The sequence below is a fragment of the Antechinus flavipes genome, chromosome 3 (assembly GCF_016432865.1).
Source record: "Antechinus flavipes isolate AdamAnt ecotype Samford, QLD, Australia chromosome 3, AdamAnt_v2, whole genome shotgun sequence".
Classification (NCBI taxonomy): Eukaryota; Metazoa; Chordata; class Mammalia; order Dasyuromorphia; family Dasyuridae; genus Antechinus; species Antechinus flavipes.
In genome coordinates this window covers 204,186,033-204,330,211 of record NC_067400.1, presented here as the reverse complement: position 1 = coordinate 204,330,211, position 144,179 = coordinate 204,186,033, and the positions used below count along the sequence as shown (strand labels likewise).

The 144,179-nt window shown below is 34.1% G+C and overlaps 3 protein-coding genes across 13 annotated transcripts in view; 2 read left to right on the top strand and 1 right to left on the bottom strand.

Moving 5' to 3' along the window:
- Positions 1–42,297, top strand: part of CA5B (carbonic anhydrase 5B) — a 52,470-nt gene extending 10,173 nt beyond the window's left edge. The window contains exons 1-8 of one of the 4 annotated variants that reach the window (XM_051984462.1): positions 8,115–8,411; positions 16,768–16,965; positions 27,438–27,556; positions 29,402–29,497; positions 29,626–29,688; positions 38,380–38,535; positions 38,694–38,750; positions 40,058–40,146. In XM_051984462.1, coding sequence (XP_051840422.1) covers positions 8,282–8,411; positions 16,768–16,965; positions 27,438–27,556; positions 29,402–29,497; positions 29,626–29,688; positions 38,380–38,535; positions 38,694–38,732 — 801 coding nt within the window. In that variant the 5' untranslated portion in view covers positions 8,115–8,281 and the 3' untranslated portion in view covers positions 38,733–38,750; positions 40,058–40,146. Of the gene's footprint in view, positions 1–8,114; positions 8,412–16,767; positions 16,966–27,437; positions 27,557–29,401; positions 29,498–29,625; positions 29,689–38,379; positions 38,536–38,693; positions 38,751–40,057 lie in introns of those variants that run through there. The other 3 variants (XM_051984460.1, XM_051984461.1, XM_051984463.1) reach the window with 3 other exon arrangements.
- Positions 42,298–61,495: 19,198 nt separating this feature from the next.
- ZRSR2 (zinc finger CCCH-type, RNA binding motif and serine/arginine rich 2) lies at positions 61,496–85,543 on the top strand. The gene is made up of 11 exons (XM_051984452.1): positions 61,496–61,607; positions 61,863–61,942; positions 65,841–65,922; positions 67,892–68,000; positions 68,196–68,282; positions 70,584–70,622; positions 71,408–71,526; positions 75,310–75,523; positions 79,091–79,146; positions 80,449–80,558; positions 83,375–85,543. Exons 1-11 carry the CDS (start codon positions 61,567–61,569, stop codon positions 83,839–83,841), a joined length of 1,404 nt encoding a protein of 467 aa, XP_051840412.1. The 5' UTR covers positions 61,496–61,566; the 3' UTR covers positions 83,842–85,543.
- Positions 85,544–85,703: 160 nt separating this feature from the next.
- Positions 85,704–117,201, bottom strand: AP1S2 (adaptor related protein complex 1 subunit sigma 2). 8 transcript variants are annotated; one of them, XR_007951782.1, is made up of 6 exons: positions 117,035–117,201; positions 113,914–114,092; positions 104,021–104,129; positions 102,794–102,931; positions 87,836–90,085; positions 85,704–87,100 (listed from the first exon to the last, which is right to left on the bottom strand). XR_007951782.1 is itself a non-coding variant. In XM_051984453.1 (5 exons), the coding sequence occupies exons 1-5, from the start codon at positions 117,035–117,037 to the stop codon at positions 87,053–87,055; spliced, it is 477 nt and encodes a 158-aa protein (XP_051840413.1). In that variant the 5' UTR covers positions 117,038–117,170; the 3' UTR covers positions 85,704–87,052. The 8 variants fall into 8 exon arrangements, 6 of the variants coding, with proteins under 6 accessions (XP_051840413.1, XP_051840416.1, XP_051840415.1 ...); XR_007951781.1 differs by lacking the exon at positions 87,836–90,085 and adding an exon at positions 98,627–98,722 and having other exon boundaries at positions 117,035–117,190; XM_051984453.1 differs by lacking the exon at positions 87,836–90,085 and having other exon boundaries at positions 117,035–117,170.
- Between the last annotated feature and the right edge of the window lie 26,978 nt (positions 117,202–144,179).

Here is a 144,179-nt window from a genome sequence, read left to right as displayed (position 1 = left end):
CAGTTTTGGTCTCAGTGGGGGAAGTGCAGGAGGCCAGCCACCATAGTGGTATGAGATGAAGTGAATGAATCTGGCTCTTCATCCCTTCTGAGTCTCTCTCTGAGCCTTTCTGAGTCTGTCTCTGGCTCTGACTCTGGCTGAGTCTGTCAAAGCTTTATATGCTCTATTTTAAGTATAAATCAATCATTATATCATGAGGAAACCATTATTTGTTGTAAGATTAAATCAATTATACCAAACTTAAGAGAACTATTAATCACCATGCTAAACTTGATAACCATTGTCTCATCAATTCCACTGAATTAGCACTTTGTAAGAATCCTTGTTTTAAGTACAAGAGTTCTGTGAGAAAGTCAAGGTCTAGTTTGCAGCCCAAAACTTCCATATATGATATCTCCATTGTTAAAATGTGAGCTCCTTGAGAGCAGGTGCTGTCTTATTGTGTATCTTCAGTACATAGCATCATAATGCTTTGCACATAGTGTTTAGTAAATGTTTTATTCATTCATTCATTCTTCCTATTATATTTATTCTTTTCTTATTAATGTAGTTGATGGGGCAGCTAGGTGGCGCAGTGGATAGACCACCAGCCCTTAAGTCAGGATGGCCTGAGTCACTCAGACATTTAACACTTTCCTGGCTGGGCAAGTCACTTAACCCCAATTGCCTCAGCAAAGAAAAAAAAAAAAAAGTATTTAATGCCTCTTCTGTTAGAATATAAATTCCTTGTGAACTAACAAACTGTTTTCTTGGATAATGACTTCCTTAAATTTTTTTTTCCAATTTTGTTTTCTTTTTATTTTGTTTCATCCATTTTTCTTCTGTCTACTTTAAAACAAAACAAAACAAAAATCTCAAATATTTCCTCCTTATTTTCATGTGGTCTAGAGATTTTAGAATTTGGAGAATTTCTCCATTGGTTATTTTAATTTCTCCATGTTCTTTGTCATATTGGTTTTCTATGAAAAAGCTCTGATTTCTATCTACAATTCTACATACATTTAAAATTTTTAAAAATTCTTTTATTGAGCCTCAGAATTGTCATGGAAATTGTTTAGTTGTTGCAAAGTCATTTTATGAACCTATAGAATATGCTGTGATATTTTTGTCTTCAAAAACTTAAAACTCAGTTTCCTTCACTCCATAATATTTATTTAATGTATTTTTGCTTCTTTTAGATTGCTTGCTCATTTTCCCTGTTTTGTCAGATTCTCTGCTGGTTCTCCCCTTCCCTCCTCCACCATTTCCATTCCAACAAACATACTTGTGTGACTGCCTACTCTTTCTTATATGATTATATAATTGGGGTCAATCAAATTCTGTGAACTCATCCTGTTAAAAGATGATGTGACTTTTTGATTTGTTACCAAGGGAAGTCTTAGAGAAGTATCTATATAGATGAGATTACACACTGCCTTTCACTTGACCATCCTATTAAAAACTTTTTTTTGTAGTTTTAATTTTTATAAATATCTTATTTTTAATGTGACATTCATTTTGAAATACATTCCTTCCTTTTCCTCTACTCAGCCAGCTATTCCCATAATGGAAAATAAAAAAGGAATGAGAAAAATATCAGTTCAGCAAAATTTAATGAACATGTCAATCTAGTTTGCCAGTATATACAATAATTTATATCCACAGACTTACATCTTTGCAAAGAAGGGAAAGATGTGCATTTGCTTATCTTTTCTTTGAAAACCATTTTCTTCTAGGACAGCTAAGTCATATATATTTTTTGTAGGAGAACTTACATGCCTGTGTCTTTATCCATAGTCAGCTGTTTCCTCCCATCAGCAATATGAGAACTAATTAAATTCACAGGCTTCAACTTGTGAAAGTTGGTGGTAGTGGCCTCCAGCCAGAACATTGTTGAGTGGTAAATTCTGTCAGAGCTGTAGCTTGTGTATAGAGTGGGTGCAACCAGTAGAAATTGTTTTGAAATAATTACTTTATAGTGATTTTTTGCTTCTTGTGTAGTATTTTATCACTTTGTCCTATTCTTTTTGAGGTGGTGAGGGGCTGGGCTTAGAAGCACCCTTTCACTCTGGATCTTGCTGGAAGTCTCTCTAGTTGCATTTGTCAAGGAATCTTGTATAACATTAATATGTGCATGAAATGCTTTGTTGGAAGAGAGCCTTTAAAACTAATTTGGTTTGGTTTTTAGGAAGCAAACCTTTTTTTCCCCCTGGAAATTAACAAAGATCAAAACAATATCTTCTTTGTTGTTGAAAGAACTTTTCAGACAGCTATGTAGTGCAAAGATTTGGTCTGCTGCAGAATATTGCTTATGCAAACCAGCCTCTTCCTTTTATTTTTGAGATTTTTGTCAAATATATCCTTGATGCACATTCTTAATAAAGATGTGAAAGGTTTTTTCATTGTGTTGACTATTTTTCATTTCTATTAGTGAATAGGAGAGAGCTAGAATCAAAACTTGTAAAGTGTTTGGGAAGTTTTCACCTATTTGTAAACAAATGGGAAGAAGCAAGTGTATGAGGAGAGATTAAAGATTAATGAGAGAGAATGGGAATAATTTGGGGATAGTTTCTTGGGGAAGGTAGGAAAGATTAGATTTGTGAAGACAATATCAACTGGCAGTGAGGAAGTATACATTTTCTAAAATAGAAGGGAAAGAGAAGGGAATATGTGTGCAAATATTAAATAGCTTCAAGATATGAAGGAATGAAATTGAAGGAACTTTTCTTTGTTGACCTTAATCCCAGTGAAGTGGAAGGTTTGTATATATACCACAAATAATAATTGAAGATTCACTCTTGGTACTACTATTAGGAAATGTCAAATTCTTTTATAGCTTTATCAAAATGTTTCCCAAATCATTCATGGTTTTGGAACTCTTGTTTAGGTTTTCTAGTGAACTACAAGTACTAACATATTTTTTTTAATGATTGCTAAACAATAATGTTAAATTATGCAATAATACGCCAAACTGAACTACAGTTTGAAACTTGCAAAATTCCATTGGATTATCTTGCTTTATGATCTTAAGCAAGGATATGAATATGGAAGAAAATGTAGCATTTGTATTAGAGGGTAGATTAGTACAGGTAAAGTATTGATTTCCTATGTCAAACCTCTGTAATAAAAATCTACATTTCTACACATTTTTTAAAAATCTCAAATAGTAAAATCCTATTTATATTAAAAATATATATTATATTAAAAATCTCAAAATTCTCTTTTTTAAAATGATTTTTACTTTAAGAAGCTAACTTTCTAATAATAGCCTTTTATTTTTAGAATAGTGCAAAGATAGTTTTCAACATTCATCGTTGCAAAACCTTGTGTTCCATATTTTTCTTCCTTCCTCCCCAGGTAGCAAGTGATCCAATATAGGTTAAACATGTGCAATTCTTCTAAACATATTTCCACATTTATCATGCTGCACAAGAAAAATCATATCAAAAAGGAAAAATAATGAGAGGGGAAAAGACAGTAAGCAAACAACAACAACAAAAGTGAAAATCCTGTATTATGATCTACATTCAGTTCCCATAGTCCTCTCTCTGGATGCAGATGGCTCTCTCCATCACAATTCTATTGGTATTGCCCTGAGTCACCTCCTTGTTGAAAAGAGACTAATTTATAACAGTTGATCATTACATGATCTTCTTGTTGCTGTGTACAATGTTCTCTTGGTTCTATTCACTACACTTAGTATCAATTCATGTAAGTCTTTCCAGGCTTTTCATAAATCAGCTTGTTGATCATTTCTTATAGAATAAGAATATTCCATTACATTCATATGCCATAACTTGTTCAGGTAATTCTCAACTGAAGGACATCCATCAATTTTCATTTGCTTGCCACTACAAAAAGGTCTGCTACAAACATTTTTGCACATGGGAGTCCTTTTCCCTTTTTGATGATCTCTTTAAAATACAGTTCTGATGCAGTTTGAGTGGTCTTAATTCCTGGTGGTCAAGAAGTTAGTGGCGATAAAAGAGCTGTTAAAGATCCCCTTTAAATCGGCCACAGGTTTAGAGTGAAAGAATTCACTCATTCCTGAATTATTAGTTGCAAAATGAAACTTTATTGTTGGATAGAAACCAGTTTCTAGTGGGAAATGGACTTTTGGCACTGAGAATGCTTTCTCAGTGGTCAGAAGGATCCTGGCAGCTGAGAATGACAGAGATCTCAAGATACCTAGGCTCATTTGCAGAGACCTTGGTTGAGGGAGGCTGTTATATTGGGTATCTTGGTTGGAACTGGGACAGCCTGAGCAGATCAGGCCAGGTCAGAGCTGGGATAGATCAGATAAGGATTCCTCAGTTGAATGAGAATTTAGAATTTCTATGGGAGTTGATTCTCTTATCCTGAAAGGTTTGAGCTCTGGATTCTGATCAAAGGGGACACAATCTCAGAGTGATCTTAAAGGGACCACAACTTAGTAAAGGAAACAATTCCCTCCTGCTTCAGATCCAGTAGAGATACTGCTGGATCAAAGGGTATGTACACTTTGATTGCCCTTTGGACTAATCAAATTGCTCTCCAATTCACAACTCCACCAACAATGTATTAATGTTCCAGAGAGTCTTTAGAAGTTCAATAGCCTGATATAATCAATCAGCCGAAAAGCAATCAGATGGGAGAAAGGGATTACAATTGGGGAGAATACAGGGTTTTTAACCCGACAGAAGAACAGTGTCCAGTGACCAGCTCCAGTTTATATTGGATATATGTTAGGTGATGTGGAGAGATCCAGAAAGTGGTGAATCAAAGGGACCAGATAGATTAACTGCTTGGGGCAAAGGGTTTACTTGCATCTTTACAGATAGAGAAGAAATCAGATGGGTGCCAATGAGCCGTATTCTCCTTTTCTATCAGAGAGAGACAGAAAAAGAGAAAAAAACCTCGAAACAAAGGAAAAGATCTAAAAAAAATCTGACACTGAAAGAGCAGAACTTCAAAACCTACAGGAATCATTGGATTTCCTGAAATGAAGAATTATTAAGATTGTTGCAGAACTTTAAAACCAGTAGGAATCATTAGATTTCCTAAGATGAAAAATTGTTGATAAGATTGTTGCAGGACTTCAAAATCTGCCAGAATCATTGGATCCCCTAATACAAGATAAGACTATTGCAGAGGACTTCAAAACTTGCAGGAATCATTGGACTCGACACATGAAGTAATGGACAATAGATTGGTTTTGGACTATTTCTAGGACTTATGGACATGTATAATTCCTCATGTTGATTCATGTTGTTTGTTACATCACTACTAGCCTGTGTTACTATGTGCTTGTGTAATACCTCCCATGTTGATGGATTTATATATACCTGCTTCAAGTGAGACCCTCCAGAAACCCACTAATCTGGTTTGATTCCCCATTTCCTTTGGTGCTTTCATCTCCCTTCCTGAAATGTTAGGGAAGGTGTGATCACCTCCTTTTTTGGTGTTTTCACCCCTTTTTCTGAGAAGTCAGAGAAGGCACAATCACCTCATTTTTGGGGTTCTCACTCCCTGAGAAGTCAGAACACCTATGTTCTAAAACAAAAGAAAGCAGGAGATGTTATGGGCCAGAACTATGTACTTAAAACAAGGATTCTTACAAGGTACTAATTCAGTGGAATTGATGAAACAATGGTTTCACATAGTGATTAATAGTTCATTCAGTATGATTGATTTAATATTATCACAAATAATGGTTACCTAGTGATATAATGATTGATTTATACTCAGTATACTGTAAATGATCTAATTATAAGAGAGTATATAAGCAGGGACAAACTCAGCCAGGGAGGAACTGAGAGACAGATTCATTCCATTGTCCACCTTTGTGGTGGCTGAAGGCTGAAGCACAAACCCTTGGACTCAGAGACATTCATTCTGTCTTCATCAGCCTCGTGGTGGCTGGCCTGTCCTCCACGTCCTGAGACCAAGGCCTGTCTGAAAGGTTTCAAGAAAACTAGCTGGGCCCCAGGCAAGGAAACTAGATTGTGAAGGAGACAATCCTTCATGTAGTGATTACTGTGCTGAAAGGAAGGCTGCTCCCAAGACCTCCAGAAAACCAAGGAGAATACTACATGTTGGTACTTCATTTTACAAATGAGTAAATTAAGGCCCATAAAATTAGATGTCATTTAGTAAGCTACTAGCAAAACTAAGGTTTTAGTTTCCCAGAAATCACATCACGTTTTCTCCACAAGTTTTTCTACTAACTCACTATCTGATCCTTGGATAAATTTCTAAGTTTCTTAAAATAATAGTGATTGAACCATATGGTTACTAACATGTCTAATAGGACTAGTGAAATCCTATGACCTATTTATTTATTTTAAAATTTTAAATGAATTCAAAGCAGGTTTCAATACTGACATTTAAAAAAAAATAATCCATAAGAGAGTTTAAGCCACTCTGGGCATTTGCTCCTTTAAATACCATAGACTGACCCCAAAGTAATGTTCGGCATTAAGGGAAGTCAGTTTTTTTTCTTCCCTGTTTAGTACAAAACAGGCTTTCATTTGTATAGAAAATTCCTAGTAAGGAAACTCCTTCCACCTATGCAAATCAGTTTTGCAATTTCTAGTTTTAGAGAAGTACCTTTGAGTGCACTGAGAGGTTGCTGACTAGTCATTTGTCATATGACTGGTATGTGTTAGAAGGAGGACCAGAACTGATGTCTTCTTGCTTCCAAGAAGATCTTTGAACTGCATTGCCTTTTCACCTTCAATAACTTATTATAAAATGGTCATTTTATTAAAGATTTGCTTACTTTACTTCCTGAATTACTTGACAGGTTATTTGGCATTTTAAGAAAATTTACACTAAACACCTAAATCCAGGTTTCTAGGAATATGAGGAACTAAGTCACACTAAGATATTTGTAACTCATCAGCTGCTGCTTTCCTTAGGATACAAGGATTTCACAATTTGGCATTAGAATATTTGGTATTTGTTAAGGAAGAAAAGGAAGGGGAGAGGACAACATAAAATTGTTATCAGCATAAGAACTTTGCCAGCACTAGAACTTCTTTCACATGTTCAAACTCATTTGCTTCTAATGTCATCACAAAGGAAACACTGTGTAATGGATAGAACGTAGAAAACTTAATTCAAGTTTTGTTTTTTATACCTACTAGCTGTGTGACCCTAGGCAAGTCATCTAACCTCTTTGCCTCAAGAAACACTTTAAGATTTAATCTACTAAATCAGAAATTGATTGGAATATGTTTGCTTCTAACTTTCCTGAAAAGAATTTCCACAATAATACTAAATCATAGATCCTTCTCATATTTTAGTAATAACTCAGTAAGATATCATCATTTCCATTTTAGAGATAAGAAATATGGAACACAAGGAAATGTGTTTGCCTATAGTCAAACTATTCCTTTTGGGTCCATTTCAGGCACTGCCTGTGAGCAATGAAAAAACCTATTTGAAGTCAGAGAGAAAGGTCAGAGCTGGAGACATAATCATAACATATTTTGTAGCATTTCAAAAACTGCTTTTTTCTTTTTGAAGAAAATTGGTTTGTAGCTATCTTGAGTGTTAAAAGATGTATATTAAATTTATATCTCATAATATAACAGTTTTTTAAGATACAGTATTTTTATTTCGTAGAAAACCAACCTGGACTAAAAATTATTTTTCCCTCAGATAAATTATACATTGACATGATTGATCTATTTGGATTTCATTTTTTTATTTTAAAAATCCTGAAATTGATCAAAAGTGATATTTACAATTGTTTCTTATACAAATATTTCAGGAGAGACAATTACATTATTTTTTTAAAAAGGGATGATACTTTTAAAAATATTTCAAGAATATTTTGCCCCTTTAAATTTCAAAGAGGACATTTTAGTTCTTGGTCTGTTTTTAAATATCACACAGTAATTAATGGAGTATTTAGGATTTATAAAAGAAAAATAAGAAGAAAACTTATTTCATTAATTGTAATATAAATTATATTTTCTTTTATATGAAGGAGGCTTTTTTTTTTTTTCCTGAGCCAGTACCCTCTGTAAACTCTGAGGGAATGGCAAAGCATTTCATGGGGAAATCATCAGCTAGCCCTGCCCTCCAATACATTTAGCCAATGAGTTGTAAGACTAGGACTGGATTAAACTTTAACTTTCATTTTGGGTACTTTTTTCCCCTAGCAAGAAAAGGATTGTAGATTAATAGTCTGATTTTGTTTTCTTTGTTATTGTTAGTTGTCTTGATCTCTGTTTTTCACAGCCTTTCCCATTACCTTCCTCTGTTATTAGGTGGTGAGATTCTTAAAAACTATTTTAGAGACAAGAAGTTAAAAATGGTTGTGTTAAATAACTTGAAGGCATTTCCATGCAAGTTGTTATGGAAAATGACACAGAATCAGCGATCTGTACCAGTGAGACCTTGCAGCTTATATACCTGCACATACAAAACCAGGAATCGGGCCAGTGAGTATATGTCACTTTTCCTGCTGTTGCTATTGTTTACTTATACTATTATTTATGTTTTGATTTGACGTTGCTGTATGGATATATAATGAAAGTCTTCTAATATAAAAACAGATAGGTTAACATTTTTGTAGACAGATCAAAATGGTAAAGTACAGTTTCTCTATTATCTAAATAAAAGTGATTTAGATTTCAAATATTAACATAAATAGGATAATAGACTTTCCATTTCCTCCCTTTAGATTTGATTTCTAACTATAGGCTCAGATACCTATCAATTTCTGGAATTTATTAGTAATGTCTAATTCAAATTCTTGAAGAAGACTTACAAGTTAATTTTTTTATTCGTAGGTTTATTTTGTTTCCTCTAAAAAGGAACGTACCATTAAAATAGACAAGTCTGACTCATAACAAATTTCTTTAATCTGGGTGTGGTTTCTAACATGTTTGCCCACATCCATGTTTGCCTCATTGAATTTATTTAAGAAACTGCTAATGTTCATAAAAGGGAGAGGAGGGGGAAGGAATCATATTTCTCAAGTTAGAATTTAGTTGTTGTTTTTTATTTGGAAGTAGAAAGTTCAAATCCAAGATCTGTTTGGTATTAGAACAGTTATATTATTTTGCTTTGTATAAAATGGGGTGGGCAATGTTTTTCTAGTTGTTTTAGAAATTAAGACAAAATTTTCTTTTTTGTAAGATACTTAACATTCATGGCAGTTGTAGTTGCATTTGTTTTCTTATTTTATTTTGGCTTATGGTACATCTGAGAAGTATTTTTAGAGGTACTGCTACACTATAGGATTATTTTAAATTCATATTTCTTTAATTTTTCTGATAATCCCCAGGAACTAAGTGTAATTCTCTAATGTTTTCTCCATTTTGATCCAATAACCCATTACCCCCTTTTGGAGTTTCAGTTCTAAGCATTAAGCTATTCTTCCTTTCTGCCATGTAATGTCTTTTTTGATTTCTGATCTACCCACATATATTATGTATTATAATTGATATTTCAATTTAACTTAATACAATGAATATGCATTATATCTTAGAGAGACAAAGAAAAAAAACAGCTTCTGCCTCTCAAGAAGTTTATATTTAGGATAGAAGGAAAGCTGCAGAGACTTCATTTCATCTTTGAGACCTACCATTTAATAACTATTAAATACTACTCAAATTCCCAGAAATCAAGTTACTTAACAATACTGATATTGCATATTGATTTTTAAGCCTATAGGTTCTGTTAAAGGTAAGAGAAAATTCTCTTTCAGTATTATGCTATTCAATTACTGAGAATTAAACAAACTACTACAGCTAGTATAGAGTGAGGGAAAAAAAATCAGTTATGAGGCTTCAGACTATGAAAAGGATATATGATAATATCAAGTCTTCACAAATTAAACATATGGAATTAAGAACCAAATTGGATGGGAAATAATACAGAAAGAGATTTATGTTCTATGAATTTAAAATGTTTCTGATCCTCTCCTGTAAGTGAGAAAATGTTGTACCAAGGTTTGGTGACATCCCTGAGAAGAATGCAAACAGTTTGCTTCTGCCATTTTTTTAAAAAAAAGTGTTTTTTTGACATTCTTCAAATAAGACAGATTTATTGTCCTTAAAATAATTCACAGTAATTGGTGGACTAATAAAAGGGCTTCTAAAAATCACTTGGTTTCATGGTCCATAAATGTAATTGTTTTTAATAATATCTTTAATAGAATGATACAAATGACAAGGCACAAAAAGCCTCTTGTTTTTTTGTCTTGGTTTGACTTTTAACTTCTTTGAGACCCTGAGTAAGTTCCTGAAATTCTTGGACATTTAGTTTCTTTATCAGTTCAATTTCCTTCAAAAATTTCATTTGAAGGGGAAAAAAAAAAAAGGAAAGTTGGGGAAAATTTCCAAAGAGAATTATTTGAATGTACAGGAAACCCATTCAGCTAAATGAATTTTATTCTTTTTCTCTGTGTGTCTCTGTCTCTGTCTCTCTGTCTCTCTCTTTGTGTCTCTGTCTCTATCTCTCTCTGTGTCTCTCTATCTCTATCTCTTTTTGTCTCTGTATCTCTCCCTCTCTCTCTCCCCTCTCCCTCTCTCTTTCTCTCTCTCTCTGTTTCTCTCTCTCTCTCTCTCTTTCTCTCTCTCTGTGTTTCTCTCTCTCTCTCTCTTTCTCTCTCTCTCTCTTTCTCTCTCTCTCTCTCTGTTTCTCTCTCTCTCTCTCTCTGTTTCTCTCTCTCTCTCTGTTTCTCTCTCTCTCTGTTTCTCTCTCTCTCTCTGTTTCTCTCTCTCTCTCTCTCTCTCTCTCTCTCTCTCTCTCTCTGTTTCTCTCTCTCTCTGTTTCTCTCTCTCTCTCTCTGTTTCTCTCTCTCTCTCTCTGTTTCTCTCTCTCTCTCTCTGTTTCTCTCTCTCTCTCTCTCTCTCTCTCTCTCTCTCTCTCTCTCTCTCTCTCTCTCTCTCTCTCTCTCTCTCTCTCTCTCTCTCTCCTCTCTCTGTCTCTCTCCAAAAAGGAAGCAAGGATACAATACTAAAGTTGAAAATAAAGTCATGACAAGGTCCTGTTAGGAGAATCAGGAAAATCCTTACTCAGAATGAGCTGAAGCTGGCAAGCAATGCTAAAGAAAACATAAAATAATTTTGATGTTATTAGGGAAAAGAGAAGGATTAAAGGAAAAAAATAGGCCTGTTATTAGATATCAGGATAGATAGGGAGATTATAATGGACAACAGAAGAAAGGCACAATTGCTCATTTCCTGTTTTGTTCCTTCTTTTTTTCTTTGCCAAGGAGAATAAGCTGTGGATTGGGAAGGCCAGAACAAGAATGGTTCAAAGAGAGTTAAAATCCCAGATGAATAAGAGCAGACTCTCTCTTTTCTGAGAAGAGAAAACATAGTTTCTCTGACCTTATTAATTCAGATTACCAAACTCAGACAAGTTACATCAAAGGTTTTGAAAGAAATGGCCAATGTAATTATTGAACGACTGTCAGTAATGTGCAAAAGACCACAATAAATAAAAAAAAGTGCCACCAGACTGAAGGATCCTGCTTCTCAGAAAATGGAAGTGAATCTAGTCTGTAAACTAGACAAGGAGTTTGACTTTAATTTAAAAAATTAAGAACAGAATTTATATTGACCATCTGGAAATGAAAGTGGTAATCATAAAGTGATCATGCCTTTATCAAGAAGAGATAATATCAGACTAACCTTTTTGCCACGGTTTTTAAAGGGTCATTAAGGAGAAACCTATAGAAACAATTGTATAAAGTAGATTTGATGGAACTTCCAAATGCTACTTTAATAGACAAGATGGAGAGAGATGAATTAGATGAAGTATAGTTAGGTGAATGTAGAGTAAATGCAATGACTAGATTCAATCAAACAGGAGTCATTAAAAGGTTGATATCAGTGTGAAAAGTTGCTTCTTAGTAGAGTGACTCCAGGATCTTAATGTTTTTATTAGTGACTTATATAAAGGTACATAAATGTAACGTTGCTCAGATTTTTAGAAGATGAATAACCCTGGAGGTATAACTTTTGAGTTGGATGGCATAAGTTATAAAAAAATCTTTATGGGCTAGGACATTGAGCCAACTTTTCTCCAGAGTCATACTTAGCCTAAGGCATGACTGACTGTTCAGCTGGAAAAGATTTGAAGTTTTTAGTGGCATTTCAAATAGTAGCCAAAAAAAAAAAAAAAAAGCAAATAATCTTAGACTGATGATAACAACCATCATAACTAGCTGGGGGCAGCTAGGTGTAACAGTGCATAGAACACCAGAATTAGAGTCAGGAAGACTCATCTTCCTGAGTTCAAGTGTGACATCAGACACTAATTTTGTGACCTTAGGCAAGTCACTTGACTCTGCATCAGTTTTCTTGTTTGTAAAATAAGTTGGAGAAGAAAATGTCATGCCTCCCCAGTATCTTTGCCAAGAAAACCTCAAATAGGGAAACAGAGAATTGGACCTGACTGAACAACAAAGCTTTACATGTTCATTCAATTGATTCTCACATACACAAAAACAAACAAACAAACAAAAAACCCCAACACCTATGAATTGGGTGCTATTATTATCCCCAACTAAAGCGAAAAAAGTTTAAATGACTTGCCTAGAGCTACATGTTTAGGGTTAGAGGGACTATAGTCCACTTCTATTCCAATGAAGGAATCCAATAAACATTTACTACTATGTGCCAGGTATTGTGCTAAATGTTTTCCTAGTAAAAGAGGTAGGGAGGGGGTGAAGGAGAGAGGGAGATATTGTTCCATGGAGTTGTGATCAAGCTGGAGAATAGATGCAAAGTGGTGTGAGCTGAATCCAGTTTCTGCTCCCCAAAAAGGAAGGCATTGGGAGGAGTTTGATACTCTTCCTCACGGCCCTCCAATCAGAGGGGAGAAGAGGCTAAGAAAAGTATATCAATATAAACCTAAGTTAGCCCCAGATTAGAAATAATGACTTTATCCTGGAAAAAGTATTTTATTTCCTGGAGTTGAAATCCAGGTAGGGCAATGAATGGAAAAATCTTTTGCTATCATACCACTAGAATTATTGTGTTCAGTTCTGGGTATCATATTGTAGGAAGTATATCAACAAGTTGAAAAATCATCCAGAGAAGGGTGATTTGGACAGAGGAAAAACCTCAAGTTCATATCATATGTGGACTTGTTGAGTGAACTGGGAATATTTATCCTGGAGACGACTTTGAGGACATAGACTAGCCCTATTCAAATATCTGAAGGATTTTCATAGGGAAGAGGAATAAAACTTAGATTTTTTTGGCACCAGAAAGTAGTAACTAGATACAGTGAGTAGAGATTACAATTTAAACTTTACCTAAGGAAAAAAAAACCCAAAACTTCCTAATCATAAGAACTATTCAAAAGTAAAATGGGAGCTCTTGGGAGCTAGAAGGTTTTCTGTCAGTTGAGGTCTTCAAGTAATGGCTGGATAATTATTTTTTAGCAATCTAATTGAGAGGATTTTTCAGTAGCTATAAATTGGACTAAATGACCTCTAATGTTCTTTCCAACCCTGAGATTCTGTGATAATGTATATGTGAAATGGGGGTGGATAGGGTTTGGAATAGTAGTTCTCTAATGTCCTTCCAAAGTCTAATTCTGTGATTATCACTAACAAATATTGTACCTACTATATTTAAGGTGTAGGTTATTATGTATCTTAAACAAGTAAGCTTTGATACGTAATATGTATAAGGTATGATAAGCTATATATAGTTACACATAGTTACAGGATATGGCACAGTAGAACCCTGAAGTCAGGAGGACCTGAGTTCAAATCAGATCTCAGACATTTAACATTGTGTAGTTGTGTGACCCTGGGCAAGGCACTTAACCCCAATTACCTCAGTTAAAAAAAAAAAGAAAAGAAAAATAGCTCACTGAAATTTTTAACAAAATTTAACAGTTTATAATAAATTTATATATGTATAGTTATGGTAGTAAATGATAAAATAGATGAATAACATATAGTATTTATGTATTTATGATTTGCTAAGAATATTTTTAGTTTTCTTTATACTTCATCTGCAATTTTCTGCACAAATCTCTAAAAATTCTCATTTAATTATTGATGGCCAACCCATGAATAACCAAAAACATGGAGAAATCTCTGTATATTTATATAATAGGGGATAAAGATAAGGTTAGAGAGTTTTAATAGCTTCAAATATTTGATCTTTATTATCATACAGTCAACAAATATTTAGGGGAAGCAAGGTGGCCCATTGTATAGAATTTCAGTCCTGGGTTCAGGAAGACTCAGTTTCCTAAGTTCAAATCTGGCCTCAGACATTTATTAGCCATGGAGAAGTCATTTAACTCTGTTTGCTTCAGTTTCCTCATGGCCTCAGACATTTATTAGCCATGGAGAAGTCATTTAACTCTGTTTGCCTCAGTTTCCTCATTTGCAGATGAACTGAAGAAGGAAATGGCAAACCACTCCACTATCTTTGCCAAGAAAACTTCAAACAAGGTCATGAAAAATTAAATACAAATGAAAAATGAAACATGTTGCTAGCATTGTGTGAGTTATATATAAGTAAAAAACAAGTTGTTTTTTGTCAAATTATGCTATGATTTAATTGAAGAGACAAAACAAACACACACGAAACAATAGAAAACAATAAAGTATAAAACTATGTAGTGCTGAATGAATTTTATAATTTTAAAGCTAGAAGAAATCTGTGTGGATAAGAGTACTTTGCATTATATTTCACAATCTACTGGAATCTGAAAGGCTTCAGATACTAAACTGAAAATTTTATTTTAGCTTAGAGATAAGGAGCCATGGAAGCTTTTTGAACAGGTCAGTGACATGATAAAACTTGATTTTAGGAACATTATTTTAACAGCTGTATGGAGGATGGATTGGAGAAAGGAAAGGCTAGAAGTTGGGGGTGTATTTAAGAGGCTATTTTAGCAGTCCATGCAAGAAATATTGAGGACTGGATTAGGGTGACTAGAGAGTGATGTCAACGTAGAATCAATAAAACTTAACAATTGATAAGATATGAGGGATGAAGGCGAGGGAAGAGTCCAAGGTTTTTGTCATGATTTACTAGAAGAATGCTGGTACCCTCAGCAGAAAGAAGGAAGTGTGTATAAGAGGTATGGGAGGAAGTAATGGGGTGGGTTAAAGGAAAGATAATGAAGTACATTTTGTACATGTTGAATTTTGAGGTTCTATAGGACCTTCAGTTAGAGATGTGGAACAGGCTTTTGGAGAATCCACAAATGTGGAGCTATGGAGAGAGAGGAAGACAACATTAGACTTGGGAATCATCTGTATTGAGATAGTTGAATCTATGGGAGCTAATGACATCAGTGAGAGAAAGTATAGAAAGAAGTAAAAGGAGACTTCACAGACATTCATAGTTAAAAGGTATTATATACATGACAATACAAGTAGCAAAGGATTCAAAGAAGGAACAATCAGATAATAAGAGAAGAAACAAGAATGAGCCATCACCAATAAGGTATCTCTTATGAATTTATCAAAATCATATGAGAATCTCCAAAGGGATATAACAATAGAAATCATTTTTCTGACCTTATGGTTGTTCATATCAAGTCAGGCATAAAACAGGATGTATATTTGCCTGATATGACAGATGTCCAGTGCAGAATTTAAATCAAAGAGAGGATTCTCTACAGAGGAGGTCCTCTATATGCTCTTATTTAGGGAATACATTGTGCTGATTGCATCAAACCCTAAACAGAATCTCCTAATAATTTCTTCATTCTACACCATTTAAAATAGTTCAGTCTTATTCTATACTTCAAAAAAGCCAATTAGATGAAAAGTTCCTGTTAGCCATGTTACAGTATGCAGTTGGATAGAGAGACCATAATTGTGGTCTAGTCATAAATATATATGTCTTTAAAAAATATTTCTAAGGAATAATGAGTTGGGCCCACATTTCATAAGAGCAAGAGAGAAGACTGACCAACATCTTCCCTTGGTCCCTGATGAGATGCTTTAGGAATAGCAGGGTTACTCAGACTTGCTTCTAGTCCGATCCCAGAATTATCATTGAGGAGAAAAATTATGGTGGAGAAGGGGTCTACCTTTTTCATCAGCACCAAGAATAATTCCTGACCAACTGCCACTGATAGGCTGGTGAGCACAAGAGTTCTTGAAGCCATAATCCAGGGAAGCAACTCAGTCATTCCTACCATCTGTCTATCAGTTGCCAAATCCATAGCAGGCAAGCAGGTTAGCTGAAGTGGAGGGGTACCTTGAGGGAAAGACTGGAGCCAGCATGTGCCAGGCAAGTCAAACAACTACTACCTCTACTTTGACTATCATCTCTCTTAAGATTTTGATAGGGACAGGTCAGGACCCTGGAAATAGGAATTCTTCCAGCCCTGGACCCAGAGCCATTATCCTGGGAAAACAGCTCTCGTAGAAGTGCAGCCTGGCAACTGCTGCTGCTAGTGCCACGGAGCTACTGAAGATTTAGAAAAGACACTCCCTGCTTCCAAAACTCTTGGCATTGTCAAATGGTTCAAGATCAGAAACTGATATGATTTTATCTTGTGAAAATGATGTTAAGGAAGAAGCATTATTATCGTTGCTATTGTAGCCTAATGACATTTAGTTAAAAGTAAAATTATTCAGTTATCATTCTTACAAAGCTTTAGAAAGCTACAGAATAATGGCCTTGGAAAAGGACTTCTTTTCTCTTTCTAATCTCTAATTGAATAAGCCTTCAAGCAGCTGAATATTAACATAATTGGCCTCTGTGAAAAGCTTTCTTTGCCTGGAATCACTTTCTCTATAAAGTAGTTAATAAAACATCTTAATAAAACCCACATCTGTATTTTTTTCCCTAGTACATCCACTCTGGCAAAGCTTGGACGTAGTACCTGGAGGTGATCGACAGTCACCAATCAATATCCGATGGAGAGATAGTGTTTATGATCCTTGCCTGAAACCCTTAAAAATTCATTATGATCCAAGTACATGTCTTCATATCTGGAATAATGGGTATTCTTTCCTAGTGGAATTTGAGGATTCTACAGATAAATCTGGTAAGAGAATAATATTTAATGCTTCTAATCTGAACTAAAAAATGTTTACACTCAATATTAATATCCCAAATATTTTGTCTATTTTTATATAATTGTACGTTTTGAATGTGGAAACAAATCCCCTCCTTTGTGTCATATGATAAATTTTATCCTTTTAATAGTAAATAATAATAGTAGTATTTTCAATTAGAATGTTAGATGTTTTATTTGAATACTTGATTTAAAGAAGTTTATAAGTCTTAAGTTTTCCTTGCTTTTTTGTTAATAAATGGTGATTTTTCTCTGAATGCTATATGTTAGGTTTAAAAATAATTTTATATTAAATATTAACTGGCTTTTAATATTTAATCAGTATTAACTGATAAGAATTAAGCACATTTGCAATAGGAGGAGGGCATATTTTTATGTGCATGGTGTTATGTTTCTCAATAGTTACTTGAAAGGAGTTACATACTGAAAAAAATTTTGTCATTTGTTAGCAGTGTTAGGCAAATATCATTATCTGTTTTAAAAAAGAAATAAAATTTCTTGAAAGTTTCTTAAGATAAAAAACAGTTTATAATTGTTCTCCTCCTTACAACCACATAGGAGATGAATCTAATTTTGAGATATTTTAGTTAGACCAGAAAAGCTTTGTGATTCTTAATTTTGATTATAACTGAATTTTAAATAGGTTTCTTGTTTCCTATTCATGCCTGAATTCATTTCAAGCAAAACAGTTTTAATTAGTGTGAAGCGAGTCTGTGAGGGAGAAAATGATCAGAAGGAAATGAAGTTCTTATTAATGAATAGAATAAAAATGATTTGATGGTTTTAAAAATTCTTAAAAGTGAATGAGGCAAGGCCAGCTAGGTGGTACAATGGATAAAGCACAGGCACTGGAATCAGAGGACCTGATTTCAAATCTGGTCTTAGACACTTGATACTTACTAGCTGTGTGATTCTAGGTAATCACTTAATCTTAGTTGCCTTACCAAAAAAAGTAAATGAGGCAACAATGAACTATTATATTTGTATTTGTGTTGATTTAAAACTCTAAATTTTGTGTGTCTCTATATGTTCTTAATATGACCCTGGAACTCTGAATGTGAATCTCAATCCATCCTTCAGAATCTAGATCTAAAATACCAAAATTTTCATTTCTTTCTCCTTTATTCTATGTATTTATCTGCTTAATAAAGTATGAGCAGCTTTCCTAAATCACTTCTGTCTGTCTTTCTCAAGATATTGCTTGCAACTTTTAAAAAATTATTTTATCTAATTGTCCAAAGTTTAAAAATTTCCCCCCATTGATTCCCTCAATTCTTCAATGTTGACTAGAATCATTATCTGCATTATTATAATGCCTATTCTGACTCCCAGAATGTCTTTAGATAAATGAACCAACTCCTTCTCTCCCAAATTATCAGTTTATTCTTATGTCTACTCTGAAACCTAATCACAATTCTTGCCTGATTTAAAACCAACACATTAATTTGCCTTTTCTTTCTCATGCCCTTCCCTGATTCTATAAATGTGATTATACCTTTAACACTTCTCATTTTTAACCTTATGTATTTTAGACCTGAGCAGGATAACTCCTGTTCAACCTCATTTATTAGAATCAATTCAAAGCCTGTTGTGTTTTTAGTCATTAGATTAATCAATAGTTTTTAAGATTTAGAGTAAGAATCACTTCTACCAGGGCTGATCAGAGAAGATTTTTCATGGAGATCACACTTTAATTAGATTTTTAAAGAAGAGAAATTATTTTTTTTATAACATTACTTATAAATCTTTGTTTTTTTTTTATTTCCAAATTATCCTTTTCCTTTCCCTTGCCCAGAGAACTATCTCTTATAACACAGAATTTAAAAAAAAAAAAGAAGAAGAAGAAGAAGAGAAAAAACTTACAGTTCTTCAAAACTTATCTAGTGTGTCAGGCAATTCTAACATATACTGTACTCCATACCTGCCATCTATCACCTCTGAAAAAGAAGAGAGAAAGATACATTTTCTCATTAGGAGGATAAGGTTTTGTTTGTTTGTTTTAACAGGCAGAGATATGGAGGGAGGATTCTATTTTAAAAGTGAGAGATTAATTGAACAAATGGAGACAAAAGAAAACAGAGTGGTATGGGCTAATACCTAGTAGTCTGGTTTGACTGGAACATACTGCAGAGAATATAAAGGGGAAAGGCAGATTATTTTGAAATTAGGACCAAAAGGTGAATTGCAGTAAGATCATGGGAAGCCTTGAAGCCAGAATAAAGTTTCCATTTTTATCTTGAAGACAATGAGGAGCCATAGATGAGCCATGTAAGTGATATGATTAGACCTGGAAGATTACTTTTTTTTTTTCACTAGCCTACAATTTCTTTAATTTGAAATACAAGAAATACACATAGAAAGAACAAAACTCAACCAGATTTTTCTAAAGAATTATTTTTATAGAGAAAAGAAAAACAGCCATAGTTACAAATCAAAGAAGATGCTTATTCTATTCTGACTGGCTATGGTCTAAGAAGGAATTGGGAATACAGAAAAATAAATACATAGTTTAACAAGTAATATTGGTAATATATGTTACAGACAGTTAAAGCAGGATATCGGTCCAGACAATTAGAGCAGAATTTCCATTTTATATATATATATATATACACACACACACATACATACATACATATATAGGGAATAAATCATAGAAAGAAACATCTGTTCAAACAGAATACAGGGTTTCAGGAGTTTGGGGAAGATAAACATTTTTAAATTTTTTGTTTTGCCAGCAAATTCTAAGAATCCTATGATCATATATTTGCTTAAAAGCAAAATGGCATTACTTAAGGTCAAAGTTAAATTAAGCTTCATTTTGCCAGATAATTCACTGGTTTTGTTTTCCAAGTAAGAAACTAATCAGCAAGACACCTAACTTCTTTAGACCTGAGCTCAAAAACCAGGACATTGGATACTATAGCCTAGGTCTCTTCCAGCTCTAATTCTATGATTCTATCATCTTTCAGACTGAGAAGTCCACCATTAGAATCTCCTCCACTCAGGATGCTTTCAAGCTCAAGCAGCATTCATATGGCCCATTTCCATCCCTCAGGGAAGGATATTGGGCATCAGTAAGTAATCAAGGGAGCTAGGTGACACAATGAATAGAGTGCTTGGCCTAGAATCGGATTGGATTGGAGAGGAGAGAGCTCAGTCAGGACAACCAGTTAAGAGGCAATTATAATAGTCAAACAAGAGTTAATAAGAGAAAGAAAGGGAGAAGCTGAATGCAAGATATATTGCCATAGTTTAAGTGATAGTATCTGGCAACTTCTCTCTCTCTCTCTCTCTCTCTCTCTCTCTCTCTCTCTCTCTCTCTCTCTCTCACTCTCTCTTTGTCTCTCTCTCATTTATTTGTTTGTTGATGGAGGGTAAGGACTAGAGAAAAAAAAGAGTCAAAGGATAATCCTGAGATTTCAAGCTTAGGTGACAGGGAGGATAGTAGTATAGTCAACAATATATAATATTATGAGATCTGTTTTGGAAGTATTGAATTTAAGAAGACAGTAGTCACTTGAAAATGCCAATCTGGCATTCAAGGGAGATTGATGTATGGGAGTATGGGAGTATCAAGGGAGTATGGATCATCTGCAGAGAGATAATAACTGAAATCATGAAAATAAATGCAGCAATCAAGGGAAAAACTGTAAAGAGAAGAGGTCTGAACATTAGTAACCCACACTCTGGTGGAGTGGTTGGAAAAGAGAGAAAGAAGGAAGAATGAGCAGTTATATTCTTAGGAAGAGAACCAAAAAAGAGCAATGGAAACAGATTGAGGAAAAAATACCTTACAGGAATGGGTGATAAACAATGTCAATCTACAAAAAAGTAAAGATGATGAAGACTGAAGAGAAAAAAAAATAGCTTTTAAGAAATTGTTGCCATTCTTAGAGAGAACAGGTTGGGGGATAAAGAGAGGACTATAAAGTAATTCCAATTTTACCTGACAAGATGTTTTTGTATTTTAAAATTAGATTTTGATTTCAGTTTTTAGCATACTCTAGGATATCTCTCTAAATTCCACTGGTAGGTTGGTTCTCTAGGGAGGTCTCTAGATCCCCAATGGCCTTTCTTTCTTTGTATGGGCTTGTTATTGTCTCTTGTTCTTGAGTCATCCTCCATATTAGAATGCTAGTAAAAGGAATTTGTCAAAATCATACTTAAGCCTATCTGTTCTGAAGTTATTTTTTCTACTTTAAAAGAAACTTATTTTTTATGCTTTAATAATTATTTCCTTACTTATTTTAACTCTTTAAAAAAGATAATTTTCTTTCTCTTCCATATTTCAGTGTCTATCCTGTGTTTCCTGTTTTATTTGTCCATCCTTTTCTCCACATTTTTCTAAAAGAAAGAAAAATATTCAGAGAAAAAGGTATATGAACAACATCAGCAGTTGGAAAATAAAATTCTCACGTAGAGAAAAGCGTTTGGGGAAAAAAAGAAAACAATCTAGAAAAAAAGTTTTTGTTTTACTTAAGGAGGTCATAAACAAAATATTTATAAATAACTAAATAAGTGGAAGGAAATATGCCAGAAAAGGGGGTGAAATGGTATATAATAATTTTCTACCACTGTCTTCTGTTAAATCATCATATGTATTTAGTAAGCATTCATCTTCTTGGGGATGGAGCTCAAGAAATTGTGTAAATGGAAATAAATGGGTAGAAAAGGAGGTGAGACAGTTACCTAGTGAGAATAAAAGTTAAATGAAACACTCAAGAGAGATATTTAAATACTAACCAAATCACTAAAATCACAGTTCCATTAAAATATTGATTTGACTTCTTAGCTGCATAAAACCCATTAATAAAAATGGAAAAAGCATTGAGTGTATGTAGTACTGTTTCTGCTGCTTACTCTCTAGACTTCAGTTTCCTTACTGTAAAATGAAAGGGATTGTATTAAATGATCTCTTTGTTCCTCTTTTAGCTCTAGATATTACAAGCCTAGGGGCAGCTAGCTGTTACAATGGATAAAGTACTGGGCTTGGAGTCAGGAAGGCTCATATTCCCAAATTCAAATCTAGGCTTGGACACTTACTAGCTGTGTAACCCCAGGCAAATTGCTTAACACTGTTTGACTCAGTTTCCTCATTTATAAAATGAGAAGGAAATGGCAAACTTCTCCAGTATCTTCCTCAAGAAAATCAGGCACTAATAAAAAACAACTAAACAGCTATAATTACAATCCTATGATTAATTTTTAGTTCCTGGGTATGTTCTTGTTCTTCTTTAAAATAAGTTCTCTCTGGGAGAAATGCAGTTTTCTCGGGAAGGTTTTCTGGAGGCAGCCTTAGTATCAGTTCAGATCAATAATTACCCCAAATGCAGCCAGCTGGTAAAAATACAAATGCTTATTTCTCCTTCCAAGTCTTGTCTCTTTCCTTGGGCCCAGATAGCTAGATTCTTAGAGGCCTATCTCTCTGCTAGGTTCCAAGAGCTCCTTCCGAATGTCTCCAAATCCAAAGGTTTTGTCCTTCATCCTCTGCCTCTGCTTTCTTCAGCCTCCAGCCAGCACAAAGATGGAATGAATCTCTTGTCTCCTTCACTTGGGGCTCGGCTAGCTTTCTGGCGAGTCTTTCAGACCAGCTTGGGCTCAGTGGGGGAAGTGCAGGAGCCCAGCCACCTACCACAGTGGTGTGAGATGAAGATGAATCTGATTGTGCCTCTGAGAGAGCTTCTCAATCTTCAGTTCCACTCTCCCCGAGAGCCTCTGTCTGTTTTATATGAGAGAGAGGAATTGTGGGATATGAGAGAGAGGGATTATGGGTTTTCTCCCATAGTGCTCTCTGGCCCTAAGAGCTTCAAGGGAGGTGTGAATTCACAAAGTTATACACAATTTACTTTGTGAATCTCCCATACTTGTGAACTCCAATGAGTAAAGGTGTGAACACAAGCATTGTATCAATTAGTTCTACTTAGTACCTGTTTCAGGTTCTGGCCCAAAACATCTTCTTGTAAGATCAGATCAATCTATCAACTCTAATGAGTTAGCAGTTTGTAAAGATTCCAACATATGTGTATGTGTAAGAGTGAAAACATGGAAGAAAATAAAAAAGGAGAACAACCCCCATTTATCCACAGAATAATCTACTATGGTTCAGCCCGGCTAAATTTTGCTCTCAACTTTGTGATATTACTCCACATTGGCATTACTCCAAGAATTGGTTAAGTCTAGTAAGAAATAGATGAAAGGAGGTTTGGATCCTCTTCCATTTCAGGTCCAACTTCAAAATAAATTTGTGGTGTTCTTCTTTTTTATAATATATGATGGTTTTCTGGGAGCAGGTTTCTTGGGAAGGTTCTGGAGGCAGCCTTAGTTTCAGTTCAGTGTAATAATCACCTCAAATGCAGCTAGCTGATAAAATCCAAATGTTTATTTTCTCTTTCCAAGCCTTGTCTCTTTCCTTGGGCCCAGTTAGCTTTTTTAGAGGCCTCTTTCCCTCCTTGGTTCCAAGAGTTCTTGCATCTTGTCTTTTGTCGCCTCCAGCTTCCTCTGAATCTTGGTTCTCAATCTCCAATTGACTGTCAATCTTCTGAACTGACTGACTTCACTAACTCAGCCCTTTTTTATCCTCTTTTAGAGGTGGAACTCAGAAGTTGACTCCTCCTCGGAGAGTGGGATTATGGGAGGTGTGAATTCACAAAGTTACAAAGTTAACTGCATATCTCCCTTACTTATGAACTCCAATGTGTGAGACAATGTGTGAATTCTCAAAGGTGTAAACTCAAGCATTGTTTCTACCAATTCCAGTGAGTTATCATTAGGATTCTAAAGATCTTTTCTCACCAAAGAAGAAGGTAGAATAAGCCAATGATAATTTGTATTAATTTAAGAAATAATATTATTCATTGTTATAGAGAACATACTGTTGAGGTAATAGGTTAAATAAGGAAATTTAATTTTTTTAGTTGAGGTGAATCTTTACATAGTATAAGGAAATGATATTGCAAAATAATGTGATTTTTTTTTCTAAGGCAATTGGGGTTAAGAGTAGTGTGAATATCTAAACCTTTAGACAAAGATTACTACCATTTGCATTGCTATTTTTCCCCAGTACAGCCATGGGTTAACTGACTTAATATTACCATAGATAATATCATTTACATCTTTATAGTTATCACCATTCAGCAATTCAATTTAATAAGAATTTTTTTTAAAATTTCTTCACTGTGCTAGATATTGGGTGAACTTCAAAGATAAAAAGACTTTTAGAAAGCCATTCTATCCCCATGTCTGGGGCATTTCCTCCAAGTCTGTAGCCCTTTCTTCTCAGACTCATTTGCTGGATCTTCATCTAGGTCTTACTCATTAACTGCAAAACTCTATCCTAGCCCTTTTTCTCCCACTATTTAGTTTGATGATCTCATCAAATTCTCATGGATTCAAATATCATTTCTATACAGAAGATTTTGAGAATTATTTGTCCAGCTCTCATCTCTTTCCTAAACTTCACTCTCACATCTCCAGTTGCCTATTGGATATCTCAAACTAGATGTCTCATAAAAATCTTAAATTCAACATGTCCAAAATTAAACTCTTTTTTCCTCTTGAACCTTCTCCTCTTTTAAATTCCTGTTACTATCAAAGATACCATCCTCCGAGTCACCAAGGTTGTATTGCAAATCAAGTGTCATCCTCAATTTCTTTCTCTCACCTCTCATATCTAATCAGTTGCCAAATCATGCCATTTCTGCATTTGTAATATATTGCATAAATACCCCCTTCTCTCTTCTGACACAGCTACTATTTGGTACAGGGCTTCATTACCACATATCTGAATTTTGCAATAGTTTTCTAATTGGTCTCTGTCTCAGTTTTCTTCCCTACTCTAGTCCATCCTTCATTCAGCAGTCAAATTGATCTATCTATAAATAGAACAATAGATATCTATAGGACAAGTTTGTTACCCTCTTATTCAATCATGATTCCCTTATTACTTCCAAGACTAAATATAAAAATCTATTATTTGGATTTTAAAGCCAAGAGGTTATAAAGAGGTTATAAAAACCTCCTTCTTTTCTATTATACCTGACTCCCTACTACATATTCTGTGATCCAGTAATGCTGGCATCCTTGCTTGTTCTTCATAGAACTCTACCAAAAACATTCTTTTTCTTTATTTCTACTTCTTGACTTCCCTGATTTCCTTCAGATCTCTAGTAAAATCTCACTTTCTTTGAAAAGCCTTTCCCTACTCTCCTTTACCTTAGTGCCTTCTCTCCAATTATCTCTAATTTATGCTAATATATCATTTGTTGTCTCCTCAGGCTCTGTGCTCTTTTAGAGCAGATATTGTTGGGTTTGTTGTTTTTTTCCCCTTTCTTTGTATCCCCAGAAATTAGCACAGTACTTGGCATATATCAGGCATTTAATAAAAGCTTTACAACTGACTTGACATTAGTTGCAATTTACAGTTTAGTAGATATGGTGTGCTTTATTATCCTCCTTGAACTCAGCTCCAACTAATAGCCCATATAGCAGATTAGCCATCTTCACTGAATCGTTTCCTTCCTTCCCTTCTTGTAGGTCTCTTCATCTCTTCATCTCCTGCTTTCATATTTTCTCAGTCTGTTCAGGGGCACTATGAGTTCAAAATTTCCCATGATACTAAGATTTTATTTGCCCAATCAAATACTCCTTCTTTTTCTAACTAAAATCAGATTGGGGGTAGTTAAGAGGCTTCAAACCCATTGGTGAGTTAGGGAAATGCCTACTCCAAGCACTGTGAAATGGGCAGATAAGAATATCTTGTAGCCCCATGAACGGGGCTAAAGTAAGCTCTGTGGAAGCACTTGCATTCTGGGCCATTGCAAGTTGTGCTGATTTTTGTCTTATCACTGGACTTTGATGACTCTGGAAGATAGGATGAGATTGATGACTGTGCAATTCTACTCCACTTAAATACATTTCATGTACAAGTTATGACATTACTCATTCATGTCATTGGTTTTCTTCAGAAATGAAAGGTCACCAGCAATACACAAGGCATATTCTATTTTCTTCACTCCCCATTCTCCCTCAGAGAATATTCTGGTTTGGTTTGGGGACCAAATCATAACATGTGTCTTGCCTCCCAAACATATCTTCTCCACTTCCTCGAGTAGTTCTACCTGAATGACTTGACATTGACTTTCAGCCCTGTAACTCTGAAAAGGTATATTTGAATCCAAGACAGCAGAGCACTTGAGACTAATGACCTACTCAAGATGTGATAATGGTTCTATAAATATATAGTGATGTGATGGCTCTCCTCACAATTGGTACTAGCTGAATGATGAGGTAATCAGAGGTAAGGATTGGAGAGCTGAGAGAAAGAGTCAGAGCCTCTGTGCCACAGCACACTGAGGAGAGAGGACTTCAGGCTCCAGACTCCAGAGTCCAGCAATCATTTTTGGCAAGCCACGTGACAGCTTGTCTGCCTCCTTCACTTCTCCTCCTAAAGACCAAGGACTTTGACTGATCCTGACTCTGACTGATCCTGAGGCCCTCCAGGGAGCTAGTCTGGACATTATAACTCAGCATACCCAAACCAAGCTCTTTCTCCCAAATCTCCCCCTTTTTGCAAACATCTTGATCTTTCAGGGTATCACCAACCTTCCAGGCATTCAGATTTATAACCTCAGTCATCTTAAATTGTTTTCTTTTCCCCACCTCCATATGTGATCATTTGCTAAGTCCTACTACACCATTTCTCCCATCTATCACTTATTCATCACTGCCATTCACTTTCAGAGCTTAGTTACCACTTATCATCTAGACTATTGTAATGGCTTCTTATTTGGTCTTCCTGATTCCACCTTCTTCCTTCACACAGATGTAAAAATAATCTACGTAAGTCATAGCTCTATGTCATTCTCCTACTCAAGTCTTCAGTGGTTCCCTGTTTCTTCTAGAATAAAATATAAAACTTTTCAACTCAAAATTTAAAGCCTTTTATAATCTGGCTTTAGCTCACTTTCCCAGCTTTATCCTACATTATTCATTTTCATGTACTTTAGCTCCAGGCAAACTGGACTATCTACTTGTGATGGATCAAATAAGTGATTTCCATTTCTTTCCTGTGTGCTTTAGCTGTCCCTCTTCCCTGGAATTCACTTCCTCAAATATCTAATAACCTCTGCTATGAAGCTTTCCTTAATTCTTCTCATTACCTCCCTTCTTCCCCCCCAGTTATTTTAGAAGATATTCCTCAAGCTCTTTGTTCTTTTCTTTGCCTTTTTAACTCCTTTACCCTATATTAAATTTCTCAGTATTTATGTTGAATTGCTCCATAAGTTCCTTAAAGGTAGAATTTGTTTTTGTCTTTGAATCCCTAAAGTTGGACACAGTATCTTGCAGAGTAGGTGTTTAATATTTGCTTAATTTAAAGGTTCAGCTGCATTTACCTGAATGAATGACTAACAAAGCTTCTGAATTATTTCTATATGTTATTTTAGTGATTAGGGGAGGACCCCTGGAAAACAATTATCGGTTAAAGCAGTTCCATTTTCACTGGGGAGCAATAAATGACTGGGGTTCAGAACATACTGTTGACAGTAAATGTTATCCAGCTGAGGTATGTACTTTATTACAATATACTTTAAAACAAAACACAATTTTGATGTTATAGAATTTTAGAAATGTAAAAAATGAAGACTTGAAATATTAAATGTTTTGGTGTTGGTCATAAAGTGTTTGTTGTTCATTTTTTGTTGTTGAGTCATTTTCAATTATTTCTGAGTTTTTCATAAGCCCATTTGAGGGTTTTCTTAGCAAAGCTACTAGAATTGTTTTCCATTTCTTTCTTATTTTACAAATGAGGAAAATGAGGCAAACAGGTTTAAATGACTTGTCCAGGGTCACACAGCTGGCAACTTTCTAAGGCCAAATTTGAATTCAGGAAGATGAGTCTTCCCAAATCCAGATAGTATTCTATCTACTGTGCTATCTAGACGTTTATAGTTGTAATTAATCAATTACTATTTTTAAAAAAGCTAAATGTTTTCAGGTTCTCTAATAAAGGTTGCCTTGGAAGATTAAAATATAATTTTATGTTTGTGTTAAGAAAATGGCTGAGATTTTTGCCACAGTAGGCCTTTTCTATATGCAGTAGTTATATTTTTAAATATTTTATTGATACATTTGAATTACTTGCCTAATGCTACGTAGTATCAGAACTGAACTTTTCCTGCCTTCTAGGATATATAACCTTTTGAAAAATGAAGCTAAAGAAGTAGACGTGAAGCAAGTACACAGGTCATCTTAATAAAGAGAGATCCTCATTATTTACAAGGGATCCTTTTTAAAGATCTATGCAAAGAGAAGTTACTATTTCTTTCACAGGTATAGCTCCTTCCTTTCCCCTTTTCCCCTTCAGAGAATTTTTTAAGGGAAGTAGACCAGCTGCACAAATATACATATATGTAAGTGTGTATATACATGCGGTGTATACATGCACATCTGTGTATATATGTATACATATAAAGAAATAGAATTATATATAGATGTATACACATAAAGAAATATAATTTTATATATCAATCTTATTATATATTTATGTAAATTATATAAATATAATTATATATGATTATATGAATATAAATTATATTTATGTATTTATATAATTATATATAGATTTCAATATAGATGTCAATCGATATATAACTATATATGGTGATATGTCATAGAAAATTATACAGATCAAAAGATATATAAATTTATAGATATATAGCTATATGTCACATATCTCATTATATAAATCTTTATGTAACTATAAATTATATATTAATATGTTACATAAGTATATATGCATCTATCTTTCTATATAAATCTAGATATATCAATATATATATAATGATACATCAATATATAATAATGTCAATGTGTCTAGAGATTTATAGTTTTCTATATATCTATGTATAACATATCTCTATATAACTATACATACATACACATATACACTATATTTCCATATCGCCACAGTAATTTCATGAAACTCATAAGGAGAGGATCTTGAGATCATATAATTTATGGTAAACTCCTCATTTTATATATGAAGAGACCAAGGTCCAATAGAAGGTCAAGATATCCAAGTTCACTTACACATCCATGTGTAACAACTTATACAAATTGGAATTATAATATGTTTCTTGATAGAGGACTGCTTTAAAATGCCCTGCAAATATATATTGATGGAGTAGAAAGATAGCATTAAAAGGCTATGCAGAATAATTTTTATTTCATCTTCATGGGGTCACCACAGGTTTTTGAATAGGAGATGACATTGTCAGTCCTATACGTTAGAAAGATTAAATATTCTGTTAGGGTCTGGAAAAATATATTCAAATAGGATCTTTAGATTTCATTTCTCTGGCTTATTTTCATCCAATTTTCATGTACTAAACCTTCAATGGTATTTCAGCTACATTTAGTACATTGGAATGCAGTTAAATATAAAAGTTTTGAAGATGCTGCAATGGAGGAAAATGGACTGGCTGTAATAGGAGTATTTTTGAAGGTACAGTCTTACTCAACTGAAATTACTTGTTCAACTATTGAATATAATTATTTTTCGAAACCATTATTTAAGGATAGCTTAGGTTTATTTTTTGCTATAGTTTAATTATTTTTTTTATCATTCTTTAGCTAGGTGTACATCATAAAGAACTACAGAAATTAGTAGATGCCTTGCCAGCAATCAAGCATAAGGTAATATTTAAAATTTTGAGACTACTTAAATATTTAGTGTTTTGTGGTGGTCACAATATATAGTTATAGTTAGGCAGTTTTTATTTAAAAAACATAAATGTTTTCAGATTTTCTAATGAATATTGCTTCTGAAAACCAAAATATAATTTCATAATATTTAAGGAAGTAGCTAAAACTTTGCTTTAGCAGGTCTTTTCTATGTCATGTTTCTAGGTATAATATTTTTCTTAATATATCTGGACATGAGTTACTCATTGGTTGTGGTTGTTGTTTAGTTTACTCATGTCTGACTTTTTGGGACTCTTGGCAAAAATATTGGAATGATTTGCCATTTCTTTCTCCAATACACATAGTGGTCAATTTCCATAAAAAAAGCAAAGCAGAACTGTATAATGTAGTCTTTTGTCTTATGAGGAAAAGAAATGTTTAATTTTTTTTTTTTTTTTTTTTTTTTTTGTCACAGGATGTTCTTTGTTGTTCAGTTGTTTTAGTTGTGCCTGACACTTTTGGGTTTTTCTTGGCAAAAATACTGGAATGAATTGCCATTTCCTTCACCAGCTCATTTCTACAGATGAGTAAACTGAAGTAGACAGGGTTGAGTGATTTGTCACACACCTAGTGTCTGAGACCAAATTTGAACTCAGAAAAATAGTCTTCCTGAATCCAGGTCCAGCATTCTAACCACTGTACCACCTAGTCACTCTTAAATGCCATAGCATATATAATTCTTGACTGATTTCTTCACTTTATTCATGCCATATTTCTCTGAATCCGTCACATTTGTCATTCCTTATAGGTCAGTAATGTTTTATTACATTTATATAGCACAATTTGTTTCGCCATTCCCCAGTCATTTGAATTATAATTTATCTTCAACTTTTTTGGTATAATAATGGTTGTTTTGAAACCATAGCAAAAAGCAGTTAACTAACTTGTTGTTTTTCCTTCTATCTCAAAGAGGACCATGACATCAGGGAGGTGATGCCATGAATTGCTAGTGAATTGATTTAAATGAAGGAAGGCTGTGCAAGGTCACTTTCCCCTCCAAAGTCACCTGAGTCCAGTAGCAGATATAGATCAGGAAGAGTGGAGATGGCTCTGGACACAAGTGGGAGACCTTGGCCTTTTTAAGCTAAGGTCCTTAACAGGTCTCAATTTGGCTGAGACAAGAGGCAAGACCCCAAAATAATTAAGGCTAAGTAAGAAATGAGGTAGAAAATAATCTCTTTTGCCTAGTAAAAGAAAGTCTGGAAGAGGAAGATTCCCAGGGTTTCTGGCCAAAACAGAAATGTTTGCCATTTACATTAGACCTGAGTTAATCAAGGCCTAAATGGTGTTTGGTCTGAACTGCCATCACTTGATGACATTTTGGTGATTGTCTAAGGTAATTAATTTTGACGCAGGAAAATAGCCCTCTCCTTTCTCCTTTTTTATCTTTGTAGTAAATAGTCATGACAGCAACATACTTTCCTACCATCTTTTCTCCCTCCAATTCAGATAATTGTATTGTCTTTATTTTAAATACATTTTAACCCCCCAAACTGTGTCTGAGAAGATAAATGTACTTCTCCTATTAATACTTGAGCAACTCTCTGCTCCTTAAAATTCACAATATAACCATAATTTCTTTATTGGAGGGAGTGAATATAAATGTGAATATGATTTTATAATTAAATTAAGTACAGAGAGTCTAGTTGTTTTCTTCCTTTCACTTTTTGTTCTAATTTACCTTAGTTTTGCTCTCTCTCTCTTTCCTCTGTGTGCTTTAATAAATAATTTACTTCCGAACCAGAATTATTTGGCTGGCTTTGTTAAAAGTCTTTATTTTGCCTTGATTTCAGTCTGAGTGAGATTATTCACTTGGCTACCTAATGTGTGGATCTTTTTTCCCTTTTAAAACAAATTCTTAAAAACACACACACATATACATAGAAATATATATACATGCATGCTTACACACACACACACACACACACACACACACACACACACACACACACATCATCTTTTCTCCCTCCAGCTTAGACACTTGTATTGTTTTTTTCTTATTATATATTTTTAAACTCATAGATTCTGAGTTTATGTTTGAGGATATGTATGTGTACCTTTTCTTCATAATATCCATTTAAGTACAAAAAATGGGGATATGAATTGGTCCTTATTATAACTAATCCATGGTATGATGAGTCATGACAGGATTCTTCAGTATTACTAAATATTGAATGATAAAATAAGCAAAAATAGATATTTAAATATTTGAATAAACTAGTTTTACATTTTACATTAATTTTATAATAGTATGTCCTCATCAAATATCATAACCAGTGAATAATCATTTTTATGACAAGTCAGATATCACTGACTGAAGTTGAAATTGATATTGAAATAATTTTTTCATAGCTAATAGGTTTTGAGGAGTTAGTAAGTTAACTTATTTATTTTCCCCTGCTTTAAATTTGTATAGGTTCTATCCTATAATGTTAAAGAAATGATAGGAAAGTTTTAAAATTTCCTTGTTCTAGATGGGTGGTTCTGTTTTGGGTTGTTACAAATCTGGATTATAACAAAGGAACTCAGTGGACCAATTACCCCATCTGTTTCTATTTTCTTCTTGAAAAACAAAAACATAACTAGCACGTATCTAAGGCAGGAAATGAATTCAAAACTTCCAGACTCCAAGGCCAATATTCTAACTATTGTAGTACCTATCTCCTATGGCAGAAATGGTCCCAAGCATCTGTTTATAGGCTCAGAATCATCTCAAATCCTGGGGAAATGTCTATACTTGATAGCTCAAACCTGTTCTAAGCACTAAGATTATTGTACATGAGAAGCAATATAGGAGAGTGGCTAGGATGTTGCATTTGGAGTCAGGAAATCCCAAATTTAAATCACATCGTCATAATTACTTACTAGCTCTGTATTCACAGTTAAGTCATTTACTTCTGTAAGAAGATGGATAACAAAAAGTCCAATATTTGTATGAAAAGTACTTTGGAACCCCAAAGAGTATATAAATCTTGTTTTTTCAAACAATGAGCAAATTGGAGAAAACCCCAAAAGGATTTTATGTCCCCCAAATCCAGCCTCAGAGAATGAGAATTTCAAGGATACTTCTCGTTTGTTTCTGTCTGAAGACTTAAGATGCTCCCTAATCCTAAATGCTGATTGCTAATTATTCTCCTCAGCTGCTACCAGTAAATGTAATGTTCTCTCTAAAATGTAATGTTCTCTGTTGAGGTTTTCTTGGGATCTCTGTGTGAGAGATGTGGAAGACCCTTACCCAAAATGACTACTCAGAGATCACTCAGTAGAAGGCAGAAAAGTTGTTTATTGAAAACCTCCGGAGGATGATCCATCCCATCTCAAGATAAGAAAGAGAAAGCTCGCGGTAGGAGGGCTAAAGAAGTAGTAAAGATACATAGCTTTTATATAAGAAATTACATCACAAGTAAGAAAGCATTGAGAAGGGGAGGGAGGGGAGGCATCTAATTGGTTGTTGCTATTTGGAGAGATTGGAATGGAAGGTTTCTGTTTCCCCAAAATCTCCTGATTTCTAGGAAACAGAAAGTCAGGCCTTCAGACTTCATCAACCAGACAGTGGTCCAGCTAATAGACTAAATATTAATGAATGTCAAGTACCAATAAATGTCATCAGCTCAGGTTAAGTAAATATGTTTCTAACTGGCCAAGGTTCAAGTAAATATGAACCTGCACGTATTACACAGATCATAAGGGAAACACAGAAATAATGAAAATAAAATACAGAAAAATAATTCATACATTCCTGTAAGTTCTTCACCTTATCTCTCTCTATTCCATACATCTGGAAGCAGCCTTCATTTCAGTTCAGTAATCACGAGTAGTCAGGAGTTAAAGTCCAAACCTTTATTATCTCTTTCATCGTCTTGTCTCCTTTCCTGGGGCCTGGTTAGCTTTCTTAGAGACCTCTCTCTCTCTTTGGTTCTGAGAGTTTGAGCTTCTGCAACCAGTCCTTTGTGCTCTCTGCCTCTGCCAGCTTCTTGAGGTTCTCCTGAATGTGTCTTGGTTTTTGTGGGGGAGGCAGGAGGATCACCACCATGGTCTCTGTCTTCCAGTTCTGAATCTGGCCGAGTTTGTCGGAGCTTATGTGCTCTGTTATCATAAGTGTGAATCTTGTGGAACTATATTAAGTACTAAGTACATGTACTAAACTAGAGAACTGTTAAGCACCATGCTAAACAACCATTGTTTCTATCAATTCCATTGACTTAGCACCTTGTAAGAATCCTTTGTTTCAAGTTCTGGCTCATAACAAGTAAGTTCTGGTTAAAGTGTGCAGTTTGTCAAACTGATCTTGTTATGGTTCAAGTCTGACTATGTTTTCCACTCCATCCTCCCACAGTCACCTCCATTGACTTTCAAGAATGAAAGACAAACTCTTAAGAATCTTTGTAAATAGAAGTGGGAGCAGTTCCAACTAGAACTCCTTTCTTCTCCCTTTCCTTCCCCTTTCCTTCTCTTCCTTTTTCTTTTCCTTTCCTTTCCTTTTTCCTGTTTTTGCCTTTCCTTTCTTGTCCTGTTCTTTCTTTAGTTTCTTCTATTTCTCACCTTTCTTATCTCTCCTCTCTTCTAGAAACCTTGAGGGTCTTCCTTTCCTACATACATACATATATATGTGTATATGTGTAAATACATACATATGTAGAGATTAAGATTTAAGATATAAGAGGGTATCATCTTCCTGTTGTAATGGTCCTCTTAAAGAAGGAAGGACAAACAAGATTACCTCCAGGATCAAATATAAAATCTTGTTTGTCTTTTAAAGCCTTTTATAACCTGGCTTCTTCCTGCCATTCCAGTTTCCTTACATTTTATTCTTGTCCATGTATTTTGTAACCCAGTATTATTGGGTTCCTTCCTTGCTTGCAGTCTCTCAAACAAAAAAATCTTCCAATTTCCAGCATTTTCACTGGCTGTTCCCCTATTCTTTCTTCTTGTTCCCACCTATCTTCTCTGACTCCCTTCAATCCTCAACTAAAAATTCCACAAAAAAAAAAAACTTTCTCAGTCTTTCATCTTGGTGCTTTCCCTCTAAGACCATTTCCAGTTGATTGTCTATATCTTGTTATATTGTTATATAGTCTATATCTTGGGTTTGCATGTTACCTCATCCATTAGACTGTGAGTTCCTTGAGAGCAGAGAATGTCTTTTCCGAGTTGGCACATAGTAGGCACTTTAATGCATTGTTGACTTTTCTTTCTCTTCTAGGGAATTCCTTTCTCTTTGGCTTGTTTTCCACTGGGCTTCTATTTTGATGGCAGCCTTTATTTTTCATCTCTAAATTTTACCCTTTTTGGATTGCAGTCATCTAGTCTCTTGGCTGAAAGCTGGCCAACATTCAATGATATCATATCATATGATGCCAATGATATCAATGAAATCAATTAAAATCATACTTTGTTATGAATAGTTCAACTAAAAATAGTTTTTAAACACATCCATTCCTGATACTATGAAGATTGAGTAGATGAAACATAATGGCTCACTGCATTCTCATCATAATTATAGTATTTTATTAAATTTTTACAATTATATAAATATTCTTGCTACAAGATTTTCTGGGTTTTTAATCTTTTTTTTTCTCATCCCCACCACATGGCTGCATTAGAAATAAATATGTATATGTACATAAAATCATTCTATACATACTTCTATTTATTATTTCTTTCTCTGGATATGGATAATATCTTTCTTTATATGTCCTTTAAAGTTAATTTGGGTATTTATAATAGTCAAAATGGTTTAGTCATTCAAAGCATAAATAAGGATATTTATTGTTTCTCATTTTGAGATACAACTGAAATCACCTTTTTCTTTCTCCAGGATTTTTTTCCCTTTGATTCTTAGAAACCATGGTTGGGACAAAGGGCCTCTTTTGGATTACTTATCCCTTTATCATTTGCCTAAATTTTTTTTTTCTAAAAATAGCCAAATGAATAAAGAAAATGGCAGTTAAAAAAAAAATCCTACTGATGGATATAAAAATAAATAATTCATACTAGAAAAAAAAGTAGGATCTTAGATTACAAACTAAAAGGAACCTTAGAGATCATTTAGTTCGACCCACTTATTTCAGAAATGGCAAAAATAGACCCTATGCTTATGTGACTTGTCCAGTCCATAGAAAGGTAAATAGCAGAACTGGAATTTCAGGATCCTGTGACTCCATCTCTCTTTTTAAAATAGCACACAACCCATTCTAGAAACTCCTATGTAATTAACATTAAACTGGTAAGAATGAGAATGATCATAAGGCACTTTCTTTTTAACTTGTACACACTGGATTAGAATTAAGTCTAGCCTCAAATACAAACCAGCTGTGTGAGTTTGGCAAGTCACTTATAACCCTTGTTTGCTTCACTTTCTTTATTTATCAGAGATAATCTCCTAGGATTGTTATGAAGAACAAATAAAATAACACTTATAGAGTGTTTAACCCAGTGCCTGATACATAATAGTTACTATATTAATTAACAACATAGAATCACAGTTCATTAATACAGGGTGACCCAAAAGTCTTAGTGCAGTTTTAAGTTTTAATAACTACATAAGTATAAATTATACAAACTTACAGAAAACAAAATTTTAAAGTTTAATCACTTGAATTTCTTTTATAGTTTTGTGAATTTTGAATAGTAAATATAAAACGTTAACAAGAGAGTGCACCTGTATATTCACCAGTTTTTGAATGACACTTTCTAAGACTGTTAGATTGTTAAAGGAGGTTCTTTTGTTTATCTACATTGACTTTGTGTGATGGTGTCAAAGTGTCATGTATTTATCCAAACCTTTTGGATGATCTTAAACCCAACATTATATATGCAATTCTTTCAGTCTCTGAGCAGAATCCAGTGAAAATTTTTACAAAGTTTGAAAATCAATGAGGAAAATTAGATATAACATGAAATGTTTTTTAATGTTGAATTTTAATAACAAACACATCAGTATTTTAAAAGGCTAAATAATTAACCTTTGAGTTTTTTGTAAATTTATAGTATTTATACTTCTGCTTTTTAAAATTCAATTTTATTTGATTTTCATTCCCAAGTTTTCTGCCTTCCCTTCATCCCACCTCCACTAACTGAGAAAGCAATAAATATACTTGTTATAGATTTGAAGTCAAGAAAAACATATTTGTGTATTAATCACGTTCTGAAAACATATCTCTTACATTATTAAAGCTCAAAATGGCACTAAGACTTTTGGGATGTGGTTTTACTATATTATAGCATAGCACTTTGTTTTATAGCTGTTTAATGCTATTTTAATATTTTGTTATACTCATCTTTGTATATTATTATTCTTCTGGCCCATAAGCTCCATGAAAGTGGAAACCATAGTTTATCTAAATTTTATAACTTCTTCAGTGCATATAGTACTTCCAATACATACACATACACACACACACACACACACACACACACACACACACACACACATATATCTCACATTAGTCATTCTTCAAAAGAAAACACAGATCAAATTAAAAAAAAAACAAGAAAAATAAAATTTAAAAAGTATGTATTGATATCCCATTCAGTATCCATCAGTTCTTTCTCTGGAGGAGGATTGCATTTTTCATCCTAAGTCCTTCAGAATTGTCTTGGATCATTGTATTGATCAGAGTAGCTAAATTCTTCACAACTGATCATCATGCAATATTGCTCTTACTGTTAAGCTGTCCTCTGGTTCAGCTCACTTTACTTTATATGAGTTCTTATAAATCTTCCCAGTTTTTTCTGAGATCATCCTACTTAGTATTTTTATGGCATAATAGTATCTCATCACAATGGTATATGACATGTTCAGCCATTCTCCAATTAATGAGCATCCCCTCAATTTTAATTCTTTGCCATCACAAAAAAAAAGAGTTGCTATATTTTTATATATTTAGGTCTTTTCCCACTTCCTTTGATTTCTTTGAGATACAGACCCAAGAGTGGTATTGTTAGTCAAAGAATTTGCAGAAGTTTTATAGGCCTTTGGGTATAGTTCCAAATTACTCTCCAAGATGGTTGGATCCATTCACAATTCACCCAACAGTAAATTAGTGTCCCAGTTTTTCCATATCTCTCTAACACTTGTCCTTTTCCATTTCTTTCATATTAGCCAATCTGATAGATGTGGGGTGTTACTTAAAATTGCATTTCTCTATTCAATACATCTAAAATATTTTTTCATATGACTAAAGATAACTTTGATTTCTTCTGAAAACTTCCTTTCATATTTTTTAACAGTTTATCAATTGGATAATGGCTTTTTATAAATTTGACCCAGATATTTATGTATTTGAGAAATGAGGCCTTTATTAGAGGAACTTGGGATAAATTTTATTCAACAATTGAACAACAAGAACAACTGTGGGAGCAGTGATCCATTGAGAAGTTATAGTTTTAATGACAGAAAGCATCCCTGAAATTTTTTAAAAGTCAAGATCATCTGATTTATAATTGGTACTTGTGTATTCACTGAAAAGTTGAAGCTCCTCCCATGAAATCAATTCAATGATCAGCCTGAATATTAAAGGAGTACTTAGAATATGTTTCTAGATCATGAAGATCTAGATCACTACTTTAATGAAAGTCTAAATTTCCCTGAATGTTTTGGTATTAAACTGTTGATCCAATATATATGATTATTTTGTTCAGGATTCTCTTATTGAATTTGGAACATTTGATCCTGCCTGTCTTATGCCAGCCTGCCCAGATTTTTGGACCTATTCAGGATCTTTGACCACTCCACCACTTTCAGAATCTGTCACTTGGATCATTAAGAAACAACCAATTGAGGTTGATCATAATCAGGTAAGTTTTTTCACCCTTCTTTTTAAAAGAAAATTCAGAATCACCAGTATAAAATAGAGTGAAATATAGTATCATTTTTAAAAACATTATTACTCTTTAGAAATGGTTTCTTAAATGCACTCATATATTGTTCTAAGTATTATTCACTTTCATTTTAGAAAGAAGCTAATCACTTCATACTAATGCTGCACAGATGAAGTAAAACAAGAAATTGTGTAAGGCTTTTAGTATATTTTTTAATTGAGGAGAGCTAAAAATGTAGACATTTACCGGGATAGAAGGAAGGAAATAAGTTTCTATATAGTGCCTATTGCGTCCCAGGCATTGCTCTAAGCATTTGATTCTCACAACTTTGTGAGGTAAATGCTATTATTTTCCCAGTTTTACAGTTGAGGAAACTGATACAAGCAGAACTCAAGTGACTTGCTCAGGGCCTTTCTGAAATCATCTTTCTGGTCATTTCTTACAGAATAATAATATTCCATAATATTCACATACCACAATTTATTCAGCCATGCTCTAATTGATGGGCATCCACTCAGTTTCCAGTTTCTGGCCACTACAAAGAGGGCTGCCGCAAATATTCTTAATTGCAAAGGATTTATGAAAAATACTACTCTAGAGAGAGAACTGATGAATTCTGAGTGTAAAGTCAAGTATTATTTTCTTGCTTAATTTGTTTTGGCTTTTTTGTAATGTAACTAATATGAAAATATGTTTTACATGTAAAAAAAAGAGGTTGAAATGTTTGGATATATTTCTCAGTTTTTGAGATTGATGTCTATAATACTATGCCACAAAAATCTTGGTATCTTTTAGAGAGAAAGTCCTGAGTTAGATGGACACTAAATCTGACCTCACAAATTTTTTAAGATTCATATATGAAACCAACATTCCATATGATAATTGCAAATTCGCTGTCTAAAGAGATCAGTAACTAAAAATTATATGAGCAGTGTTTGTTTTTTAGATAAAGCTATCAATTTCAGAGTTTGTCTGTTTGTTGTTATGCCCCTTAAGACAAATGGTTGATTTGAATGAAAGCTTTTGGCAGAGATACTTATTGCTTTATACAAATTGTTCTACCAGCAAGTGGGATGAGCCTGTTTTTGTTGAAGTACACAATCTTTCAAAAGCATTTTTTTCCTTTCTAATGCCTTCAAAGTCATGTATTCCTATGTAGGATTGCTTAATACAATGTCTTTTCAGAGTGCAAAGCATCCAATCTACTGGCCTGTCTGATTGCACATGAATTTTTGTATGATATTATTTCACTGCAAAATGTATAGCCACACACAAAAAGAAAAGAAATAAGTATAAGTACATGAATTTATTTGGTGATAATGATTAACCATTAATGATTAACATTTTTTCTTTCTGCATATCCTATATTAGTTGGCTAAAATGTATTGTTTTTCCTACATTTGTGTTTTGCTCTGTATCTATTTCTGAATTGCCAACTGTTGTATTCTCTAAAAAATATTTTTTTCTCCTGAAAATATTTATATTTTCTAATTCTTAGCTTGAGGCATTTCGTATGCTACTTTTTACTTCTGCTGGAGAGAAAGAAAAGAGGATGGTTGACAACTTTCGTCCACTTCAGCCACTGATGAATAGAACAGTTCGTTCCTCCTTTCATCATGACCATATATTGAATCTGCAGAAGGGAGGCAAACAACAAACCCACCATGTTACTCCATAGATAGCAAGATTACATTTTATTTCAGTATGTGATCTATTTCTGGGCTTTTGCTATAATTTTAAAGGGATTTGTCTTAGGAATTATATCTGAATATGTATTACTTATATTTTAAAAGATTATTAGCTATTGCTTTTAGGGAGGATTAAACATGAAACATTTAATGTCATTAAATGTTTAATGACATTAAATGTTTAAATATTAAATGTCACAGACTATTAACATGCCTTCACCAGTTATCTTGTCTGTAACTTGATTAAACTTTCTCAGAGAATTTTACTACTTTATTTATAAAATTACTTTCAGATTAAAAAGAAAATAAAAGTACATTTTCAACTAAGCATATAAAGGTTATTTAATCAACTTTAAAAACATGATAAAAGTTTGTAACTATAAAAGATCAAGCCTCATAGAAAAAAATGTGTAAGTTATAAACTAAGTTGATTTTTGCATTGAGTAGATATGAAATTGAAAGGGGAAAAGATTTCAATTTTAATCAGAATTGTATAGGTCATATTATTGTTATTAATTTATGATCGTGTATATTTACTTTCCATAGAGTAAAAACAGCAGAGTTAGAAAACTGGTATAATGTCATACAGCATATATTTTGCATCATTGATGGTCTGGGCAAATCACAATTTTTCCCAATTATATGATGAAATGTTACAATCTTTGATGAAAGATGAAAAGCATTTTAAACCTGGTTAAATTAGATGATTTGGTATGCAATGCTTCATACTCTAGAGACACTCAAAATAATAACTTCAAATTTAATTGCTATTTTAGAAGTATTTGATAGTGTTTTGATTTTTTTCCACTTAAGTTTATGTTATGGGTAGAACTCGGTACTTGAAACAAGGAATCTTACAAGGTGTTAAGTCAGTGGAATTGATAAGACAATGGTTATCTAGTTTAGCATGGTGATTAATAGTTCTCTAGTTCAGAACATGTACTTAGTACTTAATATAGTTCTTTGACTTTGACACCTATTCTACAAGATTCACACCTACGATGATATAATTATAATAGAGTATATAAGCTGGGACAAACTCAGCCAGATTCATTCATTTCATCTCACACCACCGTGGTGGCAAGTCTGTCCTCCTTCATTTCTCCACTGAAACCAAGGCCTGTCTAAGCCAGAGACAGACTCAGAGAAGACAGAAGACTGGAAGCTAGAGCATAAGCCCTCGGACTGAGACATACTTACTTCCAAGACAGAGACCATGGTGGTGGTCCTCCTACCTCCCCCACAGAAACCAAGACACATTCCATAGAACCTCAAGAAAGCTGGCCTAGGCTCCAGGCAAGGAAACTAGATTGTGAAAGAGATAAATAATTTAGACTTTAACACCTGGCTATTCTCATGGTGATTACTTTGCTGAAACAAAGGCTGGTCCAGAGATCTCCAGAAAACCAACCAGAATACTACAAAGTTATTTGCTGATTGGTCTCCAAAATCTTTGTGCTTTTTTACCTTTCTCTTTTTCTTATTTAAATTCTGCCTTTTTTGGTGGGAAATCAAAATAATTTTACTCTTTTATACTAGAAGTTTGATGCTAACATTCTACTCTAAGTATAATTCTGATCTATTTTATATAGAATGACATAATTTTATTGTATCCCATATGTTTAAATCTGACTGGAATTCAGAAAATATAATTATTTAGTATAATAGTGGCTTATGGGAATATATTAGGTGATTTATATTTTTTACTTAGTAATATTAAGTGAAAAAATATAGTGAGAAAAGTGATTAAGCTTTCTTAGAACATTTTCAGATATCTTTGAGGAATATTTTCCACTGAATGGTTAAAAACAAATACTTTTTTATTGCCAGTGATAATAGACAAAGAACATGATATTTTTTTTTTCTGCTTAAGGTGATTAAATTTTCAGCAAGCTTAGTTGTAATTGCTTTGTTATTGTGAATAGTCACAGTAATCTAAATATTCAGTCAGATGTCAGCTTTAGGCAATAATTGAAGAATTATTTTCCTACATCTAGTTTCCTTATAAGTCATTGTTGGAAAATAAAGTTATAATCCTTGGTATTTATAACTGTTTTCATGCGCAGTTTTTCACTTGCCCTCATATAAGAAGACTTGAATATACATATTGATGCTCCCCCAAATAAATAACTTTCTTTCAACTCCCTTTTGCCCATCTCATATTGGAAGTCCTATTGGCCTTTCATACCTCTAAGGTAGAAGTCATCATCTTTCCTTCCACCTTTCTCTCTTTTGAACATTCCTATTGCTGTGGAGCATATCACCTTCTTCCCAGTCATATGTGTTTTTAACTTCGGTGTAAACCTTGACCCTTTACTCCCACTTATTCGATATATGGAAAATATCATCAGATATTGTTTCTATCTTCATAATACATTCTATACATTTTCTTTTCTTTGCTCATAGAGCTATTACCTTAATTCAGATTCTCATCCCTTCTCAAGTGGACTAGCACAAAACTTTCTAATTGTTCTCCCTCTTTCAAGTCTCTTCCCATTCCAATCCATGATATCAAAATAATTTTTCTAAAGCACAGTTCTACTCATGTCATCTGCCTGCCCAATAAATCCTAGTAGTTCCCTATAGCATTTAAGATCTCCTTGTAGTCCTTTCTTTGGCATTTGATGCTCTTCAAAACTTACCTTCCTGCACACTCCATGATCCAACTACATTATCCATTTACTGTTTTAGAGACTATGTGTATAGAGACATGTGACGTCTCTATATTTTTGCACTGGCTTTGTGCTTGGATTGTTCTCCCTTTTTATTTCCATCTCTTAGTTTCCTTCAAGATTAAGTTCAGATCCTACCTTATTTCATGATTTTTCCTTCCCCTACCCCCACCTACTAGAACTTTTGTGATTACCTTCCACTGATTATATTTTTTTATGTACCTAGTTTAATATATCTATAGTCTTCTCCATTAGAATGCATGCTTTTTGAGGACAGGGACTCTTTGCTTTTGTAACACCAGAACTTAGCAGTGTTTGGCACATAGTGTTTAATAAATGATTGTTAACTGCCTGAGTAATAATAAAATAACTAACCTTTATTATGTTAATTCCTTAAAGTTTAGTATTGCTATGGAGTTTTAAATATACTTTAAATGGAATATTTATATATATATATACACACACATAATACTCTTTTATAGGAAATATTTTTATAATGATTTTTTGTCTGTCTTAATACTTGTTAAACTTGCAATTGCCAAATATGGTGAATTACAACAATTTTTAAGAGGCCATGTGCATAAATTTAAAAGAAAAAAAATTAAATACTTACATTATTCAGGTAAATGACTAAGACTTGAAGTTCTTTTATGGCCCAGAAAGGTTTTTTCTTCTTTTTTTTTTTCCATTTTATTTGTTTGTTTATTAAGCTTTTTATTTACAAAGCATATGCATGGGTAATTTTCCCAACATTGACCCATGCATAACCTTTTATTGCAAATTTTCCCCTCCTTCCTGCCATCTCCTCCTCTAGCTGGCTGGTAGTTCAATACATGTTATATATGTTGAAATACATGTTAGATCCAATATATGTATACATATTTATACAATTACCTTGTTGCGCAAGAAAAATCAGATCAAGAAGGAAAAACTGAGAAAGAAAATACAATGCAAGCAAATAACAACAAAGTGAGAATGCTACATTGTGGTCCACAAAGTGTGGACCACAATGTAGCATTCTCACCCTGTTGTTCTCTCTCTGGCTCTCTTCATCACTGCACAAGTGAAACTGGTTTGAATCATCTCAGTATTGAAGAGAGCCATTTCCACCAGAATTGTTGTATAGTCTTCTTCTTGTCATGTATAATGATCTCCTGGTTTTGCTCAATTCACTTTACATCAGTTCATGTAGGTCTCTCTAAGACTCTCCAAAATCATCCTGCTATACAATACAATACAATAGTATTCATAGCATTCATATACCATAATTTATTCAGCCATTCTCCAATTAATGGGCATCCATTCAGTTTCCAGCTACAAAGAGGACTGCCACAAACATTTTTGCACATGTGAGTCCCTTTCCCTTCCTTAGGATCCCAGTAGAAACACTGCTAGATCAAAGGGTATGCACAGTTTGATAACTTTTTGAGCATAGCTCCAAATTGCTCTCCAGAATGGTTGAAATGTTTTTAAAAAAAACTTTTAATTAAAATTTTATATGTTTTCATTTGTACACTTTATAAAGAAATAAACTTTAGAGTTTTTTTTTAATATTTAAGCAATTTATAAAGAAATATTCCAGCAATTTATAAGGGAATAAACTTTAGTTTTTTTTTTTTAATATTTAAGCAATTTTGTTATAACAAAGGTAGACCAAATGTTAACAAATTAATGTAATATACTATTTTTCTGGCTTTTTTTTTTTTAACAATTGCCTTTTGCATTTTATATTTTTATATTTTTATAATTTGTTGAATTGTTGTTTATGAGTCAGGTGACCAACCAAAATCTTGTATATAGTAATCTGCAAGTTGCTTTGTTGCAATACAGTTAAAACATAGGTCTTTTTTAGCATACTTTTAATACATTGTAATTTGTTGCCTGTTTCTCAAAGGTTGCCTCTTAAGAATAGCTTTTGGTTGGTTTCCCAAACTATTTGGAAATTTGCCTTCAATTTCAGAATTGCAGAGATAATTAGAACTTTAATATTTAATTAATATGCTAATTTCTACAGTGATAACAGGAGATTTGCTCCTATACTGAGTTGTCTTACTTTGGATATCATCATCCTAGGCATTTGCATTTTTGAAGGAAGCAAAAATTTGAATGTTTCACAGACAGGAAAAGCATGTATATGCAGTATATCATGCAGCATGTAGGTATCAAATATGCCATTTCATACAAATGAAAAGACTCTCACAAAATCCTAGTGCCAGTCTACAATACAGTAGACGTTATATATTGACAAAAGGGCCAACATATAAGAATCAATCTTTCTCCATCCTGAATGAAGAATGGATATTCTTTTTACACTTTAATTTTTTATTGATCAAAATTCAGTTTATTTTTATGCCTGACCTTTCTTCAATCCCTTTAATATTATGTAATTCTGTGTTTTGTCATCTTTGCCATTTTTTCTAGATGTGATGTAATACTTTGTTTTGATTTGCATGAGAATGAATATTCCTGATGAGTTATAATTGTACTTTGAAGGAAGGGCAAGGGCTTGCTGAAGGGATCTTAATTTTGCTATACATTGCAACTATCTTTATGTATCATTTTGTCATGCAGCTTCAAATGGGAGAATAATTTAGGTCTGTTGAAAATGGAGTTGTAGGCATATCACACACACTACATCAATTCTGCTATTCTGGTCTATATTATAGATGGATGTATACACATACACACACACACACACACACACACACACACACAGAAAATCTGTTACCCTCCTCAAACTCCTCATACAACATTGTATGCTGTCTTCCAGATGTGAAAGTAAGAACACTAAGATATATTTTTTTAAAAGATTAAATGTAAATTTTAGGAGCAAATTGTTTTTGTTTTATTAAATATGACAGTAGTACTTTGTGCAATACTTTACTTCAACATTTGTACTTTTAGTTGAGGGTTAAAAATTTATTATTTTGTGTTCACAAAATGTGCATTTAATTATAGTTATTAATCAAAAGTTATAATGATCCAACCTTCAGTATGAGAATCTAAGAGCTCACATAGACTCACAGTGCAATTTGGAATATAATGCCATATACTCCAGAGAAACTCAAAGTATTAAATTTGAATTGAATTGTTATTTTAAAAGTGTTTACTGGTAGTAGTATAAGACTTTTTTTTTTCCAGGTCATTTGTTTTTAGGTTTCTCAAATCTTTTTACACATCTTTTTTTTTTCTTTCTCTTTTGAATTCTACCTTATTTTCTTACAAGTAAGAGGAGTTGTACTCTTTTATCCTGAGAGTCTGACACTAAGTTCTTACTCTAGGGATTTACCTACTCACGGTTATGTAACTTATGTTTGTCATAGGCAGGATTTGCATCAAAGATTTCCTGACTTTCTATTTACTATGTCATATTACTTCTCATGAGGAAAATGGTGGGAAGATATTTTATAAGATGGATTTAGAACTGGAAGGAACCTTAGGAGTCATCTTGTCCAATCTTTTAATTCTTCAAATGAGGAAACAGAGGTCCAGAGAGATAACTTGAATTGCCCACATTTATATATGCAATACGAGGCAGGATTTGTACCCAGAGCTGCTGACATCAAATCCAGTATTTTCCCACTATAATATAATATTTCCATGGACTGCAGAGTCCCTGTTTGGTTGTGATCAGTTGTGGTAAGACCAGATATGTTATTTCAAAATTTCTCCATGCCAAATAAAATTTTAAGAGGACAGTGTAGGAGGCTTCTCTGAAGTATTCCCAGGGAGAGAATTTGCTCATGTAAGAGTCTAAATATTTAGCTAGAAGGCATAACTGCCCTTAATTGCCCTTTCTATGTAAAAACTGTTTTAGTTAAAAAGAATTTTGGATGTTTTCTGCCTCTTAAATTATATTTAAATTTATCAGCCAATCAGGTGTATGGCTAATTTTAGACAAATAGGGCATAATATAGTTATTGTAAATAAAAAAAAAAATTAAGTATTATCACAGCACATGTGTGCACCCACACAAGCATACATATACATATAAAATGTATCTCAGTTAAATACAAATTCCTACATTATGGTCCCAAGCAACCCCAGAAAAAGAATATCAAATTTTCAGTGATTTCTACTTAAAACACTATCGACTATGTGCTTTATGTATATGTTATAGCTATAAAGAAAAAGTAATGGAGCATATAGAAATTCTGAAATATTTTACTTCCACAAAACCAGAATATGTTCATAATCATATTATAATACTAATATTATAACTTTACATGTATCATGCATATTCTGCCAAGCCAAATAGAATTGTGCCATTTGAAGCATCATGTGCTACTCTGAAGAGAATGAAATACTTTGCTTTCCCACATTCTTCCAGTGATAGAAAATTATGTTCATTGGCCAAATTTGTGCATATTATAGTAAAAGATTTTTTAATTGCTGACATGTCTATTCTTAGCCTAATGGTTTTCAATATTCAATAACTTTGAAAATATAAAAAAATTTTAATAGCCTTATAAATGACACAATTTATCACTTTGCCAAGTTAAAAAAAATATCTATTTGCTATAGTAATATTTGTCAATGATGACAGCAGTTATTGGCAATCAATGAGCATTAATTACTCTTTTGTATCCAAACTATGCTAGAAAGTACATTGGTTGAAAATTCTAATGTTGGCATAATTAAATTGACTAATGTGAGTAGATATTATGATCTTCATAATAGGATATGATCTTTGTAGTAACTAAGGTAATTATACCAATTTTCAACACAGTATATATAATTTTGAGCATTTCTACTTTAGAAATATAAAACAAAAAATAATTTTTTACTACTGGCATTACTAGTTTGACTACACTGTCTACATAAAAAATAAACAAAATAAAAAATTTCTCATATTTTGATACCTTTTGCATTAGTGGATTTGATCATTTGTTTCCCACTGTATTATTGGAAATACTTTGTGTGACTTTAAGCCCTTTCCTTACAGTTATTTTTTAACATCATTGGCTAAAACACAGAACTTGATGGTTTCTATCTTATTGAAATTGGCCTGAGTTTTCATCCCATCACTAAAAAAACAAAACAAAACAAACAAAACAAAAAACAAAACATTTCAGATGGCACAAATGTTTTGGTGGTAGCTCTAGATAGATACAGATACTGGACCAGTGACAACTCTATAAGTTGTCATATTCTCTATGACTTAAGAGTTTGATAACTTAACAACTTAATCTTTGTTGAGTAATTTGTGCTATGTTCCAGAGTCAGTATGTGTCAGAATCAAGCCTTGAATTCATGTCTTCCTGACTTTCAGGCCAGTTCTATTTCCAACCTCTCATCCTAAGATATCAAACATTATTCTCCTCTTGAAGAATTATGCATTTGGAAATTTCCTAAATTGTATAAACTTTAATATTAACAAACCCCTTAATGAAAATATAGTAAGCAAGAGTGAGATCTAACAAAAAGCATAGCCTGAATGATATGTTGCTATCCACAAAAGTATTAAAATAAAAGAAGAATGTCTCTGGTTTATAGAGCAGAGTTGAATGATTTATGAAAAGATTTGGATAAGACACATGGGATGAACTGGAGGCAAAGGAAGCATCTGTAGTTAAAAAATCATGACTCAGTTGAAATATGAAAATAGATGTTTCCTAGCATTTGAAACACATCAAGACTTATGTCTTTTGACATCCAAGTTACATTATTTATATGACCAATACATAATTGTATTATTATGACATAATGATTGCCATGACATGTTTCTAAAATTAGTAGCTTCTTCCCATCTTCATGATTTTCAAAATTTGTTTTTTAATCACATTTAAGCTGGAAATTTTGTTTCCTTATTCAAAAGAGTAAAAGTGATTTAGTCAATCTTTTTTAAAAAAATTGGTAGTATTAATTGAACATATTTATTGAGCATGTGATATATGCAAGGTATTATATGGAATGTAAGAAACAGTAAAACATAGTCTCTGCTTTCACAAAGCTTTTGGTTAAGTAGTCAATCATATTAATGAAGGCGTAAGAGCTAATGATCTAAAATATGCTTTTCCTAAAACAACCATAATTATATTATAAAGGCTTCAGGAATAAAATTTCAAATTCAGATTGTTGGCTTACTCAGCTCCCCCGCACCCTCCAAATATGTTAAGCCCCTGAAGGTAGAGGGCTAGATATTTCTGGAGCTCCTAGAATCTCACATAGTGCTGAGTATGATATATAACAGTATATGGTGTTGTTTTGAAGTGAACTTATGCAGCAAAATATAACCATTGTGTTGTTTCAATGAATGGTATAATTACTTTCTTTTTTTTTTTTTTTATTTAATAATAACTTTGTATTGACAGAATCCATGCCAGGATAATTTTTACACAGCATTATCCCTTGCAATCACTTATGTTTCGTTTTTTCCCCTCCCTCACTCCTCCCCCCCCCAAGATGGCAAGCAGTCCTATATATGTTAAATATGTAGCAGTATATCCTAGATACAATACATATTTGCAGAACCGAACAGTTCTCCCACTGCACAGGGAGAATTGAATTCAGAAGGTAAAAATAACTCGGGAAGAAAATCAAAAATCAAATAGTTCACATTCATTTCCCAGTATTCCTTCTTTGGGTGTAGCTGTTTCTGTCCATCATTTATCCAATGAAACTCAGTTAAGTCTCTTTGTCAGAGAAATCCACTTCCATCAGAATACATCCTCATACAATATCGTTGTCGAAGTGTATAATGATCTCCTGGTTCTGCTCATCTCACTTAGCATCAGTCCATGTAGGTCTCTCCAAGCCTCTCTGTATTCATCCTGCTGGTCATTCCTTACAGAGCAATAATATTCCATAACATTCATATACCACAATTTACCCAGCCATTCTCCAATTGATGGGCATCCATTCATTTTCCAGTTTCTAGCCACTACAAACAGGGCTGCTACAACATTTTTGCACATACCGGTCCCTTTCCCTTTTTTAGTATCTCTTTGGGGGGTATAATTACTTTCTACTTGCTTCACAATTTCACAAAATTAGTTTTAACTTAATTTGTTAAATATTATTGATAATTATTATAATTTGATAACTGATACAATTTGACTTTTGTATAATACTTCTGGTGAAATTAACCTGAGACATTATATACATTCTTTGAAAATGAATTACTTGTAATTGTTGGTAAAAAACAAAACAAAAAACCCCACAAAAATTGTACTACCATAGCAAAAATAACAAAGCTTGATTTAAATTTTGAGAAATAAACATTCTTGTTAGAAAACAAATAAAAAGTTCTTTCTGAAAAATAAATACCAATTTTCAAATCACCAGTGACATCATGTTGGAGAAGACAACTTGGGAGGACAATACAGAGATTTTAAATGTCTTCTAAAGGACCTCAGGGGACAAGAGGAAGAACAATTAATCAGAATAGTAGAGAAGGAAATCTTTGATTAAAATAAGAGAACACTTTCCATCAATTAGAACTATTCAGAAATGGAATGGTCTTTGGTATTTAAAAGAATTCATGGAGCTGGACTCCATGATGAAGAATATGACAACATATGGGGGCCAGGCAGAGAAATCCTGTTTATGGACTCTTCAAAGTTTATTGATCAGAGACACAAATATATATACCTTAAATGCTCATAGGTTTGATACAAAGTATACTCTCTTAAAATTCCTATAGCCTAACAAAATTCTACTATGATGTAAATGATTAAACCCCTTAAGCCCCGGATCTTGGTTATTTAGACAGAGATGTAAATAGTTGAGCTATGCATCAGAGTAAAGTTTATTATACCATTATCTCAGATATCTTTATCCCAAATACTTGTAGTAGTCTTGTGAACATTTTTTCCTGTCCTAAATCCAAAAGGTTAGCTTTTAATCCAAAGAGTAGTTTTGCATTATTTTGCTTCATCCGCTAGATTATTAATTTATTATATTGACAAGCAATCTCTGCTATTTCAATAAGGGAGTTTTGGGGGAGCCAAGTTATTGTAAGACTCAAAACCTGGAATGGAGTCTTATTCCTGGCCCTCTACAACCAACATTGCAGGCTTTAAGAAGCTTGACAAATTATTAAAGGTTTATGTTAGATTAAAAGACTTTTGAGGACACCTCCATCACTGATATTCTGCAATGCAATACTCTAGACTTAACCTGGCCTTAAGATATTTGACCCTGACTGACTCACTTAACCTATTTGCCTTAATCCATTGGAGAAATGACAAATCATTCCAGTATCTTTGCCAAGAAAATCCATGCACAGTACCACCTTGCTGTGATCATGAAAATTCTATCTGACTTAACTGAGAACACAGAGCAGTGAAAAGTGAAGTTTTTTTTTTCTTTACTAGTCTATAAAAGCATAGCTTATTTTTCAATTAAGAGCACATGAAATACAACAAAATAAGTCCATAAGTATTTTTATAGTATAGGAATGCTATAATGTCCAGGCTAGCTTCCTGAGGGCCTCAGGATCAATCAGAGTCAGGATCAAAGTCCTTGGTCTTCAGAAGGAGAAATGAAGGAGGCAGGCAAGCTGCCATGTGTCTCGCCAAAGAGGTATATTGGATTCTGGAGTCTGGAGTCTCCAGTCTCTCTCCTCCTCCTTCTGCAGCCAAGTGACTCTGACCTCTCTCCCTCAGCTGTCCAATCCTTGCCTATGATTACCTCCCCACCACACATTCAACAAGCACCAATGGTGAGGAGAGCCATCGCATCATCATCTCATCTAAATATATGTATATAGAGCCATTATTTCACATTGAATAGGTAGTTAGCCTTAAGTGCTCTGCTGTCTGATTCAAGCACACCTTTTCAGAGTTTCAGCCCTCTACATCTCCTCCTTTCTTTTGTTTTAAAACACAGGCAATCATGCTGTCCCTGACTTCTCAGGGAGGTGAGAACCCCAAAAAGGAGGTGATCACTTCCTCCCTGACTTTTCAGGAAAGGAGGTGAAAACACTAAAAAGGAGATGGTTATGCCCTCTCTGACTCCTCAAAAAGAGAGATGGAAAAACACCAAAGGGAAGTTGGGGGGGGAAGGGTCAAACCAGATATTATTAGCGGATTTCTGGGCTGAAGGGTCTTACTAGAAACAGGTATACACAAACCCATCAACATGGGAGGTATTACATAAGCACATAGCAATATAGCACAGGCTAGTAGTGATGACTTCCCACAGCTGGTGCAGACTCAATGTGGTATAATAAACATGAATTGTACATGCAAGTAGTGATATAACAAGCTATATGAATCAATATAGTATTGTAAAAGATTTTCAGAAGTCCTATAAGGAGGGTATATAACAATCACACATACGCCTCCTTTAGCAACCAAGAGATAGTCCAAAACCAATCTATTGTCCATTACTTCACATGTCAGGGAATCCAATGATTCCTGCAAGTTTTTGAAGTCCTACAACAATCTCATTAACAATTTTTGATGTCCATGAGTCAATTGCCATAACTGCCATGCTTTTTCAGAGGTGGGCATAATCAGCGATGGAACCACTCGATGTTTCTTGCATCTTCTCCTTCATTTCAAGGGCAAACCCTCTGTCTCTCTCTTATGGACAAGGTGAATGTAGCTTGTTGGCATCCATCTGATTCCTTCTCCATCTGTAGAGATATAAGCAAACCCTCTCTCCCAAGCAATTAATCTATCTGGTCCCTTCTATTCACTACTTTCTGGATCTCTCCACATCACCTGGTGTAATCACTACCTAAAGACAGTGGAGCTGCTTGCACTGGACACTGCCCTTCCAGTGGATTACAAAACCTGTCTGCTGGAGCCAGTACATTTTTATCAAAAATCAAGAATAGTATAAAGAGCTAAATTTAGACGGTCTCTAGGGTTATCTGTGGCTCCCCTCTTTTTTGTTTTTGGAGGAGCGTCTTGATGTCTATTTCTCCTTTCTACTATTGCCTGTCCTTGAAGATTAAAAGGTATGCCAATGGTGTATAAAATCTTATACTGTGCACAAAAGTATGCAAAATGTGTAGAAGTATATGCAGATTCATTATCTGTTTTTATTGCTTATGGCACACTCAAAATTGCTTGTATAAGGAATTCAAATGACCACTCGGGCTGTCTCTTTCGCTGCTGGTATTGCAAAAGTAAATCCTGAAAAGGTGTCTATTACAATGTGGATAAAAGACAGAAGACCAAAAAATTTATAATGAGTCACATCCATTTGCCAAATTTCGTTGGGTCTCAAACCATGAAGGTTCTTTCCTGGAGGCAGTGTAGGAGTGTGGAAAGGAAGGCAAGCTGTACAGTCTTTTATTATGCTCATAGCTTCCTCTTTTGTTATTCCAAATTGTAAACATAAAGCTTGAGCAGCCTGATGATATTTAGAAGGAAATTCTTGGGTTGCCTGAAATAAAAGGAGTACTGGTTAACATGGTTAGAAGGCTATCTGCCTTTGAATTTCCATCAAAAATAGGGCCTGGAAGTCCACTATGTGAGTGGACATGCAAGATGTAAATCTTACCTGGATGCTTTCTCACTTGCTCTTGAAGTTCCTTAAAGAGCTGATTATATTAGAAGCTACACATTTTATTTGGGCTGTAGCAATTCTTTGTGCCACACCTACTGAATAGGCCAAATCAGATATATTTTTTATCTTCTGAATAATAAGAGCTAGAATGATTGCATACAATTCATTCTGCTGAATGACCTGAAAAGGAGTTCTGACTACTCTCTTTATAGTTAAGTCATGAGAGTATACAGCACAAATGGTATGTTTGGATGCATCTGTAAAGATAGTTGGAGACCTGCATATAAAATTTGGAGCCATGGCCAATAAAATTTGCCACTCTGGGATGGTTTCACAGCTTTCATTAATTTGTGCATTCGTATAAAAGGTGTATATCTTGTCAGGTCTTATCCCAAATAATTGTACTGCTCGCTTAATGGCTTTTAATACAATTCTAGCCACAAGCACTGGGTAAGGAGTAAGTCTTTGTTCTGGTTGTGCTGGGAAGTTCACCCACTCTTGTCACACTGTTTCCTTGATCAAGGACTGCTCTGAGTGCCTCTTTTGTAGCAAAAACTTATATTTCCAAGGGTTTTTGAATGACTCTTTCAACCACATTGGATAAAGCCCATTCAACTTCTCTCAAAGCCTCTTGAGTTTCTTTTGTAAACTGGCATGATGAGTTTAAAGCACTGTCTCCCCTTAAAATGTCATATAATGGTTGTAACTGATAGGTAATCAAGCCTAACACTGGATGCATCCATTGGATATCTCCTATCAATTTCTGAAAGTCATTTAAGGTGTTCAACTTCTCTGTTCTTAAAGAAAGTTTTTGTATTATAAGCACCTTAGGGTATACTTCATATCCTATCAGTGGTTCTCAAAGTCGGTCCGGAGCATTATGAGACTCTCTGAAATCCTTTCAGAGAGTCTACAAATTCATAATTAGTTTTTATTTTTAATGTGATCAATATCTATAACTATAAACCACATAAACAAAAACTCTTTGGACAGATCCTCAATCATTTTTAATAGGATAAAGATATTGAGGACAAAAGTTTGAGGACCACTGTCCTAAATACTGAAAAGGAGCGTGTCTTTGAATTTTTTCTGGAGCTATAAGCAATTTGTAGTTCCTTAGTGTTTCTATGGTCTTTTGTAGACATGCTTCTAACATTTGCTCCTCAGGTGCACACCCCAATATATCATCCATGTAATGTAACAAGTTAACTTTTGAAAATACTTTTCTTACTGGAGGAAGAGCTGCAGCAACATATATTTGGCACATAGTAGGAATATTTTTCATTCCCTGTGGCAAAACTGTCCATTCATATCTTTTATAAGGCTCAGCTAAATTAATGCTGGGCACTGAAAAGGCAAATCTTTTCATATCCTCCTTATCTAGAGAGATAGAATAGAAACAATCTTTAATGTCTATAATCCAAAGAGGCCATTCCATCTGTTCGTTTACTTTTTTCAAATCAGTCAACATCCTCCATTTTCCAGATTTCTTTCTTACAACAAATACAGGGAAATTCCAAGGACTTAGAGAATGTTGTAAGTGTCCTTGGTTAAGTTGCTCCTGTACTATATCTAATAAGGCCTGAATTTTATCACTAGCTAAGGGCCACACTGGTGTATCAGTTTTCCATTGAAAAGGAACAGGTGAGAGTGTTGGCAAGCTTTCAACAGCAGCCCTGCCTAAAAAACCGAAGTATTCATTTGTAATCCTACTGTTGTAAGATGTCTCTTCCCCACAGATTGATGGGGATTTTTTCAACTATAAAAGGAATAAAAACTCCTGTTTCACCTTCAAATGTCCATCTCAAAGGGGTATCACTAACTTCAGCCGCTATGATCCTCCTATGCCAGACATATAGGTGTCTGCCTTAATCTTTGGCTAGTGACTGGGCCAGCAGGCACCTCTAATGACTGTACAATCTGCACCTGTGTCTACAAATCCTTCTAATGGTATACCATTTATATAGTGAGCAAAGGATGGTCAGCTGTAACTGCTGTGGTCCAGAATATTCCTGCATTCTGTTGCTTGGAGTCAGAATCTGGGCAACTATCACCAGATTGCCTATTAGGAATCTGTATCAGCAAACCTGATGCTACTACTTCTTCTGGTTGATAAGTCACATATTGTCTACCTGTATTAGTGACTGGGATATTATCTACACATTCCCCAGTTTCCCACATCAGTGTATGGATGGACACTGTTTTGTAAGCCCTCTCCAGAAGGGAAATGATCAAGCCTACTGTGCCTGGAGGCAAGGGATCCATAGGCTGGAGAGGAACAGATTTCACCTCTTCAAGGGTATCTCAGTAGTCCCAGCTGCATACAACTCTATTGTCCCCAATTCTAATCCCTTTCTCCTATCAGGTTGCTTCTTGGCTGATTGATCATGTCTGAGTACTGAACTTTTAAAGACTCTCTAGGTGTAGCATCAGTTGCCATAATACCCCAAGTGTTTTTTGCTTTGGGCCCTGGGGTTGGGCCCCGCATCCTGTTTCCCTGAAATTGTAACACATTTCCAAAAAAATTGCCTAGGAGGCAAATGACATCTGTAAAGTGCTTTGCATACCTTAAAGTGGGGCCTAATATAAGCTGTTATTATTATTAAAAGGATGGAAAGCCTAGGAGCTCCCTTGGTAACCATGTAATTTCAAGAAATAGAGGAAGATACTCAGCAGATTAGATAGATTCCTCTCTTCTCACCCCCAATTCCTATTTGATAATAAACAGATAGTTGTAATTATGTACCATTGAAAGTTGAACAAAACTGATGAGATCCCAAATCCACTGAAATCTTGAGATATTCTTTAGACATTGGATTCATCTTAAAGTAATTCTTAGAAAAAAATTAATTTTAATGTTTTAAATTTTTATTGTTTTTTATTTTTTATTAAAGCTTTTTATTTTCAAAATATATGCAAGGATAATTTTTCACCACTGACCCTTCAAAACCTTGTATTCCAATTTCACCTTCTTCCCCCCACCCCATCTCCTAGATGGCAAGTAATCCAATGTATGTTTAAACATGGTAAAAATATATGTACATCCAATATAGGCACAAATATCCATATAATTATCTTGCTGTACAAGAATAGAATCAAAAAGAAAAAAAATGAGAAAGAAAATAAAATTCAAGCAAACAACAACAAAAGAAGTGAATCAAGACACTTACCTCTGGTCTTCTGGCTTCCAGTCTTCCTAAATATAGATTCTGCATTTAAGTACACACAGAACAAACACACATATAAGACCCAAGTGAACTTTGTAAAATTATGTAAAATCACAAAAACCATGTTCCCCTTTGATCTGCAAAAAAATCCAGACTCCAAATGCTTTCACATCCTTTCAAAGTGAAATAAGGAAAACCATTCAAGGGCAAATGAAACTCTTATTGATCTTGAGGGAAGTCAGAGTCTCAGGAAAGACTTCATATTCAATTGAGAATTATCAAACTTCCCCTAAACTTACCCATAAAATAGGTCTTCTGGAAACTCTTCTTTGCAGACTTTTCTCCATTGAGAAAAATATGCCCACTAAGAGAAAGTCTCTTAGTGAAAAATAAAGCCTCCTACTTTCTGTCACTGCCTCTGGAGTTATCGAATTCTTTTGCTTCCAAACCGAGCAAAGCAATTGGATTCACTCATTCACCTCATCAGATTCACACTAACACAAGTGCACCTGATGTAAACTGTGTCCCTTTAACCTTTGAGGAGTCCTGATGTACCCTTGGAGGGGGGGAGAGTGTTCCTGAGTCTTAAATCCTGGAAGGGACACACCTTTCCTAGACAACACAGTTTCCAAGATAAATAATCTCATTCAATTGGAAATCTCAGCCTGGGGCATAGTCCTCCATTGAATGACTCAAAGTGCCCCACGGCTCTAGGCCAACACTGACCAGAGGAGTCTACCAACCCATCTTTGCATTAGTCCTAACAGGACTTTGCCAACTGAAGAAGATATTTTCTTTTCAGTGTTAACCTGATGAGGTTTAGATTCGGGGTACCCAAATGAAATTAGGGTTTCTGGTGGTCAGGGAAATAAATGAGGTCTAGTGGCAGGTTTAGGTTTCAGTGCAAGGATAGAGAGTTTTGGGGACTCCCTTCTGGTGACACAGAAGTTCCCTATAAAGGAATTTATAGATCCGAAAACCTAGATTTATTGTGGGGGTTGGAAGTAAGGTTAAAGTCTGGTTAGGGAAATAGGTGAGGATAAAAAGAGGATGGCACTGGAAAAGAATATTCCAGTGGACAGATCTATGGAAAATGGAGTTTTGCACCAAGAAGGCAGTTCTCAGTGGGCAGAAGGTCCTAGTGGCTGAGTAGGGCACCAAGGTCCATCTGCAAAGACCTTAGTTGAGGGAAGTTCATTAAATTGTTTGTCTTGGTGGGGGTTGGGAAACCCAAGCAGATCATCAGAATGGGGGCTGGGACAGTCCAACTTGGCTCAGATCCCATAGGGGCTGGGACAAGCCCCAATCTCCTATTGGAATTCAAAGGGATGCTTTTGACCAGGATTTGTAAATCAAAGGCCTTGGCATCCTGGATTGATAATGTGTCAGCCAAGAGGGATTGGGAATCAGAAAGGAATCATAAATCAATAGGAATTACAGTTTCTTACAAGAACCACAACCTGCGAGATCATTATACACTTCGACAACGATATTGTATGAGGACATATTTTGATGGAAGTGGATTTCTTTGACAAAGAGACCTGAGTTTCAATTGATAAATGACGGACAAAAGCAGCTACACCCAAAGAAAGAACACTGGGAAACGAATGTGAACTATCTGCATTTTTGTTTTTCTTCCCGGATTATTTATACCTTCTGAATCCAATTCTCCCTACGCAACAAGAGAACTGTTCGGTTCTGCAAACATATATTGTATCTAGGATATACTGCAACATATCCAACATATAAAGGACTGCTTGCCATCTAGGGGAGGGGGTGGAGGGAGGGAGGGGAAAAAAATCGGAACAGAAATGAGTGTCAATATAATGTAATTATTAAATAAAAAAACTTAAAAAAAAAAAAACAAAAAAAAAACAAAACAAAAAAAAAACAAAAAAAAAACAAACAAACAAAAAAAGAATAATGCTTTTAATGTATTAAAATAAGTTGTAGAGAATTATAAAGGAAACCAAAGGTTAAAGCAAATAAATATGCATTTTTCCCCTGTTAAAAAAAAAAAAAAAAAAAAAAAACAAAGTTTACTGGAATTGCCAGGGATCATTGAATTGCTAAGAAAAAACAAATCTATCATAGTTGATCATCACAATCTTATTGTTGCTTTGTACAATAATTTCCTGGTTCTGCTCACTTTACTCAACATCAGTTCACATAAATCCAGGCTTTTCTAAAATTAGCCTGTTTATCCTTTATTATAAAACAATAATATCTCATTACTATCATATATCATTTCATATTTTAGAAGTGAATTTTTTCTTCAACCAAGACTCTGATATTTATCTCATATGAATTTCTTCTTTCTACATTCAACTCAATACTCTAGTCTGTAAGGTCTTTTTTGGATTCCACATCTTTCATTCAGTTATTTCTACCAGATTCACCATTTGTAAATTAAAGTAATATATCATCTATTGCTTTATCCAACTTATTTATATAAATAGTATAGGGCTAATCATAGATCCTTGGAGGTTACTCCAATGTGGACCTCTTGCCACCTTGACATTGAACCATTAACAACTATAATTTGAACCCAGTCATCTAAACATTTCTCAATGCATCTGATTTTGTTACTTTCTAGTCCAATGTTATCAAAATCAAATGGAAACAGATCCATGCAGGCAATATAGTGACTTAGAAAACCACAAATTAATATTATCTATATTGTACTGTATTTTTGTTTATTTTGTTACATTTTTAATATTCTGGCAGCTGCTTGAGATTTTGATATCTTTGCTCCAGATCACCTATTTACATCTTTGCATAAGAAATTAAGAGTTATTTTATTCAAAAGCTTTTCTAAAATCTAGGAAAGTGACATCCACAGAATTTTCATTGGGTAGTTTAGTTATCCTTTCAAATAACATAAGAATTGTAATCACTCAAAATGAGATTTATTAATTTGTCAATTTATGAAGGAAATGAGTGGATAATTGCATAGCTTATGACATACAGTTGGATAAACATTAAATTTAGTTCTTGGTTACATATATCTGAGGCAGGAGTTCTATAAGTGAACCATGAGTTCAGTACAGAATTCAATAGGAAGAATAGAATAGATTTATTTGAATTTGGGCAATTGTTCAGTGTTTTCAATGTTTTCAGCTTCCTCCTAAGTAATTTTTATAATACTGAGACCTTTTCCCTGATCCTGTGAAATAGCTACAAATCATGAAGTATTAAAATCTCAAAATTGCAGGTGACATAATAGGAAATGAAAAAAGTCTATAATGGGCATTTTTAGCATGAAACATACTATGAAAATGACATCAGCAAGATAACATAAAATACATCTTTATCTATATTCATGACAGAAAAAAAAGATAGGCTACATATGTAATAACATATGTAATAATATCAGATAAACCTAGGAAATTTTTTAGTATATTGGATACATCCAATGGATGGACAGGAGTCATATAAGACAAGAAAGCCTGATTGGATTTTAATTCGCAACAGAGGAAGGAATAACTATACCAATAAATTCACAGATTTATGAAATCAAAAAAAAAAAAAAAAAAAAAGAACCACAACCTGCTTCAAACCCACCCTTCCTAATTCCTAATCAGGAGCTATTTGCCCTTCTGGATTTAGCTCACTAATGAAGATATTTTCTTCTCAGCCTAAATCCATCTTTACAATAGTCCAAATTAGACTCTGCCCACTAAGAAAGCTGTCTTTTTAGTGTAAATAAATACTCTTTTGCCACAAACTTCTGATTTTTGAATTCTTTCCCAAAAGATCTGCAACATCGACCAGAGAGGATCTCTTACCCTCAATTCTAGCACCTTATCACACCCAGATAGGTTTTTAAGATTGTTTGTGTGTATATAACATACCAGTAAAGTTTCCGGAGGACTGGACATGAGGACTGGCTTCCAAGACACTTTCCAACTCCATAGGTATTCGACTCTATTTATGATTTTGAGAGGAAGAGATGAAGAGAAATGGGGCTGAAGCATATGAATGCAGAGAAATGTGAAAAACTGCTGAGTCCATATGATTTTGGTAGAACTTCCAGGGCACAAAAAAGAAGAGTCTTAAGTGAGTTAAAGGAAGCATGGGTTGGAATCAGAATATGGAGAACCTTCAGGGCTAGTTGGTATTTTAAATTAAAGGTAACTTAAGCCACAGAAGCTTGACATGGTCAGACTTGTGTTTTAGGAATATCAATTTTTGGAAGTTCGGTGTAGGATAGATTGCTGCAATAGTCCAGGTAAAGGGTAAGAAGAGAAAACCTAGTGGGTCATAATAGCAGACAAGTACTACAAAAACTACCTCGTGGAAGAAGGGTTAGATTTGAATTAGGAACAACTTAAGTAAAGTGAAGAATCAAATTTATATTTGATGGAAGGGAGGGGGGAGAGGAAGGAAGGAGGACCGCAGCCCTCCCAAGGCAGAAAGAACTACTTGAGGGGAGGGAAATCCCTTCAGGAGTGTTGTTACCTAGTTGCTTTCTTTGAGGGACATGGATTTCCCTAGAAAGCTGCTGGATCCCTTCCAGCCCTGCAGTCCTGATGCCTACATTTATTTGTGAGTTCTGTGTGCATGGATTTTTGTAATTGTTATTTTTATTTTTGCTTGCTTTGTTTTTCAGGATTCTTGGGGTTTTCCTTGTATTCTCTAGAACTGGGTCGATAACTTTAGGAGGACGAAAATCTTCTCTCAAGGATTTCGAACTCTCGCTGTCTGACTCGCTGTCTGGACATTTTACTACGTCTCACGACATCAACCGGCTCATCTGGAGAAATCTGGTCAACCTCTTTTGCTCTTTTGTCTCCGCCTTTCTCCTCTTCTAAGTTATCGCTTGCGCTAAGAATGGTGCACTAAGTCCTGTTTCTCGCGAACCAGGGCACAGACGAAATGGGGTGGGGCATTTGTCTTCTCCACCTCCCGGAGAGGTGACAGCGACTCCGCGCGGCTCTTTCCCCAAGACTCCACCTCTTCCGGTTGACCCGGAGGGAAGTGGAGACGTATGTAGTAGGCGGTGGCATTCTTAAAATGGCTGCGCCCGAGGTGTTGCCGTTAACTGAGAAACCCAAGTAAGCCGGGTTGAGGGACTCGAGAGGGAGCGCCTTCAGGAGTTGCTGTGAATGGCTGGGAGGAAAGAAAGGACGGCCCCGCGCCCGCTCCCATCATTTGCCTTTTCCGGCATGGGGCAGGGGGTCTGGATAAAAGGGGTCGGGGTCAGGATGAGAGGTTAGGTTAGAAACCCTAAGTCACAGCTACCGAGGGCGGGAGAGGGGCTTGGGACCCCATGGCAGGACCACCCGAGTGACCCTGAGTGTGTCTTCCAGCCATAAGAAGTACCGAGCTGCTCTGAAGAAGGAGAAACGCCGCAGAAGGCGTCAGGAGCGAGCTAAGTTGAGAGACTCAGGTAATGAACCTACCGCCCTCACCTGCGCTGAGGATGGGGGAGAGGACCCCGACACCTCCTTTTTTCCCCAGCAGCCTGTTTCTTGCTTTAAGATTACATGGTCAGCTAGCAGCTCCGTCTTCAGTCTGGAGAGAGCCTTTGGACACTTATCCAGCCCAGCTCTCTCACGGACAGATAGGAAAACTTAACTCCCGGAAGGATTGGCGGCCTTCTAGATGTGATCCGTGAATTGTCTCCTTAAGTAAAGTGATTATCACCTCCAGAACTTGGCGTGATGTCATCGCGTTAGCTTCCACTGTCAGCTGTGAACATGTTCTGACTCTGTGTCCCCCCTGGGTTGGGCAGATGCTCAATGAGTATTTGTGGATAATCACTTCAGCTTCTGCTCGCTGCACAGTGTAGCGGGAAGAATAGGAGAATTATGCAGAATACCTGCTTCCAACGCTGCATTAATCGTGATTCATTGCGGCCAAGTCATATGAACTGCCTGAGTCTTAGTTTCCTTGTGTGCTAATTGGGGTGATCAGACGCACTAAAGATACCTTAAAGAGTTGGTGTAAGGAAAGTACTTTGTAAATAATAAAGCAAATTTAAATACAGACAGCCATTTGTTACTGGACTAATAAGCAGCAGTTATTGTGAATTTATTCTCTTTGATCTGTGAGGGTACCGAATGAAGCACAAGAAGATATTAACTTGCCAGAAGTAAGAAGTAGTGAGATTACCATAGGTAGTGGAGATGATATTATCTCTTTTTGAACTGTGAGGATACAGATGGAAGCCAAGAAGTTGATGTTTAGTGTCCAAGGTGATGGAATTAAGTAAGAATAAAATAGGTAGTGTAGATGGATACATTTATAGCCTTTGAGGATACAGAATGAAGCACAAGAGGTTAATGACTTTCCAAGGTAATAGAAATAGGGATAAATTTAAAATGAAAATCCCCTGAATTCCAATTCCAGCTTTCTTAAAGCACAGCCTTTCATTCCCTTATCCTGTGGCATTGTTCAGATTCTTGGGACAAGTAGGCAGGAGAAACATAAAAGAAAAATATTTTGTTTATGTTAGACTTGGAGAACCATTGTTAACACCCAATGTGGTATTTATGTTCTCTTTGCAAAGCCAGATAACATAGTTGATAATTGAATAGTGGTCAAAACTAGTTATTTGAAATCCACAGATAATATATAAACTTTATGTCAGTCATTTAAATCTTCCAATCCAAAATTTTACAAACTTTGTTGTGGAAAAATGTTCTGAATTTTGTCTCGGATAATTTTACTTAATCCAATTTAGATCATCCTAATTTTTTCAGTTGCTGTCATAACAGGGAGTGCTTACAAGGATCTGGAATTACAGGCGATTGAAGTTGTTTTTACTTCCACTTGGTTAAATTGTAAAAATCACCTCCGTTAGCTGAAAGAAATGATATTCACAATTTCTTCTGGAGAATGAAAAACATTTTGTGGATTTCAATGAATAACCAATACTTGGCTTTTAAAAAAAATATAGGATTTGAACATTTCTTCTAAATGTTTTGATTTCTTCTTGATTACCTAATAATTGAAATTCAACTAGAAATTCTTGAATCATAAGAAAAATACAAGAAACCATGATATAATCTAAAGATGGAATATATAACTGGTTTAAAGATATGCCTTAAAAAACATCTTATTGTTCTGCATATATTGGATTATAAGATTTTAATTTAGAAATTTAAATTTAAAACTGGAATTTCATAGATCATCTAGTCTAATTGCCTTATTTTATAGAAGAAACTGAAGCCAATGGAGGTTAAGAGATTTGCTCATGGACAGACAGGTTTTGTCAAGAATTGAACCCAGATCTGTTATCTCCAGATCCAGTGTTCTTTTCATTACAAAGTAATATGACACTACAGTAAACTCCTTGCTTTTACTTTCACTACTTAATACTTAAGCTGGTCTTGAGTGGAACAAAGAACCATATATTGATTACTGTAAGTAGACCATTACAAATTGTGTAGAATTGCAGGTGAGTCCCATTGCAAGGGCCAGTTTTACTATTCTGTCTGGATGCCTCTTTCTTCCTTTCATTTTTTTTCCCCTCAGATGCCTATATTCTCCTACTGTTGTCCATGTGATTTATATTTGTTTCAGACACCTGATTGTCCCACCCTAATGTATTTTTGGTTTCTATAACTCTCTTTTTATACAGATTCTTCTTTCCTGGCTTTTGGACTATTAATGCAGGGCAAGGACAGGGCAAGCTCAGCGAACCTCTTTTCTGATGTCCAGTCTTTTACTGAACTGGCTTGCCCCGCTTCTCTCCCCTCCCCCCCTCCCAATTTTTCCAAATATCCTCTGAGTTCATTATGGTTAGGCTGTCCTTTAATCTTCTATTCCTTTAGACTCAGTAATTCTGCATTTCTTTACAAATTAAAGAGCTTTTCTCTACAAGTCAGCAATTACCTTAATAGAGAGTTATCATTGTTGATCCAACCTCTAATTTCACTGACATAAGAAACTGTGTAGCTGAGGCAAATTGACAACTCATTTGCAATTTATGGTTTTAGAGAATACATGAAGTGATGAAGTATTAAATGGCTTGCTCATCTTCTTATAGCTGAGGATTGGGTGGGGGAGGGAATGCAACTAGGTATAGTGGATAGAGTGCTGATCCTGAAGTGAGGAAGACTCACATTTTCCTGAGTTCAAATCCAGATACTTAGTAATTGGGCAAGTCACTTAACCCTATTTACCTCAGTTTCGTTACCTGTAAAATGAGCTGGAGAAGGCAGTGGTGAACCACTCCAGTATCTTTGCCAAGAAAACCCAATTGGGATCTTGAAAAGTTGTTCAGACATGACTTAACAAATAAAAATGGGATTTAAATGCAGGACTTCCTGACTCAAAATTAGTTCTCTATCAACATAATTCTTTAGCATATTTTTAATGTATCATCTGGAAGTAGAAGATAGTGTGGGTTCAAATCATACCTTAGATTCTTAGCTATGGGAATGTTGACAAGTTGGAATAGTCCTCTGAGCTTTAGATAACTCTTTAAGATTCTAAACTACAATTCTAACTCAGACTAGGTTTTCAATCTGCATCATTGATGGGAGTTTCTCTTCCTGGATTTCCCATATCACTGAAATTCCTGATATTCAATCTGTTGATGGATTATCATTGGTTAAACCATCCATAGATACACAGTGTTATATTTAGCTCTTAGGGAGCCATCAAAAGAAAATCAGTTCAAGAAATAATAAGGCTTTTTAATTCTCATCTACCACTAATTCTAAAGCTCCAAAGTTTCTTTAGAGTTAAATGAATTTTCTCTGTGATGAGTTATATAGGGTTGTAGCATCATAAACCTAGAGCTAAGGACATCAGAGGCTATCTAGTTGATGTCCTCATTTTACAAATGAAGAAACTGAAATCCAAGTGACTTTCCCAGGGTTATAATTGGTAAGCATTAGAGACAGCAGTAAAATTTCAAACCAGTTTTGCTTAAGATGACAAAATAGCTTTTTCTTCCATAACTAAGAAAAACCATTTTTGTTTAAAAAAAAAAAAAAACACTCAAAAACTTATTTAGAAAAGATTGATGTGATAATAAACTTAAATGTTATGGATTGAGAGTTTTTCATTCCAATAAATTTAATCAACCAAATGATTATTTATACCAGCATTGTTTTAAAATATGGTTAAATAATCCTTGGAATAATAACAGGTTGTTGATTAAATTGTACAATATTGTGGACTCAAATTTGAATTTATGGGTGGAAGAAAACTTTTATTAACCCTGTTATTAGGATTGGTAATTAAACATTTTTCCCTCTGAATTAATATGAATATGATCTAAGAAAAGATGTGAGCTCTTAGGCATTTAAGTCACACTATTCCTATTCCTTTAGGACTGTCACAGAAGGATGAAGAGGAAGATGAATCCATTGTTGAACAACTGGAAGAAGAGGAAAAACAGTTAGAAGCTGAAAGGTTAGTAGGGATGAAAAATACATTAATTTAAACAGTACAAACTTTAACACTCATTATGGGATAGTACTCACACCTACTGTAAAGCTCATATCCTTATATTATATGTACCAGCTTTTTTGTTGGTAATTTTACTTTGGGGAAACATGTAGTAATTTAGAAATTGGAACAGTAAGCTTGTGCCTTTTTGGAGACCAATCAAATGGTCCCCTTAAATACCAGGGTAAGCAAAAATATATTCCACTCTTGAAGAGCTCACAGTGAAGTCTTCAAGAGTAAGATAGTGGGGGCAGGGTGGTGTGTGGGAAAGAAGAGGGGTGGCTTACATTCTACCACAGACAATATAGAAATACCTTGGAACATAGAAAGTATATAAAAAGTAGATGGAACCTCAGTATTAGCAACTGGGGCAGGCAGGATTGGACTCTTGCAAAAACTTGAGCTGACTCTTGAAGGAAATCAAGGAAACAGCAAAACAGAGAAAAAGATAAAGGGGTTGGGACATTCAGTGCAAAGATATAGAGATGAGTAGTGGAATATATTGTTTAAGGAACAGTGGGTAAGATATCTAAAAATCCCCTCCAAAACCCTGCAAATTCTTTATATTTTATTCTGGAGGTAATAGAATGCTATGCAAGCTCATTGAATAATGGTGGTATATAGGCAGACTTGTACTTTATTCAAAACAGAAAATTAAAAACCTTAGCAGCTGAATAGATTATATAGTAGGGTGAGATTTGATGAGAGACCAGTAAGAAGGCTGCTTTTGTCAGGCAAAGATGATTAACACTTACTCTTTTTTAGAGTAGTGACAATGTGAGCACAGAAGTGAGGAATAAGAGATGTAAAGGAGAAACAGTTTGTCAGATTGGTCAGTAAGCATTTATTAAGAATCTACTCTGTGCCATACACTGTATTAAGTGTTGGGATTGGATGCCTAGGGTAAATATGAATTGAAGGACAACACTGAGGTTATGAGGCTGGGTGACTGGGAGGATGATTATGATATCAGCAATAATAGGGAAGTTCAGAAGCTTTAGGAGTTCTGGAACTTTAGTGGGAAAAATAATTCTGTTTTGGACTTGTTGAACCTTAAGATGCCTATGAAATATCCAGTTTAAAGTGTCTAAGAGACATTTGGAGATTCAAGACTCCAATTCATTTTCTTATATTAATATTACTGTTTCTAATTCTCTAGTTAATTAGTTGCCAAGTTCATTTGATTCCATTTTTGTAATAGCTTTTCTGTCCAATCCGTTTTATTCCCATAATTAGCACTGTATTATTGCCTTTCATTATTTGTTCTGTACCTAGCATGCTATCTGATACATAGTCAATGCCCCATAAATGCTTGTTGAATATAACTTGACAGTATTTGTCTAACTGGTTTAATAATTTATTTCTCCTAATCTATTGTTCGTAATTCTGCCAGATTAATTTTCCTTATGCATGTCTATATCAATGGCTTCTAAATACCTATTGAATTAAGTTGAAACTTCTTATGTAGGTAGAGTACAAGCTGCTATTTTCTTTTTCAATCTTATTTTATATAATTCTATTATTTACCATCTCCATTTACCATTTCTCATTTCTTAGATTTTGAATATCTTATCTAACAGATGGGAATGTCTTCCATCTGTTAAATTCTTACCCATACTTTAAATTGAAATTGAAATTTCTCCATTGAATGGGTCCTCATTTTCCCAATATGCAGTGATATATCTTCCAAGACCATTAAAGTACTTGGTACCTCTCTTAAATAATTATCATGTGTATTTTCATACTGTCACTTTTATCTACATATCACATTCCTAAATAAAACAGTGATTTTTATGAGAGTAGGGCAAGAATGCATTCCCTACTACATCCCCTACAGCTAAATCTTCTTTAGCACCTAGGAGAATGTTGTTGACCCTTTAAAATGTTGCATAAATAACAGTTTGTTTTTATGAGTATTTGATTGTATTGACAGGCAAAAATTACATGAGGAGTGGTTGCTGAGAGAACAGAAGGCTCAAGAAGAATTTAAAGTAAAGAAGGAAAAGGAAGAAGCAGCAAAAAGACGACAAGAAGAAGAAGAGGTATAGTGCTAATCAAAACCAAAATGACTATCAATTTAAATTCAAAAATTGAAATGAGAATATTTCAAATTCTTGATACCCATAGAAACATTTTTTAACTTAGTTTATGTCTACTTTACTCATTTATTTAGACATTGGCATTTTTTGATGCATTATTCTAAAACTCCCCTCACTCCCCCTTTTTTTTTTTTAAAGAGAAAGATCAAAGAAGAATGGGAAGAACAACAAAGGAAAGAGAAACAGGAAGAAGAACAGAGACAACAGGAGAAGAGAGACAGAGAGGTGATTCCAGTCCTAGGAGGATAAACGCACTGCGTATCCTCTTACAGTGTCACATAGAATAGATGATGGGCATCAAGAATAAGCTTTGGAAATAATATTCTGAGTCTTGTTTTAAGCTTTAGAATAAATATGTAAATGCCATTTGGATATAAAAGGGAACTCTATTAGGCTAATCTTTAGTGTATGTGTGATAGTGGAAATGACCAGTACTGGTACTTAGGAACTGTTGAGACTGAATTATGTTCTCTAACAAATAGTGATACAGTACGGTTTCAGTAAATCATCTTTTCAAGAGATTATGTATTTTACTTCCAGAATTTTATTTCACACCAGATTTGATAATTTCTATGACAGTTCAGCAAATATGTTTATTTGTATGTAGTATACATATGTAAATATGTACGTATGTCTACATACATGCATATATACATATATATATTTGAATTAGATGAGTTGTTAGAGAAAATTTTTTTGAGGGGGGAGTGTCAGATTTAGATTTGCTTAACAATTCAAAATAGTAATATTAATTCTGGCTATTGTATAATTTATTTTCATTTAAGAAAATTGGTATTGTACCTTTTTTAAACTTTTGACTTGGATATCTTGCTGCTGCTCCTTAACAGTGTGTTTATTCAAAAGATGTCACAGCTCATCTTTCCTTGACTGGTTCATCAGGATGTATCTTTTCTATAAATTATTGAGTGGGAAAAGATAGAATTGGGTAGTAAAGGGTATTAAAGGGGATAAAATAAAAATTGTGGTAGATACTTTATTTTTTGATTATCAGGGTAATTTACAATGACAGCACTAAATACTCAGATTCAAGTATTGTTTCCTTTTTTAAATAAAAGCACGTCACTGCTTGGTAATGATACCTTTTGTCTTAAAATTCAGTCAGATTCTAGGCTACAAATTGCTATATAAAAAATAATTTTAAGTTTATTCATCACTAAAAACTCATGTGTATTATTTTACTTGTATGTAGTCCTGATAGAGCATTCTTTATTCTAAAATTGCAAAGGACGAAGCCACCTGATCAATTCTCAGTATACCACTGATCTTCCATAGGGAACAGTGGGAAATCTTTGCATTTTGTAGCACAAAGTTCTGTAAACAGTATTTGACCAGGACCAGATGTGGAAGAGAGCTTACAGATCATCTGTTTAGGAGCCCTCATTTTACAGATGAGGAAAGTAAGGCTGGGACAGATGAAGAGATTTAGTTCAGATCACAGTAAGTAGCAGAACCAGAAATCAAATGCAAGTCCTTTGATTCCAAGTGGGTCCTCCTTCCTTGAACTGTTTCAGGTGCATAAGCAGTCTACACAGAACTTCTAGTTTTGTGTTTAGGAAAGAGTTAGGGCACACAATTTCCTTACAACCAAAGAAAACAGTCAAAGAAGCTGTGATAACAGGAAGTACTCATTTCAACAAACATTAAGAACCTAGTATCTACTTGGATCTTGTGGTAAATTCTAAGGGAATTATAACATTCATATAGAAAGAGTGACTGAGAAGAAGGTTAAAATATTGCTAGGCAGTGCTGTGAACAGAACAACACTAGGCTTGGAGTTAGAAACATCTTAGTTCAAATTCTGCCTCAGATATTAGCTATATGACCCCAGAGAACCTATAGGCCTCAGCTTCTTCAACTGTAAAATGACACCTATCTCTTGGAATTGTTGTGAGGATCAAATATAATATTTGTATAGTGCTTAGCACATAGCAGGTGATTAATAAATGCTTAAAGAAAACCCAGCCTGATATGCTTACATATCTAATTTACTAAAGACCAGCATATACCAAACAGTATACAAGTTCTCCTTAAGGTAGAGTTTGATTTATTTGCCTTATTAATGAAAATTAAAAGTTTCTACCATTAGTCCCAGTTATTAGTATTAGGATTATAGATTATACTCTTCAAAATTTCTCATTAAATTTCTAGTTTCTTTTTAAAATGTGTTTTGTGGTACTCATAATACTTTTTGAAAGAAATGAGCTAGTACTTACAGGAAAATGTGCCAAAGTCCTGCTGCTACTGAACATGTTACAATTTCTTATAAGGAATAACTTATAAGATGTGTAGTATTCTTTAAGTCTGCCACTTGGATGAAAATTTTTTCAGCTGTATCCTTTAATAGTTTTTTAAGGTATCTTTGCAGTACAAAACTAATAAGCAGTTTAAACATTTTGGATGTATAAAGTCAGAAAATGTTGCAAATTAGGTTCTTAACCAGAGAAACCAGATGTGAGTTACCTGACTTCAAAGTTTTCACTAGTCCTATGTTTGCACCATTTATAGGAAGCTGTGCAGAAGATGCTGGATCAGGCTGAAAGTCAGGTATTTTCTATACCTTCTGTTTAGAATTGGAATTCAGTTATTGTGGCATTTTAATAAGAACTCTGATGTTTCTTTACTTTTGCTAAACCCAAATTAATTTAGTTTTGAAGGCACTTATTTGTTTCTACCTCTTTTATTGTATAGCCAAGGGATACTTAATAATAATTAAGTGCAATTGATACTAAAAAACATTTCAATCTTTGAAATTTGAAGAAAGGAAGTGAATTTAGGAGAAATCAGCTTGATCTAGAGATTACAAAAATGGTTTTGCATATCAGTGAGAGTCTTGTTTTTCATTTGACCAAGATTTTTATTTAGGACTAGTTACATATTTGCATTTGTGAGATATATTATAGATATTAAAACCAGCATGGACTATTTTAGCTCAAAGTGACAGTAATCTAATTTAATCTCAAGAGAATTCCCTCTATCATTGTTGACTGACATCACATATTATGAATGACTATGATATGGTCTCTGAGAGTTGGTATAACCAAAAATTTTTATTATCTTGCAGTCATCTTGGTTTTTAGCCTTTCAAAATCAATTTAGCTAGTCTTTAAATTACACACACACACACACACACACACACACACACACACACTAAAAAGAGTGGTATTCAGGAAAGGACCTGGAGCTAAAAGAGAAATGGCCTGTTTCTGTTTGGTAGAGAATTAAATACATTGACTTAATTTTCACAAGAAATATTTTGAAAATATCTTTTGAAATAGTGACTCTTCAATAATATACAGATGATAAAATGAATTATGATGTTTTATATATAGTTGGAAAATGGTGTCACATGGCACAATCCAGAACCACCAGTGGATTTAAGAGCAACAGAGAAAGATCAAGCTAATTGTCCATTCTACATTAAGACGGGATCTTGCCGATTTGGAGATAGGTAATATTTAAATGCATTAAGAAGAAAGATTTGCATAATATTTGGGGATTTTGAGTGTTAGATGTTAATACAATCAACTCATGTTTATTTTTGTGTTTCTCCACCCTATTCTTTTCAAGAATATGGCTGCCTTTTTTCATTTCTGATTTCTGAGTGAGCTCCTTTCCTGCATTTCCTTCAGTTTTTCTTGGATTTTTCCCTATAGATTATTTTAGCATAAAATTGTCTTTTCCCCACTTTGCTTGCTTAAAAATAATTGATCTTACAAGATCTGTTATCATTCTGTTATCAGTGGAGTCATAAGAAAGTGTCCAAATTCATACACTTATTCTTGAATAGTTTGCTGGGAATTTCAACCATATTTTTCCGTATTTCCATCTTCAAGATTTCAGACACCTTTGATTATTTGAGAGTTTTTTGCTCTAGAGCTGGAATGAACCACAGAAGCCACCTAGTCTAGAATCCTCACATTATAAGGAGAAAATGTGACTTAGCAATAATCACACAGATGCCTTAGTCTACATAGCAAGCACTAGGATTTGAACACTAGGTTGTCTGACTATAGAGTCAGTATTTGGCTTTCTTTTCATAAGTTACTATTTATCATCTCTAAGAGATAAATATTTCATAGTGTCCGTTAGCCCATTTTAGCACATTACATGGTAAAATGTTAAAATTATATTAATTCCCCAAAGAGACATATAGCTATATTTATACACATGTTGCTTTATCTGTACTAAATATTTGTACCACAAAGACTTTGGCAGAATGTTATTAATTAAATTGTAACTCGTACAAATAAATAGAATAAAACAGTTCTTATAGGTCTTTGCAAGTTACTCTAAATTCTTCATATTTATCATATTTTTATGACAAAGTAATATTGCATTACATTCGTGTAGTGCAGTTTGTTCAGCACTTCCTCAATCAGCAGGCATCCACTTTCCTTCCTATAGTAGTACAAAAAAGAATTGTATCATTTTCTATATATGAATCCCTGTTCTCTTTCAAAACAAAACAAAAATATTTTTTAAAAAGAGATCCTATGTGTCTTAATTAAAAAAAAAATAAGTTTTTCCAAATATTTTTTTCCTTTATGCTGAAGCAATTGGGGTTAAGTCACTTGCCCAGGGTCACACAGCCAGGAAGTATTAAATGTCTGAGGCCAGATTTGAACTCAGGTTCTCCTGATTTCAAGGCTGGTGCTCTATCCACTATACCACCTAGCTGTCCCAGAATATTTTTTTCCATTTAAGACTTTCTGCTGTAGATTAAGGCAACACAACAATTTTTTTTTTCCCAATACTGAAGTAATTTAAGTCATGCTATGTTAGGCATCACAGCATATTTTTCTTTTTCACTTTGATACAGTTTTATCGTAGTACTAAGTTGAGGGGCTGGAATAAATTTAAATATACAATAAACTTAAAATCAATGATCTAAGGGACTTTGATTGCAAAATATGGTCCTTTTGATTCTCTCAAGTTATATGATCATTTTTTTGAGTTATAGTATTTAGAACTTTGAATATGAAAAGTTTTTAAAAGTCTAATTAACTTTATTTTAGTGACAATTGGATCTTCCAAATGCTTCAATAAATTATAGAATTCCAGCTCTTAGAAATAAAGAGAACTCTAGATATTATTTTGTCCAATTCCTTGGTGGAAGTATAAGACAGTTTTTTAAAGCACAAAAAATTTATCTTCCATGAACCACCTCTCTTCTCATTGAGATTTCTGATAGTTTTTTTTTTTTTTTTTTTTTTTTTTGTAACACAAAAAGAATCAACTCATCGATAATTCTGCAGACATGAAAACCCAACGGCCAAAATTTTTTTTTTTTTTTTTGGCTAACATTAGTATGGGGAATGGGGGGGGGGGGGGGACATGAGGGAGAATCCATATTAAGAAAATCTTTGAATCACCATTGCTGCTAGTAGTATTGAACTGTTCATTTGACATTTGAAGTAGCTGTCTGGAGAGCTTCAAGTAGTAATTGAGGTACTGGTATATGTAAATGAAATTAGTGGAAAAATAACAAGATTTTTGCTAAGGTGGTCAACTGTTCAGAAAAGACAATTGCTTATCAAAACCATTGATTCCAGATATTTTTGTCATTTTTAAAACTTATTCATGTTGTGTACACTGAGATTTTAAATTTTTTATTCTATATTTTTTCTACTTAAAAAATTCTTCTATTCTACTTAAAACATTCTTGTAATTAGAATTTTTCCCCTATAATATTATTTTAAGATAAATAGGTAAATCATCAAAAATGTTTGTAATTTGAGGGGGGAAAAGGGAATTACCTTGGATGCATACTGGAGATAGTATAATTTTCAACTGAATCTTTCTATATTGTACAATCATCACAAATTATAGTCACTATATGTATATTTGACATACACATATAGTATGTACATTATATAATATGCATTCCTTTGAAAATTTATAGATGTCATATAACATGTATATTATGTAATGTTAATATATGTGTATTAAGCAGGTGTGTGTGTGTGTGTGTGTGTGTGTGTGTGTGTATGTATGTGTGTATGTGTGTATGCAGATGACACATTTAGGGTGAATTTCAATAAAGTTCTTTTTCATGTTAAGTGTTAGTGAAGCCTTTTGATTCTATATCACAGACTACCTACTCTAAAAATTTAATCTTTGCTTATATTGAGCAACAACAGTTGGGAGAAACAATGGACACAGTGACCTCCTGTGACAGTTTAATCAATATTCTTCCTTAGTAGTCTTCTACTTCTTTGCTGTGGGGAGGAAATTTTATTTTCTGTTCTTTCTATGTGTTCATTGGCTTTCCAATTTTTCTTTGTTTAGCTACTTGTCAGTCATATTTTATTCTATATTTGGCTCAATTCTATATCAGTTGACACATGTCTTTTCATGTTTTTCTGAATTTCTCATATTTGTCATTTCCTCCTAAACAATATTATTCCATTACATTTCTGTATCACAATCTGTTGAATCATTCTTTAATTATGAATAATAGATCGGTATACAAAAACACAAAGGACCCTTCCAGTTTTAAACCTCCACATTTTGCAAATGGGGAAACTGAAGCTCACGGACCTGAAGCAGTAGACCCATATTTGCACAGCTAACAAAAAAGAGCCAGGATTTGAACACAAATTTTCTAGTTTCATAACTGTTCAGTATTACACAACTTTTCAATAAGTAGACATAGACTTTAGCTACTGTAAAGAGTTCTATCAATATTCAGACAGATTTTCTTAATTTTTAGATAAGCAGAAAATTAAATTAAATTTGACTTTTTAAATATTTAAACATTTCATTGTACTATAATTTGCTTATTAGTCTCTGCTCCTTCTTAGTAACAAAAACTCAACATTTTAAGGTTTACAAAGCATTTTCCTAAGATCCTGTCTTCTTAAAACTCAATTTTCCTTTTAATGTCTGCTTTCGTTGTGATGGATTCTACCTTCCCAACCATAACTCCTCCAACACAAATTCTATTTGCTCTTATTATTGTATTCTGCTGTTTTTTTTCTTCATTGAAAGATAGTTGAGTGAAACTGAACTCATTTCCACAGAGTTTTCTAATCTCCTGAAAGCTATATATATTTCACTTGTTTGGAGTTAATTATGACTTTGGCAGAGGCTGAGATCTGTATCTTATTCTTAATAGAATTTAAATCCTTGAGTTAACTGAAACTCCAGTTCAATCAACTTAAAACAGAATTGTTACACATTATTTTTAAATACAGAGTTTCCATGTGTTTTTTCCCTCTCTTGTATACAGGTGTTCACGTAAACATAATTACCCAACATCTAGTCAAACACTTCTTATTAGAAGTATGTTTATAACATTTGGAATGGAGCAGTGCAGACGGGATGACTATGATACTGATGCGAGTCTGGAGTACAGCGAGGAGGAAACCTATCAGCAGTTCCTAGATTTCTATGAAGATGTACTTCCAGAATTCAAGAATGTGGGAAAAGTTATTCAATTCAAGGTAGTGAACACTTCTCAGTTAATGACTGTTCAATTTAGGAGATAGTGGGTACAGTACATGTAGCAGGTAGTCTAATTTGGCTGGAATTTAGAATGTGTAGAATAATTGAAATGTAGAAGAGTGATATGGAGAGATTTTTGTCTTATTTTAAAATTTTTGTTATTTTGTTAATTTTGTGTGAGAACTGTATTGGAATGTGAAGAGATTGGTGGCAGATCAGTTAGGATGCTCATAGAATCTTCTAGACTAGTAGTGAGATATAGATGGAGGGAGAGGGGACAGATGGGAGAGATGTTGTAGAGGTGGAACTGATAGAACTGATACCTAGATGGCACAATGGAGAGAGCATTAATCCTGGAGTCAGGAAGACCTGAGTTCAAATTAGGTCTCAGACACTTAATACTTTGTAGTTGGGCAAGTCACTTAATTCTTAAAACTCAAAAAAAAAAAAAAAAAAGGAAAAGAAAAGAAAAAAGAATTGACAGGACTGAGTAACTGATAAGATACGGAGAAAGGAGACAAGTCAAGGCTATAATCCCTAGATTTTAAATCTGACTAGAGATGCTGTTAACCCAGAAAGTAGAACTCCTTGGAAGAGGCTGAGTTTAGGCTGGGAAGATGACGAATGCAGTTTTGGTACAGTTCTTTTAAGGAAATTGGGATGGAGAAAAAAGAAGGAGCAGTAAATCAGAAAGTCAACAGAAGAGACATGTTCCAGGAGGAGATATTCTCTAGTATCAAAATGTGTAGAAAAATCAAAGGAATAGAGACTGAGAAAAGGTTTCCTGATTGAGAAATTACTCAATTGGTTGGGTGTGTGGTAGAGAACTGGAAATGGTGGTGATAGACCAATCAGAGCATATCAGTGAATGTGGGAGAGGGAAGCAGGGATGGTTTGATAGAATCCCAGAATCAAATGACAATTTCTTAACTAGAGTGAAACTTGCACATGTTCACATGTAGCGGTCCAAAGATAAAAAAAGGATAATAGCAAAGTAGTAATCATGGAGAGGTGAGCTTAGGGCTTGGGTTTCATGTAGTTTTGAAATCACAGCCAAGCTGAAGAAGGGAAGATGAGAGGGCCTCAGAGAGATGGCCTGTGTTTTCTTAATGTCATGGTGAAATGAGGGCTGGGGGAGAAGTGGAGGACCTTGTGGGCTTGAAAGGAAGTCTGCAATGACCTGCTGAGAGAATGAAGGGAAATAGAATGGGGACTGGAAGACATGGGGAAAAGCAGGATTTCCAAGGAGTAAAACCCAGACAGAGGTAGAAGAACAGAATTTGATTAGAGAGGGATTTTGGAGTGTGAACTCATGGAAGTGAAAGAATTTTCAGTGATAATGAAATCTAGAACAAGAGTAGTGTGAAAAAACTCTTCTTTAAAATGAGTGAATGAGTGAATTGGAGGCCAGTGGATAAAGCAACAAGGGTTGGGCAGGGGGACAAGAGGTATATGGAGTGGGAGATCCCTTAGTGATTTAGGTTGGATCTAGTAATAACAATAGGGGAGCAAACAGTATGGCTGTTTACTGACTCAGCATGTTTATGGCCTGGTATTAGAAGAATGATCGGCAAAGGATAAGATAGAGAGCCTAGTTTTCATAAGTTTCAGAAAATAAAGAGATTGAAATTGTAGAGTTTTTAACTTTAGAAAAAGCAGGCACATTAATCGGTGCACATACATATATGTGTGTGTGTGTGTGTGTGTGTGTGTGTGTGTGTGTGTGTGTGTATGTGTATGCATATATATTTATCTTTGAAATAAATATTTTTACCCTACTCTATTTTCTTTGCCTTAAGGATAAAAAGAAAATGCACTTGCCTCAATTGAGTATCTTTTTCTTTCAAGATATTCTTAAATTAAATGAAGGTTCCAGTGGGCATGGGTAAAGATTATATCAAAAGAATCTAGGAATTGGACAGAGGTAGATGTGGAGCTGGAAGAATGCTGAGACGTAGCAACTTAAAAGAGTTTTTCTATTTAGATGTTGATTATAAATGGAAAGATTTAGGGGAGTTAGTCATGGGCCAAAGAAAAATAGGAGTATTGAGTTGATTTTTGAAGGCATCCTAAGTGAGCACACTAGATTATTTTCTTGTTCAGTAGCAATATGATAAAAAGATGAAACTGAGAAAATGGAAAGAAAAGTAATCATTGTAGGTAAAGCACCATAAAAAGGTGAAACTGGTGTTTAGATCTTTTAAGAATAGAATAGAACAGACATTGGGAGTTGAGGAATAGTAAGAGTTTCTACCTCATCTAAGAGAGCACTTGCAAAATTTTCATTAGCACCATCACACTTGCATGTTTTGAGAAAAAAAGTTTTTATTTATCAGATACTTTGAATCCTATATGTATATTTTATTTAAAATTGCTGAAGTTTATCTAATTAGCAATATAACATAATTTTAATTTTTAATAAAAAAATACTCTAAGGAATCTAATTTATAATCAGTGTTTTTATTACTGTACTTAGTGTACTTATCAGTGTATCAGTTTCTATTTTAATATAGTTCCCTTATTTATGATTCAGTTCCTTTTAATTCTAATCTATTCTAATATAGTTCTCTTGTTTATGATTTAGTTTCTTTTAATTCTAATAAAAGATATTTACTGTATTAGGATAGGGTTTCTCCACTTTATGGTCAGGGATGATGAAATTAAGAGAAGTTGGTGGAAATTGCTAGTTTCTCTGCTGCTAGTTGAAGTAGAAGTAGAATGCCAAAAGAGCCAGAACTAATACCTATCATTCACACTTTTCAGAGAAAATTATGTCTCTTCTGTATTTTGATCTGATTTTTCAGTTTGTCATATCTTTTTCTCCCATGACATGCTTTATAGCTGTTTTACTTTGTTTCCTTCTGATCATAAACAGCAGTTTATTATATAAATAGCTCCCAATAATTCGACACCTTTAGTTAAGATTTTTAATCTTTAAAGTACCATTTGATTTTAGATTCTTTAATAATCTAAAAAAACCTTTTGTAACTTACTTGAGTAGGTGATAAAATTTTTGAAATGATTATATTTAGCTTTCAAAATATTTGATTATGTAATCCTAAATAAAATTTTATCGTGTGGATTTGAGGTTATTTTGAAAGGTGGAAAAATATTGAGAAAAAATGTGTATATGATGCTTAACAAAATTTAGCATCCTTTGTATATTGTTATATACCAAATTTACCATTTGAATTGTAAGAATGGCCAGACATGGAGTAAAAAGGATAATATAAATGAATAGGTACAGTAAAATATAGACTTCTTTAGGGCAAGAACTGTTGTTTTTTGTTTTTGTTTTTCAACTTTCTTTGTGACTCTAATGCCTAGCTTAGTGTCCAGTGAGAACTCAGTAAATGTTTATTGAATTGAAGAGCATTTCAAATCCTTTTGAAAGAATCATTGGAATGCTTTCTTGTTGATGTTGGATTTGTTTTGAAAATGTTGGTAATTATTTTCCATTTTAGCATATTAGCCTGGCTAGACATACCATTTGTCATTTGCATTATAATAACTGTATCTTCCTTGGATTTGTTTTTCTAATCTTAGAATATTTTTGTTTTTCTTAGGTCAGCTGCAACTTTGAACCTCATCTAAGAGGAAATGTATATGTGCAGTATCAGTCGTAAGTATGCCTATCCTGGCTTCCTTTGGAGCACGGTCATATTGTGATGGAGCTCTGAGATTTTGTCACCAAATGATAAAATGCAGGTTTTCAGATCATCTGATATATTGGTAGTGTGTATGAAAAGTAAATTTAACATGCCAGGCAATTTAACATATAAAACATTTCATGATCAAGTTTTAATTTTTATTATCTAGGATGACTCTCAACTATCTAGACTTTTACTATGTCTATTGGGCTATATACCAAATACCATAATAAGACTTAATAAGTTTGTACTTATATTCTTTTTATTGGTAAAAATTTTCTAACATAAATAACTCATTGATGCTTTTGAAAAAAGTATTTTAATCTTTCAAAATTAAATTTTCTTCCCCCACTCCCCCTTATTTATTTTAAACTTGTATATAGAAAAATGAAAACATTACATATGCACAGTGGAATGTAAGGAAGTTATAAAATATAAAGCAATAAATTTCTATTTCAAGAAAGCCTATATAATAAATACTACAGATTGTATTTAGAGCTGTCCATTTTATCTTTCAATTTTCTTTTAGTATTTCTGTTGAGCAATTCAGAGAAAGCATAGATCAACTCCATTTTATATTAATTACACTAATAAGAGGCCATATGGAAAAGTGAAAAGAACACTAAATCTAGTGTTAATAGACCTAAGTTTGAGTTCCAGCCATATGGTTTAAGGCAAGTGAGTTAACCTCACTTGACCTTGTTTTTACAGTGAGTATATGCCATTTGTCCTCCCCACCTTAATAGGGTTGTTGTAACAATCAAATGAGTTAGGTACTTTGTAAAATGTTATACAAATATAATGGTAATCTATTAGTTGATGAAGAAGCTTTGTCCTAGATAAGCTTCCTTGCCACAGTCATGTTGGAGATAAGCTTTTGTTTAAGGCAGCTTTGAACTTGATAAACAGGGATGTTCTGGTACATTGTTACCTACCTAGAAAATATATCATAACCTGGTAAAATATATTAAGTCATCTATCTCTCCTCTGCCTGGGACTTTTGATAACTCAAGGTGGGAGATAGAATGTAAAAAGATAGAGCACTTCATTTAAGTTTAGAAATTTTAAGAAGAACTTTTTGTTAGTGAGATTATCAATTTCAATAAAAATTTATAGGAATGATACTAATATGTAGTTAGAAAACATCATTCCAGTGGGTAAATAGGAGTAATAATCCAGGTCAAACTGTTAATCCTATTATTAATAAGTCTTAATCCAATGTGAATGATTTGGATTTACATGAAATGTTGTTTTTTAAATTTTTTTATTTAAAGGGAGGAAGAATGTCAGGCAGCCTTCTCTCTATTCAATGGACGATGGTATGCAGGACGACAGCTTCAGTGTGAATTCTCACCAGTAACACGGTGGAAAATGGCTATTTGTGGTAAAGTAGATCTTTATTGTGTACAAAGAAATTGTAGTAAAAAAGATCTTGTAGCTCTAGGACTGGAAGACACCTCAGAGGTCATTTATGTAAAAGATGAAGAAATTGAGTTCCTAAGGGGGTAAATACTTGCCCAAGGTCAGAAGTACAAGAGGCAAGATTCAAGACCTCTGACTTAAAGTCCACCACTTTTTCCAGTCTAACAAGGAAAGAAACTGTTAGGAGAAATTTCTTGAAAAAAGAAATAAGAAAACTAAAGGTGGTATGCCTTTTTACATAACAGAACAGAGTGATAGAAAATGAATTGTTAAAGGGGTAAGAAATCTTTAGAGATCATCTAGCCCAGTGATTCTCAAAGTTTTTGGTCTCTTGAAAATTAACAGAAATCTTCCAAAGAACTTTTATTTGAGTGTTTTATATGTATATTTGTTATATTAGATATGAAAATATCCTAGTATTATAAAAAATAGTTTTGACCTCAAGGGCCCCCTGAATCTCTGGAGTTTGATATATCTCTTAATTTTAAACCATAAGAGGTCGGATTAAGCCATAGAATCAGGATCTACCTGTCCTGTTTAGAGTAGACAAGATAGTCCGATCCCAAGAGTTTCCTTACTTCTACCCTAATGGTTCAGCAATACTTTTGAATACTGAAGTGCTGAGACATTTCTAGGTTCCTCTCAATTGAGGAAATGTACAAAAGGGATTGTTCATCTCTTGTAAATGGAGATCATCTTAGGTCTTAATTGTTTATTCTTTAACACAGAAGAGATGGCTTATCAAATGTACAAAATTAGTCTTTTGCCAGATTAAGTGCCATTTATTTCTAATAAAACTTCAAAACCACAAATTTTGTTGGAAGGAAATGGGATTTAGTTGCCAATGTTAAAAAATAAGAATAGCAGTTTTAACTTGTTTATGCAGATAGTAAACAAAATGCCACAATAAGAAGAGATAGAAAAATATAAATTTTAATCTGGTATCATTGTAATTGATTGGTTCATATCAGCATTTACTACACAATAGTAATTTGGTCCTGAGACACTGCAAGATCCAGAAATGTTTGCTAAATTATTGAAATAGAATTATGTTCTGTGATTTTAATTATCTTATATTTTAACCTTTGAAAATGTTAATCTGTATATAGTATATTTGATGATATAAACACTGAAGTAACTACTAAGTCCATTTCCCCTACCATCACGGACAAAAAGCTACCATGATTCAGTATCTACAGTCTGGCAACAACAGCAACTAGGTGGCTTAGTGGATAGAGTGGTGGACCCGGAATCAGAAATATTCAAGTTCAACTTTAGAGAGACATTTGTTCTGTGATTCTGGGCAAGTCATTTATTTAATCTGTTTAACAGACTTAATCCATTGGAGAAGGAAATGACAAACCAATCAAGTTATCTTTGCCAGGAAAACCCCCTGGACAGTATTATACTATACTATATATATAGTATATACATGTTATATGTATATATTCTATGTTGTACTATGTTCCATGGGGTCATAAAGAGTCAGACATAATTGAACCAGTCTTTTCCCTTTCATATGTTCACCTGTTAATCAGAAGTATGGGCTGCTAGCAGTCATATAAAACCTAGTCATAATTAAATGTTTCACTCATAATTGATCAAGTTATTTTGCCCTTTTAATATTTTGATTGCTTTGTGTAATTATATGTATGAGCATCATTTTAGCAGCTCTTAATGTAAATGTAATAGTTCTAAATATTTGAGTGAAACATGCCACTGGTCTTAGAATAGGTCAGATGGTCCTTTTTTTTTTTTTTTTTTTTTTTTTTTTTTTTTTTTTTTATGGAGACAACATATGTATGAGTAATTTTTGTAGCATTGTCCCTTGCACTCCCTTCTGTTCCAGCTTTTCCCTTCCCTCCCTCTACCTCCTCTCCTAGATGGCAGGCAGTCTCATACATATTAAACATATTAAAGTATATTTTAGATACAATATACATGTGCAGATCTGTACAGTTCTCTTGTTGCACAAGAAAAATTGGATTCAGAAAGTAAAAATAACCTGGGAAGAAAAACAAAAATGTAAGTTGTCCATATTCATTTCCCAGTGTTCCTTCTCTGGATATACCTGATTCTATTCATCATTGATCAATTGGAACTGAATTGAATCTTCTCTTCATTGAAGATATCCACTTCAAATGGTGCTTTTTTAAAAACTATGGTTTTGTGGTGGGTTTTTTTTTGTTGTTGTTGTTGTTGTTTTTGCCTTAAAGGTCTTTTCTTTTCCTAGCAAGATCAGGATATTTTCTTCTCTTGGCTATGTACAACCCCTCTTGTTAATACCCAATACGCTCTTAAATTCCATTGTCATTTGAAGTTTGGATACCACTTTGTATCTGGACATACCTATTGTCTTCTTTGCCACTATACTATCTTTGTACCATATGAGCTACCCAGACTCTTTAAGGGTTATATAGTCTAAACTTATTCCTTATAAGCAATAAATGACTTGTCCAAGGTCACAGAGCTTGTAGTTGGTAGAACTGCTGGGATTGGAGCCCAACATTTATGATTCTTGGTTCAATGCATCTTGTACACTCTGTAAAGATCCAAAAATTTGATAATTTTTTTTAACTGCAAATTTATTATAGTCAGTTGTTTATTCCCACAGTGAAACAACTGCTAATTGTTCGGCAGGTTGTTTTTGTACTTTTACCTAAATATCACAGTGGGAGCATAAATGTCATTAGCACACTTGAAATAAAAAAATTTCTAGGCAGAAGTAAAAGATGTGAAGTACATATCTATAAACTACCTTTTCATTATCTGTTACAGGTTTATTTGGAAGGCAAAAGTGTCCAAGGGGGAAGCACTGTAACTTTCTCCATGTATTCAGAAATCCCAATAATGAATTTTGGGAAGCTAATAGAGACATACATATGTCCCCAGATCGGAGTAATACATCATTTGGTAAAAACTCAGAAAGGAGAGAGAGGACAGGTTACCATGAAGAATATTATAGCAGATCGAGGAGACGGCGAAGTCCTAGTCCAGATCATTCTTATAAAAGAAATGGGGAATCTGAGAGGAAGAAAAGTAATCACCATAGGAGTAAGAAAAAATCTCATAAGCATTCCTCAAAAAGTCATGAAAGGCGACGCTCAAGGAGTCGAGGAAGAAAGAGGGATCGGAGTCGGAGAAGCAGGAGCCAGAGTAGAGGCCGAAGAAGCCAAAGCAAAAGTACATCCAGGTCTAGGAGTCGGGACCGAAAGAAGTCAACCAGCAGAGACAGAAATACTTAAATCATAAACAAAATATATTTTTTTATACTAAGACATATTGATCTCCAAAATGTATATGTTAGAGCTGCCAGTTATTTTTCTCAATTTAAACCAGCTTTTCAGATCTAGAATTATCCTGTATTATATAATTGCAATTCCAAAGTTAGTTTTTCAACCAGAATTACTAAAGGTGTTTTAAAACTCAGTTTGACAGAGTCTTGACACTTAAAAACAGAAAACTCCCTGTATTCCCTCCAACTTGTAAACTGGATCTTTTCTAGCTGTATTCCCTTGTAATAAATACTTGGTTATTTAAGGTAGACTGAAACTGAATCATTTCCACTGTAGCTAGTGAATATTCTTGTTTACAGGAGTACTAGTAACATAAATGTCATTTATAATAGACTGAACAAGAGAAAGAGATGATAAAAGTTGAAAAAGGGAAACATAATTTTTTTTGTCTTAATGCAGTAGCATGCATGAGCTTTAAAATGGAAGTGCTGCTTTTGGTTTTCTAATTAGGAAAAGCTTTTTTCTTGTAAGACACACAGCTTTATTCCTGTTAATATTTCAAGGTAGAAAAGGTAACTAGGAAATTTGACAAGGATGAGACCTGTAAAATGGTTTACATTAAAAAAGAGAAAATGGAGAAGTGGTTATTTTAAAAGTTGAATATGGGATGGAAGAGTTTTTAACTTAACCTTCTGTGAAAGGAATCTAAGTGGTGAACCATACTGCTGATGATCTAGCTTTTTTCTGCAGCAGGATTGTTCACCCTTACTGAAAATGCTCTAATAGTTTTTACTAGAAAACTATTTTGTAATTGACTTTTCAATAATGAGTTATGTATATGACTATTTCTTCCAAATAAGTATACATACATGATTAAATGTGAAACCTATAATTTTGTCTTGACATGCTATGAAAATAAAGCTAGCTATTTGATCTGGAAATGGTTTTAGAGATAACTTAATATTAAATATTATCAAAGAAATACTTTCTCTGCTCTTTTATTCTCCCACCCCACCTCCAATTAACAGTAAATTATACTTTAAAAAATAACTTCATTTTTGAACTGGTAGTTTAAAAATCTTTTCCAGATCTGTTTTCTAGTGTGTGATCATTAATCTTTTCCTTGATTAAATTTTCTTCAAGGAAGGTCTAGTCTTGCTTGAGGTATCAACCAGGGCTGATGAATTTGATAACAGCTGTTTGCTTTTCAGACATCCTGGCCCAAACTAATTTATTTAATGCCTGTACAAAATGGAAATCACTTTTCTACTTTAAGGATCTGTGGTTTCTATTGATACAAACAGTAAGTCCTTTTATATCTTGAGTAGATAGTTTTAATAAGTTGCTTCTCTGAAGTCTTTCCAGTGTAGCAGAAATGTAGAATTTGTATTCTGCTGGCATGGTTTTCAAGAATCCTGAGGTTTTTTATAAGGATTGTAGAATTTTCCAAACATGGCAAAACTGAACAAAAAGCTATTATGATTCTGATTTCTGAAAAGCATCACAAAATCTAATTATCCTTAATATTTAAAATACAAGCTCTTTTTTATTTATCTGGAATAAATGCTGGTGTAAAGATGGCTTTTTCAGAAAGGAGCACAGAATAAGTTTAAATGTTGCTATTTATTGTTTTGTAAAATAAATGTAAATAATTCAGAGAGTGCTGTAGTTGCATTCTTTTTAATAAAAAGTGTTTTGTGTGTACAATTAATTCAATTCTACCTTGTGTTCACTTGTAAAAATAACACATTAAAATGAGGTTTAATTTTATTTCCATTTTAGTATAGAAGCTTTACTGTTGTCTCAGTAGAATCTCCCTTTCCAGGAGCTCTCTACTAACAAACCTTTGGACAGAGATAAACACACTGCAATGGTGTAAGAGTGGACATTTATTGTAACTAATGTATGTGATAAGACAATGGTCACAGCCTAAATATTGGTCACAGTCACAAAGCTTAATCCAGCCAAGCACATACAAATAAGTGAAAGTGTAAACTTTGAAGACGTGTTTAAATACATATGAAAATGATATTGAAACTAAAACAGCTTTACAAAGTAATTCTCTACATTGCCATTTATCTCATCCATCTAATATTTTTCATGAAACATTATGTAGAATATTTTCTGACTGGGAGGTGGCATAAAAGAAAAAAAAAAGTCAAACTAGTGGTAGGTACTTCATAGAAAAGTATATGGAAAATTTAATCAGAATAGTACCAACCCTGGAGCAAGTTTTAATCACGTGATACTTTGTGAACACAAGCAAGCTTGTGTTGAAATAGCAATAATACTAGGCAATTGAGTATTTTAATTTATAACATCCTATTTAAGTAGATGTTTCCCATAGCTTATGGAGAAATGAGGTACATAGTGGCAGTAGAATGTTTTGGGGGGCATAAAAATAAGTTGTAAGATTATGCTCAGAGAAATCTTACATAGAAAATGTTTAACCATTTTCATAGTGTACATTATGTGCTCATGTTGAACATCTTCAATCCAAATTCCTGCCCACTGGCCAGTGTAAAATAGAATTGTTTTGATTAAAGTAACCTGTATTCCCTTTAATATCCCTTTAGTCTCAGAAACATACACTTTTCAATAAGCTACCAGTTTAAAATATGTAATTCCCAATAAGTATCTTTGGTATACATATGTATGTTTAAGTTTCAGTGGTAATGGTAAAATTTAAATCATTTTGATATGTGAAATCAGTCAATTTTTTTCATTCCCATAAATACTGAAGTGTAATACTAGTCTTTGGTTGCATAAAACCATATTGAAACATTATTACATTTATTTTCAAATTGATAACAAGTGTAGCTTCCTTTCAGTTGAATGCAGTTCAACGCGACAAATGTGCTTCCTGATTCAAAGCAACAAATGTGCTTCCTGATTGTGATTTTATGTGTATATTCATAATTATCACATACAAATAAAACTAATGGGAAACTGACATAATTCAACTATTAAGAACACTGAAAAGATTATTTCTTTTGCATCAAGTTTTAGTTAACATTTGAGTAAGTCCCTTTTTAAAAAAAAAATACTTTTTATTCCCTTTTGAAAAGTGGAGTGTTTTTATGTAGGCCTGAATGAAGCGGCTTAGCAAAACAGTAATACTGACAAACAGCATCTTACACCATAAGCTAAACATTGACATGAAGGCAGTGAACATCTACAGTATGTGAGAACACATGATGTCATCAACATGGGAGATGGCTTATGTCAGTCCAATTTCTTCAAGAACACTACGTGGGGTTTCAGCTTCCTGTGAAGGGAAAATTCAAGAGTCTGGTAAGCAGATCTAATAGGTTTTAGGATTTAAAGATTGTTGTGTTAAGAATTTACATGGAAAAATGCTTATTTGAAAGCCAAAAAATTTCAAATGGCAACTGTGAATACCAAGAACAAAAAAAAAAATGTAAATTTTTCTTTTGATGTTACTGAAGCAATGGGTCTTATACAGTATGATAGTAGCTTTTAACCTTTATGGGTTCAAAATATCTTATAGGATAAGATCATTAAACACATACTACCTAAAATAGATAAAAATTAGACTAATGAAAAGCAAATTCAGTCGGGAGTTCTCTACTTGAATCAGCAGAAACAGGATCCTTTTATGTTAATAATTTGTTCTGATTATAACAATGGAAATCTTCTTCATGTATTTTGGAGTTATCTTATGCTATTTTAAAACATCAACATTTAACATTTTCAATAACCATTGTCAGATCTATCCAGAAGCAAGTAACATTGGTAGAAGCAATGTATAGCAACAAAATATCAGAACAGCAAAAATATACATCCATTAAATTTTGTAAAGCCTAGAGTTAGAACTAGGACAAAGCAAGTATTTTTGAAATTGTGAAAGATGATTGAAAATTCTGAAACTTTATACAGGTTTTGATTTAACTAGCAACAATTTTATCAAAAGAGGATACGGCATCTTTATGGAAGCAACCACTGATCAATTTTATATGGACTCATAACCAAGAAAACTTACTTTAGCATCCTAAAATGTGGTGCAGCACAAAGCAAGGAAAAGAAAGATATTAAATGGTAAATATTTAGAAATTACACCTTTAAGTGACAAATTATAAAGTTTTATGTTCAATCTGAATACAGGTATTTGGCCACATAAACCAACCTTTAGGAATAAATACATATGCTTTTTGACACCATTATGTTTATGTGCATTGATATGTGTAGAAGCAGAATGTTTGTCTAGTTAAGTTTGTCCACTGTTACTTGTGAAGATGACAAAAGTTTAGGATAAAATGCTGAAATGGGTCAGAGTAACTGAACAAATTCATTAAAAAATTCTTCATCGTGATGACAAGAGGAAAAAAATGTACACACACACACACACACATTTTTAATGCTGTTCATTCCAGCCCACTAGGTCAAGTAATCACACTTGTATGAAACCCAACAGAATCCTATTTTGGCACTGGTTATATGCTAGCTACTCAATTAAAAGCTACCATGAAAGAGCTATTTCCTGGAGTTAGTAAGACCCTATGTTTCATTTTGTCATCTTAGATTATTTGCTGAAAACCAATAGTGGTTTTAAAAATTTTTTAACATGCATTTGCTAATTTGGATTACAGCAGTTAATGTAGAACACAGGTGTCAATTGCATGAGTGTTGTTCAAAAATAGTTAAAATATAACTGGGAAATGTTTAACAAAATAAAAGTATATAATGATACAGATAATGTTAATATGTGGTTTTCTAAGTTATTATGCAGCCTGCAGGGATCCATTTCTCTGGGAGTTTGACCCCACTGACATAGAATACGCTTTTATAAATTTATGTACATATATATACATATACACATACATATGTATATATAAAACATTACCTGGACACAATGAAATCTAAAACAAATTCTCCTGAGTAGATGAGATAAGGTGGAGAAAGCCATTCACATGAGACAGGGTGCATGCAATATTTTTATTTTAGACATGCCAAGAAAGCTATTTCAGAATGTAATAATTTAAAGCAAGCAGCTATATACAAAGAATAGGAGAAGCAACATTTTGATACAGCTCAGCACACAGCATTTTTGGCTAACAGGCATGATAACGTGCATGTTAACATTACATTAAATACTGTATTATCTTAAAAATACTTTTCTTAGGAAAAAATATTGTTAGGAAAAAATATTGTAACTAAAGTTCTAGAATACAATATAGATTAACTCTTTGTGATAGTACAAGTATTATGATTTATAAAAACACAAATAACTAAATTCCTAATGACTTGCCTACTCTACTTTGACAAATTGTCACAATGATTGGTCTGAATAAATAATCATTTTGGAGGTGATAATCACCTTAATGGCTTATTGATTTGTTCTTCAAAATATGAAACTATATGGAATTTTTCCTTATGAACTATTATATTGAACTAAAAGTCTAAATATCGATCACTGAAGTGAGTATGAAGGTTTTAATGCATTTCAAAAACATAAAATCAGAACTATCAAAATGTACATATTTAGACTTTTTCTCTAAGGTGCTATCCTTATAAATGTAAGCAGGAGTAAAAAGTTTTCAGAGAATTGTTACTGTTTGATACTAGCTAGCATCCAGTGCAAAAAGACAATTCTTTAATTAAATCTTTTAATAAATGCAGAATTTTACCCTTCTGTGTACCAGTCTAATAAATGACAAATCATTTTTGTGTGTTAACCACTATACAATATTCCTTGGAGTTTCAATCTATACTTTTTCTTTGCTATATCTATATATACTTAACTATAGAGTTATATGACACATTCATTTGAGATTATCAATTTGAAAAACAAGCACTATTCTACATACTAATACTGCTAGTTTAGGTTTACCTTCAGTGGGCCATATACTACTAATTTTGGCTATATTAGAACATTTTCCTTTAACTATGAAATTAACCACAGATGGTTGATTAATAACAAATATATGCTTAAGGTGAAAAAGTTTACTCTAAACATAAACGTCATATATTTCATGGAAAAATTAAACCAGACAATGACAGGAACAAACTACATCAAAATGACATGGGGGAAAAACACAATGTAAACATGGGGATATAAACAGGGAGGACAAAGTATAACAGTAAAATAGTTATGATATTCTATGTTCGAGATGATTTGTTTCACCAGCTGTTCTGTCATAAGTAAATCAGCTCTATTTCCTCTGTGAAATTCTGCATACTCGATGAATGATGTCATTTAGTACACAGGGACATTAAAGTATTCATGGCGTGGCTACAAAAGAAAGGCATACATTCTTATATATGGTACAGAAATGGACATATAACACAATATTAATTCTACTAGAATGTTTTATGTCTCATACAGTTACCATATAGCCTGTATCTTTATCTAAGAAAACCTCAAATAATTGGAATGGGGGGGGAAGGGGGGAATAGGTAAATTATAAGAAACACTGAAAAATGAATTCATTAAAGTTTCTGAGGGATGTTCTGGTGATTAGCCATATTAATCTTCAATGACTATAATAAAAATATACAATCTTGGATTTTAATAGTAGAAGAAATGTTAAGGATAATACAGTACCATCCTCTCATTTTATAAGTGAGGAAAGTGAAGCCCCGAAAACTGGCAAAAACTATCACTTAAATTTTTTGACTTTTCTCCATTTTTCCCAATCTCTCTTACAGTAACAATGGGCATTAATGTTCAAAATTAGAGCACTAAAACACTGCAAGATTCTTTAGTATGTAAGTAGGATTTAATTACATTAGCTACACAGTATTTGCTGAAGCAGGAAAGTCAACTAATAAGTTTTGGAAAGATTTTCAACGAGAGTTTTTCTCTGATCAATGCTGAGTCAACCAGAAAATTCTGCCAAAATGCACCATTAAGTGCTTTAGTTAATCAAGGTTTTATTATACTTAGGAAGGGAATTTAATCTCAATGAAAACAATTAGAACTTAAGGTGGCTATAAATCTCCTTATAAACCAAAAAGAAAAATCTTTTTCCAAGAAAAAAACCTATTCACTCACCTGGTATTTTATGGTACAAAAGAGCCAATTTCCTTTTTTTTTTTTTTTAATTAGGAAAAAATAGGCACAATGCAACTATTCTTCAAGAATGTTATCTGTAAATTTGGTGATATAATAATATTTATTAAAGAATTATATAAAGAACTCTTTGTCTTAATTAACTAGGATTTAAAAGGCACATCTGCAAATCTGCCAAAGAATGTTTTTTTATTAAAGGTAATATATAAATCCATAATAGTTTGTGTACCCAACTGAAAGAGGCATTTTCAAAGAGTCCATAATTTAATTAACTCAGTTTGAGACCACTATTGCAATGTTAAGATTTCTAATGTAAAATCACTTAAAATATGCAACCACATTTGATACTGTTGTTTGGAATTGTTTGAGAATTAAATGCTGAAATTTTAACTCAGATAGATCTTGATAAATTTTGAATATATTTGTTTTTTAAGCAGGGCAGGATTATATGTAAATGAAATGAAATAAAACAGAAAAAAATCCAGACATCTTTAAAAAAATAATAATAAAATGCTATAGGCTAAGAAGGGAAAGTAACTGTAAAAATGAGCAAAGTAACAACTGGCATACTTTTGTATAATCAGAATATCTATAGCTTGTTCGCATCTCAGAACTGATAAAATTTATACTATTTTGTAAAAAAAAAAAAAACCAAAACAAAACTTATCACTCCATAAGACAATTACAGAATATGAATATCAGTTAAGCAAAATTGTGTGTGTAATATACAGAATGACTCTAAAATGAAAACTAAAAAACAAAAAACCCAAAATGAAACCCCTAAAAAACTAAAAGGAAATCTAGCTTTGGCCATAATAATGACCAATGATCCCAGAACAGCTAGACCTCTTCCCCCCCTCCTCTGAGGAGGAAAGAACATTTCAATCCAGTATTTGACAAAGTCATTGTATTGATTATTTTTTCTTTGCTAAAAGGGAAAAATTCAATGCTAGTTTGGGAAGAGATACAACTGGAAATGATTATGTTATATAAAACCAATAAAACATTAAAAACCTCCAGTGTGTATTCCTCATCCCCCAAAGACCCAAGCTGCAGGAGATGGAATATACATTGAAGAAATACTTGGGCTGTTATTTGTGAATTGTATTTCCTATAGTATAGACAGGCATCTATTAGTAAAACACTAAAGTTTCTATTAGACAGATGATATTTACATTTTAAGTTATTCTTAATTATACATACAACTAAGACTTAAAAGTAATAATTCTTGGAGCAAAGGAATTATATTTAGACACAATATATTTTTCCAATAAGAGAAGCTGGAAAGGACTTTGAGGTCATTTAATTATGCTCCCTATTTATAAGAAGGAATATATACACATATAAACCAAAAGGCCTATTCTAAGGTTTTCATTATTAAAAATACACAAGGTCTTTCTCAATCTCAATAGTTCTATCATAGTCCCAAACATTTAGGGAACCATAAGAATGAATATGTAAATGTCGTGGAAATCAAGTGGAAAGAGAAGCCAGTTTAGGTCATAAAAATAATTTTTTAAAAAAGGTTCTACTCATTTCAAGTAGCTCAAAATCAGCCAATTAAGTACTTCTTTTCTTCGATTAGTTTGTATATAGAGCTCTGACTGGCAATTCAGAGGTTTAGCTTAAGCTTGCTTTTAGAGCATGCCAGGACAGCTTCATCTGTAAGGCTGGAATATATTACTCAGCTTTACCTATTATATCAAAAAGTTGCAAAAATCAAATAAGATAGTATGTTACCAAAAGAGCTAGGCAAACTATAAAGTTCTGTATAAATGTAAGGTAAGTTTGTTACTTGGGCATTTGAGTTTTCTTGGCAAAGATATGGAAGTGGTTTGCCATTTCCTTCTCCAGCTTATTATATAGATGAGGAAACTGAGGCAAACCAGATTAGGTTAGTTGCCCAAGGTCATACAGTCAGAAAGAGTTTGAAGCTAGATTTGTACTCAGAAGAAGAGTCCAGGCCTGGTACTCTATTTACTGTTCCACCTGGCTGCCAATATTTTTATATAAATGTGAGGTAGAAGAGAGGATACAGAGTCTGAAAGACCTGGATCTGAGTACTGCTGCTGACACAGCCAGGTATGACCTTGTTAACTCTCCAAGATTACAGGTAGAGAGAAAGTTCAGAATGGTAGACAGTTTGTTTATCTAATACCAGAGAAATCACAGATTTAAGTTCCCATCCATGTAAATTAATGGTTAATTTTGAATTCTTGAAACTAATTTTCATAAGTATTTTAAATAGTTGCCAAAATGATCATATAATTTGTACCAAATTAGTTGAGTCCAAATTAACAAGATTTTATTGTATTAAAAGTGACTATATATTATTTGAAAGTGACAAGAAAATAGTGGGACTGTAAAGAGAACATAAAGATAAAGAAGTATGGTTTTGATGCTTACTCTTACCTATGTCAGCCTAAACAAGTCCACTCACTTTGGGCCTCAGTTTTTTATCTATCTGATAGTGTTAGACTAGTTAGACTTCTGAACTCCTTTTCCAGCTCTTATTTACTTACTTCAAAATCTATTAAATTCAGTTGTTTCCAAAGTAGGTCTGTGTCCATCTAAATGGTCAGACACAAAATGACTTGAGAAAAAGTAAGTTTTAGAGGAAGATTTGTTTAGTGAGGGAGTTATGTTAATCCTGTCAGTGCAAAGGGAATAAACAGGAGATAGAGAATTTAAGAGAAAGGAGATCTCAATATCAATTGAAATAACTACTCCCCCCCCCCCATCTTTTTTTCTCTTACTAATAGCTTCTCTACATCATCAGTAGGACTGTTAAATTAGTGCTAACAGAGAGATAATGCTAACTTTCAGTAGACAAATAGGAAAATTTGTAAAAAGATTGTAAATCACTATTTCTAACTGTGGCATTCCTAGACCTCATTTTGATAACCACTTTTGGGGGGGGGGAATGCAATTTTAAGATATTTAGATACTAAGTAAAGAAAATAAAAAACAGAAGGCACTTCTATAACACTTTATATAAAGTGTCTAATGTAGTCTCTTAAAATTTTACTAGAAAAACATTAAATAAAAAGAGCAAGGAAAAGGTAAAGAAAGCATGCAAATTTTATTCTCACTTTACATGTTTAAAGAAGCAGATAATTCTGACGAACAAAGAAAATGATTTCCAACATGGCAATAATAAAAACAAAAATCAAAACAAAAAATCCTCCAAATTTATGACTAAGAAAAGCACTTTACCAAATGAATTAAATTAAAAATCAAATAAAAATCTCAACTATTCTTATAAAGCCATGAAACAGAAATTAAGAGTTACAGAACAATAAGACTATATAAGTAACCACAATAAGAATCCAGTTCAACTATTAACTAAAAGCATAAATTCCTTTCACAATTGATAAATCAGCATTACTGATATAAAACTATAATGACAAATAGCTTATTACTTATTGAGTTTATTTATTGTTGGGTAATATCAATTTTTAAGAAAGTTCAAATATAAATAGATTCAAATCTGGAAGTAGGGACTAAGAAGTCATCTAGTTCAACCACCACATTTTATATCTAATTCAATTATTACATTTTATAAATGAAGAAATTAAGGCCCACAGAAATTTGTTGACCTGACCAAGGTAACAGGTGATAAAATAAAATGTATAAAATGTGTTTTATAAATAGCAAAACTGAAATTCAAACTCAGATCCTGAATCCAAATCCATTGCTCCCTAGACTAGGTCTGGCTACCTCTTTTCAAAAGGGGTTCTATTTCTCCACAGTACTTCTTCCCAAATCTACTCTCGCCCTATCTTGGTAATCAGCATGGTACAGAAGAAAATTTGCTAGATTTGGGGCCAGAAGATATATGATCAGATTCTGGCTCTTTTATTAGTACCTCTGTGATCTTGGGCAAACTTAATTTCTCTGGGTTTCAGTTTCCTCACCTGTTACACTGAATTAGATAGGTAAGGTCCCTTCTAGCTCTCAATCAATATTTTATGATTCTATCTGATATCTAGGCTCTATGCTTTTAAGGTTTTGCAAGTCTGTGTAATCCTTCAAAGGCTCACTTTTTTTTTTTTTTTTTTAATGCTTCACATCTAAAAGTTGGGTCCAAGGCAGCCAAAAAAAAAAAAAAAAAAGTACTGAATACTTGAGTCAGGCACTATGCTAAACACTTCTTCTTCTTGTTTGTCCTTTATTCACAAAGAGGACCCTGACATCAGGGAGATGATGCTATGACATGCAAGTGAAAAGGATTTAAATAAGAGAGTACTGTGCAAGGGGATCTGATTCACTTTCTGCCATCTTTGATGCCAAATATAGATGCAGTGGGAGACCCTGGACTTTTTAAACTAAGGTCTTTAATAGGTTTTAGTATGGCTTAGACAACACCTAATTAAGGATTAAAATTAGATAAGAAATGAACTGGAGAATGGCCTGTTTTACCTAATCAAAAAAAAAAAAAAATCAGTCCAGGAGAGGAAGATCCTCCTGGTTTCTGGCCAAAAGAGAAACAATTGCTATTTAATATTCACAACTGGGGCCTGGCTTGGAATCTATAGTTGGTCAGTCAAGTGATTTGGGTTTAAGGTATGATCCTAACCTGTAAATCACAGGATATCTAGTGAAGTTCCAGGGATCAAAATTTACATTCCTTTTTGCATAGCATCAGGTAATAGTGAAACGAAGAGAAAAGAGACAGTTCCTACACCAGAGTCTAATGGGCAGGAACAAACAGCATACCAGATAAAAAGGAATTAACAGCGTCAGCATTAGAATTAAAGGGGGGAAGCAAATTAGGAAAGGCTTCCTAAAGAAGGTGAGATTTTAATTGGTACTTGAAAAATGCCAGGAAATCAGGAGGTAGAGCATTTTGGACATGATAGTGGTTAGCCAATGATAGGGAGAGGGAGTAAAAGAAAATGTTTTGAAGAATTCTGAATGTCATAGGATTTTATATATGATCCTGGAAGTGATGAACAAATGGAGTTATATTTTAACTTTGCTTCAACCCTGGGAGATAATAATATTATCATCCTCATTTTACAGATAAAGAATGAAGCATACAGAGGTTAAATTATTTGTTCAGAGTCACAGGTTGGAGCTCAGATCTTCCTTACTTCAGATTTAACATTGTATCCAATGAATCAGCTACATCACCATATCTCTCCCAGAAGGCTACCATGGATTTATAACCTTAAAGACAGGGGTATTCCTTTCAAGAATTCATTTTCTGTGTCTATTATAAACAGATTACTTCTCCCCCCCCCCCCAATGGAAACTCTAAGTTTGTCTTTCAAATTGTCTATCATAACTTAGTTAATAGGCATTCTTTAATGACTTGCCCAATTAGAGCAGAGTTACAAATAAAACCCAGGTATTCTGATTCAAAAAACCAACACACTCTTTTCCAAGCCCTGCTCAAAAACTTTGACAAAGCACTGAAAAGATATACCAGGCAATTGATCTTGCCTTTAATTTCAAAAAAGGAAAAAGTATTAATATAACAAACACAAATTGACTTAGAAGTCAATTTTAACTATATCATAAGGTGAGGTTTTATATCACATTTCACTTTATTTTCTATAAGGAACAACTTTACAATAAATTATACTTAAGTTTATAAATATATGTAAAACACACAGCAAATAATGTAATAAAAATCCTAAATAGCTTTGGAAAGCAAATGGATTAAGCAGTAGTCCCAGTTTGTCATCTCTAGAAAAAGATACCTGAAACAAAAAATTTAATTTAATTGGGGGGGGGGGGTGGATATTGTCACAATTTCAATTTACTGGACTCAGCTTAATCTTTTCTTAGCCATCAAAAGAAATGGAGCTAGTAAAAGGACACTATTTAAATATTTAGATGTATAATAAGTAAATATACAAACATTAAGAAAATGAAATATGATCAATAAGACATTTTATTAAATGATGCTGATCTTTCTACTTAGGTATCATATATACATAGGTATCAAATCTTAAGCATTATGTAATAAATTTCTGAATAGCATGTTGAAAATGAACAGTAAGTTTTTTTAGGAATATACTTTTGTTCTTCTACACATTCTTTCTGAGGCACATTCACTTTTGTCCCTGTGATACAAATTTGATGGCAGCTATAGTTACTACTATATAATGGTTGTAGTTTTGTATCCAATGCCTTTTTAGGCTTTTTGATTTATCTTGTTTCCTCTTCCCCCATTCTGATCAATGTTTCTTTAACATCTACTATTTTCAAGTACTGTATCTAATTTCCTTGAACTTCAACCAAAAGTGTTTGCCCCTTTCTTACTCTGAATTTTTCCTTTAGCACCTGTTTTGTTTCATTAAAAAAATGTAGCTAGTTTGTGTATGCTGCTACATCATCTTAGTTACAAATCAGAAAACATGAAATGAATCTATACTGAGGGTCTAAGTCATCGATTAAAAACAAATGATGCTGGTATTCTTACTGTAGTTGCTGTTTTATTAAGTGTAGAAATCACTTTTTTTCCCATAAAAATTACAAATCACAAAAAGGACCATTTCACAGGAAATTGAGAAAATCTCTATGAACTAATGCATAGTAAACTGAACAGAACTAATAATTTATACAGTGACAATAAAGATATTGTCTTTAAAAAATAAAGAAAAACAACTCTGAAAACCTTTACAAATTACTATTATAAACACCAAAGATGAAGCACACTACTTCTTGTCAGAGGTGTGTTAAGACTTTACTATGTAGAATGGAACATACATTTTTGGACATGGGCAATGTAGTAACTTTTTTTTTTCTTTGACTATGTGAATTTGTTATGAGGTGTTTTTCTCTTAAATCATTCACAAATGCAAGGGAAATGAGAGAAGGAGAATAACCTTTCTGGACTGTAGTTTTCACATGTGTGAAATAAGGACACTACTACTTCATTTGGTTTAAATATAGTTCTTTGTTGTAAAGAAAATGCTTTGTAATATGGGATAAAGATTAAGCCAACTATAAGAGATATTTGCAGAAAACTGTTTAAACTTTCAGCTAAAGTTAATGATATGCAATCGAAACTTACACTACTATATTAAGAATATTTTGCAATCCATATTGCCAATCCAAATGATTACCTTGGTAATATGGTATTTTTATTTGAAAAACCACAATAAACATTATATAGAAACAATTCATAAAATACTTAATATTTTTTAGTAAATTACAAAATTTCCATTAAAAACTTTTCTCCAAACATTCTTACCTTTGCTTTTTGAAGCACTACTATATTTTCCATAATCATTCCCTCTATAAATATGTTGATATGTTATAGAAGCAAATATTAATCTATTCTATCATGCAGCATACAGTTTTAAAATAAATCACTTGTTTATAGGCCTTCATCTCTTAAAAGTAGTATGCTAACTAGTATGCTAACATACGCAGTAATAGTTTTATATATCATCTTGAAGAGATGCAACAAATTCCCAATTTAATACTTGTTTTCCTTATTTTCTATAAACTACTTTCATAAGAAACAGTATCAAAAGCAAAGCTGAAAATTAAATAAAAAACCCACCCAACTTCAAATTGATGCTGTTAGTATGAAAAGGAAAGGGTTTAAAAAACACACTCCAAAGCACTCTTTAAATACCATCATGCAAATATTGCAGAGGGTTTTAAGCCCATCACCCATAGTAAAATTATTGCTTTGCCTTCACTTTATCAAGCAAGAACTTGAATTCATTTCACGTGCAACAATCTTTGCATAGCACCTCATTTTATCCATGCCACCAAAATGGTAAATTTAGTAATTACCAATAATTAGGGTGGGGGTGAAGGGAAACTAAGGTCTTATATTGTTCTTAATCATAAGATATCGTCAGACAAACCTCCCCAGTCTTCATTCTGGTTCTACAAAATTAAGCAGTAGAGAAAAATGGTTAAGTACCTAACTGAAAAATATGTGTATTCTTTGTGTTTTTGTCATCATAGATAAAGTAGGAATTCTAGTGTTTACCCACCCTCCCTCTATCCCATCATAATTCCACCTTCAAATCTAATTTTAACTAAGATATTTTAATATTGGTGATAATGGGAAAGAAGATTTATTATATTAGCTATGTAATACACTTTTTAGAAGGAATATATTTAAAGTATGACAACAGAATATTAATTCAGCATTCCTAACATATTTCTTAACTTTATATTACTTTTAATAAAGTTTAATACCAATGGCATATTAACAAATTATTTTCTAAATATCCAACAATTAAATATTAAAACTTTAATTATTTGGACTGATGTCTAGGCCTTGCCCTAAATGACATTACCTAATTATATAGCAATATAGTAAAATAAAAAAAATATAGTCCAGTTTAAAAATAATTTATCTTTTAACTTTTATTTCAATCAAAATCTTGTTTATTTAGACCTGTATAAAAATATATGTACCAGACATACTAGTCACTAGATACTACTTGGGTAAAAACAATTTAAAATATATTTGTCCTATTCCTGACTTAATGTATATGTTAAGAGAAAAATCTATTCTACCCATTCATTAGCTGTCTTATAAAAACTGATAACTATTAATTATCTGAAAAAGAAAATCTTTTTAACTTTTCAAGTTTTTAAAACTGATCTGTACAGATAAAGACTGGCTTCACATAAAAAAATGCAAAAAAAAATCTTATCAATGGGCAGACACCACAAAATCAATATTTATTTTAAAATTTTACATCAATAAAAACACTTAACCAAGCTGAAAAGTGATAGATGAAAGATTACATCTTACCTTAACTTTTCTACTACTTGAAACTTTTTTGGAATATATGAAGACTCTAAGAGTTCTATTCCCCAAACTAAAAGTAGGAAGATACTAAAGATGGTATCGATTCAGGGAACAACTGCATCTAACAAGAATGTTTTTAAATTTTTATTTAAGGATTTTTTTCCTACTAAAGACTTGAGCTAACAAACCAAGTAATACCAGGATAACACTAAAAATTAGAAAACAAAGAACATTATATCTATCAAAGTACTCATATGAGACAATTACTGTATTTTCTTCATATGAAAAAAGTAATATGCCTGCTAACTGTCAAATTATCTCCAAAAGATTTTGGAACTGAGGGCATTTTAGTTAAACAACCTGGGAAACATGCCAAAGATATTTTCCTTTAAGAAAGTATGGCAGAATCTACAACAGCATAAATAATTTCTGAACAACCCCAATAAGAGAATTTAATTGTTAAAATGGGCTAAGTCTTTTTCTCATTATGTAATTCTATTAAAGACCTAGTAACTATTGAATAAAAGCATTTCATCTCTATAAAACTGTTAATATATTATAGCTTCTGCATGACTCTAGATCAGGGTGGGGAATCTTTTTTTCTGCCAAAGACCATTTGGATATTTATAACATGATTTAAAGGGACATACAAAATTATCAACTTAGTACCTAACTTTAAGCTCATTACTGCCTGTATTGCCTTAGTAAAAGATTTTATTCCCTGCTTCCCTGCTCTAGATGAAAATGTGTACTTTTAAAGGCATTTAAAGCTAAATAACAGGCTCTAAGTTTCAAAAGCTTGTACAATAGATTGAAGAATTAGCTAAATATATTTTTTCATTTCCAATTTTGAACTTTAAGCTTTCCTCACCTAAAGATTATGAAACAATTTAATTAAAAGAAATCAATTCTATTTATGATTTACTTTAAAAAGATTTGGCATTACAAAGCAAGTTTTTAAAAGATATTGTTAAAATTTAAAATGTTTCCATAGTAATACCTTCCCCTTTGGGGTTTAAAAAAAAACCCCAACACATGCAACTCTCAAGGAGAGGTTAGTGTGCTGAGGATTCTATTCTAGAACAATTTATAATTAAAAAGTGAACTTAAATAGCTGAAAAAATATTTTAAACAAATAATTTCTGAATCTGTAAACAAGAAAACAGATGTTCATAGAATCATTCACAGATTCTGAAATGGGAGAAAACTTAGTTATAAAAATAGCTACTAGACAGAATAATTCATTCTTACTTAGAAACAACAAAGAAATGATGAAAAATTAGAAAAATAGTTCTTATCATAAACATTAAGATATATTTCAATAAAAGGAAATACAAGAGGAAGAAAGAAAGCACATAAGATTACTAAGTTCTAATGATAGAATTTAATTCTTCCTTCCTGATCTTGTAATAGTATGCAGCTATAGAACTTTTAATGGCAAATGTTTAGGCTTTAAAATAATGATGTGTATTGTATATGCTATGTGCTAATCATAAAAATCATTTCATAAATAATGTAATATTATACTGTATCACCATTATAAAAAAAATTTAATAACAAGTGTAATCATAGACAACTATGGGCATATTATAAATTTAACCAAAAAAAGTAACCTTAAAAGATTAAAGTTTCTAAGGCATCAAATTCCTCTGTTTCATAATATCTACAATTATGAGAGTAGAAACTAAGCTGTTTTGCTTTTGTAGAAAATGTTAGCTATGTTTATGTGGCAATTGATTCAAATCTAGTTGATATTTTACATTTTCACAATAACTCTTAATAACTGCTGTAGAAAGATGATAAGAAAACATTTTTCTTTTTTTTAATGACAGTGATCAAAATTTAAGAAAGCAGAATTTAAACAATATAAGATATTTTACCTTCCTTTATTCAACAATCATTTCCTTAGCTTGGTCATTATGAACAAGTAAAAATTTTGCAAAAATATAAGTATGCTGTAGAATTTTCTATAACAATAAAAAAATTATCTAAAAAGAACTATGTAAAATGGTTAAATTCTAAAAGATACTCCTGCAAGTGCTCTGTGTGTTCTTGACCAATGCATTTGATCTCTTTGGGCTTCAGTTTACTCTGTAATTTTTATTTGTAAAATGAGGGACTTAGACTGGATGAACTGTTTGGTTCCTTACAGTTTTAAATCTTTAATTCTCTCATTTTAAGAATAAGGACTCAAAAATTATAAGCCACTTCAAAAAGACACTATGACATTCTAAAAAATTATTTAATAGAATAACAGAAAGTAGTTTCTTTTAAAACTTTTTTTTAATACTTTATATATCTTCCAAGTCTTTAAAAAAAAATTCAGGGTTTAAATTTTCTATAACTACAGAAGTCTTATTAACTACTATTTAAGTATAGTTTCTATGTTATAATACAAAAATTACAATGAACTTCAGGAAAGGTCATCTGAACCATACCCATTGACCCTTTAAAGAGTCTAACTTCTGAACTTCAGAAATCAAACCATAAAAACACATGCATCAAATATGAACTAAAACAAAGGATTATGGTAAATAAAAAGGAGGTAAGGAAGTTAAAAGTAGGAATTTAGATATATTGTTTATTTAGCACCATGGAATTACTAGCAAATTGTTAAAAATTAACTCCCTCAACATCTTTAAGAATCACAGAAAAGTGAAGGTAGCTTGCATAAAGCAGTTAAAAATAAAAAATGAAATCCCTATGTCAGTAACAGAAAACTATGGGATTATTAGTCTTAAAAATTACCATTTATAAAGCACAAGGACACCATGAACTAAGTTGCATTTACATATACATGGGAAGTAAAAATACAAAAGAAATGAAAGGTCAGCATGGTACAATTAACTCAACCATTGTTAATGGAAAAGAATAGTCTTAACAAACAATGGAGAGTTCTAAAACTGACATTTATCTCGAATATTTGGCAACACATAGGCTGAGATCTATTGCCTATGGTTCTAAAACTAAAAGAGCAATAAGAGCATAGGAAGCCTGAAGGCTAGTTTAGTCTACATAGTGAGTCATCCACAAAAATGAATGAGTTAATTGTATACATACTACATATAAAATACATGTATGCTACATGCTAAGCATGCTAAGAACTCTTAAAACTATTTAGGACAGAAGAGCCTTTTCTAGCAGGAGCACACCATGCTTCAATGCTGGGAGAATCACTCTGTCTTACTTACCTCTTGGAGCAGATCTGCCTGTTCAATGGCTTTAAGTACATTTTTCTTAGATGTTTCCTGAACTTCTCCTCCCAAAAGAAATTCATCCAAAATAAAATAAGCTTTCTCAAAATTAAAGATGATATCAAGTTCACATACCTGAAATATAAAATAAATGCATTTTAACACTAAGATTTATTTAGATTTTTTGTAAGATTTGTTCCCTTCATTTCTAAAGTCAAGAAAAATTTATAAACTAAGGACCTACTATGATACCTGTGATGCCTACTTCTATGATATCAAATTAATCCCATCCTTTCTAAAAAAAAAAAAAATTAATTATTGCCAACAAAATACAATTGATTTTTAACAAGTTCAACTTTTCACATTTGCAGTAACACAATTTTAAAAATATTATAAGGGAAAAAAACCCCTACTCTACAATCTCCCAAATACAAAGGGTATGATGACAGGCTCCTTCATTGACATGAATTTAACTAACACTAACCCTAAGTAATAGATTATAAGTACTAACAAAAATCCAAATTCCATAATTAATCCAATACTAAAATGTTTGTTGTTAAAATTCTATTACAGAATTTTAAACCATCTTTTCATAAGTGTGATTTTAAAACTAAGGCCAATCAATAAAAATCATTCCTTCCTTTCTGCTGTGAAATACAATTTCTAGACTTGTCCTACTTTGTGATACTTACAAAGAACCTGATATTATAACAAAGGCCTACGAGTGGTCCTCCTATCTTTATCTTAGAAGGAATGGAGCATTTTCTTTCCCATGAGAAACTAGCTGTCTTAGTGCAGGGCATGTTGAACTAGCAATATTTGTTCCAAATTACTTTGATAATAACTTGGTCACCATGCCCTATTAACTATATCTTTATTAGTCCCCTAACTTTGTGTCTTGCTCTTCAAGTATTCTATTTCCTAAGTTTACACAACCCATATTTAGTTTTTCTGCACTTTCAAAAAACTAGAAATCATTAAAACTATTTTTAGTGCAGATGAGTTTAGTAATAGTATCTAGTCAATATGTAGTCTGACTCTTCCCAAATACAAGAATTAAAAAAGCTTTATTAAACTGAAATCACAATGCTCTAGCTAAATTCTTTGATACCTAATCATACCACTATTTCAAATAGAATAAAATGCTTATTCTAAAATAAAAGAATGATATATAAGAATAGAAATAAGACCAGGAATCTTATTTTTCAAAAAATTACTACTCACACTGCCAAAATATTTGTCAAGTAGTTCAACATAACGATGAATTATTTCCAAGGTAATTAGTTCGTTGTCCTGATCTTCAATAGCACAGCAGAAATACAGGCTAGCATATCTATAATAACATAAACACCAAGAGAATGTCTTCAGACAATAAATATTTTGTTATATGCCATCAGTATTCAATACTAAAATAGATCATTTATAAGGTTTCTCTTAACTTTTTTTAAAAAAAGAATTTAACTTTTAACTTCCTGATTAATGTTTATCAATTCAGGATACAAGAATCAGAAAAATAACCAAAGCATGTGTATAAAATCCATTCATTTCAAATGAAACTTCAAAGAACCAGTAGTATTTTACTATAATAGTATGCTATTTTGGTATGAATATCTACTATGTTTCTTGTCCCATTTCAAACATATAACTGAAAGTAAATTTTATCAGTTTTACTGAAGTAAATTACCCAGAATTTGCTAGCATAAGCAAATCAAAGCAAAAGAAAGAAAAATATGTTTAACTAAATCTAAATATTCAATCTGTTTAAAATACTATAAAGGGATTGTCACTTGTGGCATTATCAATAACAGTCTGTTTGTAACCAGCAAAATAATTTTTTTTTTTTAAAATCAGGAAGAAGCTGGAAAAATTTCATGAGAAACAGAACAAGTTGTTGTTTTTAAATGAACATTCTAAATTTAATCCTAAAATAAGATGCCACTTATGATGTCAAACTGGGGTCAACTTTTATTATAGCACTATACTACTCAGGTACATGGAGATTTTTAGCTTCTGAATGGAACTTCAGAACATTTGAACAGACTATATCAGATTTAATTAGACTATTTTCCAGGTCTCCACTAAGTAAAATCTTAATAAAATTCAATATAATTCAAAGGCACATAAACAAAAATCTAGGTATTTTCCATTATATCTGGGACTAAGAGAGTTCTTATGATCCCTAAAAGCAGTAGATAGCTTGTCCTAGTGGAACATTCTCTATGTCCCACTATTATATTCTGGGTTCCAGATCCACTAGGACTGCAGAAATCATTCCTTTTTGAGATGGCATAATATAGTGACATTCCTCCCCTTTGAGTGAAAATTCAGAATTGACCTTCCACAATTTTATCTCTGGGTCACTGTTCCTCATTTGTAAAATGAAAATATAGAGCTAGATGGTCTCTGAGGTCCGTTCCAGTGTAACATCTTTAATCTTGTAATATTTTTATTTTTACATCTTCTAGGAAAGCCTCAATCTTTCTGGACCTCAACTTCCTTAAAATTTTGATAATTTTTAAGGTTCCTTTTCCACTCAAAACCCTATGCTTTTGTAAATTCAACTTTACTGTTTTAGTGATCCAATCCAATTAAATATTTATGACTGTCAAGCCTTTATGTTCTAGGTTCTATGGGGAATGTTTAAGACATGACTCTTGTCTGCAAAAAACTTACAATAGAACAGAAGAGACAAATGTACATAAATAAATTTAAGCATGCTAAGTACATAGAAAGTTAAAATGTGTGTATGTAATATCAGAAATATCAAGAATAGAATAAAATATTTTCGAATTCTTTTTCCTTGTAGGATGGAAGGGAGAGAGGGGAGTAGAGAAGAGGAGAATCAGTGAGAATTTCAAGCAACTTTCTGATCTGGATAAAATATTCTCCTGAGTACACTAGAGGCAACTATCTACTTAGATAGGAAAAAGGATTTAGATTCAGGAAAATCTGAATTTAAATCCTAACTTTAAAACTTAGTAATCTAATTAAGTCACTTATAACCTTTCTTCTGGATCTTAAAATTTTCCAGCTCTAAATCAGAACAAAAAACTAATGGTATTTTTTAATGATTCCTTCTACAAAGATGTAATAGCAGCTATTCCCAAATGAAGAGATATACATATATTTATACTCACTCACATTCCCCCATACCTATCTATACATACATATCAACATATATGCATATACACATACACACACGTCTATGTATGGAATGTATGGGCATACTTATACACACAGTCTTAGTATGCCCAATGTAAAGGAAGTTATGATGTGTCCTTGCTGAATATTCTTTCTGTGACATGGATAAGTACAATTTTTGTTACTTGCTAGATAGTCTACAAGTATTTCAGGTTCCAATCTCACATGTGAACCATCAGGGCAGTCTGATTAAGATTCAACGTAGGCTTTGGCAATAACAGGTAGATTGGATTTGGAAGAGAGGAAAGACAATGCAAAAGTGAGACTTGAGTGGAGATGAGGAAGTCCAGCAACCTGTGGCTTTCACGGTTGTGGCAGCACTTCTTCGGGTGCTAGTTATATACTATGAAGGATCTACATTGACCAGAGAGGATCAGAAAATCAACTGTGAGTCTTCAACTAGAAACAGATGTAAATATACTCTGGGGTCTTTAATGATGCCTTGAAGATAATAAATGTTGTAAAGTGCCATTTGTTGAACTTCCTTAATTTTTAAATTTCAGGGTCACAGTGATCTCCAAGACCAACTGTGTGTAGATGTGGGTTCCCTGTAGATGAAAATTTTGGAATTAAGAATTATGCTGGGAGTAGGGGGGATAGCTAGATGGTGCAGTGGATAGAACACCAACCCTGAATTTAGGACTTGAGTTCAAAGCTGGCCTCAGATACTTAACACTTCCTTGTTGTGTGACCTTAAGTCACCTAATCCTGATTGCCAAAAAAAAAAAAAGGAATTATGTTGAAGGAACAATTTAGAATCTTTTTATATGGTGTCTGGGAAATATTTTGGAATTATGCTAGGAGATTTTGAGGGGACTTTTTAAGGCAAAGAACAATATCTGAACTATTTCAGAACCCCAAAGATTTCTAGTATTGGTGGTAGGGACAAATGTGCCAAATAAACCTGAAGTGAATTGCTTAGGAGGGGGGAATAACAATCTTAAAAGAATAAACAGCTTCTTGGAAAATGAAAGGACATCCATCAATTGGAGAATGGTTGAGTAAATTGTGGTATATGAATGTTATGGAGTATTATTGTTCTGTAAGGAATGACCAGCAGGATGAATACAGAGAGGACTGGTGAGACTTACATGAACTGATGCTGAGTGAAATGAGCAGAACCAGGAGATCATTATATACCTCAACAACGATACTGTTTGAGGATGTATTCTGATGGAAGTGGATCTCTTCGATAAAGAGAGTCTTAATTGATCAAAGATGGACAGAAGCAGCTACACCCAGAGAAAGAACACTGGGAAATGAATATAAACTGCTTGCATTTTTATTTTTCTTCCCGGGTTATTTATACCTTCTGAATTCAATTCTCCCTGTGCAACAAGAAAACTGTTCGGTTCTGCACACATATATTGTATCTAGGATATACTGTAACCCATTCAACATGTAAAGGACTGCTTGCCATCTGGGGGAGGGGGTGGAGGGAGGGAGGGAAAAAATCGGAACAGAAGTGAATGCAAGGGATAATGCTGTAAAAAATTACCCTGGCATGCGTTCTATCAATAAAAAGTTATTAAAAAAAAAAAAAAGAATAAACAGCTTCTGCTTTAGTTCCTGTGAATTTTAACTCTTTTTGCTTGGAACTTAAAAGTCTTTGTGGTGTAGATTCCAGCAAAGATTCTAGGTGTCCTCCCCTTCTCTTAAAAGAATGGCAACTACTTGTATATGGCAGCTAGTGCACATGTACTGGAAGTTAATTGAGGTCCTAAAAGAAATTCATAGCAATAGGGCTTGGTTAACAGAGGATAAGAGCACTTAGGCCCCAGCTATGTCAGCACTCATACTCTGTTATAGGCCTTAGCACTGAGAGATAGCACTCAGAACTCAATTTAAGGGGTACCAAGACACTGAAAAACGTTGATATCTTAGTGCCTAGAAGAAGTAAACATTAACACAGACAGTGGCACATAACTAGTGATACTAGTGAAAACTGAAAAGATCTGGTATCCTTCACCAGATCATGAAACTTTGTCCTTCTGAGGGAAGACCTAAAACAGGATTTCTGATCTTCATTCTCTGTGATGTCCTCATATTTTCTGTGGTATTTTTTGCTATCTCCATGTTTGTTTCTGTTTTCTTTCTCTAGTGTTGTTTCTTCATCTTCAAACTTAGGAATGTCCAGCAATAGTCCTAAAGATATGTAAGTGGCAAAAGACTAGCTAGAAGATCCTTAAGATCTTATCAATAAGGAATAGGATATCTTAAGAACAATATTCTAAAGCTCTAGATTAACTTTTCCTTAAAAGATATGAAAATCATCTGTGAGACTTAATTGACTAAGGCCTTGGCAGCTGAGGCAGCTTCCTGGTGGCCTAAGTACAAGAACCAAAATGAGAAGTCAAGAGCTCCTTCCTCAAAATATGACCAGTGTACTAGTACAGCCAACACAGAAGCAGGGGAATATACCTGAGACATTTCATGCTGTATGCTTATTGAATAGCCTTTTCCATATTACAGCTAAATAAATTCTTTATATTAAGTGCTAGATTAAATGTTACATTTCATTCCAGTCCTCAGTCAGACCTAGTCTATGCTATTTCTGCCCTTAAAAGGTTAGTAAAACCTACAAATGCCTATAAGGTAAAGTAACACTGGATAAATGTTAAAGATAAGCAAATGATCTTATGTGAGGTGTAGGGTAGAGAGAGAGCAATATTAATTAATTAAATGAGGGAAGGTCTCATAAATTTGCCATTTGAGATAGGTTTAAAGGATAGTATTCAACAAATAGAGCTAGATGAAAGGATACTTTAGGCATAAGACAGAAGCAGAGGGGAGGTATAAGAATATATGTATGGAGAAAATCAAGTAGTCTTATTTTTGGCTGGCTGGCTGGACAATAATCCAGCAAGAAAGGTAGCAATTTCAGGGAAGAGATTGAATTTTATTAGGTAGACAATAAGGGGCCACTGAAATGGTTTGGGGAAGAGTGACATTATTAGATTTATGCATACTGATGATTCTCTCTCTCTCTCCCTCCTCCCTATCTATATACCCATCCACTCCTTACAATGCCACCAGAACAGAGAGGAAAAGACCAGTTAGGGAGTTATCACTTCAGGCTGGCAAAGATGACAATCCAAACTTAGTTAGTGGCAGCATTATTGAATGAAAAAGCATTTTTTACTTACTATGTGTAATGTACCTTGCTAAGCACCAGAAATACAAACATTAAAGCAAGACAGACTCTGTTCTCCTAGAGCTCACAGTTTCTAAGGCCCTTAAAGGGCAACAACAAAGCAAATGAGTAATTTCTTTAATGCTATTTCCATTAAAAAGACATATATTGCAAAGGCAGAATTGTGGTAAGATCTGTTAACTGACTGAATGTGGGAAGAGAAGAAGAGAAAAGAGATAAAATTAATAGTAAGATTTCAAACACAAAAGAGTAGTTTTACAAAAAATGCTATTGATAGAAATATTTGTCATGATGACCCAATTTAGGAGACAAATTTGTCTCCTAAAAACCAAACTTTTCATTTCAATCTAAGTAATACTTGGAGACAAATTTTCTTAGTTAAATTTATGTAATTCTTTAGCCAAGAAACATAGTGGTGTATTGAAGCATACACTTGATACGTAATTGGAAGACCTGGATTTTTCAGGTCTTTCCAGACTTTTTCAGTTTAGACTCCAAAGACTTACCATGTCACCATAAAAAAGTCACTTAACCTCTCTAACTTTATTTCCTTGTCTAGATAGAAAGAAATGTACATTTATGAGGAAAATTGTAATGTATGGGCTAGCTTTCTGGAGGACTAGCTTTCTGGAGGTCCTTCAGACGGGCCTGGAAGATCTTAGCAGTATAGACATGAGAATGTCAAGAAAAGAGTCTAGATTCTTTCTTCTGGCCCAGTCTTGATCTTAGTGCAAGGAGGCATAAGAGCCACCAAGAAGCTGGTCAAAGATAGAATGTCTATCTTCCAGTCCTAGTTGGCCCTTATATACCTTACTGTAATTACATCATTACAGCATACTGATTACGTATGAACTTAGAGAACCATTATATCACCATGCTAAGTACTAAATATATATGTGAACTAGAGAACAATGATCTCATCAATTCCACTGAGTTAACACCTTGTTTCAAGTATACTTCTCCAAAGTTCTGGATCTCTACAGAAAACCATTTATGATGTGAATATTTTTGTAAATGTGAATAATGATTACTGAACTTCTATATAATATTTTAGGAAACATGAAAAAAACCTTGTGCCTAAATAGCCAAAATCTAGAGACCAGTCCAGCCTCTATTAGATATCTGTGCTTGAGTTACATTTCCCAAAGCATCAGTTTTCTCATCTGTGTGATGGGAATAACAACTGTACCACTTCTTTCACAGAGTGGTTGTGAGAAAGAACTATGGAAATGTTACAGATTACCAACATAGCAATGTCATAATATTATATAGATGCTGACTTTTCCAAATTACTAAAAAGTCATAGAATTGATGCCATTCTACAATGTACTTCTGAATATGTAGGTATTAGGGTCATGAGAAGCCACACAATTTCAGGATATAGGAGAGGAAAAGATGTTCAACACAGCAAAAAATTAAAACATTTATCAACAGGCATTTACTAATATGAGGGATACAATGACAAATAAATTCAAAATGACATAAAGAAAATATAATGAAAGAAAAACACAAAAATGGACACAATGATTTATGGGAAATTGAAGATAAACTCAAAAAGAATAACTTATTGGTCCTTGATGTCCAAAAAAAAAAATGAATTCATTCCATTCATTTAGTTCATGTATTTGTTAATTTAAACCTGAAATAAAATCAGCAATACAAAAAGGAAAAAAAAGTATTGTTGAATATTTTTAGCACTGTAGATTAAGCACTAATTACTGGTGCTAAGTACATTTGAAAGTGCCTATTCTTATATTCAAAACACATGACTTCTCCACAGTCAGCTAAATATCAGCTGACTGTTGGTGAGTGCAGCTAAACTGTTCTCAATACTCACTGGTATTTTTCATTAATCTTTGTTATTGAAGAAAATCAAAACAATAAACTTAGCCAATTCTCAAGATAAAATAACCTAGAGACATGTAACTTGAATTTAAATTTGACCTAACTTCAATACAGTGATATTTCCATAACGCCACAATACAAACTAAATTTTCTTAAAAATACCTGAACATGAGGAAATTTCAGGATGAAGAATACTGATATAGAGTAAAAGAAATAAGACTTAGAAATAGCCAAAAAAGATTACTTGATGAGAATAACTCTGAGCCCTGAATATTTGGTAGTTCACACCTTCCCAGGAGAGAATTATTAAATTTAAAATTTTTAAAGTTTTATTTCAGATGAGCTAGAGTAAACAATTACTGGATAAAGGATGGAGGTGGGATAGGAAGACAGAGGAATGTTACAGTGGTGCAGGTAAATGATATAGAATGCCTAAATTAGAATTGTGCCAGAGAAAAGAAGGATGGATATGAAGTAGATGAGAAGAGTTGTTTCTATTGCATTCGAATTCAAGAAGGTTTGAATTTCTGTACCAATAACAGAAACAGATAATAGGGAAGAGAAGGTGAGGAATGGAGAGAAAGATGACTCAATGACATTTTTGGCCAGTGAATGTGAAACTAAAATATACAAATAAAGAAGTCTGAACTGCTAGATAGTTCAGTAATAAATCTGAAACTGAGTTTAGTTCTTCTGTCCCTCCCCTCGCTATTTAGTCCTTCAATCTACCCATGTTCTGCTTTTTTAGATTCATGGAATAGATATTATACTATCTCTGACCCAACTATTAGTCTATCTTGTTTCATAAGCTTCTCACAGAAACAATACACTGTCTGGTGAATTTGAAAGATTGAATGAATTTTCACATCCCAGGCACACATTCGATTCTTTGCATGTTCTCTTTCTAAGCCACAATAATGTTCTAAATAATAAGTCCAAACTATCTGGAAAGGGCATTAGATTGATATTAAAGAAACCTGAATTCTTTAAAACTCCACATATGATAGCTGGGTAGCCTTGAGCAAATCTCTACAATGCAATTCTACAAACATTTATTAAGGAACTATATAGTATGCTAGACCTGAGTATACAGAGACAAAAAAGAAATACTTGTAAGAGGCTCAGTTTCCTCATCTGAACATTGGGTTGGAAGGCAGAATGATGGACTAGAAAATGAATTTCCATTTTCAAATTCTATTCTTTTATAAGAAATATTAAAAATAATACTGCTTACAAAATGACAGAATAGCTAAATACACTTCAACGTTTAAAAAATAATATGAATAAGGTTTTCTGTTCCTCTAAATTTATATACCACTAGATTGGAAATCCTCTTTATGAAGTCTTAAATGCTTAAAAAAGTAGAGAAGAACCTTTTTTCCCTTTCTGATTTCATAATTTTATTTCATTAGTTCTTTTTTCCATATAACAAAATGTCTTTCTAAGTTATTTGTGCTATATAAGAATGAAATTATTAAAGGAAAAGAAACAGGGTGAAGAAAAGTCAATGTTCCAAATCAAATAAAGTCTACAGATTAAAAAATACTTTATTCCACAGTTTGAGAAATATTAACTTTCATTCCAATGTAATTAAATGAGACTACAATGCTAGCTACAGGAGTAAATATTATTCTATTATCTATTTCCCAGTTTGTTATATAGAGAAATTTTCATCTGTTATTTCATAGACATCAAGCCTCTTTCATATCTCACCATATTTTTGGCATTTTAAAACATGCATTAACTTTGTTTTATTTATTTTAAATAAACAAGAATTTTAAACATCAATATGACTAAAACGATTTGGATATAAGATATGTGACAGAAATCAGTCTCAACCAATTAGCTTGCTTTTATGCCAAGCAATGTAAATATAAAAAACAAAAAAGTTCCTGCCCTCAATGAGCTTACATTTTATGACAGCAACAATGTGCTTCTACCTATGTCTTGACAAAATACATAAAAGATTTTTTTTTTCCATTAGGGGACAGAGAGGCAGACATGAGTAACCAGGCAGATTGGGAAAGACACAATTCCAAAAGGCACAAATGAGAAGAGTGTGAACTTCAGGTATTTGGGGAAATGGGAAAAAATGACAGGCATGAAAGCACATAGAATATTATATGTGAGCAAAAGCAAAAAACCCAGTTTGAATGAATCTACCTGAAGGTATATGTATAATAAGTTTGGAAAAGTTAAGAATCAAATTTTGAAAGGCTTTAAATAAACAAAACAGTTCACATTTGATGCTCTCTAGAAGAACTTTGTGACTCTGGGTTTCTTAGAGCCACAAATAAGTTCCTTTATTTGAATTTTACTAACCAGATGACATTTTCTAAAATTTTCTAAACTGTTCAGACTACACAGAATTTAATAGTTTAATAGTTTCAGGAGATCCAAGTTCAAATCCCATTTCAGACATTTAATCTGTATGTAATGTAATATGTAATCATGAGCAAGATACGTCTTTTCAAAAGAGATTAACTAATAAAATATAGATAATAGTTGTACTACTCACTTTAGAGGGTTGTTGAGGAAAAGTGTTTTGTAACTCTTAAAATGCTATTTCAGTGTGAGTTACAATTATTTACTTTTTCTAAAAGTTAATAAATTTATAAATGAAAATATACACATCATTAAAGCTACTTTTAAATAACCAACTATTAAAAGTATTTCCTGATTTCTGTTATTTCAAATCTGTTTAGTCAAAGGAGAGAGATTATAATTTACTTCATCTAAGATATAATCCTTAAAAATCTACTTTAAGCATTTCTAATTATAAAAATGGTCTTCCTCAGTATATAATTGTCCAAATAAGTCAACTTTCAAAATTAGTTAATTTTCATTCCAATTTGACTACCATTATGAACTAAAATTTGGTCTCCAACTGCAACTTTCTGATAAATGAAAATTATACCTTTTGTAGACAATCTTCAGATCTCGCCACTCCAAAAAGCTGCACATTTTGGGTTTACGGGCTAAAACTGTTTGAACAAGTTCTCTTGTGATTTTTTTCTTTTCTTTGTCCGATAGTGGGACATACCATTTTTGAAGTCGGAGCTTTCCCTGGCGACTAAAAAGCAACATAAACTGCATCTGTTAAAATAAAAAAAAACAAATCTTACTTTCAGGTCTTTGATTCTACATACTGAAATAAAGTTCCATTTTTCAATTTCAACAAGCTTCATTACAATACAACAGAGAGAAAGTAAATTGATAGATGATTACCATAATATCCACACTAAATTAAAAAATAAATCATTCACAAAGCCTCTGTCACACTCCCTCTCATACACACAGCAATACAAGCTCAGAAATGTAGTTGAAAATTTAAAAAAAATTACATAGAGCAGGAAATTGTCACCATTGATATGCTTTTAAAAAAGCAAAAAATAACATGTTTTAGTAACACTTGATGTAGTCATAAAACATGCTGGTTCTCTCTTCTTATACCTGATTTGCCCCACCTGGAAGGAACTTTTCAAGACAAATTAACATTTCAATTGGTATCTTTTAACAGAAATAAAAATATGAAAGAACAACCATATTTTCAAATCAAATTTCTGCATTCATTTTATAAAAATTCAAAACAACATATACTGTGCCAAGCTGGAGCATAGTTATGTTATAAAAGTCAAAATTATACAAATTCTATCTAAAGTTTTTTATTATTTGTTTAGTTAAGATCTGCAAATAAAATTTCGACCATCTAAAAATTTAATATTTTAGAAAAAGCTTATTTTAATTAAATTTGATATAAACCACAACTAAAGAAATAATGAATACATGAGATAATACATTTAATATAAATTTTTTTCAATATATCCCACCAGCTTTTTTTAGTAATGTTAACATTTCATACACAATTATAATTCTGGATTTTTTCCTAATATTCACAACATGTTGAATTTTTAAAGCAATTTTTTTCAAATTTTCTCCATTTAGCAAAAATGATTTTCAAAATTATAAATAACTAAAGATATCATACATTTTTGACTGGGCTAATCTTATTCGATTAATTAAAGACAAGCCAAATTCTATCTCATTCAATAAAATAAACAAATAGTCAAACTGTCAATGCTGGCTATAAGTCAGGTATGACCTAATAATATTAATATTTTCCCACCGGTCTCAAAGCATCTATATGTGAATACTGCAACATATTTATTAAACACTTACTATGAGTCAAGCATTAGTCGAATAATATAAATACTTTTCCAAGGAACTCAAAGGTCTTCAACCAACGAGGAGAGAGGGTGCTGCAATATATTAATGCTTACTGTGGATCAAGCATTGTGCTAATAATAATATAAATATTGTACACCTTTCCATGGTTCTCAAAGCACATCACAAACGAATACTGTAATTTTCGCAAACGGAAACTAAAGGACCAACTCGTCCTTTCAAATCTCAAAGCAGCTGCAGAACTTGGAAGAGGATGGATTTCATTTTTTTAGATCTTGCAAAATTGAGACGAAAGTGTAGACTGTCAGTTGAAGGGAGGGGAGTCCAGCGTCTGAACTCCTACTTATCACATTAAATAAATCACTTATCTTCCTATAAAACAAGTTACCTGCAAAACTGGGATTATACTTGCTCAGAAAATGTTATGTCAAGTCGCTATGAAATACACTCCCCATTGCTTGTGATCTTAAATAAATGAATATAGCAAAAAGGAAACGGGGATTTTTTTAAGGAGGTGGGGCAGCATTGCCTGGAAGACTAATGGTGATAAAAATGCTCCTGAAGTCACAGCTGTTTTCCTATTCCTCCTATAGTCAAAAAAACCGATGCTCTAGGATATCCAGGAAGGGAGGAGGAAAGGGGAATGGAGGAGACAATGGCCCCGGCACAGCCGTGTTTCGTCCACTTCTCCCGGACCCCTACCCAGAGCAGAGCTCTCACTCTCCCTTTCCCTTCCCTGGTTCGCCAGACTCTCCCATCTCTGGGCAGGAAAAGTCCATTCGGCCGGAGACAAGCCGTCACCCGCCAGCCCGCTGGGAGAGGGAGAGTTGACTTAGAGGAATTCCCACATTGCAAGGGTAGGGGCGACGGGAGGAGACCCCCTGAGTTAGGGGAAGCGACTCCGCTTGCTCTCCAACCAGGAGTGCCCCAGACAACCCAAACACACAATCCTCCCTTCAACATACGGAACAGAATTGTCAAGCCTCAGCTCCCCAAGTCTCCTCTGGGATGAAGGCTCGGGCGAGTTGGGGGTGCGTGTCCCACTCTCCCGCGGGTCACCTTAGGGGCGCGGTCCACGGGGACGGGAGAGAAAACACTCCAGGGAAGTCTCTGCTCCAGACCCACACGCGCGCGCGAGTGAAGCGAATATTACTGGGGTGAGTGGGAAGGAGAAGGGCTGGGGGGGGCGCGACACCTCCCTCTCCACGTGACAGCCCCTCCCACGAGGAATTCCCCCCAACACACACACACACACACATACACAACCACATATACACACACACACACACACACACACACACACACACTCACTCACTCACTCACTCACTCACTGTGGCCGCCGATGGGAGGGAAGCTCCGTGGCCGCCCGCAGCTCCCGGAGCCCGCAGCAGCCGCCAAGTGAAAAGCCCCCTCAAAGAGTCTGGGAGCCAAGCAGGCGGGGCGTGGGGAGAGAGAAGGGGGGAGCGGGGCGGGGGAGGCCCCGCCCCGAGGGCCGGCCAAGGGAGGAGCCGGGGGATCCGGGGCGGGGGCTGGAGGAAGGAGGCGGGGTGAGCTGAAAGGGGAAACCGGCTCCCGGATCTACCCCCCCCACCTCCCCCACGCCTCGCTACAAGACAGGCAGGTTGCGCCACTACACGATTCGGCGCCGGAAACGGATGCACGTGACCCGGAAACGGCTTAGTTGACAGCCTACAACAACAACCTTCCCCCTCCCCAACCTCTCTCACTTCCTAACCGGCGGGCGGCGCATGTGCATGCACTATCCCTTCCCTCCTCCCCAGGCCCTCCCTTCTTTCTCCCCTCCTCTCCCCGCCCTTCTGCTCCTCCTCTCCCCTCCCCCGCCCCAGTAGTACCATTACGTAGAGTAGGCTGAGTGCTATACAGTTACTTGTACGGGTACTCTTGACTGGGAAGAGACGAGGTAGCCTGCTGCTCAGGTTCAGAATCCCGCTGCTACTGAGCCTGCGCAGTAGCGCAGTCTGCGGCCACGCGGAGGCGGGCTCGTGCTCCTCTTCCTCCAGTCTCGGGCTTCGCTTGGAGCCGCGCTTGCTGTCTTGTTTGTTTCCCTCCCTGTTGGAGGGGCGGGGTGGGGTGGGGAGGAATGAAGAAGGGAAAGCAGGGGTGAAAAAAAAAAAAAAGCCGACTAGTCGTGCTCCAAACTAGAAGGTGGGGGAATCAAGAAAACGGTTCACTTATGAGCTAGACAAGCAACCTAACATCAAAACTGTGCGGGGTGAGAGGTGCAACGTCATCGAATATAGCTTCCTTTAAATTAGCTTCGACCAAAGCTAGTTGATCAGGAAGAGTCAAAAAAGAGGGAGAGAAGGAAGTTGATATGATAAATATTCGGCGATGCTATTGAGCACTTAGAAACTTGGTCAGGTTTAGGTGTGATTAAGAGCTGCTGACTAGGCTGGTCCTAACTACGTAATTGGTCTTGTTCTGAGGAGGGTAGGGTGGGGCTCCGGAGCTCTACTGCGCGGATCTGAAAAGTGCGCTAAGGGATTGATTGGAAGTTAAAAGGGAGTGGGGGGAGGGGTGGAGGAACCTGAAACGAGAAAAAAATGTGGGGGAGATGTAATTTGTGGGGGATTAGTAAGTGGGTTGGAAATTATGATTTTTCTCTTAAACAGTTTTTCGCTTGGCTTTCCTTTGTACTTATTAAATGGGAAGTAAAGAGAAGCTCCTCAAATTACAAATTTACACTATCTTTTATGCTAGGGTTTGCTTTACGGTTCTTAAGGCAACTATTAATCTGGGTTGGAGATGAGGGGAGATTACCAACATCAGGATGTTCATGTTGCAGTTAGGGTGCAGAAAAAGTAACACGCTTGATTCTGCTCCAGGGAAAAATCTCCGACTCTTTGGGCCTCTGTTTTCTCATAAAGAAGGGATCAGATGAATTCCCAATCCGGTCTAGCAGTCTAAAAATCTGAATGTAGTTGAGGAAGCTTCCTTTCCATAATTCCTTTGATTGAAGCTGAATTTGGTGGTGGGAAACATCCCTTTTATTCCTTATCCTTTGTAACCACTCTGTCCTCTCCTAGGACACTGTTAAGCAGTGGACTGGAATTTCTATCTGCATTTGCCTTTTTATCCCCAGTAGTTGGGATCTTTCTTTCAGCAAAAGATAGCACATAATGTTTCTGAGTTATCTAGCTTAAAATATAAGAACCATTAGTAATACTTCTGACATAGTTGGTATGTTACCTTAAGAATAAACGCTTTTCTTGTAGATGTCTTTGTAGTTATGTAGATGTCTTTGTAGTTAGGTTAAATGACAGTTTTCAATGTGACAGAAAATAAGATCTGTAGGTGAAAATAGCCCCAAATAACCATTATATAACCTTAGCTACATTATTTTATTCCATTGAAACAATGGCTTATTAAATCCTTATAGCAAAACACATCTTCAAACAACCTAGCAATTAAAAGGGTAGTGCCATTTAAAAAAAAAATCATCTCTTTTCTGGCAAGAACAAGGGAACACAAAGCAGATGGTCTTTTCAGTAGATGGTAGATAGTTCATTCCCTAGTCACAATATTAAGTGCTAATTGTGCAGTCACTGTGAAGGCTGTAAGCACTAGTTTGTTTGTAATTAACTGCTTGCTTTTAGATCCAAAGATTTCTAAATTGTGGACTTTTATAGTATGCATGTTTCTTCCCTTCTAAACATTGTCTTTGTCAAGGTATTAAGTATATTTTTAAATCAACTTCAGCTATTTAGGAAATACCCAACTACTTTGAGTTAATAGCAGAGGGCTAAAATGATTTCTAAAAGAATTTTGAGTAGGATTCTTTCCCATTTAAATTAAATTTTTACATTAAAAAACTATACAAAATTTTAATTGATATTTCTTAATGAAGATGTCATGGAGGAGGGATTCTACTTAGTTTTATCATAAATAACTAATTTGAAAATGAAAATGAAAAAAATTAAAAATGAATGTGAATGAAATATGATTATGATAACCAAAGAGCCCTGAAGCATTGGAAGATAGCCCTTTTACTATTAAACATATTTGATGTATTTGTTCTGGATGAAGACAACTCCCCAAATTGACTGTGCAAGAGTCCTCCAAGTGAAGCACAGGTTTATTAGAATCTTGAGAAGCAGACCATCTTGGCCTGTGAGCTCAAAAGGACAGCAAAGATGCTGATAGTAGGAGGGCCACTCCCTTGAGAGTGCTCACAGTTTTTATATGTTTCAGACAAAGAACCCCAAAAATCCCACCCTCTATATGTTGTGATTGGTTACATAAGTTTCTATTCCCCATTTGGTCAGTGGAATGCAGTAGATAAAGTGATCCGTGTTTGGATAATGGAATGTATTTCAGGCCTTATCTAAAATCACATGATTCTGGAGAAGCAGAAACTGAGGCCTTTAAGGCTTCAGTTAATTTAGCTAACAATCTCTGAACAGTATGTGCTTGATCTGTAAGTTCTTTTGATCAACTTTTTTTTCTCATTCTATTTTTATTCTTTATTGGATGGGAGAAGAATGTATTGGGAAATAAACATTACATAAAAGCAAGACATTAACATTTCAAAAGGAAATTATTAAATAAAACTATTCAATGGGAATCAAGGTTTAGTAAGATTTTATTGAATACAAAGGTCTTTATTTATTTTTCAACTGTGTGTTCAAATATCCTAGGATATTTCTTCATGCCAAAGAATTGGTTTAGTCATGTGGCAATTAATGAAACAAATCACCATAAATTAGAATTATCAGAGCCTCTCTTTGTAAATTTTTTAATATTGATAGAAATATATAAAATAATAGCAATTCTGAGATCTGGGGCACATAAGTGACACACTAGATAGTGTACAGGGCTTTTCCTAAATTCAAATCTGGCCTCAGGCCCTACCAATTGTGTGACCCTAGGCAAGTCATTTAACCCTGTTTGCCTCAGTTGCTCATCTGTAAAAATCAGCTGGAGAAGGAAATGACAAACCACTCTAGGTCTTTGCCAAGAAAACTCCAAAATGGGATCACAAAGATTTGGACAAGATTGAAACAACACAATGACAATAAAGTTCTGAAACCTAAAGAGACACTTTCATATAGTCCTAAATCCTTAGCCATGCAACCTTGGCAAGTGTCTGAGACTCATTTTCCTCATCTGTATAATGGGGATGGAAATTCTTGTTCTATTTAGCAGAGATGAAATAAATAAATGAAAGAATTTAACAAACTATAATGCAGAATGCAAATTTAAGTGATCTTGATACTCGTGAACAAAAGAATTCCATAAACATTTTTGAAAAAGGAAATGTGCAATGACAATTCTTTGATAAGCACTTAAAAATGAACATTATTAAGCTTATTTTCTTGCCATTGTGCCTAATAGGTAGCGATGAGGTTAGGGTAGTGATTTCTAGTTGGAATAAGAGGGGCAAGGCACAAAGTATATGTGAAGAATTCAAAATAGCATTTTTTTTTTTTTTTGCCAAAAGTTACCTTTTTGAGAAGTGGTTATGGACAAAATGAAGAGGTAAAATAGATAACAAATAAATACAAAATAGATGAGAGAGTATATAGTTAGCAAATTAGCAGTAAAATCCACAATTAACCAGGAGAAAAGGAATGGGCCATAAGGTGGATGTATGCTATTAATTGGCAGACTAAATCCAGAGAGGAGTTTAGCAGACTAACCCCAAAAGGGATTAACAAGGGAAGCTGATTACACCATTGATTGTCAGGTTAACCCTAAAAGGGATTTAGTACCTTAAAAGTTAACTATAACTAGGAGAAAGACAGTATGAGGCATGGGGCAGGGCTGAGGAGAAAGATACCCAGAGGCAGGTTCTTAATGTTCATTTTTAAGTGCTTATTAAAGAATTATTATTGCACATTTCCTTTTTCAAAAATATCAGTGTTATTATTTTGTTCATGAGTGTCAAGATCCTCAAAAGGGATTCAGGAAAAATGGAGGAGGCCATGGACAGATTTAGAGGGGAAATTTAATGTTGAGTATTTGGTATGATAACTTGGTTTTCTGATTGGATACAGTAAGGTGAAGTTTTCCAAGACAGTGATGGGACTGTAAGGCTGAGCTGATCCCGAGCTAGCCTCCTGGAGCATTATAATCTTATCAGTACTGTCTTTCTCCCAGGACCTCATCAATGGTATTAGGGTCATTCTGCAATTGCCTAAAAAGAGTTGACTTTGACAAGGTTGTATTTTGTAATCAAGTCTTTCTAATAATCTGTTAAATTTTAGGAATAAAGGTAAATTATTCAAAATCTATTTACTGATGAGTTGGATTAAAAAAAATCATAGCAGTGAATCTTTAGAATTTTGGCACCTGGATTCATTAGAGACTATTGATATGATAATACATTTTTTTTTTTTAAAACAAGAGTAACTTTTAAGACCTTTTAGAAATAAAACCTCCTTTAGATGATTTTATTTTAAGAAATCCTTAATTGAAAAACAAAATTCTGTCTTTTGTAAACTCTGAATGAATTAAGAAAATACCTTAACAACAGATATTTATTATGCACTTACTATGTAAACAAGGCATTGTGATTTAGAACTCACTGTGATTAGATCCCCAGTTCTATGGAAATCCATAGATTGAAGAAACACACTGCTTTCAAGGAGCTGGTACACTGTGTGTGTATGGGGGGGGGGGGGGTGAAAAGTGGGGCAGGGATTATATTTACAAATAAGTATAATATAATACAGTAAAAGAATCTAGGAAGGAAAGCGTAATTGGGGAGGATCAGCAAGACCCTTTGGAGGAAAATCTGTCTGGTTACGTATTGAATCAATTGAGAGATTTTGTTTTTTCTTATACCTAGCGTATAGTTTAACATTAAGCATATTTTTAGACACCCAGCTATTGTTAATGAGTTGAATTTGAATGCATCAAAAATTGGTGTGGGCTTAATTGTGTGGGTCAAAAATTTAAGTTTCTTATATTAAGTAGTCTGAAATATAATTTAATTAATTTTTAGAATAATGTAGCTGACACTCAAAATCATCTACCATATGTGCAAAGTATTAAGTGTTGAGAAAAAAATCCATAATTTATACTTGGTTTTGTGTAAAACAATTTAATGTCTGTTATGGGACTCTTGATGCATTTGTTATAGATCTGTTTGAATGAGAAGCAGAGGATGATCAGTAAATGTTGGATGAATTCAGCTGAATGGGAGATCTCACAATACCTCAACAAGTATTGAAAGAACACAAGCCTGTAGGGAAGCAAAGGAAAGTATAAGGAGATCTTGGGCAAAGTAGAATGAGAGAGAAGAATTCTGTGTTCATAAATCTGAACAGCTTAAGGAAGACCTGAGTTTAAAGCTGACTTAAGGACATTTAATAGCTGGGAAAGTCACTTAACCCTATTTGCCTCAATTGCTAATCTGCAAAATGAGCTAAGGAAATGGCAAACCATTTTTGTCAAGAAAACTTTAAATGGGATCATGGAAAATTGTACACAAATGAAATAATATGTAAAAAAGCAAATTTTATCTCATTTGTTCCCCCTTCTTTCTTTTTTTGTTCTGATTTGGCTTTTCGCATTATTATTATGCCACTCAGTTACTTGCAATTGCTTCCCAATTCTGTCACCTAAAAATCTGAGTTGAGTGTTGAGTATGCGCAGTAGTCCTTTTAGGCAACTTCCCTTTATCATAGATTTTCTCCCTTAACTTTTTATTGATATTAAAAAGTGAGCCACCAACCTAAAATATGGGTGGGTGGGGTTATTGTTTTTTTTCCCTCCAAACGTCACCATAGATCCTTTTTATTTGCCTATTTGAATTTAATTGGACCATAATTTCCCAAACTTTAAGACTATGGGATAGAGTTCCTCATTCATTAAACTTTTAAGATGAGAGTGATTAATAAATGGCCCCCAAAATGATTTGAACCCCTCTTTTTCTTTCCTTTGACAATATTACAAGCAGATATCGTAATGAATAGTGAAATGAGTAACAAATATGTCAGCAGAAAGTTGAAAAAGAAATAGGAATAGAAAAGATACATTCAACTGCCAGTAGTTTAAAAAGTCTAAGAGATTAGTCAAAGTTCTTTAAATAATCTAGTTCTTATGATGAACATAAAAACAGAGGTGAAGCACATATCATGATTTAAAATGCTATATATTTCATAGCTACATATTTAACAGGAAGATTTTATTTTAAAACTAGTGATATCTCATCAAATTATTAAGAACAGTATAAAAATAGTGAAGCATAAGGCACATAACTATATCCCCCACACTTGTCCCTATGACTAAAGATAAACATCTTTCTACAAAGGATTCTAGAATCAAAAAAAAAAAAATCCATTAAAGGATTCTAGAATACACAAATATGTAAGTGCTCACATTTAAGAAAGAATTTTATTAAATTCTCAGAATGATTGAAAATAGCTTTAAATCCTCTTAACGTGAATTATTTTCTTTTTTGTCAAAATAAGGATCAACTCCCTTCTTATAGTCAATATTCTTTTGAAAACTAGTAATTAATTTATCTGACTGGTGTTCCTGATGATTTGGAGATTTGGTACTTTGCTACTGGAACCTGTCCACTCACAATAAGTCAGCCTTTAAATCTACTTTGAGACGTTTAGATTACTAAAGAAATGGGAGCTTCATTATTTGAGACAAGTGTGAGGTTTAATAGTAAAAGGCCCAGGGCTTGCTTTATGCTCCCATCTGTGTGTCAGATAGCATATATTTCTCTGTCTCTCCATTTCTCTTTCTTTTTCTTCTTTTCCCTTCTCTCCCTCTCCATTTCATATATATGTACCCACATACACACCTTTCCCCTAAACACATGTATTTCTGATTATGATTTCGTCTAAGAATTTATCTGATTTATGCTCTAATTAGTAACAATAGCCTTTTAAAAAAATAATTATTCAAAAAAAAAAAACCCTGAAAAAAAATTATTCCTTGCTTTGTACTTGCTTGAGCTTATCATGAATTTTTCTTTCTCTTTTTGAACTTAAAAATCCAGGTGCATTACTGCAATAATTTTAAGTTAAAAATAAAAGAATTGGGACTTTTTGGTTTTTTTTATTTTGTTTTTCAGAAACTACATTTAAGAACTTTTAAAGAACTCAAAAACAAAAACTGTCCAAATCTTACTGCAGAACAACTTTATACTTTTCTGTATGAAAGTAGAGTAGCACTTTTCCATAATTCTGTAGACTTAAGGTTTGTGTGAAATAGGAGAAAAGGGAAGGCTTCTGGGTTTTAAAGTCATAAGTGATGAGGTCTAGCAATAATGAGGGATACAGGAAAGATGATAGTGGACAGACTTTCAGGAGCTACACAAAAGACTGGACACACTAAAATGAGGAGATCAAAGTCCCAAAGAAAAGATGAATGAAATAAGCCCCGAATCAGCTGTAACAATGTGTAAAGGGCTAACAGAGTTTTATGGGGACTATGACTGATTACTTGGAATTGGACAAGGAAGAAAATGCCACCTTTAGGAAAGTCTATGCTTTTTTTCCCCTCCTCTTTATTCCTGATATTGTCAGAGTAGGGAACTCTCTATACCGATTCAAATCAGCAACTTGTTTATTTTTTAAACTTTTTGAGACCCGTCTGGGGACACAGAGAATGTGAGGCCTCAGCCTGGGTAATATTGTAAACTAGAGGGACTGAACATCTCTTTAGGGAAGTGTGAACCCACTTTGAGGGGTAGGGAAGAGATTAGGAGTGCTTGACTATTATAGTCTGGAATATGATCCCTTTCCTATGAAGCCTTATAAGCCCGAAAAGCACATAGCAAGATTGGTGGCCATTCTGGAGGATCAAATACTCAATTTTGTGGTTTTTTGTCAAAGGGGGACAATGAGCCAGAAAATTGAGAGGGCTACAAAACATGCCTAAGTTCTTTATATCAGGAATAGGCCTCTGATATAAGCATTACAAAAACATTACATAAAGTCATAGTTTAGCTCCTTATCACTTGACACTGTATTTGGTAGTGGATCTAGAGAAGTTAAGCTTTGGAGACCTTTTGATACTCAAAAAATGATAGAGTTGTCTCAAGAAGAAATTTATCATGAGGCCTTAGAAAAAAGCATTGCATGGGGTTTATAATATGCTTCCTACAAATCTGTAGGTTACTACAGGTACTCTAATCTGTCTTATTTTTTATTCATTTTTATAGGTAAAAGAAATGATATTAAAATGACTGCCTAACATTTTGTGGTTATCTCAGTGACTGTCTCTGAGCCAGGTTAATGGGTAGATACCATGACTCCAAATTGACACTCTATCTCAATACTCTCTCTCACTAGCATTTAATACCACAACTCTACTTCTATTTACAATCCGAAATCCTCATTTCTATTCCAGACCTTTACTTTACTCAATAGCTGGTCTTTGTTTCCCATCTAAGACTCGTTCACAAAGCCTCAGAGTTCTGACTTAAAACGATGAATTAGTGAATAATACAACAAGTAGACATAAATCAATAAGCCATTGGAAAGGCTTTCATTGGAAAGAACAGTGGTTGAGGATCAGAAGATCTGGGTTCAAATTACCTTTCTTATTATTACTTCCTGTGTGACTTTGGATAAAATGAATGGGTTGGGCTAGATGATCCTTGAGGTCCCTTCTAATCTATGATAAAAAAGAAAGCCTGGGATATAGCACAATTTAATTTAATAAGAGTCTAGTGGTCTATTATATGTAAGGCATTATACTAGGCACTGGGTTACAAAGACAAAATTTAAAACAAATCTTGCTTTAAAGGAGCTTCCAAATTTTACAGTCCATAATGACTGAGTTATCGAGTTCCTTTATATCCCTTGCAACTTTTAAGTATGGCATTGACTATGCTCAGAAATTAAATTCATAATTTTTTAATTGAATTAATTTCTGAATATATTATAATTCTATTATTGGTTGATTGTCTTTGAAAAACTGCACTCTTTGAATGCTCATTCTTTGACTAGACAGACCTTTTGAATATAGTCCCTTTTTGTTTTCATAAAACAACATTATTTCAAAGGCATATTCCCCCAATACCCACCTCTTTGTAGAACTACTGTCTCAGAGGACAGAGCCAGAAGAGGAGGACACTAGATAAATGAGATTTGCAGTTAAAAATCATAGATTGCTAGAGTTAAAAGGGAACTTGGCATTACTATAACCAGTGAAGCAGGATAGTAGACTTGTGGGTGGGAAGGAAGCAGCTGTTGGCAGGGTCTCTGAGGTTACGAGTAGGCAGCATTATTTTTTTTAAAAAAGGACCAACAGTGTCTTGACAGGTGTTTTACCTCTCTTATCCAGCAATTGCAGAGCATTGTGTTTTAGAAAGAGGAAGGGGAAGAGAGCCAGGTAAAACATCATTTTATTAGAGCAGGGCAGTCCTGGGGGGTTTTGACTCTTGAGTTTTTCTCTTTTGTTTTCACCTCACCAGGATTTTTCTTAGATTTTTTTCTAGCACTTCATTTCAGCCCTGGGATTGGAATAAAATGAGACACATTATAAAATAGGCCAGACCTGATTCCTAGACTGGTTTGGTAGGTTAGGTCTGAGGCTGGAACAAAATAGCATACTGATAGTGTATCTGAAAGTGAACAAAAGGAGATTTATGAAGCATAATAGAGGAAGGATTCTCTGAACAAAGGAAAGACAGCATTGATCCACTTGGATATAGCTTCACTGCATCTGCTCTGCCCTACCCCTAGGGGCACCAAAAATAGAGCCTTACCTATTTTATTTTAAGACATATTTCTTGGAACAACTGGACAGAGGTATTGAGCCAGGGAGTATGAGAAAACTTCATCACTTTGGGATAAAGCTCTCAATGGGACTGAACCTGGGTTTACTTGAGCCTTTTCATGGGAAAGGCTCTTCCTCTATCTCTGCCAGCCACAGACAATGTGTTTGTTAAATTGAATTTGCTTATTATGTATTTTTGGCTAAGAACTGATCTGAGAAGCCAGACTTCTTGAAGTCTTGGCACAGAAACCACTTAAGAACTGGACAATACTGTACCTTGAAAATAGGGAACAGAAACTGAATCTGTGATTTCATTGATAGATGGAACACATAGGTGAGGAAAGTCCTTCTACCTGTGGGTCACTTCTCTGCAACTTAATAGTCTTAGAGAGGTGGTGATTGGTTACAGAACTTCTGAGTCAGAAATGGGATTGAATTTAAGTTGCCTTGGCTTAAAGACCAGCTTTCTACTGGACCAGGGCTTCTTAAATTTTTTTCCACTCTTGGCCTTTTCATCTGAGAAAATTTTACATGACATGGAGTATAATGGTATGTAAAATAGGTATACAAATCAAACATATAAGTAATGTAATAAATCATAATTTCATGACTCCCACATTCACTTATTGGACCCCATATTGGGTTGTTACTCACAGTTTAAGAAACTGAGTACTAGATCATGCTGCATCTATCTTGAAAATGAAAGCAAAATGAGTGTCCATTGGTGGGAAATTGGCTGAATAAATTGTGGCACATGAATATGATGAGATATTGCATCCTGATAAGCAATGATTATGAAAAATCCACAGTTATAATATAAAATGAAAGAAGCAAAACTAGAAAAACAACATAGGTAATGACTACAATGTTGTAATTAAAAAGAACACTAAGAGGAAGCCAAAGAATTAAAGTTTTTTTTTTTTAAATATTGGCAATGGAGATGGAAAAGAAATTACATTTCTCTTTAAAGGAGAGGACTACAGGTATAGAGTATTACATGTAGTGTCAGATGAGGTTAATTGGTTGGGTGGTTTCTTTTTTATGATAAAGGCAACTTTTATGGATGGAATATATCTGGAAGTGACTGATATACAAAAAGGATTAGTCCTGATCCATGAACACCAAGTCCTTCCGCTATTATTTTAGTTCATTGGGATCCTGGCAGTTCAGATTGATGGGGCTCATCTCATGGATTTCTTTGACTTTTCCACCATGCCACCAGAACTTTGTCATCCTACACGTTTGAATGAGCCTTGGTTCTAATACCTTATTACCTCTCTGATTAGAGGAAGCAATGAACTCTCAAAACTCTATTCAAAGAAGAGATTCTAAGACAGCCTTCCCTTCTTTTCCCACCTGGCTGCATTCCTTTGATTTCTAGACCATATCCCTTGACAGTACCATCCCTCCTTTTTCCTCCTCCCCCTTTTAGCTTCCTTTTGTGTTTTGGTTTTGAAGTTAGATTGCAAACTAGAAGATAGAGACTGTTTTTCCTATATTTGTATTCTTATATTTTAACCTAATGTCCAGCACATTGTAGGCACCTACAAAATGTTTCTTAACTGACCGACTGGGAACCTGACTTACAGAGATCGTATACTTCATTGCTCCTTATTTATAAATGAGTCTGAGAGAAGTGAAGTTATTTTCCACCCCAAAAGGTCAGAGAGTCACTTAGTTGTATATGTGAGGCTAGAACTTAAATCCCTCAATCCTCAATCTTTTTTTTTTTTTTTTTTTTTTTTGCTTCTAACACATTGTACTGCCAATTAAGAACAAATGGGAGGAAAAGACAGGGAAAAAGTTCTTTTCTATCATCTAGAAACTGTCATATACTCTGGTGCCTATCACCTATGTTCGATCAGGTTTCATAACCTTTAACTTGTCCTCTCTGGCATAGCAACTTCCTGCTACTTCCACCTGCCCATGACTTAAAAATTTACCTCTCTTACTTGTTCTGAATAGCAGGCACAGACCTCACCTAGACTTAAGTATGCACGGGAAACACAATGAGAGACATTTTATAATAGTACCTTTTTTAGAAATGTGTAGATTTTCAAGTCAAAAATTTAATTCTCTCTTGCTTGTAGGTATATGTTTTATGATAAGCTAATTCACATGTATTATAGGTAAGCTTCAAAGGCTCTGGTGTGCAGGAGAATCAATTTTCAAACTTTGCTTAAGGCATATATATGCCTAATCTTGAGTTCATGTGTGTCTCACATTTCCAGAAAGCTTGGGCTTTTGAGTCATTAAGAGCAGAGAGGCAGCCTACAACTCTGTCCAGTTGAAGAGCTTCAGGATGCAACCTCAGCCTGATATCCGTCAGAGGTGCAAGTTTCTGGCACAGTAAGAACTGCAGATCATGGATGCCTTACTGATGAGAATAATGGAACCATCATGAGGGGGTCTGAAAAGAATGAAAGGGTATCAGAGTTGACACTGCAGAGGGATTTTGGTATGAGAGTGATTTTATTGAGTTTGGAAAGGTAAGATCTAGAAATTATGTCCTGTCTATCAAACAGTCAATCACCAAGCATTCAGTAAGTGCTTACTATGTTCCAGGTACATACTAGGAATACCACAAAGGGGCAAAATTGGCCTTTACCCTCAAAGACCTCACATTTTAATAAGTGAAAAAAAACCCAATAAATAACTAGGTAGGTACTAGATATAGAAAGAATAGATGGTAGGGGCAGCTAGGTGGCAAAGAGAGAGCATTGGATTTGGAATCAGGAAAATTCATCTTTGTGAGTTCAACTTTGGCTTCAAACACCAGTATGTTTGTGTATTGAGAGGGTGAAGGGGATTGAGGGATAGAAAGAGAAAGAATGGCAGTCACTGGAGAATTTATGATAGTATTCCACTCTGCTTTCAGTGGGGACAACTAGCTGTTTTAATAGCAATGTCAGATTCCCTCTCTTCCTAGGTAACACATGCAATTTAATAAGTCTTTTGGAAAGGATAACTTTATTACACACAGAGGAATGGTTCTGATTCTTTAAAGTCAAGTAAAAGAAGAAAGTCACAGACCTACAGATAAGCTATTAGATGGCTCATGAGACCTGGCAGTGACCTAAAAGGTCATGTACCACAAAGGCAATTACCGCCTTCATTTGTATTCTATAATCCTTGGAGGAAGTTTGCTTAGCATGTTAAGTTAGTGCTAAGCATGTTAGAATTTAATTCCTGCAGTCTTCTATTTATGTGAAATCCAGTACTAGAAAGACTGGCCCAACTTGGACTCTGTCCAGATAACAAAAGCAGGAGCCAGAAAGTGGTGCCATAGCGTGGAAAGTCAGGGATAGTGTGACAGGCCAATGTATTGAAGTATTAAATTTTATTAAATGTACATTTTCAGCTTAAGTAGCTGTATACCCTATTGTTTTAAAATATTTCCCTAATTTGTTTTGACATTTAGGTTTTTGCTACATACATACTACATGTGTGTATATCGTTAGACGTAAAACAAATACATTAGGTATACCGTATATGTATAGCCATTTGTATTATCTTTATTGTTTTCTGGTGAGTAGAGAATATGAGAGGTTGAATGGAGGAGGAAAAATCAAGGTAAAAAGGATTAGGTAAAACTATAATATTTGAGTTAAATTACTTTCAATGCATAATTGAAAATAAATGAGTTGACTATAAGGTCTATCCTTATGTACCCAAGTTACTAATGTCTTCTCTTCTCTGAGTGCTTTTCCATCTATTCTATATATAGGCTAGCTAACTAGTTTTTTTTTTTTTAAATAGTATATTCCCTTCTTGAATATAAGCTCTTTGAAATCATATGCCTTTTTTTTTTTTGGTAGTTCCAGTACTTATTACACCGTGTGATAAACTATAAGTGCTTAATAAATATACTTCTTGATTTAACCTTTTAAGGTAAGTCCAACTTACACGGTGGTACCAAAGGTTTGGAGTATTAAATTGTCCCAGAGAGGGAGGAAGGAAATTGGATTTCTGATTTGTATTTTCTGTAGGGTAAAATAGAAGCTATCCTATACCTGATATGTACTGTTGCCTTGTGTGCTTTCATAGGAATTAAGGAAATTTTCACTCACATAAGTATAAATTTAGGTGCTGAATTTGAGGTTTGTGAAGGAAGCTGTGTAGAGGCAGCTAAGCAAATTTGAAGTGCTATAGGGAAGTTAAGAAATGACTTGCTTGACCTAGGCCAGCAGCAGACTGATTCTGAGATGCCATGTCCTGCTACATCAGGGAATTAATTCCTAAATTGGTTGTGCCACGTTTGAAAGTGAACTTGATAAAGCAAAGCTTTGTAGCATTAACTTTAAATGGGACACTACTTTATAATAATAAAAAAATTATTAAGTACTTGCTATGTGTCAGGCATGTGCTAATTGCTAGGGATACAAGAAATAAAATGAATAAATAAATAATAAAAAATAAAACAGAAATAAATAAATAAAATAGAAATGCCAGATTTTTTAATAAAAAGAAAGTCATTGCTCTCAAAGAACTTATAATTTAAAGGAGGAGATAACATAACAAAAAGGCAGGAAAGTGTGGGAGGCAAGTAAAGGAATTGAAATCTGGTAAATCAGTAGGTGCAAAGTGAGATGATCTGAGAGTCCAGGAAATGGGCAGAGTTTGATATTGTTCCCTCTAATCAATAGAGAGCAGAGATTAAGGGAGATGGCAGGATTCAAACTCGGGTATATAATTTTTTATTCTAATCAATGCACTGGTATACCATTTTTTTTCTTTCTCTCTTAACAAAATATATAGTATATGTTGTGATCTGATACTCTGTGAAGGACAGCTGTGAAAGTCAGATCTTCACCAACAAGATCGTAAATCCATCAGATTAACAGCATCTGTGGAAGGTCAGTCTTCTCCAGTGAAATATAAATCCTTCAGAGTAACAATATTCCAGTATAGTTCATAAAAAACAGAGGAGTAAAGGGTGTATATTATCTTCATTCTTCTCCAATACCTAACACTGTTCTATGCCCTTAGTAAACCCATAATATATATATAAGGAATGGCAGAACTTTATGTCAATGGTTTTCCCTCATGATTTTTCCAAAGAAAGTGTTTTATTCTTTACCTCATCTGTATTTGTGATCTGACCTTGAATTGACTTTGTTATCTCATAAATCTCTTTATAAAACTCTGTTTCTCTTCCCTTTTTCTTCTTTCCCCCTAACTGCCTAAATTTCTGATTTAGAGTAGGGAAATTATAATTTTCCACTAAATGCCTGAACAGTAATTAGTTATGTAAAATCTCTCCCTTCTACACTTTTTTCTTTAGTTGACTTGTTTTTAGTATCAACTTAGTATTTGTAACAAATGTCCCATGTAGCTTTTATAGTCATTGTAGAATAAATTGATTTTATTCTCTCTCATTGATTTTCTAGAAAGCCTTTATCCAATCAGTAAATATTTTATGCCAGTAAAAACTTGTGTCTAATATGTGTCAAATACTGTGTTATTTGGGATACCAAAATAGGCAAAAACAAAACAATCTCTGCTTTTATCCATATGATTTTTGCCTATGAATGACTTTTATTTATTTATTCTGTATATTAGAATTACCACATTTTATTTGTTAAATCATTTATCTGTTCCATTCTTGAGTTAGTTGTACATTTAAACTGTTTTAAACTCTCTAATTACATAGTTTATTTACAAGTTGGGGGTATATCTGTGGCTATAGTCTTTATTACAGGCCAAATTCTCTATGGTCCTTTGCCTTTTAACTGAGAAAATAGTTGTAAGTCAGGCCTGTGTGTTTGAATTCTGCCTCCTTTTGAGAGTGAGTCTAAAATTTTTTATATTAAATGATTTCAAGTTATTCTCTCTTTTTTAGCTGCCCCTGATGAAGTTTTCCACATGATACTTCACAGTAATTTGCTTCATCTTTTGATTTGAAAGTCTGGGTCTGTATCTTTAGAGGCTATTTACTATATCATTAGTAGTAGAAAAGAAAAGGAAAGACTCAATTCTGGTTCCAGTAAAGAGAAACCAAGATCTCACCTCGTGTAGATGGTCCTGACATAGTTAAACAAGGAAGCTTTTGTAAGGCAACTATTCCCTTGTCTGTTGTTCAGTCAGTTGAATTTAAGACATATTATAAATTCTCAATAGATTTTAATCTGATTTGGCAGCTTTTCTAAATACTAACATCATGTGAAAACAGGAATAATGAATACTGTGCAAAAAAAAAAGGGCATGGTTCTGTTCACTGTGATCTTCTGTTTAAAAAGTTCTATAGAAAGACAGGATCAAAGTGATATTTGTTTCTTATTATCGTTATTCTAGTTATCAGTATACATGCTCATTCTCTCCTACTAGGCTGAGAGTCTCATTCCTAAGTTGTTTTTGCCTTTTCTGTAGTTTATTATCTTGTCAACAAATGTTTGCTGAATGAATAAATTAAAAAATTTGTAAAGGATGGGCAGGTTCTACTAATAAGGGATTGTATCCTCTTTGCTAAACTAATATAATTAAGGAGACATTGCAAAATACCAAGGTAGAATGAAAAATTTTGCTCTTATCCCAAAATTTTATTAGTTATCAGGGAATCTCAGAGTTGGAAGGGACCATAGAAGACAATGAATAGTCTAATCCATACTCAAACAAGAATCTTCTCCATATCATAATTGACAGATGGTCTTCCAGTCTTGCTTGAAAATCACCAGTAGACATTCATATTGTCTCAAGGCAGACTATTACATTGTTGAATTGTTCTAGTCATTAGGAAAATTTTCCTCACATTATATGTAAAGCTGCTTCCCTGAAGTTTTTGACCTAATGCTTCTATGCTTTCCCCCTAGCCCCCAATAAACTGAGCTAGGTTTAATCCCTTTTCTATATGGCTTTCTTTCCAAAACTTAAAGACAGTTATCATGTCCCCAAAAGTCATCTACAGAGTGAATATCTCCAGTTTCTTCATTCAATTCTCATACAGATTTTTTAAAAAAATTCACTATCCAAATTCTTTGCTCAGGATGATTTCCAATTTGTCAATATCCTTATTTAAATACAGTGTTCAGGAATAAACACATATTTAAAATGTTATCTGATCAAGGTAGAAATTATGGCCACCCTAGTTCTGGATGCTGTGTCTCTCTTTAATGTTCCTTAAGATAACATTTTTTTGGTTATTGTTGTTATTGTGGCCATATTATAGATGGATGGAGCCAAGATAACACAATAGATAGGACTTTGCCTGAGCTCTTTCTGAAGCTCTTTGGCTTCCCTCAAAATCAATACCAGATCAAGACTCTGAATGGATTTTGAAGTGACAGAACCCACAAATATTTGGAGTGTAATGAATTTCCAACATATGAAAGCTCAGAAGGACTTAATGAAAGGTCTGTCTCAATTGGGCAAGGTGGAGAACGTGACCCAATGCAAGCACAGCACAGGTGCAGCACAGGTGCAGTGCGGAGAGAGGCAGGGTCGAGAGGCCCAGTGCCCAGGAAATCAAGTGGGAGACTTTTAGCCAAAATATGGCAGTATTGGCTACTCTGTTCAGGTTCAGAAGATCAGGGTATCAGCAGATTAGCTGTGAAACCTCCAACTTAACTACAGAAGGTAAATAATGAGCCTCTGAACTCAAGCATAACAGGCAGGACTTGGCCAGGTCCACTTAATGCAGAAAGGAAGCCTGTAGCACCACCAGCCCCAGGGCACCTTGAAGCCTCTGTTGCGCTACAGAGAAAGCAAGGGTATAATTTCCCCTGTGCCCTAGGAGCAGACCTCAACCTTTAAAAATGAGCAAAAAAGCAAAAAGAGATATGACCATAGATAGCTTTTATGGAGGCACGGAAGAACAGAACTTAAACCTTGAGGACATAAAAGGCAAAACCCTCAAGATGAAGCTTCAAAGAGGAATATGAACTGGTCTCAATTCAAAAGTCTTTCTTGGAAGAATTCAAAAAGGATTGTAAAAGAGAGTTAGAAGAAAAATGGGAAAAGGAAATAAGAGCTTTGCAGAAGAATTTGGAAAAAGGAATACAGAAATTGAGGGGCAGCTAGATGGCACAGTAGATAGAGCACCAGCCCTCAAGTCAGGAGGACCTGAGTCCAAATCTGGCCTCAGATACTCACTAAACACTTTCTAGCTGTGTGACCCTGGGCAAGTCACTTAATCCAATAGTCTCAGCAAAAAAACAAAAACAAAACAAAACAAAAGACACACAGAAATTGACTGTAGAAAACAACTCCTTAAAAATATACTTGGTGAAATGGAAAAAAAAAAAACCTTCAAACAGAATAACTCCTTTAAAAGTACAATTAGTTAAATGAAAAAGGAGATAAAAAAACTAAATGAAGAAAAAACTCATCAAAAGTAGAATTGGACAAATGGAAGTGTTTGATTCAATAAGAGATAAAGAACCAGTCAAACAAAACCAAAAAGAATGAAAAAAATAGAAGAAAATGTAGACTACCTCATTGGAAAAACAATTGACCTGTTCCAGAAGAAACCATTGAAGAACTATGATGAAAAAAAGAGCCTGGACAACATCTTTCAAGAAATCATCAAGGAAACCTAACCTGATAGCCAAGAACCAGAGGATAAAATAGTCATTGGAAGAGTCCACTGATCACCTTTTAAAAGAGACTCCTAAAATGAAAACTCCAAGAAATTTTGTAATTAAATCCAAGAATTATGAGATCAAGGAGAAAATACTGCAAGCAGCCAGGAATAAACAATTCAAATATCAAGAAACCACAATCAGAATTACTCAGGATGTAGCAGCTTCCATTGTAAAGGATCTAAGACCCTGGAATATGATATTCTGGAGGGCAAAGGAGCTTGGACTGCAGCCAAGAATCAACTACCCAGGAAAACTAAGCCTTATCTTTCAAAGGAAAAGATGAATTTTCAATGAAGTAGGTAGTTTTCAATTATTTTTGATGAAAAGACCAGAGCTGAACAGAAAATTTCATTTTCAAATACAAATTCAAATACAAAAACTCAAGAGAAGCTTAAGAAGAGAACTGATTTAGACTATGTTTAGACTATATACAGAATTATGTTCCACCAAAATCCCAGTTTTTTTTTTTCAGATAATCTATCTGTGGCCTCTTCTGACTTCTGCAGTGATAGTGTTAAGAGAGCTAGGAAAGTGCTAACAATTACACAATTTTGAGACCATCTTTGAAATCAAGTTTGCCTGTTGGTCCTTGTTTGATTACCAACAAATGGACATATTATTGGGGAAGCTAAATCATGTCCATCTTGACATTATTACTATAAATGAAACCAGAAAAAAAAATTGCAGTTAGTAGTGTGAGAGTAACAACAAAAATCAATCCTAATAAATTGTTATTGCCTGTATGCCTGGATCCTTTTCTTTGAGGAAATTCTCCAGGCATATGGCTCAAAACTTTATCCAGAATCCTGGAGAAATATCTATGCTCAGTAGCCCAACTGATTCTCTTGGGCACCTGGCCAGAGGTGACTTAATTAGGTGAGAAGCAAGATATTGGACTTTATTTATTTATTTACTAAACATGTGCATGGGTAATTTTTCAATATTGACCTTTGCAAAACCTTCTGTTCCAACTTTTCTCCTCCTTCCCCCCACTCCTTCCCCTAGATGACAGGTAATCCAATACATGTTAAATATGTTAATGTACAATTTATGTATACATATTTATACAGTTATCTTGCTACACAAGTAAAGTGGGATGTAGAAAGAAAAATAAAAAACCTAAGAAGGAAAACAAAAATGCAAGGAAACAATAACAGAAAGAGTGGAAATACTATGTTGCAGTCCACACTTATTTCTCATAGTTCTCTCTCTGGGTGTAACTAATTCTCTTCATTACTAAACAATTGGAAATGGTTTGAATCATTTCATTGTTGAAGAGCACCACATCCATCAGAATTGATCATTGTATAATCTTGTTGTTGCTGTGTATAATGATCTCCTGGTTCTGCTGATTTCACTTAGTATCAGTTCATGTAAGTCTCTCCAATCCTCTCTGAAATCATCCTCCTGGTCATTTCTTACAGAACAATAATATTCCATAACATTCATATGCCACAATTTACCCAGCCATTCTCCAATTGATGGGCATCCATTCAGTTTCCAGTTTCTAGCCACTACAAAGAGGGCTGCCACAAACATTCTTGCACATGTGGATTCCTTTCCTTTTTTTAAACATCTCTTTGGGATATAAGCCCAGTAGTAACACTGCTGGATCAAAGGATATGTACGGTTTGATAACTTTTTGAGCATAGTTCCAAATTGCTCTCCAGAATAGTTGGATTCTTTTTCAATTCTACCAACAATGAAGATACTGAAATCCCACCTGGAAAATGCCTATATTGGCATTCAAGGTAAAGTCACTTAATCTCTGAAAGATGGGTTGTTTATATTTAAGTACCTGGAGTAAAAACACTTTGGAATCTTAAAAGTATATATCAAATTGGAATATAGCATAAAAGTGTGTGTATGTATATAAATTTGGAATATAGTATAAAAGTATATATAAAATTGGAATCTTAAAAGTATATATAAATTTCATCTTCTTATACAAAAACATAATACAAAGAGAATAGAGAAAATCCAGAAATATGGTTTATATCCTCACAATCCATCCAATGAGAATCTCAGTAGTATCTCTGGCTTGGTTCTAGCTGAGGATTTCATATGCTAGCCCCACATCAACCCCTGATTGTTCAGTTGCTGTAGGTCATTCTGGCTATACATATTCTTAGATTGTGGCAACTCACAAAACAAAACAAAATAAAAAAAGACAAATTGACCTTCAGTCCTTTGCAGCCACCCTTCAATTTCTGCCTGAGGGAGAAGAGAGAGCAGAAAATGCTAAGAATCACTCAGTTTTAGAGAATCTACTAACTTATTTTTTGATTCTCTGTTTGAGTTCCAGTGTGACCAGTGAGTGGACAACCCATCTTAGGAAATGAATCATAACAATATTGACATTATTACTATAAACAAAACCACAAAGGGGAAAAAAGTAGCTAAATGGAAAAGATGGCTCACAAGTTCTCTTTTTAGAGGCAAAAGATGGAATTAATTGACTTTGTTTTTATCATGCATCTGAAGGCAATAGGAAAAATCATTTCCTGGGACATCTGTTCATCTCATATTGCAGTTCACACAATAAGCATTTGCAAAAAGAGCACCATGAAAATAATTGTGGCTTGTGAATCAACATCTATGGAAGGGGGCAAAGAGGTAGAGAAAGCCTACCAAAAAACTCAGCAAGATACCCTTTAAATTAAATCAACATAGACTTTTTCATACTCAATGACTTGAATTCAAAGGTGGGGAAGAGAAAATGGAAATGATAGTAAAAATATGTTGAAAAATAGAGATAAATGAAAATGAGACTAGTCTTATAGAATACACAGAAACCTAATACCATAAATAATACTTTCTTTAAAAAAATTAGCTGAGAAGCATTGGGCATGGTTAGCACTAACATCACAAAAAAAATCAAATTGCTTGTATTTGAACAGACAAGAAACAACTGATTACAGATAGATTATGAATTAGCTCTCTATGTACAATCAAACCATCAACTTGTTTAGGGAAAGCTCAAAATCAATATAATACTACTATAGAAAAAATAATAAAAATGAGAAGGAAATATGACCTGAAAGTGAGGCAAGTCTAGTATGCCCTCATTAAATAAATTATTGATGCTGTTAAATGAGAAATATATAAGAACAGTCATGAAAAATAATAATTTTAATAAAAAATAAATAACAGATATGTCTTGATTTCTAGAAGTATACCACAAGTGAGTAGAAAAAGTCTCAATCAATACTAGACCTCAATGCCAAACAGAAAGATTTGGTAGCCAAAAACAATAACAGTTTACAATATAAATCCATTGTGAATCTTATGAAAGAGGATGAGTGGAAGATTAGAGGCAGTTAAGTTCAGTGGATGGAAAACTTGATGCGGAGTCAGAAAGACCTAAATTAAAGTCTATCTTAGACATCTAGTTTCTCAGTGACTCTGGGAAAGTCACTTAACCTCTATTTGCCTCAGTTTCCTCATCTATATATAATAAGGCAATCTCTCTAAATGTAGCATGGAACTACATATGTGGATCACCAGGGAGGAACTCTTCTCCAAGGGACACCTTATTTTTTGTCAGAAAGTTGAGTCCACAAGCTTGGCCATTCTGCTTTCCTCAGAAAGAGCTATAGGGTTCCAGGCTGGAATTGTAATTGTTCTCATAAATATTATTAACCTTGAAGATATATAGTTTTGTGCTAGACTTTATATTGCTTTTTCTTTTTTAATAATTACAACTTTTTATTGACAGTACATATGCATGGGTAGTTTTTTTTTTACAACATTATCCCTTGCACGTACTTCTATTCCGATTTTTCCCTTCCCTCCCTCCATCCCCTCCCCTAGATGGCAGGCAGTGTCATACATGTTATAGTATATCCTAGATACAATATATGTGTGCAGAACTGAACAGTTCTCTTATTGCACAAGAAGAATTGGATTCAGAAGATAAAAATACCCTGGGAAGAAAAACAAAAATCCCAGTGTTCCTTCTCTGGGTGTAGCTGATTCTGTACATCATTAATCAATTGGAACTGAATTAGATCTTCTCTTGTCAAAGAAATCTGCTTCCGATAGAATACATCCTCATACAATATTGTTGTTGAAGTTATAATGATCTCCTGGTTCTGCTCATTTCACTTAGCATCAATTCATGTAAGTCTCTCCAAGCCTCTCTGTATTCATCCTGCTGGTCATTTCTTACAGAACAATACATGTTGCTTTTTCTTAATGGGGATAAAAGCCCCAAGCTTTATATCCATGGCTTTTCTCCCTATATGAACATAGATAGCAAGAAGCAAAGAAACTTGTAAAGGTCTGAAACTCTTGAGTTCATGAACTGAGGTTTGGACAAGCAAGAACTTAAGGCTAATTACCAATTGGACAATACTCTATTAGGATTTGCTTGGAAAATGACCTGTCCCATTATTCTGTGCAGGCTCGATCAGTTGATGTATAGAGAGATTGGAAGGAGGGAAAAAGGGTGGAGCAGGACAAGCAAGTGTGACTCCCTCGGGGAGAAGGAAGAGGAGATTCATGTGTCCACTCTCTCTCTTCTCACTTTGACAAATTATAAAGATTAAGGACTTTTACTGATTCTGACTCCAGCTGATTCTAAACTATCCAGGGTGCTAACATGATCATCACATTTAGTGCCCAAACATGGGGCCAAGGACCCTACTTTCACTGAAGAAGTCCCTGGTGATCAAGAAATTGAGTGAGTATTTTAATAGACAAACAGGGAACTTACTTTGTTAAGGACTAAACTAGTAACCTTTTCTGGCTGAAATGGGGCAGATGCTAGGAAAAGCTTCTCCTCCATCCCCAGCCCCATCCAACCCCCACCCCGAAGGGGCACTATAGAAAACATTGATCAAGGGACAAGGCTTAATTATCACTTGGGATATAAATTGCTGCTGCTGCTATCAAAGCATGGGCTTCTCTCCACAATAAAAATGACAAGGATGAGGCCTTCACAAAAATAACACAAGGGTCAAATGAACCCTTTGCTGATTTTGTGGGACAGCTATCATACGAACTAATGGTGAAAATACAGTAACAGAGATTTTGATAAGGCAACTTGCTAAAGAAAATGCTAATGAGGTTTGTAGAAGAATTATACTAGGACTATGCAAGGATGCTCCTTTAGAGGAGATCATAAGACTCTATGCCATAGTGGGCACAAATGCCTTTTATAGTCAGGCTATGATGCAGACTTCCCAAGAACCCAATATGAGAAGACAAGGTCCCTTCTGGCAAGGGACTTCCAGGGATACTCGTCAATGCTTTCAATGGTTAAAGTAGGGCAGCTGAAAGCTCAATGTTGGCATAGAGACAGAATGAGAAAACAAGGTGGGAGAACAAGACCCAATATCCCATGTCCAAAATGCAACAGAAGTTTCCATTGGGCCTCAGAATGTAGATTGATTGAGGGAAATGGGATGAGGGGCCCAGCTCCAGGGCCCCAAGCAAAAAACACTTGGGGCATGATGGCAGCCAATGGTGCAGCCAGAGAGTGCTTAGAAGTCCAGTACCCAGACATGACCAATCAGCTAGGAAGCAATCTGATGGAAGAAAAGGATTACATAATCAATCAGCCACGAAGCAATCTGATGGGAGAAAGGGATTACAATTGGGGAGAATAGAATTGTATGCAACTGGGAATACTGAGATACCCCCTGGAGAAGTGAAATCTGTTCCTCTCCAGCCTATGGATCCTTTGCCTCCAGGCACAGTAGGCTTGACCATTTCACCACCTGAGAGTATGTACAAAACAGTGTCCATCCACACACTGATGTGGGAAACTGGGGAATGTGTAGATAATATCCAGTCACTAATACAGGTAGACAATGTGTGACTTATCACCCAGGAGAAGTAGTAGCATCAGGTTTATTGATACAGACTCCTAATAAGCAAGTGATAGTTGCCCAGATTCTGACTCTAAGCAATAAAATCCAGGAATATACTGGACAGCAGCTGTGCTGACCAACCTGTGCTCACTATCTATATAAATGGCATACTATTAGAAGGATTGGGAGACACTGGTGCAGATCATACAGTCATTAGAGGTGCTTGCTGGTCCAGTCACTGGCCAAAGATAAAGGCAGACACCTATATGTCTGGCATAGGAGGATCAAGAGCAGCTGAAGTTAGTGATATCCCTTTGAGATGGACATTTGAAGATGAAACAGAGGTTTTTACTCCTTTTATACTTGAAAAAATTCACATCAATCTGTGGGGAAGAGATTTTATAAGTAGGGTTAAAAATGAATACTTCGGTTTTATAGGCAGAGCTGCTGTTGAAGACCTGCCTACACTTTCATCTGTTCCTATCTAATGGAAAACTGATACACCAGTGTGGATAGAACAGTGGCCCTTAAGTAGCGATAAAATTCAGGCCTTATTAGATAAAATTCAGGAGCAACTTGACCAAGGACACTTACAATCTTCTCTAAGTCCTTGGAATTCCCCAGTATTTGTTGTAAGAAAGAAATCTGGAAAATGGAGGATGTTGACTGATTTAAGAAAAGTAAATGAACAGATGGAAACTATGGGAACTCTTCAGCCTTCACTTCCATCTCCTACTCAATTGCCTAGAGAATGGCCTCTTTGGGTTATAGACAATAAGGATTGTTTCTATTCTATCCCTCTAGATAAGGAGGATATGAAAAGATTCGCCTTTCCAGTGCCCAGCGTTAACTTAGCTGAGCCTTATAAAAGATAGGAATGGACAGTTTTGCCACAGGGAATGAAAAACAGCCCTACTATATGTCAAATGTCTGTTGATGCTGCTCTTATTCCAGTAAGAAAAGCATTTCCAAAAGTAATGTTATGACATTACATGGATGATATATTGGGGTGTGCATCTGAGGAACAAATGTTAGAAGCATGTCTACAAAAGACCATAGAAACACTAAGGAGCTACAAATCGCACATAGCTCCAGAAAAAATTCAAAGACACGCTCCTTTTCAATATTTAGAATATGAAGTATATCCTAAGGTGCTTACAGTACAAAAACTGCCCTTAAGAACAGAGAAGCTAAATGTTTTTAATGACTTTCGAAATTGATAGGAGATATCCAATGGATGTGACCAGTGTTAGGCTTGACTACCTATCAATTGCAACCGTTATATGACATTTTAAAGGGAGACGGTGCTTTAAACTCACCATGCCAGCTTACAAACGAAGCTCAAGAGGCTTTGAGAGAAGTTGAACTGGCTTTATCCAATGTGGTTGAAAGAGTCACTCAAAAACCCTTGGAAATATCAGTTTTTGCTACACAAGAGGCACCCACAGCAGTCCTTCATCAAGGAGACAGTGTAATAGAGTGGGTGAACTTCCAGCACAAACAGAACAAAGCCTTACTCCTCACCCAGTAAGGTGCTTGTGGCTAGAATTTTATTAAAGGCCATTAAGCGAGAAGTACAATTATCTGGGATGAGACCTGACAAGATATACACCTTTTATACTAATACACAAATTAATGTGTGCTGTGAAACCATTCCAGAGTGGCAAATTTTATTAGCCATGACTCCAAATTTTACACATGGGTCTCCATTAAAAAGAACCAGACTATTACATAATTGGTGATGGATTCTTGAAGAAAAGGTTTCTAAAGTTCCTCTTAAAGTACCAACTATCTTTACAGATGCATCCAAACATAATATTTGTGCTGTATACTCTTGTAACTTAACTACAAAGAGAGTAGTCAGAACTCCTTTTCAATCCACTCAGTAGAATGAATTGTATGCAATCAGTCTAGCTCTTACTTATTACTGTTGCAGGACTTTCACAAACTTGCAGGGATCATTGGATTCTCTGACATGTGAAGCAATGGACAATAGATTGGTTTTGGACTATCTCTTGACTACTGAAAAAAAGCGTATGTGTGACTGTTGTTTACATACCCTCCTTCTAGGACTTCTGGAAATTTTTTACATTTCCATATTGATTTATATTGTTTGTTATACCACTACTTGCATATACAATTATGTTTGTTACACCACATTGAGTCTGCACTGACTGCAGGGAGATTCATCACTAATAGCCTGTGCATTATTGCTATGTGCTTGTGTAATACCCCCCATGCTGATGGGTTTGTGCATACCTGTTTCTAATAAGATCCTTCAGCTCAGAAACCCACTAGCAATCCCCACTTCCCTTTGATGCTTTTCATCTCCCTTTCTGAGATGAAAGGTAGGGCGTGATCACCTTCTTTTTGGTGTTTTCACCTCCTTTTCTGAGAAACCAGGGAGGGCATGATCACCTCCCTTTGGGGGCTCTCACTTCCCTGACAAGTCAGGGATGTTATCCTCCCTTTGGGGGCTCTCACCTCCCTGACAAGTCAGGGATGTTGTGACTACTTGTGTTCTAAAACAAAAGAAAGTGGGAGGTGTAAAGGGCTGAAACTCTTGAATTCATGCACTGAGGTTTGGACAAGCAAGCACTTAAGGCTAATTACCAATTGGACAGTACTCTATTAGCATTTGCTTGGAAAATGGCCTGCCCCACCATTCTGTGTTGGCTTGATCTGTTGGTATATAGGGAGATTTGGAGGAGGGAAAAAGGGTAGAGTAGGACAAGCAAGTGTAACTCTTGGGGGAGAAGGAAAAGGAGATTTCATGTGTCCACTCTCTTTCCTTTTTCTTCGACAAAGAATAAAGATTAAGGACTTTTATTGATCCTGACTCTGGTTGATTCTAAATTATCCAGGTGCTAACGTGGTCATCACAGAAACTCATT

What these genes read in the sequence shown, in the direction of transcription:
- AP1S2 (XM_051984453.1), bottom strand. An exon ending in CTGAAGATTGTCTACAAAAG is followed by an intron (nt 104,130 to 113,913) that starts GTATAATTTTCA and finishes ATGTTATTATAG; the next exon opens with ATATGCTAGCCTGTATTTCT. An exon ending in TTGACAAATATTTTGGCAGT is followed by an intron (nt 102,932 to 104,020) that starts GTGAGTAGTAAT and finishes TTTATATTTCAG; the next exon opens with GTATGTGAACTTGATATCAT.
- ZRSR2 (XM_051984452.1), top strand. Translation starts at nt 61,567, where the DNA reads ATGGCTGCGCCCGAGGTGTTGCCGTTAACTGAGAAACCCAA. An exon ending in CCGTTAACTGAGAAACCCAA is followed by an intron (nt 61,608 to 61,862) that starts GTAAGCCGGGTT and finishes TGTGTCTTCCAG; the next exon opens with CCATAAGAAGTACCGAGCTG. An exon ending in GACGACAAGAAGAAGAAGAG is followed by an intron (nt 68,001 to 68,195) that starts GTATAGTGCTAA and finishes TTTTTTTTAAAG; the next exon opens with AGAAAGATCAAAGAAGAATG.